Source organism: Papaver somniferum, chromosome 5, assembly GCF_003573695.1.
Source record: "Papaver somniferum cultivar HN1 chromosome 5, ASM357369v1, whole genome shotgun sequence".
Lineage (NCBI taxonomy): Eukaryota > Viridiplantae > Streptophyta > Magnoliopsida > Ranunculales > Papaveraceae > Papaver > Papaver somniferum.
The window spans coordinates 58711043-58848645 of NC_039362.1; the positions used below are offsets into that span (position 1 = coordinate 58711043).

The following is a 137603-nucleotide window of genomic DNA, read 5'->3' on the forward strand; positions in this document are numbered from 1 at the left end:
CTCTAAAGGCCGTCGGGAAAGCTTAAACTCTATGATCGATGCAAGGAAAAGTCCTCGTTCAAGACAAAATCGGATTATTGTCTTAGGAGTCACCAATTTCTTTTGAGTAACACTCCTGGGATTTATCAGAAGTTGATATGCTGGGGTTTTGAGACGTTTTTCGGTTTCCTGCTGAACCTCAAAAAACGCATCATCCACATTTGGAACATTCTTGATCCCAGGTGCTTCTTCTTCTTCTTCACCAATAGAAGTCTCATCCATGCATGTATAGTCCCTGGAGGCATCATTATCTACACATGTATCATCTCTGGAGGCATCATTAGCTTGAGAATTAGACATCTTTGCGAAGTAGCTGTAGAGTTCACATAACATTCTACTTTAGTACATCATCCAGATACAAACTTCGACAAGATGATGGAATCATACAAATGGAAAAATGCTCAACTAGACCAAAATGGTAATTCTTAACCTTCACCATTTTACGATTCCGTAGTGATTGTGATGGAAGAGTTAACACTTCAAAACTCGCTCGTTTCTTCAAATCTACAAAAGACGAGCAAAACTCAGGTTTTCATAAAATCATGAAAATTTCTACGGTGTGAGCATTCACCATGGAGTTATGAAAACTAAAACATTATTTCATCATAAATAATTGTTTACTTCTAATGATTACACAAAATTCAAGTTTTGATTTTTAATATATATATTCATATATATATTAGGTATCACCGGGGCCTGACGGCCCCGGCTCAACCTCCCATGTTAGTGTCAGTTTACATAATTTATTTCTCTCATTCCAGGGTATATTCATAATTTTATAACATTAGTAAACACTTAATAATATCAGTACTAATCGAATCAGTCTGCATTTAGGCACTCATTTCCAGCAAAAAAAGAAATAATCATTAATTTCATCAATACTCTAATAATTGTTATCATTACTGGAGCATTTGTAATCGAGTTTCAAGGTTAGTGGTCTATTCTAATTAACCAAAAAATGTGCCGACAATTGTATTTTTTTTTTGTCACCTAACAGACCATTATCCCTTGTAGTAGGTGTACTTGCATTGGCAACTACCAATGCGTCTAAGAGTATTGATCAATCTCGAGGTATGACACGATGAATTCAAGAAGAAGTAGTACCATATTTTTTTGACTGCTAAAACCACGACACAAATTTACACAGGTTCAAATCCGCGGACAACTGAGTCACAGTGACCGGCGCGCCACAACTGGATGATCCCAATGAAAATAAGAAGACTATTCAGGAAGCAACTTAGTTTACTTTAGAATGTAATGATGAGAACGATGAGAGATCAATAAATGAGATGTCTTTTTTCTCTACCAAACATATTTCAATATATTTAGAGACGGATACATAACATAAGTGCTAAAATTGGGTCAACTCCATGAAAGATTAAATTGCTGGTAATTTACTTTGAAAGTATAATATGCTAGTCTTTTACTTAACAAAGACATGTAATAGAGCGTAAGAGCTACAACAACGTGATATTAAAGCATCAATTTGGTAAAAAAACTGGTATAAGCCTGCTCAATTTGGTAAACAGTATTTTTTAGCAGATAAGATTCTAATACGTTGTTACTTGTTTTTCTAATCATCTGATTTAGTATATGTGACCAATTTGATTGCTTACAAATTTTCTGAGCAGTTGCACGTTGATAAATTCTCTTGAACAACTGTATCAAGTTTCTAATGTTTAATGAAACTTCACGAATCAATTAAACATATCAACTGTAGCAATAACAATGTAACACAATGTACATGTTTGGATTACATGATCATAAGAATCCATATAATCGTTCATTAACTAACACATAAACATGAGATGCTCCTCCCCACTTTCAGTTGTCATTTTTCTACTAAACCGGTAACTACACACATTGACAAAATCACCAAAAACATAATCTATGTCACCACTTTCATCCACCCCCATCGATCAACGACATCATGAGAAACATGATTAACAATATGATCTGGTTCTCTCTTCCTTGGATCAAAAAAATAAAACTGAATCTAGTGAAAGCAAGTACACTATTTAGACTCAAATAAAACTTCAACTCACGAATAGTGAAAAATTAAGGTATCATTAAAATGTTTATATAGAACCCAACTTAACTTTTTATCTTTACACATTGCCTTTTGTTTATTAAAAATTTTCAGGCATTTATTAATTTCTAAAATTGAATCTAGTGATTATCAAGTAAATATTACATTCAAATTAAAATTCAATTAAAAAATAATGAAAAATTAAGGTATCTAAAAATTTATCCGAATAACATATTTGATTATATGAAACCAAGCTTAACCTCTCACCTTTCCATGTTTCCTTTTACGTATGGATAAGCAAAAGCTCATTAATATTGCAAAAGTGTGTAGAATTTTAGCTAAAAATTGAAAATCACCATAATCAATCATCCAATCATGTATTAATTTCTAAAATATATTTGAAGAACATTTAAGAAAATCTCGTAATATAAATATAAATATTATTTTAGCAAGCAATCACAGATAGTTTAATATATTAAAAATCACTGTATCTATCAAAATTATACCTCCAGTTACAACGACATTAATCAATCCAAATTATTAATGCAACCATTATCTCGTGTTGTCTCTTTATTACATGGCCAAGGACCTTGAAGAAATGCAACCTTACACTACCCGCATATTAGGAGAAATTTTCATATGAGAGCAACATCCAATTATGCCATATGTGTATCCACCAACAATACAATTACTTAATTTTTTTATATTTTAATGTAACTTAAAAGTTTAGTTTCTACCATTTTTACGGGTGAATCATCAGGATATATGGTTAAGTAAAATTAAAACAAAGCTGCAACGATAACCTGCAACCACAATAACTGTCAACATGCAATCAAAGTCATTGACAGTCGACGATCTATGTAACTTTAGTGCTCAAGTTAGTCATGTGATTGTATTAGTTTCTTATTGTAAAGCTCAAACTTGTGTTGACCTAGGTATCTAATGAGGTTTTAACTTTTACATTTTTCGGTGTTTCTAGTGGTGCGAGCCATGGTCTTTTTTTAAAGAACTCGCTGGTGATATATATCTGAGGAAGAAGATGTAATTTACTCATGAAAGCAAGAAACGGTTAAAAATCTGGCTACATACAAGCATGTCAAATCTAGCCAAAGAAACTGGATTCATTCTTGGGCAAGCTTCGGCTAAAGGTGTAAGTGTTACATTACACCAAATTTCTCATTATAAGCTATCATTCACAAATTTTTATTATAAATTCTCTTTAAAACGTAACAATTGCACATCTAAAATAAGGTATATGCGCCAGTAACTTAAAATTGAGAAGAGATTTGATATGGGATGTTGGCAACACAAACATCGAAGTACGACAACCTTAAGAGTATGGTAGTTTTCCATAAAGCATAAATAATTGCCTCATTGATCCTTCCCAACTCAACCCGCACAGGTGTAAGTGGAGTTAATAATAGTGCATGCAAATAATTGAATAGACGGAACCTGCGCGCGTTATGGCAATGGCAGCGATCTTAGCATACATATACGTTCTTAGCATATACACACGGACGGAATGACTAAAGTTAGTCAGGTCCCAACGCCTAATGTGCAATTGAAGATAAGAAATTGAAATGCATCTTAAACATTTCTCATGATAATAATATTCCCATATTCAAAAGGGATCTACTGTAGAGATCAAGAATCGTAGTCTGGCGATAAGGAAATTACTATAAAGATAAACGGGTTAAGATCAGAAATGATCTGCTGAGTCTACTTGCCAGAAGGAGATTCATGTCCACCTAAAGTGCTGTGTAATAATCCCTTTATCTTGATGCTTATCCTCCTATTCTCACCAACCGTTTCTTCTTCTTCTTCTTCTTCTTCTAATCTTGCTCGTCTTGCTCAGTTGTCAAATGTTTTAGAGCATTGTTCTCTTACTATAATGTTCACACATTTCAGATTTCTGGAAACCTTAAGGATGATCCTCGAGGATATGAACACGAAGATTAAAGAAAGAGAACACCGTTCTGAAATCTGGCTTTTGGTTTCGCTTGTTCTTCCTTTACTGTGTTTCTTCCTTTACTGTGTTTCATTATTTAACAGATTAAACAATCACATATAGGTTAAGCCAGTACTCACCACAAATAAAAGCGACGATTGATCTTGCGGACTCTGTCATGGAATACAAAATTGGGTGCACCTTTTCCAACGGTAAACTTTCGCGAGAAACCTATTAAGTTCCTTGGATCTTAGGCAAACCAAACTATATGTGAAGCACCAAGCTTATCCAAAGCATGGAGAAGACATGTCAAAGATATATAGTGCAGCTGATGCAAGGATTTTGAGGTCTAAACAATATTAAATAGAGATGTGAACATTAACTTAAGATATGACATGAACATTAAGAAACTGCATATAGGAGGCAAGGTTATCCTTGCAAAATGCTCAAAAATAAATAAATAAATAAAATCATTGTATATTTCAGGAACCATGAACACATATAAATAGATAATTTCAGAACATTAAGCATTCGTTTTCCGAATGAAAAAGAAGGAATTGTATACCTCATATACGCCAGAGATCGGTACAAAGTTTCAGCTGTTCCAAACTCACACGGTTAGATTTCTGAAAGATCACAACAAACAAATTTTCTAAAAGGTTGATAAGGTGTTCATTGGTTGATGTCACTTCATAAACCCTAATAAACATATTCCGACCAACAAAACACTAAAGTTAATTATTACTTAATCCTTGAGTTCATATGGGCAAAAAAGAGAATTCTGCACTTACAGGGAAGAAAGAGAGCCCATCCATAAAAGAAGATATGCCTTAGCAATTTGGTATTATAGAAATATCTATGATGAAAGGATAAAACGATGTAAGAAACAAATACGGAGAACAAAAAACAGTAGCACTCACTGTCATATAAACTGGGTGCACATATTAGCACCAACAAAAAGAATATCTCCGCAATATGTGAAATGAAAACTGCTCACTTACAGGCGAATTCTTTATACTATGAACTACCTCATAGTGTATTCCCAGATGAAATATTCCCCTCCGAGGGACTACTTCACTACAGACTACTAATATTACCTCTCATGACCCATGATTACACATTACGATTGACTATTGGAACCCAAGATGGTAACAATTATACAAATAGGTAAATCTTACCATATCTTATTTGGTCCATCCTTTTAAAACATGTTTTCCCATGTTAATAGTGCCATGACATCCAGCTGCTTCACTCATCACCACCTACATCCTGGTAATCTGCAATAAGCCTTGATATGTAAGAAATTATGGATCAAATGTATTATACCTTCACATTAATCGTAAAACTGATTGAGTTTATTATATACAACCGATAACGTGTTACGGGAAAAATAAAATGTGACCAACTCTAACCACTTCAGCTAAATTAACTTGTGAGAAATTCGAAATGTACCCGCTCAAGTTGTTTTATGTATGATAATGTGTGTACAAATCTTTAGAGTGTGTATGCTAAAGATTATTAATAAATTATGGAAAAATCAATACCACCAGGATTTTATTGATGAGTTCCTACCTGATAACCACCAGGATTTTATTGCTCCTGATGTTTCTCCGTAGAATCCTTCTTAGAGTGAAAAATCAATACCACCAGGATTTTATTGATGAGTTCCTACCTGATAACCACCAGGATTTTATTGCTCCTGATGTTTCTCCGCAGAATCCTTCTAAGCCAGCTTCGACCAAGTGTTTTTTTGCCAATGGACTTTACATGAGAAGCCATTTATGCAATCCACTCCTGTCATTCAAGCTTAAAATTAACACAAATGACTTCGATCATTTTTCTTTAACAGGTTGTTATATATCGCACATCAATAACTACTCACTTTACAACATTAACCTTAAAGGAAGTGTTTCGACCTAGTTTAATCAAGTATGCTTATATTGTGTAATAAAACATACTTTTTCATCAATGACTTCCAAATGTTAGCTGCCTAAGTATCCTCTTCCAAATGTTTTAGAGTTACCTAAAACATCAACGTGTTATCCCAACAGCTTTGGTTCAATGGAATTACTCAGAAAAATTTCATTAACCTATCAATGGAACGGTAAGCTCGGGAACTCAAAAAATAGAGTCGAGGAAAGGGTTTGCATGCAGTTTCAGATTTGGATTCAAAGATTGATTCCGAAAAGTAAAAGATTTAAACCCACAAATCCTGATTAGATAAATTGAACTAAACTGAAATCAAGAGGTGCAAAAATAAAAATTTAAAACGGTAACTGATATAAGAGTGGTTGTGAACTTCTCAGGCTCCATTGAAGCGGGATACATGACAGCGGATATTTAACCCCCACCTAGCTGGTGGCTGAGAACATGACATTATGATAGAAAAGAGGTAATTGTTCATAGCCGTTGGACTGAATGGACTGAATGGAAGTAAAGGAGTATATGACGGAGTAACAGAACTATACTTTTTGTTAATTTTATAATGTGTAAGTTAAAATGTTCCTTACCACCCATTTCACAATAATTAAGTCAAAGCTGAATGTTCTCCCAAAATTGGTGTCCTTAGCATTCTGTGATCTTACAACTCATGCCCTCGCCGCCATGGAGCACATCTCATCTGGAATCTAAAATAACACAAATGGAAATTAAGAAGATATTGTTGATTGTTATAACAAAGGAACATGTTGACTAAATTAACATATTTGCAATTCCAAACATACATACTATTATAGTTCCATCAAACCCATGGAAAGCTTATTATCAGGATTTAACTCCCGTAGCATAGCTAGCCACTAATCAATTTCACATGGAAACCACCATTATACACTCCTAAACCTCTCACTCTAATTGCAAAACCACCATAGTAAACTCTTCTACCTCCAGCTCCCGTTAAGCACCAACATATACTCCTGTACCTCTTATCAACCACCATAGCATACTCCTCTACCTCCAATTCACATTAACCCACCAGCCACCCATGTGCTGCCATACCGTGGCCAAGCCACCGCCGTAGCTAAGCCACCTTCGTATACTCGTGTACCTCCAACGCCCGCCTGTTATTTTAAGCCACAATCATAATCTCTTGTGCTTCCACTCCCGTTGCTAAGCAACCTACACATCCTCATCTATCTCCTACATCTGTTGCAAAACCACCAACCCTGCCTTCTAAATCATTACTTAGCATGGGGGATATTCCTGGAGTATAAAAATCTGACGATAATTTCAAACCTACATATCCTCTTATAAATTTATCAATGACTTCCAAATGTTAGCTGCCTAAGTATCCGCCAACTTATTCATAAATTTATGCGTATGTACCTGATAAGACTGCAAGGTCTTTTGCATTCAACCCCTTCGATGCTAATGATGCCTTTAATTGAGTGACATTGATAGATGTATAAAAGCATATTCAATAGTGGATATCTCTTCGCCTTGTGGGTGCATTCCACCATGGTCCTTTAATCTGTATACATTAGTTTTTTGTTTAAAAAAAATAATATTTAGACTGTGCGTATGGATCAGTCTGTCCGTTATTGTTAATAAATTAGTTAATTAGTTACCATAGCTACTGAATCTCTTGCAGACAATATCTCAGCACATGAAACAACTTCAAGGCACACTTTTTCAACTGCAGCCTTTGCAGCATCAATAATACTGAAGCCTCTTAGGATACATTAGGAATTGCAGCTTTCTCAGTTTGACTTATGCTTGTCCAATTAAGAAGTATTGAATCATCACAACCCTGTATATTTATAGCTAGCAAAGGAAAAGATTTTGAATTAGGAGACCGTCTTTAGATTGTTCGTAGTTAGGAAAATAAGGAATCGATAAACGCTAGTAATGAACGGACAGATGTATATCTCCAAAATTAATTTGAATCAGGGTATACGGATGCATACCCCTAGTAACTATTTTCTACAGAATAAACATTGAGAAGATTATGAATGAACTATGGAAAAATCAATACCTTTATAATTTTCAATGAGATGAGTTCCTACCTGGTAACCTCCAGGATTTTCTTGCTCCTGATGTTTCTCGTAAAATCCTTCTAAACCAGCTTCCAGTAAGTTTTCTTTTTTCTAATGCACTTCACATGGGAAGCCATTACTTGAATTTATTCCAAAAGGAGGCACATCTTTCTGATTCTACATCGACCCTGTAGAAAAATCAACAAAAATCCCAATCAATACAATTAAATTCAGAGAACTATATCGGAGAGGGGAAAAAAAAAATCTATCCTATCCTAGTCCACCTTCAGGGTTAACTATATCCCTAAAATTCGCTAAACCCATGAAACCCCAATTCTGCCTAAACATAAGACGTCCCCAGACTGCAACAACCTTTACCAGTCTTATTAGGTATAAGGCTGACCTCTATGGGCTGGATTGGAGTGCTACATTGGCCAAAAAGTGTTGCAAATCAAGAAAAAAGTGTTGGAAAAAAGTTAACAGTGATAGTTGATAGTTCTCTCACCTAGCAAGTGCTCCCAGTCCAACTATCAGCGAGATTGAAACGCCGAACCATTTGGCACTCAAAAGTAACATAAACGTAGAACCATTCGGCGCTCTATATATTTTACTAATTTTTGAGAGAGAATGTGATGGAGAGAGAAGAAAAAGAGGGAGAGGGAGAGGGAAAAAAGAGGGAAAACGTGATGGAGTGAGGAAAAAAAGGGCGAGAGAGATGAAAAAATTGGAGAGAAACAGGAAAAAAGTGGAGAGAGAGATAATGATTAGTTTTTTAAAAAAATAAAATTATGTAGCGCCGAACCATTCTGCGTTTAGCGCTGTTTTATTCAGCATTTCGCTGCTACATTAGCAATATCATAGGACTTAGGAGGTTGCCCAGGCTGACGTGGATGGCCAATCTAGCAGCTAGATATCTATTCCATAGGACTAAGCCTAAGAGAGAATTATTTTGTAGCTTTTTAGGGTTAACGGAGATCGTGTTTCTTGTTATAAATTTTACAGCTATGGTAAATCTCGATTTTTTTTCTCCCATCGTTTTAAATAAGGGTGGCCCCCTTTCGTTCCCAACCGTCCAAGTCAAACGAAATCCGGATGATCCCGACCTCAAGATGACCCTCTCCGACGAATCCTGTCCACCGATTGACTCTTTGATCAAGGAGACAAACACCACCTTTTTTTATTACAGTGATATATACTAGGGAATCATCTGTGCCTTGCGGCACGGACTATTTCACACAGTCTCATTCTGGAGTGCTTTGCTGTCGCCCAAGCCACACAATTCCGTGTTTTTTTCAATGAAAAACACGAACATATCCTGATTCCAGTAGATTCTCTCTGTAAGTCGAATAGAACACCTTCCCTAGAGTATTTGGGATAAAAACACAAACATGATAACAAAATGGTTTTTAACAACAAAGTACCATAGAATGGTAGAAATTGGAATGTGCACGGTTAACATTTTTTAACACTAAGCTTATGGTCTATTTTTGTTAACCTTATCCAAATTAAACTGAGCATATCTACTACATCCATAAGGAAAGTTCAAACTACAACACTTAGATATGTATAATGAAGTAAGTTTGGTTGACGTTCTGTCATCTGGAAAAAAATCAGCACCCACCTATTTATAACAATATTGTTGAATATTGAACATTAAGTAAATTATCAATCACCCTACCATTCAAAAGCACCCTGGAAACTCCATCAGAGTAGTTTTCCTTTGTGTTCAACCTGGAAAACCTCTAGTTGTCTAAATAAACATCGGAGTTGGAGCATCGTTAACTGTCGCTTCTCCATGGTACAACAGTTTCAGGTTGCACTGCTAGAACTTTATATCCTTAATTTCTTCCTGCTACTTTATAAACTTCGGAATCAGCTTTGTCAACCACCAAACCTATGTTTAAGCAAGCACATGCAGTACGATTCTGTCAATGTTCCTTCAAATGTAACTAAATGTAGAGTGCTTTTAAGGATTTAGAGTTAAGAAATATCAAAACCAATTAGAATCACTGCACCTTTTACTGAAACTTCAATGAGTTAACTTACTTTGATATTGAGAAGACATCGCTTGACGCCTGTGACAGCTCGACTGCTCTAAAGTTAATAATGTTAATAGTATGTTAGTAAATATATATTAGTTTTTGAATCAAATATAATGTGAGAGGTTCAATCCAAGGTTATCCAACAATATCTATTCACGAAAACATAAATTATAAAATAGACAAAAACTATATAGCTAGAATTGATTCACTTGAGAAGAGGCAAAAATACACTCACAAAATATAATCTATTTGTAGGAGATGGAAAATGACTGGAAAAATAACAGAGGCTTACCAAGTGAAGAATTGAATGATATAGATGTATAAATTTGGATTAAATTATGTTTATGTTGAAGTCTTTAAACTGTTTAATAAATGAATTATTGATAGAGCTCAGTGTAAACTGAAAATCCACAAACTGTTAAGTAAAGCAGACATTTGATGGTGTCTTTGGTCATAAATTACCTAACTTACCTCACTACACATAATGTTGTAGGGAGAGTGAGAACATTCAATCAACCTAACTTACCTCCGAACCGCTCAATATAGTGGGAACAGAACTGATAGTATCTTCCACTTCGAAGAAGTGAAGGTACTTACACTGAAAATAGGACATGTTAACCTGGTAAATAAAGTAGAAAAAATATACTATCAATAAAGTAAGATAATATAAAACATAGCGTAGATCAATAACCTAGAGATTGGAACGTCCACTTTAGTCTCAAATTGCTGAGTACTTTCCTGCTACACCGACAGCAAGCAAGATGGCACCAATGAGTATTTTTGTAGTGCTGGCATTGAGCTTGACGATGTTTCCAACCTGTATATGGGTGGACAGTGATATGGAATATCAGATTAAATGGGTAGTTTAACTGAGATAAAATGCGTACACACCTACGTGAACTGGACTGGTAAACCCATAGGGTTGAAGGGGTCCCATTTGACAGGGGTGAGCTGGGCAATGGATTTTCTATTATCAGTATCCAAAATTAATTTCAATAGGTGTTTTTCCTTTCTTTAAGGGCACTGCGATATGGCAGGATGGTCTTGCATCCAAACCTCTGTAAAAATATAGCCAACAGACACTGGATCTAACTAAAAGAGATATCATCCTTAATATTATTCCTAAAAAGCATACTTTAACACCATTTGAACACTATGAGAATAATCATTTACAACAATAAGATCAAATTAATCGGGTGAAAGACAATAATAACATGTAGCTTGTTTCCTACATAAAAATTTATATGGAAATAGTAATACCGAGCATAAGCATAGATTCCAGAAAAATGCAGTGCCCAATAACCAAGAACATGAAACTAATGCTTTTCAAATCCTTCGTGATTATACTATACTATTAGAACCTGCCATAGACACTGAGAATCCATAATTTACAGTGCATATCACTTCTGCCGACATATAAGTGGACTTAGTTCAAGATGGTTGATTCACAATATTGATAAACAACCTTGTGCTTCAAATTATGTGGTTCTAACATTAATTGATAAGTCTAAACGATCTTAAACGCAAGAGTAAGACAGACTTTCTTATAAAATTACAATTTAAAACTATATGGAGATCAAATAGGCTAATGATGAACACCACCACTTCGTCTAAAGTAACTAAAAAAAAGTTTTGAAATTGTTATTTGGATTTAAGGGAACAAAGCTCGATTTGAGTAAATTGGTTGTGAAACCATGGATCCAAGACAACATTACCAATTGGTTGTGAAACCATGGATCCAAGGACCAAGACAACAATACCGCAAATTAAATTAGCAAGAAAAAACAAAAAAAAAATGCATATCTTTTGATAAATCAAAGATTGGTCATATTTATCTAGTGAGATTATATTCCTGTTCTTATTACTTCGTGCGGTTGTTGTTCGTTGTTATTGGAAGGAAAGAGACAAAGTTAGGGGTGAGGAAGAGAGAAACCTGAATACATGAGAAGCCATGGTGTATCCTGCTACTCCAATTAACCCGCAAAAAAACTTATTCCACACGATCTTATTCGAAAAAAGTAAAACAATAATAGAGAAAAACGATAACAAACATAAATTACCTAGTATTCGGAAGTCAAAAAATGATTCTGCGACTTGGTGTTTCAAAATTTCGAGGGTTTAATGGTAATGGTCGTAAGGTTGCACAATTAATGGTAATGGTGGGATATCGTAAGGTTGCATAACATTGTTTGTTTGGTTAAGAGTGGAAGAAGGAATGCCACCGAATGGATTTATAACCCGATTTTGATCTTCTTCGTGTGATATCAAAGAGTTTTTTGTTGAACATTTTTACCTGGCATTTTTAGGGACCCAAAAGGAATTAGGGGCGACACTAAAAGACAAAAAATGGTCACCCAAACATAATTCTAAGCTACCCCTTATCTCTGATTTTTCAAAATGGCTAATATGCCCTTATATAATTGGGAGCCTACACCATAATCGGTAGGTTAGAGGTGAATCGGTAGGTTAAATTGAAACTGCACCTACCGATTATAGTGTAGATACTTCGGCTAATAATCCCTTTTATAATCAGTAGGTTATCCAACTTATATGACTATCGATTATAAGTTGCCCCAAAATGAGTTTTTCTAAAATCCTTCATGTATTGAATTTTGAAACCTGCTATAATCGGAAGGGAATACAACTTAACAACCTACTGATTATAAGGAGCCACAGATCGAACCCTTGCCATATTCCATAGGTTTTGAGTGTACACAGCTAGCCATAACCACTTGGTTTGTGTTTTGGATGCAGCGTTAATCGAGAGTTAAATATATTACAAAACCTACCGATTATAAGTTGCCCCAAAATGAGTTTTTTCTAAAATCCTTCATGTATTGAATTTTGAAACCTGCTATAATCGGAAGGGAATACAACTTAACAAACTACTGATTATAAGGAGCCACAGATCGAACCCTTGCCATATTCCATAGGTTTTGAGTGTACACAGCCATCCATAACCACTTGGTTCGTGTTTTGGATGCAGCGTTAATCGGGAGTTAAATATATTACAAAACCTACCGATTATAAGTTTCCCCAAAATGAGTTTTTTCTAAAATCCTTCATGTATTGAATTTTGAAACTTGCTATAATCGGAATGGAATACAACTTAACAACCTACCGATTATAAGGAGCCACAGATCGAACCCTTGCCATATTCCATAGGTTTTGAGTGTACACATCCAGTCATGACCACTTGGTTCGTTTTTTGGATGCAGCGTTAATCGGGAGTTAAATATATTACAAAACCTACCGATTATAAGTTGCCCAAAATTCAAATTTTGAAAGCTACCATAATCGGTAGATATGCTAAATACAATACCTACCGATTATTGGTTTCTCCACATTCAACTTTCGTCAAATTAGCCGTTGGAGTTTTTGGGAAAAACAAAAAGAGTCGTTGGACCCTAAACCTATATAAAGAAACTCATATCTATCACCCCAATTGCACCAAACTCTTTCCTCTCTTCAGTTTTAATTTTCATAACAAAAAACATGGATATTGCTTTTGCCGAAGAAGAAGATTGTGTTATTTATAGAGCGTGGGTTGTGGTAACTGCTCATGATCGTGTTCACAAGCTCCACAAATCGGAATCCGAAGAGCAGATATGGAACCGTATCTTAATGGTATTTGAGGTCTTAGATGGTAATCGAATTCGAAGATCATCCAATGACATTAAGATGAGAAAGAATGCGCTCGATAAGAAGATTGACAAACTTGAAGATGAGGAACAGTTTGTTAGGAACGCTTTTCCTTGGTGAACGTTTTTCAGGATAAAGTCTCTCCACAAATGCCGATATAGCCACCCGGTCATGTTACAACATTGAGTTCTCCGCAGCATCAGCCAACCCTGAATTTGCAATAATGGTCTTGAACCTTTCACATTCATCCTTCAAAGGTCAATCCAGCATTTTAGTTGGTGCGGCGGCTGGTTTGAGCAACCGAACCGCATCAGAATGATACTATTAAACACATGACAAGTTACAAAAAAATTTAGAATAACCTAAAGTATTACGAAGAAAAACATAATAGGTAAATAAAATGGATACGATCATTACCTCGGTTTCATATATTTCTTTGTCCCAGGAGTCTTTGTATCCAAATAACAATTGTCCTCCATCCTTCGGCAGCCCAAGGATTACACCTTCTGGAATATCCTTCACCTTCAGTTCATTTGGGACAAGGTGTTGCGCTTTCTTTCGAGGAGGATTTTATTTTCGGCTTATCCTTTTTCTTGCGCACCACTAGGTTGTCCTACTTATGGTACTCTATCTTCGGGTGCTTCTAGTTGAATTTCTGCTTGTGATTGTGGAGCACTTGGTTGAACACCTTCTTGAACTGGTTGTGATTGAGAGGCACATGGTTGAACACCTTCTTGAACTGGTTCTGATTGAGGGGCACTTGTTTGAACACCTTCTTGACTTTCTTGTTGAGTTCCATCTTGAGCACTTGAAGCGGCTTTAGCAGTCCTAGCTCTCCTTGCACTAGCTGTCAAGTTCTGACGCCTTTGCTTCCTTGCACTATCTGAGACAATTGCATCTTCGACTGTTCTACCTCGCCTATCCCTAAACAATGCGAAGAAAGTACAACAGGTTAGTAAACTATATAATCGGAAGTTAATCTAAATACACCGTTCCTGAATATCCATATTCGATTGGTTGAGTAAACCACTAGCTTTCGATTACGAACAATCAGAATCCCCAGTTCACTAAACCCTACCGAATACAAATAATCGGAAACAAAAGAAATTTTTGGTGTTCGAATATGTTTATCTACACCAAATAATCTAAAACTAAATTTCAACACAACCTTCCGAATAGGAATAATCGAAAGTAATAAAAAGTATAACCTTCCGAATAAATCTCAATCGGAAGTCTCACAAAACTAATGTCTAACGAATATGCATCACTTTGTGTCCAGAAACTACTAATATGGTTCATCCTAAACAATCGAAAGAAAATTACACAACATATCAACCGCTTAATACGTCTCTAATACTTGTTCTTCCCTAGTATATTCGGAAGTCAAAAACACAATTACATTCCGGTTATGATCGATTTAGGCCTCAGTAATGAAAAATGTTCAATAATCGGTAGGAAACCTAAATATTTAGCACCCGAATATAACGAATGTTCTTGTGAAATGAAGAAATTGACAACAATCGGGAGTTTAAAACAATTACTAACCTACCGAATATGGGTAATAACCGAAAACCCTAAAAAATCATGGATTCGACGAATTGAAGCAATATAAAGCAAATTAATAGTAGAATCTTACCTAATAGGTGTCATTTCAAGTTGCTGGAGAGTTTGGGTTTGAGTATCGCCTACATCAGGGGCCGCATCTTCTTCGCGTTCTTCGGGTTCGTTAGTTAAAACCTCTTTATTACGGGCATGCAATCCAATGTTTGGATCCTTACCGCGACAAACATTTTTGGTTTTAGCTTTATGGGGTTCCTTTTCTTTCATCTTTATAGAGAATAATCGACGATGATTCGATTCGACGATTAACGATGTATAGAGATGAGAGGGGGAGAGTTTTCCTCTGAAGGAAAGAGGAGAAGAGGAGTTGAAGTTGAAAAGAAATGAAATGAAATGAATTCAGGTTGACTTTGGTTTTATCTGTCAAACGGTTAATAATCGGTAGGCTTTACCACATCATAAGCTACCGATTTTTGAGTAGCCCAAAATCGTTAGGGATTGTTACTTATATACCTACCGATTATAAGAAGCCCCAAATCGAACCACTGCCAAATTCCATAGGTTTCGAGGGTATAGAGCCGACCATAACCATTTGGTTCGGGTTTTGGATGTAGTCATAATCGGAAGGTATATGGATTACATAAACTTCCGATTATAGGTTGCCCCAAAATAAGTTTTCTTCTAAAATCCTTCATTTAATGAATTTGAAATCTACCATAATCGGGAGGTATTGTTACTCGTAGCTTTCCGATTATGGGAAGCCCAAATCGTTAGCTTAGACAGGTTTTAATTCGTCCGATTATATAGGAGCCCCAAATTTCACCATTGCAAAAATCTAAAGATTTCTAATTTCTATACTTTAACAATCGGTAGTCTCTTGAGGATCTTGTTACTCCCGATTTTTATAAAAGCCAGATACGAGTCTGGCACATAAACGAACTTAATAGGTAGTGTAATCTAGTTAATAACCTTCCGATTAGGTATTTACAATCGGGTACAATATAGCTTCCGATGAAAAGACTTGGCCTAGTATAACTGACCACCTTGGATTCAAGGTGGAAGATGAAACCTGGGAGAGTGAGGGAAAATCCTAGCCGACAGTTAGAAAAACTGATATATCTCAACTGTCCCATGACACACCAAACATTATTGTTGTATAAGCATTGAAATAAAAACGTGATTTATTAACGTAAATAAAAAAAAAACATTTTTTTGACGTGAGCAAGGCTCACGTAAATACAATTCGTGGATAATCCACGGTTTCATCAAAAAAAAATCGTGAACAGGTCATGGTTTTATAAAAAAAAAACTCTTTTCCTTCGTACAATCGTCTTTATTTGAAACGAGGGTTTATTTCGGTTTTGTGAAAAACTCACACCTTTCAAGATAAAGTTTTGGTTCTCATGAAAGCTCATAAACAAAATTTTATCACTGGACACAGGTCTATGTATAAAAAAAATCTCTCCTAAGTCAGGGATTATTATTAGTTTCTTAAACTAACGATCGAACGAACATACGTTTTCTAAAAACAAGGGTTTTCTACAAAACTCACACTCATATATGCGCATGTATATAATTTCAACATGATTAAAGCATGAACAACTCTTGAAATCAGCAAAAAAAAAGGCCGCATACCTGGTCGGCGCCGGCCGGAAGTTGGCCGATGGTGGTTGCTCCGGTCGGACGGCGGTGGCGCTCCGGCAAATTTTTTTCCTCCTCCTGCTGTTGACATGAAGGAGGTGAAGGGGATGAAGGTGGTCGGTTGTGTGAGGAATAAATTAAAAAAAAAGAGGATTAATTCCCTTTTATATCAAATTTTATTTCCAAAACCTAATTTCACAAGGATTTCCTTATTGGGCCCGGCCCGTGAATCCTAAGCCGACCAAGGTTCCGTCATCAAATCAGCGGTTCTACACCAATTCATGCTCATTAGATGATGCTCTATAATGCCACTGGGATCTTCGTTCAAGCCGTGGTTCGCTCACGCAGTCGAAAAACCGGTAACATCTTATCTTACGACTAAGTTCAATTACTTGTTTCGTTCGTAACTGGAAAATCACCATCCAGTGTTGACTGAGGAACATGACTGTCCCTCACTAAGAAGGGGACTTAATGTAGATGGTGGATTTTCGAAAAGGGCAAAAATCGTAAACCCATAATTATATGTGATCCTGATCCAACAATCAGATGAGTATTGAGGCTCATGTCTCTTATCGAAAGCGTGAAAGCTCATGCCACAAGAATCTCTGACTGAGAATTATGTCTCTCAGGGTATATGTAGATGTGTAGTCTCTCAGCTGAGGCAACGACATATCTCATGAATACCGAGCAATTTCAGTAATTACTTCTGTATAGAGTCGAAAGATTGGACGGCTCCTAGACAGCTTACCTGCTAGTATAGAGCAATAACGTCTTCAGGATGTAACAATATTTTCCCTGACTATATAAAAGGAATATGACGCTTCAACAAGCTCATAGCACTCAACTCCTGAATAATTATTGCTCCTAGACGATCGTACTAGTATAGAGTCCTCAATTAATTATTCCTAAATCATCAGATTCATCAACTGAATCCTTGGAAAATATTCTATGTTTTCCACAATATTTCATTACTTCAATTCATGGTTCTTCCCAGCAGAATTCCATGGATTAGTAATAAATATTCAACACACGGGCGTCTGAGCACTGTCGAATAAGCCCCGACCAAAGTGGTGCAAGTGTACTCAGCAATAATGCACTAACGAGCACTTGAATGCACGAACGAGCATTCCAAAACACGAAGGAACGATGAACCTATGCAAAATAGGAAGAAAATAATAAACAATAAAATATTAATCATGGCGCTGGGAGACTGGGCCCACCGGCCGGCCGGTTATGACGTGGCCAGTCCCACGCCCAACTTTATATTTTATCATATTTTTATTATTTTCCTTGATCTCATGAAAATCTCTTCATTTGAGCAAATATCCTTCATTTCATGGAAACTCCTTAGCCGGCCGGTCATGCCTTAGCCGGTCCCACACTCTCTTATTTTATTATTATTATTTTTTATGTTTCCTTCATTTCATGGAAACTCCTTCAATTCAAGGAACTCCTTGATTTCAGCAAAATTCCTTAATTTCATGATATTTCTTTCAATTCATGAAAAAAATTATATAAAATTAGGAAACTCGTGGGATCGGGCCCTAGCCGGCAGGTCATGCCTTAGCCGGTCCGGCACGCCCCTTATTTTATTATTATTATTTTTTATGTTTTCCTCATCTCATGAAAACTTCTTGGTTTCAACAAACTCCTTGATTTTATGATATTTCCCTAAAATCATGAAAAATATTATAAAATTAGAAAAAGTGTCGTGGGACCGGGCTCTTTGGCCGGCCGGCCATTCCTTGGCCATAGCCGGTCCCAGACTACATGATTCCTTCATTTTTATTATTATTTTTCTTCATCTCATGAAGTTTTCTCAGTTTCAGCAAAAATCCCTGATTTCTTCATATTTTCTTAAAATATTGCTCAGACGCACATTAGAAAATATCAAAATTCTCAGGACTGAGACACGAACGTTATGATGACATGAGCATATTACCTTGACCGACCAAGATTGGATCCTTGGCTTGCAAGGATCCGGTCCCACATATTCTCACGATTTGACCTAATTTGCGCAATTGCATGTATTAGGTCCAAACAACTTGGAACTTCATAAAATGATCGTCAGTCGATCCCATGACCACCCAGGGCCGGTTTCATGACCTCTTGGTCGATCCTTCATCTCTTCATAATTAATTAGGTTTTATCACCTAAGGCTCAGACGAGCATTATTTTAACAAATGATTAAACCAGCATGTAATCATCCTTTCACCAACTGGTCTTCAAGAGACTTTGATATTTTGCTCACTTGAGCATCTGGGCGCTACATGGTCGATTCATCATCCCATGTAGCCGGTCCCTCCTTCATTTCATAAATGATTTTCAATAAATCATCAATTCAGCAATTGATCAAAATTAGGGTTTTGAGTCCAAGGTTCATAATTCCAGATTCAAACACTAAATTTTATGTTGATCCCATGATCAACACTCTAATTAATTATACTTAGTTTGGTCGCCAGTGTTATTTTAATATTTATTTGGTCATGCTATCAATACTTCATCAAATGAGCAACATTTGCTCAGACGAGCAATATTTGCACGGACTAAGGAATATTGGTTCAGCTATCAATATTCAACAATTCATCAAATGAGCAATATTTGCTCAGATGGACAATATTTGTTCGCACTGAAGAATATTGGTTCATCTAATTCATCAAACGAGCAATATTTGCTCAGATGAGCAACATTTGCTGACATCAAAGAATATTGGTTCAAATATCAATATTCAAAAACTCATCAAATGAACAATATTTGTTCACTTTAGCTACCAACATTTATTCGAGAATTATACCTCTGTCTCAACAGACATGTTCAATTCGTGAGTTACAGAACATTTGAAAATCACGTTCAACTCAGCAAAAACATGGACTCATCGTTCCATGAAGTCAACAGCTGACTAACTAAAGCCACGAGACATCAATCGTGTCACATGGGGGATATTAACTAGGGTTTTGGTCTGGCGGTCTACAGCACGTGTGTTCATACACACGACGAAAATGTGAGCAAGTCGTGCAATCGGTTGAAGGATTTAACAAAGTAGTGGGTAGAAAATCAACCAAGTCTATGCACGATAAGCAACTGGTTTTGACACGATTTCCCACTTCCCCACTCTTTGACTCCAGCAGATGTTACAGTTCATGGAATCAAGGTGTTCACAATTCTAGCAATATAAATAAGACTTTGAATCATGATTGAAAGGGACAAGAATTTCTCGACAAGTTCATACAGACAATCTTTCGTCTATACGAACTCATCGTCTGAGCAATCACTCTCAACTGAGCAAATTCAATCATTCAAAACTTTCTTACGCAGAATACACAACGCATCTACAATCTCGATCATCATTGATCTCACACATTTCTCAGCTTCCATCCTACATATCGACCCACCCTATCTTGTGACCGAATTTACTCTGGAATGACCATTGTCTTGGTTTAGGCCGGAGTACTACAGATTGATCTCTCGAATTCAAATCACTCCCTTCTTACAGTGCATCTGTGTGAGGTTTGACAGTTCGCTCGATTCAAGGAGTTTCCTCCGCATGGTCATTTCCTCAATTCCGTAAAAACCAGCAACTCGTTTTGCTCTATCTACAGATTGGCGACCACAGTGGGAGATTATTCTTCGGTTGCAATCTCAATTCTCACAAAGATGGATGGTCTTAGGTCTGGGTTAGTCACTAATTCGGTCTCAACACCCGACCCTAATATCGCAAGCTCTAGTAGTACTGCCAACACCACTCCTCCGGCACAACCTGCCAGTACCACTCCTCCAGAGAAACTTGCCACCACTACTCCTCTAAGTGCTCCAGTGATCACCCCTGCAAGTGATGGAACTGGCGCCATCAACAATCCACTCTTTAGTCGGTTTCCTAAAGAAATCAGAGAAAATCCACCTACCATATGCGATTTCATGAAGGTGCAAGAAACTCTTGCCAAGAATCAGACTGACATGGCTTCCACTCAGAAGGAACTATGTAATTATCTCAAAACTCTTACAGACAAAATTTCAAAGAAAACTCAAGATAAAGGAAAAGCTAAAGAAACATCTTTAGACGCTGATCCCGAGGTCACTCTTATCCTTGTAGTAGATGATGAAGAAATCCCTAAGGCTGCAGACAAATCACCAGCGAAAGAACCATACAGTTTTATCACTCGTGAAGACCTGGAACGCCTCTTGGAAGATCGTGGAAAATATAAGACCTCTTCGATCCACCGTCACCAACCTCCATACCGTGATGCTACGCAAAGGATTCCTCTGCCGAAAGGTTACACCTCTCAAACATTCACTCTTTATGATGGAATGGGCAATGCTCGAGAACATGTCTCTCAATTCTTGGAAGCATTAAGTGAACACGAGCACAACCATACTGTACGACTGAAGGAATTTTCAAAGTCTCTAAAAGGTAGAGCATATACCTGGTATAACAACATCGCACCGGGAAGTATCAAAAGTTGGGGAGAAATGGTTAATGCTTTCTACAGAAAGTATTTCTTCGTTTCAGAGCAAATCACCCTCTCTGATCTCGGGAGGATGTTTCAAAGGAGCAAAGAACATCCTAACGATTATGTGAAAAGGTTCAGAGTTCAAGCTTTGGACTGCAATGATCCAAATGTCACATATTAGCAACTTGTGGACTTGTGCATCAACGGAATGATCCCAGTCTATAGGGCTTTACTAGAAAATCCCAGGTTCCAGACTTTCTCCGAACTTCATGAAGCGGCTAAGAGGTCGCAACTACTGCACCTGCTTTACTGGAGAGGGATAAAACTACCAAAGCTGAGGAACCACGGGAGACACGAGGTAGCAAACGTTTGATCAACAAACAATACAATCTCCAACCTTCCACAAACACTGTTGTAGAAGGATGGAAACAAAAAGCCGAGCCACAGCGCAAGCATACTTCCTCAACTCCTTCAAAGGTGCAACAGAAGGATAATGCACAAGTTCCTGCTCAACACACAGAAGATGATCCGGAGGAACCTGATTTCCCCTGCTCCATTGAGCTTCTATATGCATGGGTTCAAGACGGAGCGATCAAACTGCCGTATGTCAAGAAAGAGCCAACTGAAGAGGCCATGAAAAATCCTCGTTATTGTCGCTTTCATAGGTTCGTAAACCATCCCACAAGTGATTGCAGAACTTTGAAACGCATATTTAAGGAAAAAATTGAATCAGTAGAACTTAACTTGGAGACTGAAGGAGTACACAGATATCCTCTCCCAGTCATAGCCTTCACTCTTTCTGAACCACCTGTCAAAGAAGCAGTTCAATCCTCAATTGAGCATGTTTGCGAGTTGCTGTATTTATCAAAAGCTCAAAGGGGAGACATGTTTTCTGCATTGAACCACATTGTGTCAGGAAAGCGTTTGTTGATCCAGGAGACGCCATATGAGCCTTCAGTAGCAAGAGACAAAGAAATGTATGACTGGGGACTTCTCACCACAGTCTATCTCAAAGAAAATGAATTCAAACGAGCATTGATTGATGCCGGCACTGCTGTCAACGTTATCCCCCTAAAAAGTCTCAGAGCCGCCGGTATCACACGACAGGAAGCCATTCATGCTCCAGCATCAATTATGGATCATGAAGGAATGCACAGAGAAGCTTATGGCCACATTACTCTCAAGGTGAACATAAACTCAACCTGGACGGAAACAAAGTTTTACATAATCCGAGAAGATCCAGGATATGATATGATCTTAGGGCGTACGTGGATTCATGCTGGAAAGTTAAAACCAACACCTTTGATTGCACACTTCTCCGTTGAATAAACTTCTGATTCAGAAGAAGAAAAAGAAGATGTTTCACCGTTCGAGTATCTGGAGGAAGTCAAAGCCATGACAGGGATAACACAAAAGCCTGAAGAAAATGCAAATGCTTTCATCAAAAGGTTTCGTACTCTGGCAAGTCTTATTACTCCCCATGTGTCCATATCATCAGTTTTCAAATATGCCTATTTGGTCCGAGGGCTTCACTCCACCAACAACTTAGATATTTCAAAATGCTATGAATGGATGACCTCACCTCCGCAATATTTCACTAAGTGGATGGATGCAGAACCTCTCCGAATTGAACACCTCACTAATACAGTCATTGCTGAAATAATGGCTGAATTCGACAAACAGTATCCCAAATATTCTCCTTTGCACGAATGTCCACATGTGCCGCAAAGTGGGAAAACTTCAACAACATGGAATTCCACTGCACGAAGAATCCCAAACCAACAAAAGATATTCATAGCACGGATGATCAAGTCTAACAAATTCCAGGAAGGAGATTTAGTTCTCAAAGCAACTAAGCGTAACTTTCATTCTGCAAAGAACTCCAACTGTGAAGGACCTTTTATGATCTCTAAGTCTGTTGCTGGTGGTTACTACAAATTAATCAACATGGATAGCAAGGAGATTGTGACTGTAATACACGAGAATTGGCTCAAGGCCTTTGATGTTTAAGGTTTTGGATATTCGAGGTATTGGATGTTCAAGGAACAAACACCCAAAGTATTTGGCATTTAGAATTTTCTTTCATTGTATTTCAATTCCTCCAAAATGTTTGCAATACTTGCATTCAGTAATTTGAATTCAACAATTTATCAAAATTCAGTTTACTTAAAGAAAATCTTTATCAAACCCAAAGAAAATCCTCAATCATCTACTTATCCAAAACCAATCAAAACCAAAAATAAAACCTCACATCTCTCAGAAGTTCAGAAGTTCAAGAGATTATGAAAAGAAATCAAAGAAAATCAGCAAAGAAGATTTTTGCTCCTCTGCATCCTTCAAGACTTGTAAGGCCGCCTTCTCCATGTTCAGCTCTTCAGTCAACCTGGAAATCTTGTCTTCCTTCTCCATCACAGCGTCATTGGTAAAGGGTATGTTATTCTCACATGAGTCCTTAATAGCATTTATCTTCTTACGAAGTCACTTCACGTTAAAGCCAAGTCTCTCAGAATTCTCCAAGTTGAACTCCCAATCAAAGAGTACATCTGGAGTCACAGTATTTCTATCCCTAGCGCATATATCACTTACAACACGCAAGATAACATTTACGTGAATTATTAAGTAATAAGCACGTTTTGGGTCTCTAGCAACGATGATGTGACCAAATTTCTTCCATATTTTCTCGTACAAGCCGTCATATCCAATGGGAACACTAAATCCACCAACTAGTTCGTGATATGGGAGTGATGCATCAAATGGAGGATCAAAAGAAATCCCTGCACTTGGGTATTCATGCACCACTATACGATTCTCGATCACTGGAGCAACTTCCACACTCATAGCAACAGTTTCTTCAGCTTCTTCTATGCGTGGTTCAGCTTCTTTCGCCATTGAAGAAACAATAATTGAAGTCTCGGTCTCTTCAACAACATCAAAAACAACTCTCTCATGACTTTGAAGTGCAGAGATGGTTGTTCCTTCATCAATAACCTCTGTGTTGCTCAAGCCATCATTATTAACTCCTTCATTCTCAACTTCGGTATTTGACACCAATTACGAAGATTACATGAGATTGAAATCATCCAAGCATGAAACCAAAAGAAATCATAAACTACAGCATACAAGTGGTCTAAAATCATCAAATTTCATCATTCTACATGCTAGATGTCAGCAAATAACGTGAAAGTCACAAAAACACGTTTTACAATGAGCTCGCCTGAGAATTTTCATCATTCTATCAAAATTTCATCATTCTATCAAAATTTCATAATTCTATCAAAATTTTCATCATTCTATCAAAATTTCATAACAATCGGATGAACGAGCGAAGATTTGTGGCCAAAACATTGGACTACATGCCAGCTGAAAATTTTCTGAAAGTCTCTTGGATGTTTACTGTTTCGTCGATTTCGACCCCTAAACGTAATCAAAACTTAAAAAGCTTATTTTCTAAAGCTTGGAAATTTCTTGGGCATAAGGATACATATGTGGATTATAAAAATCTGACATCGGACGAAGATTTTATGGCGTTTTTGCTGAAAAGCTGAGTTCTGAATTTTCTGGTGAAGTATTTCGGCAAAGCTTTTCATATATTCACATGGATTCTCATTCATTAATAAATCGACAAATTTATACTTTTACGGATAAAATGCAAGAAAAATACTTACTTGGGTGGCCTCTGAAACGTTCAAAGAACCAGAATTGCTCGCATCAACATCGACATCACCATTACTTTCATTCGGTTTTGAGCTCTGGGAGTCCCCTTTATTACCATTCTCCGAGCGAGAACCACCAGCACTCTCCACTTCCATGGAGATATCCTCCTGGATATATTCTCAACAATGAGCATTTTATCTAGAAAGCATCACAATTTGTTATATGAAGGAATACTTGCTTAGGCCTGTTCTTCAACACTCGAGTCAGAAACCATCTGCCCAACAGCAGAGAATCGAAGACCGTCAATACTTGATGGAGCGAAGTTCTGTAACGGGAACCAATAATTACTTCCTTCCACATGTGTACGGTCTAAATGGACCCTAAGTTGCTCGACTGATGGTTTCCTCCTTCGAAAAGTTGGAACACACTGATCCATACCCATTTGTCGAGCTGCCCTGTCAATGTTGTATTCTTCCACCGAAAGCTCTCCATATATTGCTGATATCAAGTGACCAGGAGTGCAACTCAACATGAAAGATATCTCTTCATCACTCAGACCTGCACCAGATGCCAAAACTATACTCTCTCCAGTATTAAAAGTTGTCGGCTGGGAAATGCAAGAAGGAATTGACACCCATGGGAGAAAATCGAACTCAGATTCATTGTCTAAAACGTCAATGAGACGTGTTTTGAACCGAGGCTGCTTTGCAGACCAGCGCATAATCCTGGCATTATCTTTCTCAGAGAATACATGACGAGCAACCGCATTCGGTCCTGGCAAGATAGTACGTGGAACAGGAGCATAATTCTTAAAATGTTCCCACAACAAAGCTTGGAGAAACATTGTATTGGCATAACACTCGATCTTCATGAAGCCATTCGATACACTGGAGTCTATAATCAGGGAATCTAAATTATAATACAAAGAACCCAAGAATAGACTACCTATCGGGAGTTGCTCACCTTGAGCCATCTTGATAGCAAAGGGAATCACAAACGGCTTCAACAAAGTTCCGCTATCCTCAAACACATCTCTGGACAACCATAAGCATAAGAAGCAGTAATGGACAACCTACCGTCAACGGGACAATCAAGAGCCTCATCTCTTGGCCACCAACGCGTTAACCAGTAAGCATAACAATATTTTCCAGACGCCCTGTTGATCCGCTCCATATCTGCTCTCAAGATGTTGGAAATTGCCGTCTCTTCAGTTGAAAGACCCCCAGGAAGATTACCTATGATTGGGAGATGTAACAAAGCAGCTACATCCTCCAAGGTGATAGTAAACTCTCCCCATCTACATATGAAGGTACGGGTCGGAATGCACCAGCGAGCAAGAAGAGCCACTATGCCTCGCGCATCATGAAAAATAAACAAATCTCCAGATGCTTGAATGGCCCTTGTTACTTGTGCCTGATCCATCATAGCTCTGACCCGAGGGAAACCCATCATGTGCCTCGCCCATCCAGAAAATTTCTCTAAAGGACGTTGGGAAAGCTTAAACTCTATGATCGACGCAAGGAAAAGTCCTCGTTCAAGACAAAATCGGATTACTGTCTTAGAAGTCACCAAATTCTTTTTAGTAACACTCCTGGGATTTATCAGAAGACGATATGATGTGGTTTTGAGACGTTTTTCGGTTTCCTGCTGAACCTCAAAAAACGCATCATCTACATTTGGAACATTCTTGATCCCAGGTGATTCTTCTTCTTCTTCACCAATAGAGTTCTCATCCATGCATGTATCGTCCCTGGAGGCATCATTATATACACATGTATCATCTCTGGAGGCATCATTAGCTTGAGAATCAGACATCTTTGCGAAGTAGCTGTAAAGTTCACATAACATTCTACTTCAGTACATCATCCAGATACAAACTTCGACAAGATGATGGAATCATACAAATGGAAAAATGCTCAACTAGACCAAAATGGTAATTCTTAACTCTCACCATTTTACGATTCTGTAGTGATTGTGATGGAAGAGTTAACACTTCAAAACTCGCTCGTTTCTTCAAATCTACAAAAGACGAGCAAAACTCAGGTTTTCATAAAATCATGAATATTTCTACGTTATGAACATTCACCATGGAGTTATGAAAATTAAAATATTATTTCATCATAAATAATTGTTTACTTCTAATGACTACACAAAATTCAAGTTTTGATTTTTAATATATATATTCATATATATATAAATAAAAACGTGATTTATTCATGTAAATTAAAAAAATAATTTTTTGACGTGAGCAAGGCTCACGTAAATAAAATTCGTGTATAATCCACAGTTTCATCAAAAAAAAATCGTGAACAGGTCATGGTTTTATAAAAAAAAAACTCTTTTCCTTCGTACGATCGTCTTTCTTTGAAACGAGGGTTTATTTCGGTTTTGTGAAAAATTCACACCTTTCAAGATAAAGTTTTGGTTCTCATGAAAGCTCATAAAAAAAAATTTATCACTGGACACAGGTCTATGTATAAAAAAATCTCTCTTAAGTCAGGGATTATTATTAGTTTCTTAAACTAACGAACGAACGAACATACGTTTTCTAAAAACAAGGGTTTTCTACAAAACTCATACTCATATATGTGCATGTATATAATTTCAACATGATTAAAGCATGAACAACTCATGAAATCAGCAAAAAAAAAAGGCCGCGTACCTGGTCGGCGCCGGCCGGAAGTTAGCCGATGGTGGTTGCTCCGGTCGGACGGCGGTGGCGCTCCGACAAATTTTTTTCCTCCTCCTGATGTCGACGTGAAGGAGGTGAAGGGGATGAAGGTGGTCGGTTGTGTGAGGAAGAAATTAAAAAAAAATAGAGGATTAATTCCCTTTTATATCAAATTTTATTTCCGAAACCTAATTTCACAAGGATTTTCTTATTGGGCCCGGCCCGTGAATCCTAAACCGACCAAGGTTCCGTCATCAAATCAGCGGTTCTACACCAATTTATGCTCATTAGATGATGCTCTATCATGCCACTGGGATCTACGTTCAAGCCGTGGTTGACTCGCGCAGTCGAAAAACCGGTAACATCTTATCTTACGACTAACTTCATTTACTTGTTTCGTTCGTAACTAGAAAATCACCATCCAGTGCTGACTGAGGAACATGATTGTCCCTCACTAAGCAGTGAACTTAATATAGATGGTGGATTTATGACAAGGGCTAAAATCGTAAACCCATAATTATATGTGCTCATGATCTAACAATCAGATGAGTATTGAGGCTCATGTCTCTTATCGAAAGCGTGAAAGCTCATGCCACAAGAATCTCTAACTGAGAATACTGTCTCTCAGAGTATATGTAGATGTGTAGTCTCTCAGCTAAGGAAACGACATATCTCATGAATACCGAGCAATTTCAGTAATTACTTCTGTATAGAGTCGAAAAATTGGACGGCTCCTAGACAGCTTACCTGCTAGTATAGAGCAATAACGTCTTCAGGATGTAACAATGTTTTCCCTGACTATATAAAAGGAACATGACGCTTCAACAAGCTCATATCACTCAATTCCTGAATAATTAATGCTCCTAGACGATCGTACTAGTATAGATCCCTCAATTAATTATTCCTAAATCATCAGATTCATCAACTGAATCCTTGGAAAATATTCTATGTTTTCTATAATATTTCATTACTTCAATTCATGGTTCTTCCCAGTAGAATTCCATGGGTTATTAATAAATATTCAACACACGGGCGCCTGAGCACTGTCGAATAAGCCCCGACCAAAATGGTGCAAGTGTACTCAGCAATAATGCACTAACGAGCACCTGAATGCACGAACGAGCATTCCAAAACACGAAGGAACGATGAACCTGTGCAAAATAGGAAGAAAATAATAAACAATAAAATATTAATCATCGCGCTGGGAGACTGGGCCCACCGGCTGGCCAGTCGTGCCGTGGCCAGTCCCACGCCCAACTTTATATTTTATCATATTTTTATTATTTTCCTTGATCTCATGAAAATCTCTTCATTTGAGCAAATATCCTTTGTTTCATGAAAACTCCTTAATTTCATGATATTTCTTTCAATTCATGAAAAATAATATAAAATTAGGAAAACTCGTGGGACCAGGCCCTAGCCGGCCGGTCATGCCTTAGCCGGTCCCACACGTCGCTTATTTTATTATTATTATTTTTATGTTTCCTTCATTTCATGGAAACTTCTTTAATTCAAGGAAACTCCTTGATTTCAACAAAACTCCTTAATTTCATGATATTTCTTTCAATTCATGAAAAATAATATAAAATTAGGAAACTCGTGGGATCGGCCCCTAGCTGGACGGTCATGCCTTAGCCGGTCCCACACGCCCCTTATTTATTATTATTATTTTTATGTTTTCCTCATCTCATGAAAACTCCTTGGTTTCAACAAACTCCTTGATTTTATGACATTTCCCTAAAATCATGAAAAATATTATAAAATTAGAAAAAGTGTCTTGGGACCGGGCTCTTTGGCCGGCCGGCCATGCCTTAGCCATAGCCGGTCCCACACTTCATGATTCCTTCATTTTTATTATTATTTTTCTTCATCTCATGAAGTTTTCTCAGTTTCATCAAAAATCCCTGATTTCTTCATATTTTCTCAAAATATTGCTAAAACACACATTACAAAATATCAAAATTCTCAGGAATGAGACACGAACGCTATGATGACATGAGCATATTACCTTGACCGACCAAGGTTGGATCCTTGGCTTGCAAGGAGCCGGTCCCACATATAGTCAAGATTTGACCTAATTTGCGGAATTGCACGTATTAGGTCCAACACTCTTCCAAACAACTTGGAACTTCATAAAATGATCGTCAGTCGATCCGATGACCACCCAGGGCTGGTTTCATGACCCCTTGGTCGATCCTTCATCTCTTCATAATTAATTAGGTTTTATCACCTAAGGCTCAGACGAGCATTATTTTAACAAATGATTAAACCAGCATGTAATCATCCTTTCACCAACTGGTCTTCAAGAGACTTTGATATTTTGCTCACTTGAGCATCTGGGCGCTACATGGTCGATTCATCATCCCATGTAGCTGGTCCCTCCTTCATTTCATAAATGATTTTCAATAAATCATCAATTAATCATCAATTCAACAATTGATCAAAATTAGGGTTTTGAGTCCAAGGTTCATAATTCAAGATTCAAACACTAAATTTTATGTTGATCCCATGATCAGCACTCTAATTAATTATACTTGGTTTGGTCGCCAGTATTATTTTAATATTTATGTGGTCATGCTATCAATACTTCATCAAATAAGCAACATTTGCTCAGACGAGCTATATTCGCTCAGACTAAGGAATATTGGTTCAACTATCAATATTCAACAATTCATCAAATGAGCAACATTTTCTCAAATGGACAATATTTGTTCGAGCTGAAGAATATTGGTTCATCTAATACATCAAACGAGCAATATTTGCTCAGATGAGCAACATTTGCTGGCATCAAGGAATATTGGTTCAATTATAAATATTCAACAACTCATCGAATGAACAATATTTGTTCACTTTAGCTACCAACATTTATTCGAGAATTATACCTCTGTATCAACAGACATGTTCAATTCGTGAGTTTCAGAACATTTGCAAATCATGTTCAACTCAGCAAAAACATGGACTCATCGTTCCATGAAGTCAAACTAAAACCACGAGACATCAATCGTGTCACATGGGGGATATTAACTAGGGTTTTGGTCTGGCGGTCTACGACATGTGTGTTCATACACACGATGAGAATGTGAGCAAGTCGTGCAATCGGTTGAAGGAGTTAACAAAGTAGTGGGTAGAAAATCAACCAAGTCTCCGCTACGATGAGCAACTGGTTTTGGCACGATTTCCCACTTCCCCACTCTTTGACTCCAGCAACTGCCACACTTCATGGGATCAAGGTGTTCACAATTCTAGCAATATAAATAAGTCTCTGAATCATGATTGAAAGGGACAAGAATTTCTCGACAAGTTCATACAAACAATCTTTCGTCTACACGAACTCATCGTCTGAGCAATCACTCTCAACTGAGCAAATTCAATCATTCAAAACTTTCTTACGCAGAATACACAACGCATCTACAATCTCGATCATCATTGATCTCACACATTTCTCAGCTTCTATCCTACATATCGACCCACCCTATCTTATGACCGAATTTACTCTGGAATGACCATTGTCTAGGTTTTGGCCGGAGTACTACATATTGATCTCTCGAATTCAAATCACTCCCTTCTTACAGTGCATCTGTGTGAGGTTTGACAGTTCGCTCGATTCAAGGAGTTTCCTCCGCACGGTCATCTCCTCAATTCCGTGAAAACCAGCAACTCGTTTTGCCCCATCTACAGATAGCAACGCATGCGAGTTCGACCGATCAATGCTCTAACAATCTCCCCCTTTGTCAATTTTAGTGACAAAACTATCAATACATATGAAATACAAAAAATAAATAAGTTAACTTTTTTACCTCCTATTCCATACGCCTAATCTTCAACATTACTTGAAATCTTCGTCACTTCCAAGTACTCCAATGATTCCAAAGGTTGTAAGTTCAGCATCATCGTTGTTGAAAATCCATAGCTATAACAACGAGAAAACAAGAGTTCTCAATCATTGTTATACAGTGTCATAGTATCATTACACAACGTCAAAGTTCAATTGTATCATAACTTCAAAAACAATATTATGGTGATATGAATCACTCCCCCTTAGTCAATACTCCATCTCACATGGAAACCACTCCCCCTTACATAATGATCCGAAAACCATATGTATTTGTAGTGTGAACTACATATTAATTCTCCCCCTTTTTGTCAATAAAATTGGCAAAGGTACAAGAACGGGATCCTAATGAAATTTCCGAAAGAGACATTTCTTGACCAAAAGAAAGCAAAAATATATCATCTTATTTAGATGCAATCATAAAGCCTAAGATAAATGCATTCATCAAGGAGTTTGTAAAGATACAAGATAACCCTATAATATTCCACAGCCGCACTCCCCACAAAGATTTGGCAATTAAGCACAAGTTCAATTAAGAACTCTCCCCCATAAAATGTCATTCCCGAAAGAACAACAAGAGCGACCTTAATTTCGAAAGAAAATAAGGATTTCTTTGGACACAACAAATCACATACAAGTATGAATTTGAATCCAAAATACTCGATTAACTTATCCACAATAAATTCATGATTAGTTCAATCGGATATGCTTAACATAAGTGAACTTATGAAGACTCAAAAACACTCAATTAGATTAATCACAAGAGAACCCATAATTAATCTAATCGAAATACACAACCAAACTAATCACAAAAAGTAATCAATTTAATTGATCATGCTCGACATAAGAAAACTTACGGAGCAACAACTAAATAACCAAACAATATGATTAATTTAGTTGAACATGCTCGACATAAAGTACCTCACGGAACAACAACATAGCTAATCATAAAAATAATCAACTTGGTCGTTCAATTCTCAACATAAGACACTTTGCGGAGCCTCACAGTAATACATAAAATATGGATCAGGGAAGATCAATACTGCGGAATACACAAGGATTCATTCTATTTTCCCTCACTATTCGCATAACGACATTCAATAGACATAATCCTTGTAAACAAAAGATTTTAACCTATCTTTCATCAATAATTGACATAATAGGCTTAACTTTTGTATTTATCAAAAGTCCATTCATTCTTTTATCAATATAAGAATATCGACTTATGAAAGGCTTTACTTTTGACAAGGTATGTGACAATCATAATTCACGGACGTAAACACACAAATCCCATAACAATATTGCAATATATAAAACCATAAATATTAATACTGCAAAAATCATCTTCCAAACACATTTAGAATTTAAACCAATAAATCTAAAAACATGAAGATGAAAATGTTGGACATAGCTATGTGTAATCACAATAATGGCTATTCCAAACTCTAGTTATTCTTCTAAACAAAACAAGAAAAATAGAATTCTTATCTGAAGACTTACTAGTCGTTGTAGATCTTTCTCAGAGCCTCTAGAAAGAATTCCTTCTCATTATTGAAAAACCCATTGATTATGGGATCGTTCAATTCCTCCAAATCTTCAGAAATATCAGTCAACTCACTAAGTTCTCTCTTTAGCTCACGCAAGGTGTTCTTTGAAAGAGACAACATTTGTTCATAGTGAGCTATCTCTTCTAAAGACGAAACAATTTGAGATTTTAAATTGTTTCTTCTGTTGATGAAGTCTTTCACCAATCCCCTGAAGTTATCATCAAGCTGATAAAAAGACAAGAGGTAGTTAGAGGAAGAACCTTCTCCACAATTTGTAGTCTTTAATCTCTTCACCCTTGAGGAAGAGATTCTCTTACAAAGATACACATTGATTGCTTCGACTGCATCTCTGCTTGTGATGCCTCTAGTTACAGGAGCCATGAAACAGTATCTTTTTAGGGAAGAAGAAAAAACTACAAATGAAATAAATAGACTAGAAAGCGTCTAAACCCTAGAATAACAAGTCTTCCGTAGTTTAGAGAATCAATATATATATATATATTGTTAGGATAATATTTTGTTAACAATAATAAATACACTACTTGGGCCACAAAGACGCAGAGCCACATTTTCTCAATTTAAAGATGAAGATGCGAACGTCTCTCGTATTAGATAGGGACGTTGTGAGCTGAACGCTCTCCTTGTTTATCACATAGTGATTTACCAAGGTTTGTTGTGTAAACAGAATTCCTACCTCTTTTGATTATGGAAACACTGATTTTATGGGAGCCACGATGATTATCCAGACTCATCTTTTGCATGTTCTTCTGCAGTTCAGAGAGATTCTTATTGCTCCTTCTGAATCTCCAGCACGTACTTTGAACATGATTTGCATGTCCACAAAACGAACAGATCAAGACTCCCTTGTCTTGTTGAGGTGCCTTCTGTTTAACACAACAATCAACTTTTATTTTTCCCCGATTAATAGAAGCAACGGGGTTGACAATGCCTGCACACTTGTTTTTAAATCCTAAACCATTAGTGTTTCCGAATGACTTCTGACCAAATAACATTGCTGAGATTTTTTCAGAGCTTCCAGACAATCTTTATAGATAATATTTAATAGTATTAATCTCTTTATCCTTCAGAGTAATGGTTCTGGTGAGTTTATTATTAAGATAGTTTATCTCAAGATTTTTCACCTGGATTAATGATTCTAGTTTCTTCAATAAAGCTTTTAATTGAAGATTTTCTTGAAGAACCTCTTTATTCAAGAACTCGAAAATCTCTGTGTCAGACTCAAACTCTGAATCAGAACTTGACTATGTGGATGTTTCTGCTGTAAGAGCTGAGGGTTTATCACATCCATCAATGATATTCAAACGGTTGACACTAAGAGATCTTTCTTTCACGGAATCATTAGCAGTGGAGGCAGACAAAAAATGTTTGTCACGTCTAATGCTTCTTTTCACAAATTTTTTGATCATTTCTGTTATCAATGGTTTTCCAAACCAGATACCATCTGAACAACATTTATCATCCCAAGACAAGGTAGAGGATTCACTTGTGTCGGAAACATCATTGAATGCAACAGTTTGAACAGAATTTTGATCAGGAATTCTTACCTTTCCAAAAGGAATATTTTTTGAAAGAGTGTTGAGTTTATTTCCTCCATCGATGGTATACTTCTTAGAAACGTATTTGTTGACTTCAAAATTAGTTTCTAAGATATCCCAGGTATCTTTAGACTTAGTACAAGTAGACACATAGTGTTGAAAGTCTGGGGTAATGGCTTGTCGGATAGCATTTAAGCCTTCATAATTTTGCTTTGCAGCAAGGATTTCTTGTGGACTATAACTACCAACATCCTTAGGTATAGATACATCGCCTTCTGTATTAACCGGAGGATCATAGCCATTAATAACATGTACCCATACTTGAAATTCATGAGCTTGAAGAAAAGCGCGCATAGCAGCTTTTCACCATGGGTAGTTTGAACCATCGAAGACTGGTGGTACGTTAATTGAGATATCACCTCTGTCCATAGAGTCAGATCGGTACAAACACAGACTTGTGAGGTCTTGAACGTGTTTGCCTGCTCTGATACCAATTGAAAAAGTGGGGGTACAAAAACCACACCCAATATTTCGCTTAGCAATCTGTATGGAAAAACTCTAATATACTTTCTAGGAATCAACTAGACAGTTAGACTCAATCTAGATAAAAACTATATCAAAGAGTTTATATCTCAATCTCTCGATTTGATATATACTCAAGCAAATAGAAATCTGCAAGTAGTTATCAAATACTAGAGAGATAACTTGGATGGTACCAAAGACCAATATCCAAGTGTCAATCAATTTAAATCAACAACCAAAAGGACGGATATTCTAATTGATTGAACAACGCACAACCTGTGATATTTCAATTATATAACAAAATATAATGTGGAAAAGAAATAACACAGTGTTTATATGTGAAAACTATTCCTGCCGAATTTGGTAATTTTGGGTGTGTGGATGAGGAATGAATCTAAACCCTAAACAAATGCATTGCACGGGAGTGCTTTTTGATTCGAGAAATCAATCTGTACAATTCTTGCCTAAACCAAGAAATGGTCGTTCCAGACTTGCTTGGTCACAAAGTGAAGGAGATGGGATTGATCTTAGAGAGGGAAGCGAAGAAGGTGTTGAGATTGTGAAGATGTTGGTTATGTATGACTTGTATCAGAAAGCTGAACTGGCTTGCAGAATGTAAGCTATCAGTTCTGGTGTTTGAATACGGTTGTATCAACACTTGCTTCTGTTGTCCTGTCTTTTTTGAAAATAGGGAGGAGAACCTATTAATACAAGTCATTGAGCCTAACCCACGTCTCTCATGGGAAGTGGAGAAAGTGGAGTGATAGAGTAGTGGAGTTGAGTGTGTTAGTGTTACACTATCAGTCTTGCCCACTTCTCCCATCATCACTAACCGTCCATGACTTCCTGACACATTCTTGTGATGGCGCGATGTGCGCTGCACGCTGTAAACCGCCAGACCAATACCCCAGTATGTATCCCCCAGTTTGTGACATGATTGATGTCTCGGGTATGTGGATCGTGGGACCCATAGAAAGAAGCATGTAATGCTAGATTAAATAACTAAGTTATTTCGGAAGTCGATATTTATGAAATATCGTGTGAATCCTATGCATGTAATGCATCGAATGTATTTAGCATGAGTGAAGCATCGCTGTTTTAAGGCTTAATGGATTAAGTCATGATTAAGCGTCTTAAAATAGATGCATGTCTAGCCATCTTCAAGTGATCGTTTGGGGCTGTACAGGTAATTCCTGACTTGGCCGATCACTTGGTGTGGTAGAGTGACGGATGGTAATCACCACGACACCTAATTGACCAATTAACTCCTGCCTAGGGTTGTACAACCAAGCAGGTGAGGTTGAACGGACGAGATGATCTTTGAGACACTCATCTTCGACCGTTAGTGGAATTAGGGTTTATGAAGAGGTGCGCAAGCATCATTCTTCAGCTTGGTCGAATCCAAGCTTGGGACACAATTTTGGCAAGGCCGATTGGGCATGCGTGTAGACGGCATGCCGATGTACATGTCCATACCTCATTGTCTCGTGAAAGTGTAATCTAGATCGCTCAATTTGTCCGGCAAAGAGGAGCGGCTAGGATTGATTTGTGACGGAGATTTTGTGCCGCAAAGACCGCGCGTCATGCCAACTTTGGGCACGCGTTTTAAGGCGACCAAGCCTGGTCGGTCTTGGCCGATTAGTCTGGTGTGCAGACGACGGGCTGGTGTACACGCCTGTATTTCATTGTCCCATAGAAACGTGATCTAATTCACTCAATTTGTCCGGAAAAGTTGAGTGGTCGAGATTAATTTACAATTGGGAGGTGTGACCACGCCTAGTTTGGGTGTGCGAATCGAGGCAACCAGGCATGATCTGTCTTGGCCGATCGGGTGTGGAGATAGATGGGACCACAGTGATCATGTTGATGTGCACCGGACCTGCCTAGTCTATTCCTGGACCCTTCGTTCGTGCAGGAGAAAATGGACGCTCGTGATGTTCAAACCCTAATTAGGGTTTCACCGACCGTGCGTCATGCCTTGTTTGGGCGCACGAACTGGAACGATCAACTATAGTTGGTCCTGACCGATCGGTCATGTGTGTAGGCGGGCCCACGGTGATTGTGTTGATATGCTCTGGGCCCTTTGAATCTACATCTACACCCTCCATCTATGCCTGCGAAGATGGATGGTTGAGACTGCTTTACGACATATGTAATGTGTCGCAGACCCTAAATTAGGGTTTCACGTCCGCGCTGCTTTGGCTGGATGATTTGGCAAGCCATGCTACCCTTTCGGGGAGGACGACCATGTGGGGCCCGCATTGGGTCGGTGGTGAATATTCCAATATCTGTCTGGGGGTTATGGATCTGATCTAAGCCATCCAATCATGCTGGTGAAGTTGGATGGTCGTGATCGTTTCTGAGACTGATACGGACAGTCCAGATGCTCGATCGGGCTAGTATAACACTCCGAGAGTTGTAGCCTATACGGGTATTTCGTAATGCCTCCTTATTTAATGTTTGGAGATTCGTGTTGCTCTGCTGAGAGCGATCACTCAGTCGTCATGCCGCACTAATAATGAGAATGGAGTAGTACAGGAAATACAAGGCTGGTCATGCATTAATTGGTAATGTTATAAGTTTTATAGTGAAAAAGTATTCTCCACTTTATCGGTGGCTTTATCCTTTGCAGGATGTTAGCGCATAGTTTTGGCTTTTACAATTTTAGCCTGAAACGAAAATCCACCATCAACATTAAGTCCCCTGCCTAACACGTAATGGTTACACTATTGTGGGGTAGGCATGAGATGGTGACAATTTTGTATGCTGAAACAATTAAGGTAAAGTAAAGTAAATACGTATTTACCGCATAGATCGTCAGGTGATGTCCTGGAATTCTTGATTAGGGTCATGAAGGAGGCAGGACTTGGTCAGACGAGTCGCTTTTGGTTTCCTTCATGTACATCTGGACAAAGTTTGGCCCACTTCTTGAACTGGGTGTACTCTCCTCCGTTGCACGACAAATTTTCCCAGATATATCCGATAAGCCTCGTTGATCATTATCCCGAATCAGTAGCCTTTATAGGTGGCCAGTAAAGACTTCTTTTCTCCTGGGATTCTATTGACTTGCGAGATATAAATTCCAAAGATTCTTCTCATCCATAGTCGTATATCCAGGTATTTATCCGCACTTATCTGATCTTATGATTGATTGATGATGATATACACATTTTTATGTGCTCATAACGTCTTCTTCTTTGCAGCTTATCATGGAAGCGGTGGGCGATGACCATTTTGTAACTTCTCCAAAAAAAGTTTCGAAGTCGACAAGCCCGGAGCTGATGGCACGAAGAAGTAATGGCTAAAATTGATCTCCCACTTCGCGAAGTCGGTCGGTTATACAGGGATGTCCATTATGCACCTGCGTATTGTCAAGGGACGTATCTGTGCCCTTTCATCTGCAATCGACATGGAGGAGCAATGGAGGCGTGATGAAGCGTTGCAAGCACCAGTGAGCGCAAGGGCAGGGAGGTTTGCAGCACGGTTAAAGAGGCGGAGGGTTGAACACAAACGACCTCTTGGTGAAGATAAATGTAATTATCCAATCCACGACGGTGTGATAATCCTTGATTCTGACACAGATGAACTTGAGCGTCTGAAAGAAGTCAACACAGTCCCTAACGTTGTTGAGGCCTTTGAGGGAGACATGGAAGTTGTTCCTGCTAACGATGTTGGGGTGGAGAGTGCTGCTGTAGAAACATCTGAAGCGAAAGCTGAGGCAGATCCGAAGGAAGGAGCAGTAACGGCTCACGATGGTGATGGCGTTGAAACATGACCTAGTAGTGGTGCTGACGCGTTCGACCTTGTTGACTGCTAGGCTTTAGCTTTTCTTTCTCTTTAAATACATTGCCGTAATTCATAAACATCTTCCTTGTACTCAGTGGCGGCTGAGTCCAGGATCTTTTGTTTGCTTGCTTGAATAAAGGTTTTTATGTTATAATCCTTTGTTAAGATTACATCTGAACCTTTTCAGGCGCAATGGTGTGCCTTCATATGTATGTGATTCTTTATGATAAAAGAAATAATGTCATAATGGAATACCACGGACCTGCATGTGCTCCTGACGTGAGATCTCCCTGGTCTTGCTGGGTGAATGGCTCAAAGCATCTTCCTTTTCCGCACATATTTTATTTCCTTGACTTCTTACGAAATGTTTGCTTAGGATTTCCTTCTCTGTTTTGCTCTAATGGGTTTAGGCTGATTCAGGACTTTGTGTCTTCCTTTAGGGGTAAAGAAGTTCTTGGATGGAAATAATACTTCAATTAATTTGAAATTGAAAAATGAAACCCTAATTCTCAATGCAAGTATTGCAATCATTTTCTGGAGGAATTACAAATTTGGCATGAGAAGGTAATTGTAAAAAACACGCTGGAGAAAACATCACAACATTTTAAAGTGTGGAGGACGCTGGAAAGTGGTAGCACAGCGTCTTAAGTACGATAGGGTTTGATCCATCGCGAGTGAATCGTTACGCCTTCCAGTTTGTCAGCGTTGATGATCTTGCAGTAGCCTCCTAGGATAACGTCTGCTACCAGGTATGGTTCATCTTATCTTTCAGTGGGTGAGTCAGGTGGATTGGTTACTTTCACTGTCATGCTCCCAACCTTGAATGTAGTCATCTTCGTCACCAGATCTCCAATTCCAAATGGGTTTGGGCGTGCAGATGCATGGATCTTGGCTTTATCATCTTTGACTGAGACATCCTCTAAGCTTTTGATAAAATGTTTGAAGGGGCAGGCCTCCCATTCACATCTCTTATACGGGGTTGGTTTGTTAGTTGGGACCAGTCCCCAGTGCTTGTCAGAGTGAGGAGTGATTGGTTGCAAAAAGGGTTGTGTGATGAGACTTACTTGGGCTCGGAACCTTTTAATGTACGCCGAAGGGCTATCTCCAGGAAGTTTTATCATGTTGTCAAGCTGTAAGTGGTGCTGCAACAGACAGTCCCCAGGTCCAGACGGCTTGTTGGATATCCTTTCGGGTACCGAAGCCGGTAGAGGACAAACTTCCAGTGTTGCCTTGTTGTCGTGTATCCAAGAGCGTCCTAGGATCATGTCGTAATTAGGATGTTCCTTGACTATGTAGAACTTTTCTTGCTTAGGGCGTCACTCAATTTAACTTCAAGATCGATGTATCCATATGCGTCTCCAAGTTCTCCTTCTAGAGTGTTAATCACAGTTGGGTTGCGAGTAGCCTCCTGTTTTGAAATCTTTGCTGCTTTCAAGGTATGGAGAGTGATGATGTTGAATTTAGAGGCCGTATCGATCAATGTGCTATCGAACTCGACATCCCTCAAACGAGAAACGGTTAAGAGTCCACAGTTTCCCTTGCTTGCATCTTCCAGTAAGGACTGAGGTTTCGAGACCGCTTCCTTTTCCAGATACAAGCGCCTGCCTGAGACAACGCGGTTGAGGGCTACAAATATGTCCTGACGCTGTTCTTTAGAGAAGTACAAGATCTCGCACAAATGTTCCATCATAGATTGTACAGTCTTGCGAACAGAATCCCCGGAAATCATGCAGTTCCTGACAGGGAGAGGATCTCTATGAACACCTTCGTTTCCAAGCTGGAGTTCTCATGCCTCTACCTTTTCTTTGAAGATTTGCTTCAGTCTGTTGTAGTCTTTAGTCGGATGATGGACAAACCTATGGTAGCGGCAGTACTTGGGATCCGCCATATATTTCTCGGTTGGCGGGCGTCTGATAGGAGGCATCTTGATAGCGTCGTCTTGAATCCATGCCTCCAAGATTTCTATCACTTCACTCATGGGGAATGGGAAGCCTGCATCTTCGATGTCTTGTGTAGGATTCTTGCCTACTCCCTTTTGAGATGAGGTCTTCCGTGCCAGAGCCGCACGCTTGGGTTGTCGTTCCGTTGCTGAAGCTTTCCTTTTTCCTCCTTCGCCTACCACGCTCACAGAAGGACCAGTGTTGTATTGTTTGTTGGTGAGGCGCATTCTTCCTCAACTCTCAAGTAGGTCTTCGTTTCGAACAACCCTGGTTCTCTCTAGTAACGCTAGGGAAGTTGTGGCTGAACGCTTGGCAGCTTCATGGAGTTCGGAGAACGTCTGAAAGCCCAGATTCTCCAGTAGGGCGCGATATATGGGTATCATCCCGTTGATGCACAACTCCACCAACTGTCGTTCAGTGATGTTAGGATCATGACAATCTAGTGCTTGAGTTCTGAACCTTTTAACGAAATTGTTCGGATGTTCGTTGTTCCGTTGAGAGATTCTCCCCAGGTCTGAAAAGGTGATCTGCTCGGACATGAAGAATTACTTTTTATAGAAAGCACTGACCATCCCATCCCAATTGGATATGCTGTTAGGCGCGATGTTGTTGTACCAGGTGTACGCCCTTCCCGTAAGTGACTTCGAGAATTCTTTCAGGCGGAGAACACAATTCTATTCATGTTCTCCTAATGATTCCAAAAATAGAGAGATGTGTTCATGAGCGTTACCAGTACCATCAAAAAGAGAAAACTGAGGAGAGGTGTATCCTCTTGGGAGAGGAATTTGTCGTACATCTTGAGGGTACGGGCTGATGTTGGTGCACCTCCATCATGCTTCCTTTGCCTCGGTTTTGGAGAAGTCGTTCTAGGTCTTCACGTGTGATGAAGTTGGATGACCGGTTCATCTCCCTTGGTCGTTCAGGAACAACACGAGCTTCTTCATTCATGTGGGTCTGAGTGGAAACGCCTGTTCTGGGCGTATTGAAGGCATCCCTTGTTGGCTCCAGGGATTGCCGTGAGTCTTGTGGCAATCGTTCAGTTAAGGTTTTGAGGAAAGTGAGTACCTCTTTCTGAGTTGCACCCATATCTGTTTGAGTCTTAGCAAGAGCTTCATGTCTCTCCATCAAGTCTGCGATGTTAATTGGAGATGGTCCTCCTCTTGCTCCTCCGGCTCCCCGTCCTGATGAAGGAATGAAAGTTGTTGTTCTGGTGATCGTCGGAGGTGTTACACTTGAAGATATGCCAGGGTTCGCGGCTGCTCTGGCTCTAGTGATAGGAGGCGTTACACTTACTGGAACATCTCCTGCTCCGCTGGTGTTGGTGGTAGAATAGACGGTTCCACGAGATGTATTGACCACAGTAGCTACACTGACAGGTACATCAATACCGAGAGCGTTATCTACACTAGTTCCATCAGAATTGATTGTTGATTCTGACCTAAGTTCTACCATATTTGAAACAAATTGATGATTGGATTGAATTTAAGATCTACCCCTTCAAAATTGATGAAATTGAATCATATTTTGAAGAAATTGACTTTATAACCGAGAGATTAACCTCCCAATGTGGTCGCCAATTGTTTATGGGTGAAAACTATTCCTGCCGAATTTGGTAATTTGGGGTGTGTGGATGAGGAATGAATCTAAACCCTAAACAAATGCACTGCTCGGGAGTGCTTTGTGATTCAAGAAATCAATCTGTACAATTCTGGCCTAAACCAAAAAATGGTCGTTCCAGACTTGCTTCGGTCACAAAGTGAAGGAGATGGGGTTGATCTAGGGAGGGAAGCGACGAAGGTGTTGAGATTGTGAAGGTGTTGGCTATGTATGACTTGTATCAGAAAGCTGATCTGGCTTGCAGAATGTAAGCTATCAGTTCCGGTGTTTGAATACGGTTGTATCAACACTTGCTTCTGTTGTATTGTATTTTTTGAAAATAGGGAGGAGAACCTATTTATACAAGTCATTGAGCCTAACCCACGTCTCTCATGAGAAGTAGAGAAAGTGGAGTGATGGAGTAGTGGAGTTGAGTGTGTTAGTGTTACACGATCAGTCTTGCCCACTTCTCCCATCATCACTAGCCGTCCATGACTTCCTGACACGTTCTTATGATGGCGCGTTGTGCGCTGCACGCTGTAAACCGCCAGACCAATACCCCATTATGTATCCCCCAGTTTGTGACATGATTGATGTCTCGTGTATGTGGATCGTGGGACCCACAGAAAGTAGCATGTAATGCTAGATTAAATAACTAAGTTATTTAGGAAGTCGATATTTATGAAATATCGTGTGAATCCTATGCATGTAATGCATCGAATGTATTTAGCATGAGTGAAGCATCGCTGTTTTAAGGCTTAATGGATTCAGTCACGATTAAGCGTCTTAAAATAGATGCATGTCTATCCATCTTCAAGTGATCGTTTGGGGATGTACAGGTAAGTCCTGACTTGGCCGATCACTTGGTGTGGTAGAGTGACGGATGGTAATCACCACGACACCTCATTGACCAGTTAACTCCTGACTAGGGTTGTAAAACCAAGCAGGTGAGGTTGAACGGACGAGATGATCTTTGAGACACTCATCTGCGACCGTTAGTGGAATTAGGGTTTATGAAGAGGTGTGCAAGCATCACTCTTCAGCTTGGTCGAATCCAAGCTTCGGACACGATTTTGGCAAGGCCGATTGGGCATGCGTGTAGACGGCATGCCGGTGTACATGTCCATACCTTATTGTCTCGTGAAAGTGTAATCTATATCGCTCAATTTGTCCGGCAAAGAGGAGCGGCTGGGATTGATTTGTGACAGAGATTTTGTGCTGCAAAGGCCGCGCGTCATGCCAACTTTGGGTGCGCGTTTCGAGGCGACCAAACCTGGTCAGTCTTGGCCGATTAGTCTGGTGTGCATACGATGGGCTGGTGTACACGCCTGTATTTCATTGTCCCATAGAAACGTGATCTAAGCCACTCAATTTGTCCGCAAAGTTGAGTGGTCGAGATTAGTTTACAATTGGGTCACACCTAGTTTGGGCGTGCGAATCGAGGAAACCAGGCATGATATGCCTTGGCCGAATGGGTGTGGAGATAGATGGACCCACGATGATCATGTTGATGCGCACCGGTCCTTCCTAGTCTATTCCTGTACCCTTCGTTCGTGCAGGAGAAAATGGACGCTCGTGATGTTCAAACCCTAATTAGGGTTTCACCGGCCATGCGTCATGCTTTGTTTGGGCGCACGAACTGGAACGATCAACTATAGTTGGTCCTGACCGATCGGTCATGTATGTAGGCGGGCCCACGGTAATTGTGTTGACATGATCTGGGCCCTTTGAATCTACAACTACACCCACCATCTATGCCTTCGAAGATGGATGGTTGAGACTGCTTTGCGACACATGTAATGTGCCTCAGATCCTAAATTAGGGTTTCAAGTCCGCGCTGCTTTGGCTGGACGATTTGGCAAGCCATGCTACCCTTTTGGGGAGGCCGACCATGCGGGGCCTGCATTGGGTCGGTGGTGAATATTTCAATACCTGCCTGGGGGTTATGGATCCGATCTAAGCCATCCAATCATGCTGGTGAAGTTGGATGGTCGTGATCGTTTCTGAGACTGATACGGACAGTCCAGATGCTCGATCGGGCTAGTATAACACTCCGAGAGTTGTAGCCTGTACGGGTATTTCGTAATGCCTCCTTATTTAATGCTTGGAAATTCGTGTTGCTCTGCTGAGAGCGATCACTCAGTCGTCATGCCGCACCAATAATGAGAATGGAGTAGTACAGGAAATACAAGGATGGTCATGCATTAATTGGTAATGTTATAAGTTTTATAGTGAAGAAGTATTCTCCACTTTATCGGTGGCTTTATCCTTTGCAGGATGTTAGCGCATAGTTTTGGCTTTTACAATTTTAGCCTTAAACGAAAATCCACCATCAACATTAAGTCCCCTGCCTAGCACGTAATGGTTACACTATTATGGGGTAGGCATGAGATGGTGACAATTTTGTATGCTGAAAAAATTAAGCTAAAGTAAAGTAAATACGTATTTACCGCATAGATCGTCAGGTGATGTCCTGGAAGTCTTGGTTAGGGTCATGAAGGAGGCAGGACTTGGTCAGACGAGTCGCTTTTGGTTTCTTTCATGTACATCTGGACAAAGCTTGGCCCACTTCTTGAACTGGGTGTACTCTCCTCCGTTGTACGACAACTTTTCCCAGATATATCCGATAAGCCTCGTTGATCATTATCCCGAATCAGTAGCCTTTATAGGTGGCCAGTAAAGATTCTTTTCTCCTGGGATTCTGTTGACTTGCGAGATATAAATTCCAAGGATTCTTCTCATCCATAGTCGTATATCCAGGTATTTATCCGCACTTATCTGATCTTATGATTGATTGATGATGATATACACATTTTTATGTGCTCATAACGTCTTCTTCTTTGCATCTTATCATGGAAGCGGTGGGCGATGACCATTCTGTAACTTCTCCAAAAAAAATTTCGAAGTCGACAAGCCCGGAGCTGATGGCACGAAGAAGTAATGGCTAAAATTGATCTCCCACTTCGCGAAGTCGGTCGTGTTATACAGGGGATGTCCATTCTGCACCTGCGTATTGTCAAGGGACGTATCTGTGCCCTTTCAGCTGCAATCGACATGGAGGAGCAATGGAGGCGTGATGAAGCGTTGCAAGCACCAGTGAGCGCAAGGGCAGGGAAGTTTGCAGCACGGTTAAAGAGGCGGAGGGTTGAACACAAACGACCTCTTGGTGAAGATAAATGTAATTATCCAATCCACGACGGTGTGATAATCCTTGATTCTGACACAGATGAACCTGAGCGTCTGAAATAAGTCAACACAGTCCCTAACGTTGTTGAGGCCTTTGAGGGAGACATGGAAGTTGTTCCTGCTAACGATGTTGGGGTGGAGAGTGCTGCTGTAGAAACATCTGAAGCGAAAGCTGAGGCAGATCCGAAGGAAGGAGCAGTAACGGCTCACGATGGTGATGGCTTTGAAACATGACCTAGTAGTGGTGCTGACGCGTTCGACCTTGTTGACGGCTAGGCTTTAGCATTTCTTTCTCTTTAAATACATTCCCGTAATTCATAAACATCTTCCTTGTACTCAATGGCGGCTGAGTCCAGGATCTTTTGTTTGCTTGCTTGAATAAAGTTTTTTATGTTATAATCCTTTGTTAAGATTACATCTGAACCTTTTCAGGCGCAATGGTGTGCCTTCATATGTATGTGATTCTTTATGATAAAAGAAATAATGTCATAATGGAATACCACGGACCTGCATGTGCTCCTGACGTGAGATCTCCCTGGTGTTGCTGGGTGAATGGCTCAAAGCATCTTCCTTTTCCGCACATATTCTATTTCCTTGACTTCTTACGAAATGTTTGCTTAGGATTTCCTTCTCTGTTTTGCTCTAATGGGTTTAGGCTGATTCAGGACTTTGTGTCTTCCTTTAGGGGTAAAGAAGTTCTTGGATGGAAATAATACTTCAATTAATTTGAAATTGAAAATTGAAACCCTAATTCTCAATGCAAGTATTGCAATCATTTTATGGAGGAATTACAAATTTAGCATGAGAAGGTAATTGTAAAAAACACGCTGGAGAAAACAGCACAACATTTTAAAGTGTGGAGGACGCTGGAAAGTGGTAGCACAGCGTCTTAAGTACGATAGGGTTTGATACATCGCGAGTGAATCGTTACGCCTTCCAGTTTTTCAGCGTTGATGATCTTGCAGTAGCCTCCTAGGATAACGTCTGCTACCAGGTATGGTTCATCTTCTTTTTCAATAGGTGAGTCAGGTGGATTGGTTACTTTCACTGTCATGCTCCCAACCTTGAATGTAGTCATCTTCGTCACCAGATCTCCAATTCCAAATGGGTTTGGGCGTGCAGATGCATGGATCTTGGCTTTATCATCTTTGACCGAGACATCCTCTAAGCTTTTGATAAAACGTTTGAAGGGGCAGGCCTCCCATTCACATCTCTTAGCCGGGGTTGGTTTGTTAGTTGGGACCAGTCCCCAGTGCTTGTCAGAGTGAGGAGTGACTGGTTGCAAAAAGGGTTGTGTGATGAGACTTACTTGGGCTCGGAACCTTTTAATGTACGCCGGAGGGATATCTCCAGGAAGTTGTATCAAGTTGGCAAGCTGTAGGTGGTGCTTCAACAGACAGTCCCCAGGTCCAGACGGCTTGTTGGATATCCTTTCGGGTACTGAAGCCGGTAGAGGACAAACTTCCAGTGTTGCCTTGTTGTCGTGTATCCAAGAGCGTCCTAGGATCATGTCGTAATTAGGATGTTCCTTGACTATGTAGAACTTTGCTTGCTTAGGGCGTCACTCAATTTAACTTCAAGATCGATGTATCCATATGCGTCTCCAAGTTCTCCTTCTAGAGTGTTAATCACAGTTGGGTTGCGAGTAGCCTCCTGTTTTGAAATCTTTGCTGCTTTCAAGGTATGGAGAGTGATGATGTTGAATTTAGAGGCCGTATCGATCAATGTGCTATCGAACTCGACATCCCTCAAACGAGCAACGGTTAAGAGTCCCCAGTTTCCCTTGCTTGCATTTTCCAGTAAGGACTGAGGTTTCGAGACTGCTTCCTTTTCCAGATACAAGCGCCTGCCTGAGACAACGCGGTTAAGGGCTAAAAATATGTCCTGACGCTGTGCTTTATAGAAGTACAAGATCTCGCACAAATGTTCCATCATAGATTGTACAGTCTTGCGAACAGAATCCCCGACAGGGAGAGGATCTCTATGAACACCTTCGTTTCCAAGCTGGAGTTCTCCTGCCTCTATCTTTTTTTTGAAGACTTGCTTCAGTCTATTGTAGTCTTTAGTCGGATGATGGAAAAACCTATGGTAGCGGCAGTACTTGGGATCCGCCATATCTTTCTCGGTTGGCGGGCGTCTGATAGGAGGCACCTTGATAGCGTCGTATTGAATCCATGCCTCCAAGAGTTCTATCACTTCACTCATGGGGAATGGGAAGCCTGCATCTTCGGTGTCTTGTGTAGGAGTCTTGCCTACTCCCTTTTGAGACGAGGTCGTCCGTGCCGGAGCCGCACGCTTGGGTTGTCGTTCCGTTGCTGAAGATTTCCTTTTTCCTCCTTCGCCAACCACGCTCACAGAAGGACCAGTGTTGTATTTTTTGTTGGTGAGGCGCCTTCTTCCTCAACTCTCACATAGGTCTTCGTTTCGAACAACCCTGGTTCTCTCTAGTAATGCTGGGGAAGTTGTGGTTGAACGCTTGGAAGCTTCATGGAGTTCGGAGAACGACTGAAAGCCCAGATTCTCCAGTAGGGCGCGGCATATGGGTATCATACCGTTGATGCCCAGCTCCACCAACTGCCGTTCAGTGATGTTCGGATCATGACAATCTAGTGCTTGAGTTCTGAACCTTTTAACGAAATTGTTCGGATGTCCGTTGTTCCGCTGAGAGATTCTCCCCAGGTCTGAAAAGGTGATCTGCTCGGACACGAAGAATTACTTTTTATAGAAAGCACTGACCATCCCGTCCCAATTGGATATGCTGTTAGGCGCGATGTTGTTGTACCAGGTGTACGCCCTTCCCGTAAGTGACTTCGAGAATTCTTTCAGGTGGAGAACACAATTGTATTCATGTTCTCCTAATGATTCCAAAAATTGAGAGATGTGTTCATGAGCGTTACCAGTACCATCAAAAAGAGAGAACTGAGGAGAGGTGTATCCTCTTGGGAGAGGAATTTGTCGTACATCTTGAGGGTACGACGGCTGATGTTGGTGCACCTCCATCATGCTTCCTTTGCCTCGGTTTTGGAGAAGTTGTTCTAGGTCTTCACGTGTGATGAAGTTGGATGACCGGTCCATCTCCCTTAGTCGTTCAGGAACAACACGAGCTTCTTCATTCATGTGGGTCTGAGTGGAAACGCCTGTTCTGGGCGTATTGAAGGCATCCCTTGTTGGATCCAGGGATTGTCGTGAGTCTTGTGGCAATCGTTCAGTTAAAGTTTTGAGGAAAGTGAGTACCTCTTTCTGAGTTGCAGCCATATCTGTTTGAGTCTTAGCAAGAGCTTCATGTATCTCCATCAAGTCTGCGATGTTAATTGGAGATGGTCCTCCTCTTGCTCCTCTGGCTCCCCGTCCTGATGAAGGAATGAAAGTTGTTGTTCTGGTGATCGCCGGAGGTGTTACACTTGAAGATATGCCAGGGTTCGCGGCTGCTCTGTCTCTGGTGATAGGAGGCGTTACACTTACTGGAACATCTCTTGCTCCGATGGTGTTGGTGGTAGAATAGACGGTTCCATGAGATGTATTGACCACAGTAGCTACACTGACAGGTACATCAATACCGAGAGCGTTATCTACACTAGTTCCATCAGAATTGATTGCTGATTCTGACCTAAGTTCTAGCATATTTGAAACAAATTGATGATTGGATTTAATTTAAGATCTACCCCTTCGAAATTGATGAAATTGAATCAGATTTTGAAGAAATTGACTTTATAACCGAGAGATTAACCTCCCAATGTGGTCGCCAATTGTTTATGGGTGAAAACTATTCCTACCAAATTTGGTAATTTGGGGTGTGTGGATGAGGAATGAATCTAAACCCTAAACAAATGCACTGCTCGGGAGTGCTTTGTGATTCGAGAAATCAATCTGTACAATTCTGGCCTAAACCAAAAAATGGCCGTTCCAGACTTGCTTCGGTCACAAAGTGAAGGAGATGGGGTTGATCTAGGGAGGGAAGCGACGAAGGTGTTGAGATTGTGAAGGTGTTGGCTATGTATGACTTGTATCAGAAAGCTGATCTGGCTTGCATAATGTAAGCTATCAGTTCCGGTGTTTGAATACGGTTGTATCAACACTTGCTTCTGTTGTATTGTCTTTTTTGAAAATAGGGAGGTGAACCTATTTATACAAGTCATTGATCCTAACCCACGTCTCTCATGAGAAGTGGAGTGATGGAGTAGTGGAGTTGAGTGGGTTAGTGTTACACGATCAGTCTTGCCCACTTCTCCCATCATCACTAACCGTCCATGACTTCCTGACACGTTCTTATGATGGCGCGTTGTGCGCTCCACGCTGTAAACCGCCAGACCAATACCCCATTATGTATCCCCCAGTTTGTTACATGATTGATGTCTCGTGTATGTGGATCGTGGGACCCACAGAAAGTAGCATGTAATGCTAGATTAAATAACTAAGTTATTTAGGAAGTCGATATTTATGAAATATCGTGTGAATCCTATGCATGTAATGCATCAAATGTATTTAGCATGAGTGAAGCATCGTTGTTTTAAGGCTTAATGGAGTAAGTCATGATTAAGCGTCTTAAAATAGATGCATGTCTATCCATCTTCAAGTGATCGTTTGGGGCTGTACAGGTAAGTCCTGACTTGGACGATCACTTGGTGTGGTAGAGTGACGGATGGTAATCACCACGACACCTCATTGACCAATTAACTCCTGCCTAGGGTTATACAACCAAGCAGGTGAGGTTGAACGGGCGAGATGATCTTTGAGACACTCATCTGCGACCGTTAGTGGAATTAGGGTTTATGAAGAGGTGCGCAAGCATCACTCTTCAGCTTGGTCGAATCCAAGCTTGGGACACGATTTTGGCAAGGCCGATTGGGCATGCGTGTAGACGGCATGCCGGTGTACATGTCCATACCTTATTGTCTCGTGAAAGTGTAATCTATATCGCTCAATTTTTCCGGCAAAGAGGAGCGGCTGGGATTGATTTGTGACAGAGATTTTGTGCTGCAAAGGCCGCGCGTCATGCCAACTTTGGGTGTGCGTTTCGAGGCGACCAAGCATGGTCGGTCTTGGCCGATTAGTCTGGTGTGCATACGATGGGCTGGTGTACACGCCTGTATTTCATTGTCCCATAGAAACGTGATCTAAGCCACTCAATTTGTCCGCAAAGTTGATTGGTCGAGATTAATTTACAATTGGGAGGTGTGACCACACCTAGTTTGGGCGTGCGAATCGAGGCAACCAGGCATGATATGCCTTGGCCGAATGGGTGTGGAGATAGATGGGCCCACGGTGATCATGTTGATATGTACCGGTCATTCCTAGTCTATTCCTGGACCCTTCGTTCGTGCAGGAGAAAATGGACGCTCGTGATGTTCAAACCCTAATTAGGGTTTCACCGGCCGTGCGTCATGCTTTGTTTGGGCGCACGAACTGGAACGATCAACTATAGTTGGTCCTGACCGATCGGTCATGTATGTAGGTGGGCCCACAGTAATTGTGTTGACATGCTCTGGGCCCTTTGAATCTACAACTACACCCACCATCTATGCCTGCGAAGATGGATGGTTGAGACTGCTTTGCGACACATGTAATGTGTCGCAGACCCTAAATTAGGGTTTCAAGTCCGCGCTGCTTTGGCTGGAAGATTTGGCAAGCCATTCTACCCTTTTGGGGAGGCCGACCATGCGGGGCCTGCATTGGGTTGGTGGTGAATATTCCAATACCTTCCTGGGGGTTATCGATCCGATCTAAGCCATCCAATCATGCTAGTGAAGTTGGATGGTCGTGATCGTTTCTGAGACTGATACAGACAGTCCAGATGCTCGATCGGGCTAGTATAACACTCCGAGAGTTGTAGCCTGTACGGGTATTTCGTAATGCCTCCTTATTTAATGCTTGGAGATTCGTGTTGCTCTGCTGAGAGCGATCACTCAGTCGTCATGCCGCACCAATAATGAGAATGGAGTAGTACAGGAAATACAAGGTTGGTCATGCATTAATTGGTAATGCTATAATTTTTATACTGAAGAAGTATTCTCCACTTTATCAGTGGCTTTATCCTTTGCAGGATGTTAGCGCATAGTTTTGGCTTTTACAATTTTAGCCTTAAACGAAAATCCACCATCAACACACAGACACCAGAATTTTGTTAATGAGGAAACCGCAAATGCAGAAAGACCCCGGGACCTAGTCCAGATTGAACACACACTGTATTAAGCCGCTACAGACACTAGGCTACTCCAAATTAACTTCGGTCTGGACTGTAGTTGAACCCCAATCAATCTCACACTGATCCAAGGTACAGTTATGCTCCTACGTTTCTGATCCCAGCAGGATGCTACGTACTTGATTCCCTTATATGATCTCACCCAGCTACAACCCAAAGTCGAAGACTTTAATAAACAAATCTGTATCACACAGAAAAGTCTACGGTAATAGATAAATCCGTCTCCCACGAATATACCTACGAGTTTTGTTCCGTCTTTTGATAAATCAAGGTGAACAGGAACCAATTGATAAACCGGACTTATATTCCCGAAGAAAAGCCTAGTATTATCAATCACCTCACAATAATCCTAATCGACGCAGCGAAAAAAGATATTGTGGAATCACAAATGATGAGACGAAGTGTTTGTGATTAATTTTGTATCTTGCCTATCGTAGATATCAATCTCAAGCCAATTATTACAATTGTACTCGTACGATATAACAGCAAGATCAGATCACACAACTACGAGAAAGTAGCATCGATCTGGCTTCACAATCCCAATGAAGTCTTTAAGTCATTAACCTGGTTTAGAAGAAGAAACCAAAGGTTAAAGGAGAATCTACTCTAGATTTGCACAACTAGTATCACACAGAAGGCATGGGGATTAGGTTTCCCAGTTGCTAGAGTTCTCCCTTATATAGTATTTCAAATCAGGGTTTGCAATCAATGTTAGCTTGGTAACAAAGCATTCAATATTCACCGTTAGATGAAAACCTGATTAGATTCAAGCTAATATTTTTCAATGGTTAGATCGAAAACTAGATTTTTATACACAAATGAAATGCACATTTCTAGGCTTGTGTAACCGTACCCAAACTTGTACATTTGTTGATTCAAGAATAGTCAACCAAATGGTTAGCCATATGATTACTTTCATATCAACCATATTCTTCTTCACCATAACTAGTTCAAGTGACTCAAATGAACTAGTTAGAGAGTTGTTCAATTGCAAGGAAATCTTGTGTAACTACACAAGAAACAATTGAACCAAAAATGATTTGATTCACTCGAATCGGTTCATGAACTATATAGCCACGGTTTGCAATTTGCATTCCTTAGTTTGTATAAGAATAAGTTCACAAACATCGTTTTTAGATATAACCTACTCAAGTTCGCGGACTGGGTTCGCGGACTTAAGTTCCCGGACGGAGTTCACAAACTCCAGCAAAAATTCTCGGGACGAGAACTTCCGCCAGTTCGTGGACTTGGCTCACGCTACCATGTCGGTTCTCTTGATCAACAAAGTTCGCAAACTTCGGTTCAAGGAATAAGGACTTATACATATATGTATTTCCACAACAATGCTTATATCCTCCAATGGTTATATAATCTAAACTCTCATTTCAATCATTAAAACATTCTCAGAGGACGTTGATATTCTATAGTTGTTATTCACAAACTATTTTTCGTCAAAGTAAGCAATTTTCAAAGTGATTGAAACTTGTCATGACTTTCTTCACTAGGTAAAGATGAACTTGGTTAAAGCAAAAGCTTATCAACACATATTTCGAGAAATAGATAGGCGAGATAAACTCGGCTCGAAATAGCAAATGTGTATAATCTAAGTATATATAGCAAAACAACTTTTGTCTCAAGATAAGAGATAAATAGACTTTTGAGTGATAGATAAGTTCAAGTCTCCACATACCTTTTAGTCGATGAAGATCCACCGGTTCCTTGAGTAGTCTTTCGTCTTGTATGATGATTTCCATGGAGTTCTTGAGCTCAACTACACTTTCTATCCTAGTCCGAGACCTTAGCTATAGTAGACTAGAAATCAAGACTTATAGTTTTGATCACTAACATTGACAAACATGCTTGAGATAGCAACGCATGCGAGTTCGACCGAGCAATGCTCTAACAAATACTACCTTCATGATTAGACCATGTCCCTGAGATTTGATAAATGAGAAGGTACGGTAGGTTTTGAGCCATAGTGAGTGAATTGTTACGCCTTCCAGTTTGTCAGCGTTGATGAGCTTTCAGTAGCCTCCTAGGATAACATCTGCTGCCAGGTATGGTTCATCCTCTCTTTCGGTGGGTGAGTCAGGTGGAGTGGTCATTTTCACTGTCATGCTCCCAACCTTGAATTTAGTCATCTTCGTCACCAGATCTCCAATTCCAAATGGGTTTGGGCGTGCAGATCCTCGGACCTTGGCCTTATCGTCTTTGATCGAGACAGCCTCTAAGCTTTTGATAAAACGCTTGAAGGGGTCGGCCTCCCATTCACATCTCTTAGCCGGGGTTGGTTTGTTAGTTGGAACCAGTCCCCAGTGCTTGTCAGGGTGAGGAGTGATTGGTTGCAAAAAGGGTTGCGTGATGAGACTTACTTGGGCTCGAAACCTTTTAATGTTTGCTTATGGGCTCTCTCCAGGAAGTTGTGTCACGTTGGAAAGCTGCAGGTGCGGTAACAGACAGTCTTCAGGTCCGGACGACTTGTTGGAGATTCTTTCAGGTATCGTATCCGGTAGAGGACAAGCTCCCAGCGTTTCCTTGTTGTCATGTATCCAATAGCGTCCCAGGACCATGTCGTAATTGGGATGCTCTTTGACTATGTATAATCTTACTTGCGTCGAGGCATCACCCAATTTGACTTCAAGATCGATGTATCCATATGCATCTCCAAGTTCTCCCTCTGGATTCTTAATCACAGTTGGGATGCGAGTGGCTTCTTGCTTTGAAATCCTTGCTGCCTTCAAGGTCTTGACAGTGATGATGTTGAATTTGGAGACCGTATCAATCAATGTGCTATCGAACTCAACATCCTTCAAACGAGCGACGGTTAGGAGTCCCCAGTTTCCCTTGCTTGCATCTTCCAGTAAAGACTAAGGTTTCAAGACCGATTCCCTTTCTAGATACAAACTCCTGCCTGAGACAACGCGGTTGAGGGCTGCAAATATGTCCTGACGTCATCATAGATTGTAAAATCTCGCACAAACATTTCATCATAGATTGTACAGTCTTGCGAACAGAATCCCCGGAAATCATGCAGCTCCTGATAGGGAGAGGATCTCTATTAACACCTTCGTTTCCAAGATGGAGTTCTCATACCTCTATCTTTTCTTTGAAGATTTGTTTCAGCCTGTTGCAGTCTTTGGTCGGATGATGGACAAACCTATGGTAGCGGCAGTACTTGGGGTCCGTCATGTCTTTCTCAGTTGGCGGGCGTCTGATAACAGGCAGCTTGATAGCGTCGTCTTGAATCCATGCCTCCAAGAGTTCCATTACTTCACTCATGGGGAATGGGAAGCCTGCGTCTTCGGTTTCTTGTGCAGGAGTCTTGCATGTTCCTTTTTGAGACGAGGTCGTGTGTGCCGGAGCTGCACGCTTGGGTTGTCGTTCCGTTGCTGGAGCTTTCCTTTTTCCTCCTTCGCCTACCACGCTCACAGAAGGACCAGTGTTGTATTGCTTGTTCGTGAGACGCCTGCTTCCTCGACTCTCATGTGGATCTTCGTTTCGAACAACCCTGGTTCTCTCTAGCAATGCTGGGGCAGTTGTGGCTGAACGCTTGGAATCTTCATGGAGTTCGGAGATCGTCTGAAAGCCCAGATTCTCCAGTAAAGCGCGGTATATAGGTATCATCCCATTAATGCACAACTCTACCAATTGGCGTTCGGTGACGTTTGGGTTGTGACAATCTAGTGCTTGAGTTATGATCCTCTTAACGAAGTCGTTCGTATGCTCGTTGTTCCGCTGAAAAACTCTTCCCAGGTCTGAAAAGGTGATCTGCTCAGATACGAAGAAATACTTTCTGTAGAAAGCACTGACCATATCGTCCTAATTGGATATGTTGTTAGGCGCGATGTTTTTGTACCAGGTGTATGCCCTTCTCGTAAGTGACTTTGAGAATACTTTCAGGCGAAGAACATGATTGTATTCATGCTCCCCCAGGGATTCCAAGAATCGAGAGATGTGTTCACGTGCATTACCAGTACCATCGTAGAGGGTGAATTGAGGAGAGGTATATCCTCTTGGAAGAGGAATTCGTTGCACATCTTGAGGGTACGGCGGCTGGTGCTGGTGTACATCTGTTGGATCTCCTTTTCCTCGGTTTTGGAGAAGTCGTTCCAGGTCCTCACGTGTGATGAATTTGGACGGCTGGTCCCTTTCTCTTGGGGGTTCAGGAGCAACGCGAGTTTCTTCATTCATGTGGGTCAGGATAGAGATGCCTCCTCCGGGTTGTCGTGAATCTTGTGGTAATCGTTCAGTTAGAGTTTTGAGGAAAGTGAGTACCTCCGTCTGAGTTGCAGCCATATCCGTTTGAGTCTTAGCAAGAGCTTCCTGCCTCTCCATCAAGTCTGCGATGGTAATGGGAGATGGTCCTTATCTCGTCCCTCCGGCTCCTCGTCTTGATGATGAAGGAGTGGAAGTTGTTGCCCTGGTGACTGCCGAAGGCATTACACTTAAGGAGATTCCGGGATTTGCGGCTACTCTGGCTCTGGTGATAGGAGGTGTTACACTTACAGGAACATCTTCTGCTCCACTGTCGTTGGTGGTAGAAGAGACAACTCCACGGGATGTATTGACCATAGTAGCTCCACTGACAGGTACATCGATACCAAGAGTGTTATCCGCACTAGCTCCATCAGAATTTATTGTTGATGCTGACCTAAGTTCTACCATCTTGAAACAGGTTTATGATTGAGTTGAATCTAAGATCTACCCCTTCGAAATTGATGAAATTGAATCAGATTTTGAAGAAATTGACTTTACAACCGAGAGATTAACCTCCCACTGTGGTCGCCAATTGTTTATGGGTGAAAACTATTTCTGCTGGTTTTGGTAATTTGGGGTGTGTGGATGAGAAATGAATCTAAACCCTAAACAAATGCACTGCCCGGGAGGCTTGTGATTCGAGAAATCAATCTGTACAATTCTGGCCTAAACCAAGAAATGGTCGTTCCAGACTTGCTTCGGTCACAAAGTGAAGGAGATGGGGTTGATCTTAGGGAGGGAAGTGAAGAAGTTGTTGAGATTGTGAAGTTGTTGGATGTTTTATGACTTGTATCAGAAAGCTGAACTGGCTTGCAGGATGTAAGTTATCAGTTCTGGTGTTTGAATACGATTGTATCAACACTTGGTTTATGTCTTCTTTTTTTGAAATAGGGAGGAGAACATATTTATACAAGTCATTGAGCCTTACCCATGTCTCTCATGGGAATTGGAGAAAGTGGAGTTGCGTGTGTTAGTGTCACACGATTAGTCTTGCCCACTTCTCCAATCATCACTAACCGTCCATGTCTTCCTGACACGTTCTTGTGATGGCGCGTTGTGCGCTGCACGCTGTAAACCGCCAGACCAATACCCCAGTATGTATCCCCCAGTTTGCGACATGATTAATGTCTCGAGTGTGTGGATCGTGGGACCCACAAAAGGTAGCATGTGATGCTAGATTAAATAACTAAGTTATTTAGAAAGTCGATATTTGTGAAATATCGTGCGCATTCTATGCAGGTAATGCATCGAATATAATCAGCATGTGTGAAGCATCGTTGTTTTAAGGCTTAACGGAGTAAGTCACGATCAAGCGTCTTAAAATAGATGCATGTCTAGCCATCTTCGAGTGATAGTTTGGAGGTTGTACAGGTAAGTCCTGACTTGGCCGATCACTTTGTGTGGAAGAGTGGTGGACGGTGATCGTTGTGATGCCTCACTGGTCGCCTAACTCCTGTCTTAGGTTGTCCGTCCAAGCTGGTGAAGTTGGACGGACAAGATGGATTGCGACCTACATCTGCGACTATTGGATTAGGGTTTAGGAGGTGCTCAAACACCAACCTTTAGCTTGGTCGAATCCAAGCATGGGAGACATATTTGGCAGGGCCGATTGGGCATGCGTGTAGACGACATGCTGGCGTAGGTTCCTATACCTCACTGTCTCATGAAGGTGCAATCTAGACCACTGAATTTGTCAGGAAAAGAGGAATGGCTGAGATTGATTTGCGACAGAAATCTCATGCCGCAAAGGCCGCGCGTCATGCCTACTTCGGGTGCGCGTTTCGAGACGATTAAGCCTGGTCGGTCTTGGCCGATCAGTCAGGCGTGCAGACGGCGGGCTAGTGTACACCTTCGTACCTCATTGTACCATATAAACGTGATCTAAGCCACTCAATTTGTCCGGAGAAGTTGAGTGTTCGAGTTGGTTTGCGATTGGGAAGTGTGACCATGCCTAGTTTGGACGTGCGAATCGAGGCAACCAGCTATGGTATGCCTTGGACGATCAGGTATGGAGATAGATGGGCCCACAGTGATCATGTTGATACTCACCGGACCTGCTTAGTCTATTCCTGTACCCTCCATTCGAGCAGGAGAAAATGGATGCTCGTGATCGATTTGCGACGCAAAACCCTAATTAGGGTTTTTGGCCGGCCGCGTGTTAGCTAGTTTGGGTAACAGAAAATACGTGTTACATACCTCATCTGGAGAGGCTGATTGTGTGGGGCACTTGTTAGGCCGGTGCTGAGTGCGGTGGTATGTGTCCGACCATCTCAGGCTTGATCTAAGCCATCCAATCATTGTGGTAAAGTTGGATGGTCGTGATCAATTTTAGGTTTTTAGTGGACTTTTCTGCGACCCTCAATTCTCCACGCTGACCCAACTTCGGAAAATCGTATATTGAAATCTGGTCAGGTTAGGGAAGAGTCGGTCATGCAGGTAGGAAGAAGGTTCGCCGGCGTACAGGACAAGCTTTGTCCAACCGGTCATGGGATAATCTACGCCATCCAACCATGCTGGTGAAGTTGGACGGTCATGATGAATTTGAGACTGCGTAGGAGGTCTTGTGCGCATGAGCTTTTCCAAGATGCTCTACACCAGTCTGGATATCCCATTCTGGGCTGGCGTTTGGTGATTATTTTGTCAGGCGTGACTTTGCACCTATGTGTCCGACTTGCGTGGTCGTGATTATTTCCAAGACTGACGTTGACAGTCCAGATGCTCGATCGGGTTAGTATAACACTCCGAGAACTGCAGCCTGTACGGGTATTTCGTATACGCTTCATTATTAACGCTTGGAGATTCGTGTTGCTCTGCTGAGACCAACACTCAGTCGTCATGCCGCACCAATAATGAGAGTGGAGCAGTACAGGAAATACAAGGCTGGTGATGCATTAATTGATAATGATATAAGTTTATAGTGAGGAAGTATTCACCATTTTATTAGTGGCTTTATCCTTTGCAGGATGTTAACGCATAATTTGGGCTTTCACAGTTTTAGCCTTAAAATGAAAATCCACCATAAACAAAAGTTCATGAGTCGATTCAATCGAATTGAATCATCTTTGTTTCGATTGTGTCTTGTGTAGTTACATAAGATCTCATAGAAATTGAACAACTCTTTAACTAGTTCAGTTGAGTCAATTGAACTAGTTATGGTGAAGAAAAACAAGGTTAATATGAAATGCTCATATGGTTAACCTTTTGGGTTACTATGTTGAACCAACATACACGTACACGTTTGGGCATGGTTTTTGCAAACCCAGTAAACGTCTACCCAAGTGTGTGTAACAAGCTAAGTTTTTGATCTAACGGTTGAGAAATATTAGTTTGAATCTAAATCAGGTTTTCATCTGACGGTGAATATGGATTGCTTTGTAACTAAGGCAAAACCCTGATTTGAAGGCTATATAAAGGAGACATCTATCATTGTGCAAAAATAATCCCCACACGTCTGTGTGATACTAGTGCGCTCGCTGGAGTCGATTCTCCTTTAACCTTTGGTTTTCATCTCTAAAACCAGGTTAAAGACTTCATTGGGATTGTGAAGCCAGACCGATACTACTTTTATCGTAGTTGTGTGATCTGATCTTGCATCTTCTATCGTACGAGTACAATCGATTGATTGGCTTGAGATCGTGAGAGTTCTCCGATAGGCAAGATAAAGAAGTCACAAACATCTTCGTCTCACTGTTTGTGATTCCTCGACAAACCGCCTGTGTAGTCAGGAAGGATTGTAGAGAGGTGATTGATTAATGTAGGCTGTTCTTCGGAAATATAAGATCGGATTATCAATTGGTTCCTGTTCACCTTGATTTCATATCTTAAGACGAAACAAAACCTAGGGTTTATCTGTGGGAGACAGATTTATATTTTGATAGACTTTTCTGTGTGAGACAGAATTGTTTATTATCAAGTCTGCGATTTTGGGTTGCAACAACTCTTGGTTGTGGGTGAGATCAGCTAAGGGAATCAAGTGCGCAGTATCCTGCTGGGATCAGAGGCGTAGGAGTACAACTGTACCTTGGATCAGTGGGAGACTGATTGGGGTTCAACTATAGTCCAGTCTGAAGTTAGCTTGGAGTAGGCTAGTGTCTGTAGCGGCTTAATACAGTGTGTATTCAATCTGGACTAGGTCCCGGGGTTTTTCTGCATTTGTGGTTTCCTCGTTAACAAAACTTCTGGTGTCTGTGTTATTTCTTTTCCGCATTATATTTTATATAATTGAAATAATACAGGTTGTGCGTTCGTGATCATCAATTGGAAATCCAACCTTTGGTTGTTGATTGATATTGATTGATCCTTGGACATTGGTCTTTGGTACCGTCCAAGTTATTCCTTGTATTTGATAAAGAATCGCTATTGTTTTTAGCTTGAGTAAAAATCAAATCAAGAGAAAGATATTAACTCCTTGAGATACTTTTATCTAGATTGAGTCTGACTATCTAGTTGATTCTCTAGCAAAGTATTTCAGAGTTAGTCCATACGGATTGCTAAGCGAAATATTGGGTGGTGTTGTTAGACCCCTGATGAGCACGAAAGTGCGACACACTTTCACCCATAAATACATTAGCTGGGACTCATTTTATCACTAATAAACTTGTTTGTAGATGTTTTTGTGAAATAAGCTCTTATGGAGAAAGTTGCTCGAAAATTGGTTTTTGGACCCCGGAGGACACGTGTTATTCGGACTCTCACTGTTGGTTAAGGGGAACCTCAACTGATAAGGGACACCTCAGTTGGACACCTGCTAGTTACACTCCACAGACGGTTAAGGGGCACCTTCATCTTCCACTATTTGAAATTGAAAATTGGCGGGAAAATAGTTACAGCAAGAACATATTTTAGGGTTCGGATTTTTGGGTGTTTCGGGAGAGATTCAATCGGTGAATTCTCTTGGGCTGGACTTGTTTGACCAATACAGGCTTGGTATGATTGTTTGTCACGATTGAATTTGGCTAGATAATCCAAGGGAAGAAAGCAGGGCAGTCGTGTGATTCTTGGGATTCTCGATTATATGTATGGTATTTTCGTGTGGCTGGAGAGTTCAAGTCCCTCTGAAGTACGTATTCGACATGTTTGGCGTGTGTGAACCACCAGATACCGTATACAGTGAAGAAAAAGGAAGTTTCCTTAGTTATCTCTCCAAAAAGGACATCAGATATTCGTTCTTTTATTGGAGGATACCTATTGCATGGGAAGAAATTTTATTCTCTGAATTATCCAAACTCAGAGACGTGTGGAAGTGTCGAGCAGAGAAGAGAATATATTGGGAATTTTGTTGACTTTGGAAGATTACAGGGAAGAAAATAAACCGGAGATTTTCTGTTTTAATGAAGGGTGTATTTTTGGAAGAATTGCTCGTGGATGCTGCTTGTTTAACGTCAGCATGGATGAGGAGGTGTCGACATCAATAGATGCGTGAAACAGCAAAGAAAGGAAATTATTCCCGGAAGCAATAAAGAGAAGATATTCACATTTACTCAGGAATTTGGAGGTGTGGTTGGCTATAAAAAGGCATTACAAGGTTCACAGATGGGAGATAGGGTGATTGGGGAGGCTACAGAGTCGAGAGAATTGCTGCAGAGAAATGTGCAGCAGCAGCAGAAAAACAGTGAAGAACGAAGAACAGACTGGCAAAGACAGTCATTTTCCAACAGTGACAACGACACTTAGCCATGGATCGTATATCTACAGTGGTTGCGACACATAGTGACAGTCGTAGAAGCTACAACGTCAGTAACAGATTATTGTTGTATCTGTAACAATTATAACTGTTACAAAATCCCTGTTTTATACCTTTTCTCCTTGTAAACACCTTTTTGAGCAATGAAATATTATTTTGAGAGTGTTTTCACCATGTGGAGCTAAACCCCAACACTGGGTCGACGGAGTAAGCCGGACTTCACACTTGGGTGAATTTATTTTATTTTCTATTTGACTTTTGCACTTAATTAAAATAGAATTATGATTTGAAAAAATTAGTTATTATTTTATTAGATGGGTCATGCTTGCTTAGATGTTTGATGTCCCATGCTTACGATTTATAATTAATGTTTGGAGAATCTACCTTGGCAATAATAAGAGTCGATGTTGTTTTATTTGTCGAGCGATAATTGTTTGAGAATGAATAATTGAACCTATGGATATGAGTTTGGCCGAATACTAGACCTAGTATCTCTCTATTTTATTCCTTTAAAATTAATCTTAACAAGTCTTAGAGTTCGAATCCTATTTACTACAACCACACCAAAAAAATCTCAATCATTTTGGCGCCGCCGACGCGGATTTGTTTTTAGATTAATTTTTAGGTTTTATTTTTTATTATTATTTTTTATTTTTTATTTTTTATTTTTTATTTTTTTTAATTTTGTACAGTACTTTCATTTTTTTTTAGATTTTATTTATTTTTTCCTTTTTATGCGTTTCTTTTTGTATTTCTTTTCAGGGACATTTTGAGGATGAAAACTTCTTCCGAGGAGACATCACCTAAGATGACATTGGCAGAATATAAGCGTAGAAATTCAAATCAACATGCATCCTCATCTGAGATGACGCTTGGTGAATACGTGCAGCGGCAACGGTATGGAGTTTTTGATCCACATGTGGTAAGTGAAGAATCTCCTTTAGAGATATATGAGAAGTATTATAAACACACACCACCTAGTTTGGAACAAAGATTGAGAGTTCTTGAATGTCAAAGATTATTTGCTGATGATGATGATGAATCATGTAGTGACTCTCTGTCCCATACTGAATATATAGATGACCTTGTGAATGATTTTGTAGATGATTCGTCTAATTTATTAGAAGAACCTATCTCGCAAGATCTTTCACCCAACTTAGAGGTTGTTTCTAGTCCCCTAGACTTCCAAAAGTTACCTAATTTAGGGTTAGAATTATGTGCTTCAAAAATTTTGTTGGAATACTTTACATCCAAATACCCATAGGACCTCCCTGTTTCTAATACCGTGCATGAGCCAATTGACAATTTCCCAGTCCCAATAGTATCCCCATATTTTGTTCTTTACGCACTTCCTTGTGCAATAAAAACATGGCTTAGGGGTATATCTTTGTTTTTGATAGTTTTAGTGTCTCCGCATCGTTATAACATAAGTGTGAAGCTGTCATTTACAAATGTTGTATTTTGGGTCGATCCCCAAATTTTCAGGTTGTTAATTTTTGGGGATCCTTTTTTTGTACATTCCAGTAGGTGTATTTTATTTTTATTTTTATATTTTCGTTTACTTTTTTTCATCTTATGGATTTCCCATCTTAAATTTTGCATTAGATGACTCAATTACATTGAGGACAATGTAATGTTTAAGTGTGGAGGAGTAGTTAACGTTTTACTTTTCTTTTTCAGGAATTTCCTTGCATGTTATGGCCAGCTGTGTAGCGGGTCTTCAAAATAAAATGAAAAATAAATAAATAATAATAATAATAATAATCAGCTGTGTAGCGGGTCAATAAAAAATAATAATAATAATGATCAGCTGTGTAGCGGGTCAATAAAATAATAATAATAATAATGATCAGCTGTGTAGCGGGTCAATATAAAGAAAAAAAAATGATTGTTAGGGTTATGACCAGCTGTGTAGTGGGTTTTTTCTTTGTTCTTGCATTATATGACCAGCTGTGTAGAGGGTCTTAAAAAAAAAAAAATTATGACCAGCTGTGTAGCGGGTCTCTCTATGTCTCTTATTATATGACCAGCTGTGTAGCGAGCCAGTTTTCTGTTTTGCTCGAGGACTAGCAAAATGTAAGTGTGGGGGAATTTGATGAGCACGAAAGTGCGACACATTTTCACCCATAAATACATTAGCTGGGACTCATTTTATCACTAATAAACTTGTTTGTAGGTGTTTTTGTGAAATAAGTTCTTATGGAGAAAGTTGCTCGAAAAGTGGTTTTTGGACCCCGGAGGACACGTGTTATTCGGACTCTCACTGTTGATTAAGGGGCACCTCAATTGATAAGGGGCACCTCAACTAATAAGGGACACCTCAGTTGGACACCTGCTAGTTACACTCCACAGACGGTTAAGGGGCACCTTCATCTTCCACGATTTGAAATTGAAAATTGGCGGGAAAATAGTTACAGCAAGAACATATTTTAGGGTTCGGATTTTTGACCAACATATTGGACTTGGGCCTCTCACCTTAGTTCGGCTATTGATGAATGACTTGTTCAACTGATATCTAAAGTGCCTAGTTTTTTGAGGCTTCAAGCTTGACTGATAATCCAACTTTTATATTAAGAGAAGAAGTCTTCTTTTGCACGCTCGGTTCACTAGGTTAGAAAGTGAGTCCCTTAGTTCTGAGTTCGCGAATTGATCGATGAGAGAAGTTCTTCTTTTGCAGTTTCACTAATGGGTTGAAAAATTCCCTTCGTTGACGTATTCGTCGCTCTTTAGTTCCACTTTATCGACTGATGAATGCTCTAAGTTGCGATTTGAAGAGATAGATCGGATATTGGATCCGAAAGTGTCCCGTCTATATTGACTTATGTAATGATGGATCTGGTTTTCTAGGGATCAGCAGGATTCTCAAACTGAGGAATAACCCGTTTTCGAGAGAAAATCCGTTGCAATGAGTCGACTGGAGAAAATGGATCTCTAGTAAAGGTTTGAGCACCGATCTAAGAGTCTGATATTTGCATCGTGTCTGAAAAACATTGTCTCAACTGGATCTCTAAAGTGCCTAGTTTCTGGCTTTTAGCTTTGAATCAAGTTTCATCATATGAGAAGAACGAATCGTTTCATGCAGCTGAAATGGTCTCTTATGAAGTCTCTATATGGGTCTGATCTCTACTATGTTAATATGAGGTGAGTCATGGCGCAAAAGCAGCTCTGTTTGGTTATTGCCTTCTTCTCCCAGGTTTCCTTTGTTTCATCCATCTATTTCCAGAAAGTGGGTCTCCAAAAGGGATATAGTAGGTTCAAATCGACTTTCTTAGGGAGTTCACTGACTCATATGTTCTATCTTTATCACAGAACAATCTAATGGAAGCAGATGTCATGTCAAATTTATTTACAGAGCAGGCTTTGTCTTACAAAACGAGGATATCCAGACTTTGCAGATAAGGCTTTTCGTAGTTCAAGATCGGATTGACCATGAATTTCGTATAATAAGTGAGCAGAACCAGGTTGTCAGATAGAGTGTTTCTTAATGACTATAAGTCTTTTTAGGACAGAGATTCATTATCAAGTCTAATTAGTGGAGTTCTTTCTTTCGTTAGTTGGGTTGAGTTCGTTCGGACAAATACTGTTTTCTTTTAGTATAAGAATGAAAAGTTCTTTCATTTTAATATAAGTTCATTTCTTAGCTCATGCGATTCACTTCTTCTTTCAACTCTTTAGTACTTAGGTTCATTCAGTTGGTGCATTCATAAATAGGAACAAGACCATAGATAGGGACTTGAGTATTGGACAGGTCTAATGAATACGAGAAAGACATCGGAATGCTGGTACAGAACCCTGGATTGCAAGAGGTCATATTTCTTCTCTAAGAAAATGCTCTTAGTTCAGTACGGTAGAACGTGGGTCTCCAAAACCCGATGTCGTGGGTTCAAATCCTACAGAGCATGTTGAAAAGAATGAGTTAAAAGAAAGATAATCATAAGAGTTGTCGTCCATTGTTACTCAGTAGCTCAGTGGTAGAGCGGTCGGTTGTTAACTGATTGGTCGTGGGTTCAATTCCTACTTGAGGAGAGTTTAATTTAGGGAGAGTGGCCGAGCCGTCAAAAGTAACAGACTGTAAATCTGTTGGATTTTTTCCTACGTAGGTTTGAATCTTACCTCTCCCAGTTAACTTAATATAATAGAAAAAGAGTTTATGAGACGCAATGAGTTGGCTAGGTAACATAATGGAAATGTATTGGACTGCAAATCCTGGAATGACGGTTCGAGCCGGTCCTTGGCCTCTTCCCCAGTTCATAGATCCCCCTGCTATGAGAACTTTCGGCATCAAAGGACAGTGATTGAGACTTTTCATTCCTCTCGAGCGATTTGTTTATTGTAGAGGCTTATAGTTTAATTGGTTGAAACGTACCGCTCATAACGGTAATATTGCAGGTTCAAGCCCTACTAAGCCTATACTGATCCTTTATTGGGTGTATAGCTCAGTTGGTAGAGCATTGGGATTTTAACCTAATGGTCGCAGGTTCAAGCCCCGCTATACCCAAACTTAGACGCGAGCTGGAGCATTTTTTGTCCCTTTCGTCCAGTGGTTAGGACATCGTCTTTTCATGTCGAAGACACGGGTTCGATTCCCGTAAGGGATAGGTACTCATCCCCGGCCGACAGTTTCATTGCTGAGTGATCACTCTCTATCTGGAGTAATTTCATAGATAAGTACTCATTAGCTTTCGGAGATCGAGATGGGAACTCAATGCCACGAGCAGAGAGAATAACGACTCTGAAAGAGAGAAAGACCATCCTAGGATTGTAGTTTAATTATTCAAAGCACCGCCCTGTCAAGGCAGAAGCTGCGGGTTCGAGCCCCGTCAGTCCCAACCTAAGACCCAGTTTAATCGATCAATGAATTTCTCCTCCTCCACTGACGTGCTAAAGTTTAGGAGTTACGGGGCGGATGTAGCCAAGTGGTTCAAGGAAGTGGATTTTGAATCCATGATCCGCGGGTTCAATACCTGTCATTCGCCCATCAATAAAAGGGACATGAAGATCCCAACTATAAAGATTTATCTGCAAGAGTCAATTCATTGGATGGATGTCTGAGCGGTTGAAAGAGTCGGTCTTTAAAACCGAAGTCTTGCATAGTAAGACCGGGGGTTCGAATCCCTCTCCATCCGGTGCTTTAGCGGGGTAGAGGAATTGATCAACTCATCAGGCTCGTGACCTGAAGGCTACAGGTTCGAATCATGTCCCCGCCTTAGTGAAAGTCAATTAAGGTAGTGTTCTATACTGACTGACTTGCTAGAGTAAGGTTATTTACCCACTTTCTTTCTTGTTCTACAAGGGTCCAAGAAAACGGATGCGCGCGCTAACGCGCAACGATTTTATAGGTAGGAGCCGTTGCTTGTTGACTCCATATTTTTCCTTTGAATTTCTCTTAGATTCCACGTACCCGAAATGGATCCGATCAAATATTTTACTTTTTCCATGATCATCTCTATTTTAGATATCCGGGGCATCCTCCTTAGTAGACGAAATATTCCTATAATGTCAATGTCAATCGAATCAATGTTACTAGCAGTGAATGTGAACTTTTTGGTATTCTCCGTTTCTTCAGATGATATGATGGGTCAATCATTTGCTTCATTGGTTTCAACGGTGGCAGCGGCGAAATCTGCAATTGGGTTAGCCATTTTCGTTATTACTTTCCGAGTACGAGGAACTATTGTGGTTGAATTCATTAGTAGCATTCAAGGCTAGACTCCGATAGAGGAGTTACAAAAAGCAAAGTTGTCATTTCTTCCTTCTTCAGAATCGCTTCCCATTGGTTGAGCGATTTCGCATTCATTGCTACCCTCCTTTTTCTAGAAAAGGTATGGAAAAAATCCCAGATTTGAGCTTGACTATGAAAATAGCCCATTAAAGACATTGGAGTGGGAACCGAAAAGGTTTCCAGTTGGAAGAGATTCATTCTAAAATTAGATCCTTGGAAATTCGATATATTCGCCTCTTGGATGGTCTGGCTCAGACCTTCACTCGGCAGGAACTGAAGCTCTGGAACGGTAACAGGAACTAGAACGAGGACGGGAACTTGAACAAGAGCAGGAAGAGGAATCAGTTTCCAAGGGTCTCCTGTTGGAACCATTTATCTTCTTTTATCTTTGGTCATATCTGACTTTCAGCTGGGAAAAAGCAACTCATGAGAGGTAGGAAGTCACTCGACCAGGGAAGAGGAATGACATGTGTCATACTAGTTATACAAGTGGAATAAAGTAAGTCAACAGTTCTAGGGCAAGTTGATGCGGAAGGGAGTATACGACAGTTGAATGGAGATGATGTCTTGAGCACCCTTTTCCTTTTAAGAGAGCGAAATTACAGGGCAGGTAGTAGGGCTTTTTGCGCTAATGAGTCTCGAATAAGGTTTTTCTTTCTTGCTATATCGAGCCTTGAACTCAACGGATTGCCGCCACTGCTGCCAAATAATTAATCGAGTCTTTCTATTATGAGCCGATGGGCGCTTCGAGAACTATTCCAAAGTCACCGGTTGAATCCTTATTAACGGCTGAACGAGTCAACTGTCCAAGAATGTCCTTTAGGGAAGAAGTTTACTTGCTTTCGACTTAGAAGGATTTTTTGGCGCTCAGTTAGTTATATTCATTTGTTTATAGCAGATTGGTATCATCCTCACATCATAGAATGGAAGCTCTCTTAATAATTAATTTATTTATTTAATAAGAATATTTAAGATGGAAGGTTCGGAGTTTGGGTCTCTAGCGGTGGTCTTGTAGCCTTTCGAGCTGCTAAGCCTATTATAAGTTCCGTCATGACCTTTTTTTGAGAACGTTCTGGTATAGGAGATTATTGACCGGGGAAGAAGGACTCACATCGTTAATGATGCCCGACCCTGTGTAGAAACAAAATAAGTTTCAGAATCCATCGATAGATCAAAGGCCGACACGCTGATGTATACTTGGATGCTACACTCGCTGCTTTGAAGCGGTAGTTGGAGGACTCAAATGCCTGAACTTCATTCCGTAATTTTCTTCTTGGCTGGATCGCAAAAGGTGCGAAGGAAAGAGAGTTCGGTTCTCACTACCAGAAGAGCACTAGGATCGAAAGGGGAATTAGTAGTAGTTTCACTTCGATAATAGCATACACGCTGGTTAGTTCCTTCTTGCTGGTAGAGCCAGATATGGATATGGAGTTGGTGACTCGGCTTTCTATAACTTGTAGGTTGGGATTTCTCTCTCTGCCCCGCCCCGTTCCTCGAGCTAAGCTGAAGCGGGATCAAGGTGCTCTGACGAGAAAAGTTAGCGGTCCATCACGTGTCCAAGGACTTAACCTGCATATTCTCCTTCATAACCTGCTGACCAAGTGAGATGCTTGCTCTTTCAGTGGATTCGGGTCCCTCTGATCGTCGAGCTCGTCGAATCTGATGCGGAAAAGGGACAAGCATCGGATAGTATGAGCACCTTCGTGTTAGCACACTATAGTTTTATTGGTGAATCTAAAGGTCTCGCTAAGCGAAGCTATAGGAAAGAAGGCGCATAGACTAGCCTTTGTTTGATATCTGCATTTCTCTCAATTGACTTTCTAGCTTCTATTCTACTACGAGGCAAAAGTGGGACCTAGATGTGTGCCCTAAATAAAGTAAAGGTGAATAACCTACCTAAGTATACTGGATCATTCTGTATCTAAAAATATCTTCTCATCCATCTCGTGGGGAATCTCGGAAACCCAGCTTCTTTCTCTTATTGATTTAAATCAGTCTTTAGGGCGAAGGTACATAAGTTGTTGTTCCAGTGGGCTGGCGTTCACTCTTTGTCCCAAAAACAACAGCAAGAGTTGTTTAGGAGAGGTACGCTCGTAGAAATGGATTACTTCTTTTAGGTGGTAGGAGGTGCTTCTTTCGAGACTCTTGGTAGGCATAACTCTGCTACTACCACACTTTGCCCGCCGATCCGAAATGTTGGGGAACGCCCATAAGCCTTTGATCCGTCGATGAAGTTTCACCTGCAACAGAGTGGGGGGGGGGGGTGGAGGAAACTCGTACCCCTGAACTGATCCAGTGAAGTAGATGTCTAATCGAAGCGGATACCAGAAAAGGTTGGTAACGGGATGGAGGTTAAAGTTCTTAGTCTGCGCATATGTCTTTATCGAGCGCCAACACTAGGAAAATACACATCAATACACCCAAGAATTGGGGGATAAGCTTAATCGAATAGTGACGAACGTGCAAATTCTTTATCATTATTGGCTCGGCTTCCGCTTATAGAAGCGACTCGGAAAGGAGGAGACCAAAGAGTGGAGACTAACTAAAACTCTTACATGATCGCACTCATCTGCTTAACTGGTGTGAACCGCATAAACTGTTACCTTTGTTAGTGCAGAAGTGGGCTTCCACTGCTGTTGGGCCCCTCCCCATTACCCCCTGTTGTCCGTGATGAACGGCGAGAAAACGGAGTTGATTCCCCTTCCTTTTTAGAAAAAAGAAAGTCCCTTTGGGCCTCGCTAAACAAGGTAAGAAAAAAAAAGTAAAGGCCCTTTATTAGTGGCATTGGTAAAGTGATTCTTCGTTAGGTGCTCTTGGAGCGGAAGTTTCTCGGTTGATATCTTAGATAGGGTTCTCTACCAAGTGCAATGATGTGTGAATCGTGAGTGAGGCTTAACATCGGAGCAAGTTCCTACATTTGACGAGAATGAACCAGAGATCTTGAGATCAGTGCAAGCAAAAAAGAACTTTTAAGGAGTAATGAAAGGTTCTTTCGAACCGGTGATTGGAGTAGAAAGATTGGTCACTTTGAACCAGTTTCGTTACATAGATTGGCTTGTTCGGGCGATCTAGCATCGGGATAAGAACAAAAGAAGGGTTTGAGATGGGTAAAGCGATGTCTAGCCCCGCTCTAACCGCTGAGTCAAGTAGGTCCTTAGTATAAAGTCAAGAACAGAAAACGAAGCATAGACCGACCCTTTTTTGGTCGAGATGGGTTCCTGAGCCCTCAATACTAACAGGAAGGAGATAGGGTTGCTAACCGCAGTGAATGAACTCTTTCATTTTCTTTTATTCCACTATTTATCTTGTTGGATTCGTGCATATAGATGTTTACCGGGGGAGATTGATGCTCCTTGAGGTATGCCTTTCCCGGTGGGTTTTTCTCTTATCTGTCTTTTCTATCCAGTTCCCGCCCTATGGAGAATGTAGTCAGAAAATCTGCGTCTTCGCAACCGCAATAAAGAAGTTTCATAGTTTATCTCGGCTCACGCGGTCATTGATTCAGTCAGGGGGTCTACGTTCACTATTAAGCCTACGCCCTCCATTCCTCTTGATCTCACCCTTTTACTTGTTATGCTATTCAGGGATGTAGGTCGGAATCCGGTTCGAGAAACAGATCTTCTTAGATACAAGTGTTAATGGTGGATTTTTGTTCAAGGCTAAAATTGTAAAAGCCAAATTTAATACGCTGACATCCTGCAGAGGATAAAGCTATTTGATAAGTGATGAGTACCTCTTCGCTTTATTAATTCACCTAGAATGGAGCATGTAGCAACAATCCCAAATATTCTGTGAATTAAATACACAAAATTCATCCAGGATGGAGCATGTAGCAACAATCCCAAATACCCTGTGAATTTTTAGCATTATTTATTTCCTGTGTTGTTCCCGCAGAACTCTCATTATTGGTGCGGCATGACGACTGAGCGTTACTCTTAGCAGAGTAACACGAATCTCCAAGTGTCAATGGTGAGGCATGCACGAAATACCCGTATAGGCTACATCTCTCGGTGTGTTATATTATCCCGATTGAGCATATTTAATTTCCTAAGGGAAATCTGGACTGTCCATATCAGTCTCAGAAACGATCACGGCCACGCAGGTTGACTGCATGATTTAGCCAGCCTAGACGAGCCCTAGCAGGAGCAGCTATCACCGTGATGACCACTGGCGGTTCTATTTATTCCCTAGCCGGTCGAACGTTACGCTTTACTTCCTAGCATGCCAAAATGCCAGCCCCAAAATAGGGTGGCCGCACTGCTTTGGAAGAAGCTCGAACGAGCAAGACTGCTTAAGACAATCTCAAAGTGATCGTGATCGTCCAACTTAACTAGCCTGATTGCACGGCTTAGATCGCACCATGAAAGATGGAGGAGGCGCTAGCACGCACATTAGCGGGACCACTCTATCCCTGCCTGATCAGTTTGCTCACGGCGTGGTCATATAGCCACGATCACATGCCCGAAACATGGCTGGTGTGATGCTTTTCAAGGGTCATGAAAATTCCACTAATATATTAAATTGATCACAACCATCCAACTTCGCCAGCATGTTTGGATGGCTTAGATTGCGCCTAAGACCATTAGAGAAGTGCACACACGTTCACCGTCGGCCCAACGTGGGCCCCACACAATCGGTCCCTCCAAAAGAGGAGCATAACTTTCCAAACCGTTTGGTCGAAGTCGTGTGTACGTGACTGCTGTGAAACCCTAAATTAGGGTTTGCGGCGCCGCATAACTGTCGCAGTTCGATCACGACCATCCATCTTCGCAAGCTTGGATGGAGGGTGTAGATATAGACTTAAAAGGTCCCAAACATGTCAACATGATCACTGTGGGCCCACCTTTGCGTGTAGCTGGTCGTCCTACGCAGACTAGGATTCGACGACCTCGAAACGCATGCCCGAAAGCCGCATACCGAGCAGCTTCCAAATCCTTTGCGGCAATGGATTTCTGCCGCAAATCGATCATGACCACTCAACTTTTCCGGTCAAATTGAGTGGCCTAGATCGCACCTTCATGAGACAAAGAGGTATGGACATATACACCGGCAGGCCGTCTACATGCATGCCTGGTCGGCCCCACCAAAACTTGCGCCCAAGCTCGGATTCGGTCAAGTATAGGAGTGATGCTCGCGCACCTCCTAAAACCCTAAAAATCCATCAACGGTCGTAGAAAAGGGTCTTAAACCATCTCGTCCGTCCAACTTCGCTAGCTTGGACGGACAACCTAGGTTGAGAGCTAGACGACCAGTAAGGCATCCCGATGATCGTCATCCGCCACTCTTCCACAGGGAGTGGTCGGCCAGGAGATAGCTCGCCCATGCCGCCTCCAAACAATCACTCGAAGATGGTTGGACGTGATGCTATTTTAAGACGCTTGGTCTGTAACCTATTCGGTCAGGCTTTAAAATATCGATGCTTCATACATGCTGATTGTCTGCGATGCATTACATGCGTTGAGCATACACGATATTTCATAAATATCAAATCCTTAGTTATTTTAGCATCACATGCTACTTCCTACAATGGGTCCCACGATCCACTCATTCGAGACATCAAACATGTCACAAACTGGGGGATACTTACTGGGTATTGGTCTGGCGGTTTACAGCGTGGAGCGTGCAACGCCCCATTGCAAGAACGTGTCAGTAAAAGGTGGACGGTTAGCAGTGATGAGGGAAGTGGGCTAAGGTGTGATCGTGTGACAAACACCACTCCTACATGACCCCACTATTCCATCATTTCACCTCCTCCACTTCCTACGAGATGAGAGGTTGCGCTCAATGACTTGTATAAATAGGTTCATCACCTATTTCCAAACAGCACAGACAAGCACATAAAACCAAGTGTTGTCATCCGTATCCAGAAAACACCAGAACTGATAGCTTACATCATTGCAAGCCAGTTCCTCTTTCTGATACAAGTCATAAACAGCCAACAGTTCCTCTTCTCCAGTTCCTCTTACATCATTGAAAACATTTACTCGCTTCTCTCCCTAGGATCAACCCCATCTCATTCACTTTGTGACCGAAGCAAGTATGGAACGACCATTTCTTGGTTTAGGCCATAATTGTATAGATTGATCTCTCAAATCAAAAAGCACTCCCGTGCAGTGCATTTGTTTAGGGTTTAGATTCGTTTCTCATCCACACACACCCAAATTTATCAAAAACAGCAGAAACAGTTTTCACCCATAAACAATTGGCGACCACAGTGGGAGGCTAATCTCTCGGTTGTGAAGTCAATTTCTTCAAAATCCAATTCAATCACTAACGTATTCATTTTTCGCCAATCCCAGCTTTCATTTCATGATGTATCCTCCGTTAGATTCTTCATAAGCCGTAAATAATTCAGACATCATGGAAAGTGTGGCTAGGATGCTGGAGCATATCCTTGCAAATTAAGTCGGTATTGCTAGAAGGCAGAGCGAGACATTCCGTCTCTTAAACGATATAACAGTTCAATTACAAGAAGGATCGACAAGCGTTTGCCCAGGGAGTATCGCAAACACCGATATAACAAACGTTGGATCCTTATCTGGAAGCTATGGTTTTACCAACAGATATGCGGAAAGAACGCGTAGCCACAGGGGACTGAGGAGAGACGAGCATCATGATCCAGCTGGCAGCGGAGACACAAGACGGTTCCACAAAGGGAAAGACTCATCGGATATGCCGCAATATTTACTGGATAAAGAAAAGGATCCTGCGGCTTACGAAGCTTTGCTGGAAAATTTATATCTCAAAACCCTTGCTGAAGCTCGGAAGGCTGCCCAAGCCGCAACGACTTTTCAGCCAAGTGAAGAGCTGCTTGAGGAAGGATAAATCAGTCAAGAAGCACGTGAATGCAAGGGGTGAGAGCGTTCAACTCGTTCGCCCAGAAGTGATACTGTCACCAATACGATGCCTTCGATGATGACTGCATTTCGGCAAAGCTTCCCAACTAAGCGGGCCGCGGATATGTTGACACGTGCTAGTTTTCTGACTCCATCTCCGAAACGTGCTTTATACAAAAGTCAACAAGAGGTGTCACGACGTCCGATAACGCAAGAAGACACAGGTCTAAGGTACCCGCATTTTCCATTCCTGATGAAAAGGATCTTGGAGTTATTGGAGATATGGGTACGAGACGGAGAAGTGCAACTTCCTTCTGTGTGGAGTCCATCAACTGATCAAGAAATGGCAGATCCGAGATATTGTCATTATCACTGATTCCTTCACCACCCTACCAGTGAATGCAACGCCTTGAAGCGCATTGTTCAGGAGAATCTTAATTCATAAGAGTTGCTTTCCCTCTCCGAAAATTAGTGGCAAGTAAGTTCTATCAAACAATTTTTACGAGAAAGATAGTTTAGAATCTACTGGGAACTTGACATCCCACACACTGAGAAAGAGATTCAATGATCAAGTGCCATGTTTGTTTCCTTTCATTTTTGTCACACGATATTTGGAACTTCATATGACATGAATAATATCGTTATAATAACCACATTATTCATAACCAGAATGCAAATTCCATTTAGAATAATCTCTTTCAGAAAAACAATTTGCAAAACTATCTCAAAATAAACCAATTCGAAATTCAACCACCTATTAGTTCAAGACCTAAAATCAAGTTGTGAAAGGAAATCCTCACATCACTCAAAGGTACTTAAAAGAAGAAAAACACAAGTAGGTGGCGTAAATTATTCAAGGAAAGTCCTTCAGCAGCAACTTGTCCTTCTGTGAAAGAGCAGATTTCATTTTCTGGAGAGCGGCCTGCTTCATCTTCAACTCTTTAGACAACTTTTCAATTTCTTCTTCCTGGCGAGCAATGCAGTCTGCGGAGGGAACTTCACCTTGCAGCTTCTGAAGCTCCTCGATGTCGGAAAACCCTTTGAAGAACCAAGAAACGTTGAACTCATACTTCATGAACACGTCCCGGTGGAACTCCCAGTTTGAAATCATTTCTTCATTAGTTGTGCGGCCTGTCGCGACACTCATACCGTGGATAGTGGATAAAGCTTCTTCAACACGCTTGGCCAATGGGAAGCGACCCTTAAGTTTTATGGTGGTAGCAATATGGCCATGCTTCTTTCATATTTTGGTGTATAACTTCTCATATTTAGCCGGCACGCTGAATCCTCCAACCAGCACGTGATCTGCGTAGGGAGTATCGAAAGGAGGATCGAAGACGGATTCAGGAATGACAGGTTGCATCACCAACACTTCGTCAACCACAAAAACCTTGTTATCTGCAGGAGCTTCTTTAGAGGGAGTCATCGTGATTGCCTTATCAGTTGCAGGAGTTTGTTCAATTGCAGGAGGTTCTTCATAGGGAGATACCTCAACAATCGCGGATGTTGTCTCTCCTGCGTTCCTCGTGATGTTCGTTTCACCCTGAAGGCTAATTTCTGCCACGGCCTCATCTACAAGTTCACTAAGGTTACCGCTCTGGGAGGCATTTCTTTCAGTCGAGCTTGCGCTATCTTTGTCATTATATTGAAGAGGATCGGTATCGCCAGATTTCTCGTTGTGAAGATCAGCATCGCCCGACTTCTCGTTGTGAATACATGTCAATCTTGTGAAAATGTTTTCTTTCGGGATTCCCTGATTTCAAAACAAGAATCACCTTTAGTAAGGATTACTCCAGAAGAATGAAATTAAGGAATCAACAGAAAGGGATTTGAAATACCTGCATATTAGAAGAATTGAAGGACACGGGGCTGCATGATTGCTTCTTGGCCTGGGGACTGCAGTCAGTAGTATCGTCCTTGTATTGTTTGCTTGGGAGCGGCTTCAATCGTTTGAATTGCCTCAAAGTGTCAGGAGACGGCTCACCGCGGGAAACTGTCGCGACTTCGTCAGAAAATGCTTGGAAAACTAACAGTTGCTCCCTCCAAAAGTCAGCATTGAGAATGCTTGGGAGTTGCCACTGGCCTTCTTTAGTAGCACTACCTTCTTCTTTACTTTATTTATCTTTTAGTCTCCTTTCTACTTTATTTAGTTTTTAGTCTCCTTAATTGCAGGAAGTTCTCCAAAAGTATGAAAGGCTTGAGGACTTTGGACCATCCATTCCAGTGTGGGTGAATTCTCTTTAACAACCCAATTTAGTTCACTTGGAGCAGATTTTTTTCACTGCTTAAAGTGATTGCGACGACCACGAAGAAACAACAAATCCCAACTACAGATATATAAGAGCCAGAACTGCTAGTGGCATTCCATCCAGCATAAGCATCTGGATAATCTGGAATACGATGTGGCATACCTGAAAGACCTAAGAAATGCATTGGAAAGAAGGACGAATTAACCCCGAAAGAAGTGATCCAAAAATGAATTTGGCCTAAAGTTTCAGGATAGGTTCGCTCAGAGATTTTTCCAACCCAATAGTAGAATCCAGCAAATAAAGCAAAAACCGTTCTCATAGACAGTACATAATGGAAATGTGCAACGGCATAATAAGTATCATGTAGAGCGATGTCTAGCCCCGAATTTTCCAAGACAATTCCAGTGAGTCCTCCTACGGTGAACAAGAAGATGAACCCTACTGCAAATAACATGGGGGTTTTGTATTGTATCGAACCTCCCCACATAGTTGCGATCCAACTAAAGATTTTTATTCCAGTATGGAAAGCAATGATCATGGTAGCTGTTGTGAAGTAGGAAAGCATATCAACGTCTAAGCCCACAGTAAACATATTATGAGCCCAAACAAGAAATACAAGAACACCTATACTGATCATGGCATAAACCATGCCTAAATACCCGAAGATCCGTTTCCCCGAAAAAGTAAAAACGATATGGATGATGATTCGGAAACCAGGCAGAATAAGAATATGGACCTCTGGATTCCCGGAGAACCAAAAGAGATGCTGGTATAAGATAGGGTCTCCTCCTCCAGCAGGATCAGAAAAGGTCGCATTAAAGGAGGAAGGCTGTCACTAGAACGGACCACACAAAGAGGGGTAATCTATGCATAGTCATTCCAGGTCCACGCATGTTGAAGATAGTGGTTATAAAATTTTTAGAACCTAAAATCGATGAAATACCAGATAGATGAAGACTAGAAATTGCTGAATCAACTGCTCCTCCAGAATGACTGGTAATACCACTTAAGGGAGGATAGACCGTCCACCCAGTACCACTACCTACTTCGACTAAGGCTGAGCTTAATAGGAGCAAGAGACTTGGTGGCAACAACCAGAAAGAGATATTGTTTAGTCATGGAAATGCCGTGTCAGGTGCACCTATAAGAATGGGAACAAACCAATTCCCAAATCCACCTATCATCGCCGGCATAACCATAAAAAGATCATTAAAAAAGCGTGAGAAGTAATTAAAACATTATAGAATTGATGATTTCCACCCAGAATTTGATCATCGGGTCGTGCTAATTCCATACGAATCAGTACTGAGAAGTATGTACCCATCACTCCAGCAATGGCGCCGAAGATGAAATAGAGAGTACTTATATCTTTATGGTTAGTGGAGAAGATCCATCGATTCAGATTTGTCATAAAATAGAGATTGAATGATTCCCCCTAGACAGACATCTTCAGAGTCGTTTGAAATGCTCGTTGGAATTGATCCGCTACCGACATCTGTAGGTGTTTAGAAGAAGAAAACTTTCTTTTTCTCGCATGCCTGCAACTGACATCTGTAGGAGAATAAAACTCTCTTTTTCTCGCATGCCTGCAACTGACTGGGCGCATTGTTTTTCTGTTGGTTGTTGACCAACGAAAGGTTGGGAGTTTACTAACTTGGAAAGAGACAGATCAATGTGCTTGGCCGATATATGAAATTAGATACTTTATGTATATATATAGCATCATTCAAGTAGATACAGATCAAGATCGTAGATAAGCTTGTGAAATAGCTACTCCTAATTCCAGACCTGTCAATGCGAAAACTATGAATAATGGGCCTAGATCACCTATGAAGAACAAGAGATCGTTCATACATAGCATTATCCAAGCAAAGCCACTTAAGATCTTAACAAAGCTATGACCGGCCATCATATTAAAAAATAATCGGATTCCCAAGCTTAATGCTCGAAAACAATAAGATATTAGATCAAGGAGTACTAAGAAGGGGGCTAATGCGAGGGGGACTCCTTTAGGTAGCAAGAAGCTTAAGAAATGAAGCCCGTTCCTCTGAAATCCCACGAATGTGATCCCGATGAATATCGAAAACGAGAGACCCAAAGTGACGAGGAAATGACTTGTCACTGTGAAGCTATAAGGTATCATACCCTGTAGATTACGAAATAACGAAAAAGTAAAAGTGACCAAGATGCGAGGGAAAAACTTTTGTTTCACATTGCCAGACAGACCTCCAATCTTCTCGTTTACCAGGTTCAGTACGAAGTCATAGATTTGCTCGACCAAGGATTTCCAGGCATTTGGCACTAAGTTGCCTCCTCCGTTTTTTGTTACAAAATGACTAGAAGTAGGACCAAACTGAGAGTGAGCAACATAGGTAAAGATGGATTTGTGAATGAGAAGTACAAGTTCCCTATCTTCATAGGAATGAGCGGAATAATGGCAAATTTCTCAAGTGGGATGTGTACCATTCAGACTTTGCATTTTCTCTTCCGCTTCTTGCTCTTTTAAGAAAGACTTATAAGAAATGACCGGTTGGATTTTTCCAACCAAGAAAGACATGGGAAAGATTCTTTCTCTTCCAAAGCAAGTCATTAGCGACCTTACCTACTATTGGATTTGAACCAATGACTCTTGCCGTATGAAAGCAATACTCTAACCGCTGAGTCAAGTAGGTCCTTAATATAACAAGTAAGCGAGTCAACAACCTTGTGATCCAATTCAAATAAAAGAAACCTATGAGAGCCACAGAGCGCTAATAAAGAGAAAGCGTTCTCACTAGACGAAATGAATCAGCCAATTTAAGTAAACTGCTGTCAGAGCACCTATTCCGCTTTGCATAAGTTTCTTTATTATTATACAAACCATACTTACATATGATAAAAGAAAGACTTCAATTCAATGATCGAGATTGAGACTGAAATGCATATTCCTTCTCGATTGACATCGAGAAAACTGAATGCGTCAATCTCACGCACCAAGCGGATATGCAGGATCTTTGAATATCCTTTGAGAATAAAGATGATTTCGAAGAACTCCGAGACGAAAGAACTTGACTATGCGTTGTCCCCCTTGACCAACCGAGGATGTGTAAGCGGTGTAACAACTCTGCACCAATTATGGGTGTCCAGCTATCTCTTAGATGCTTTTTTTACTTGTTCCCCTCGAGAAATCCTTAGAACTTCTCTACTGTGAATCAACTTTTTTTTTACCCAATGCTATCAAAAGCCTCGCAGAGATGCTACTCGTCTCACTTTCGGAGCAAGTGAGGAACCGATAGATAGAAAAGGAAAGAATTCTATCGATAGGATGCGTACTTGAATATCTCAACATGGGGCTAAGCTTCGGCAATAATGGCAGGTTGACTCAGCTTCTTTTATTACGGCGTAAGGAAGCAAATCGCTAGCATACAGTATTAGCAAGAAGGAGATCGTTAGAAGAAAGGAATTATGTTTGTAGCGTTCCCATACAAAGAAGATGCAATTTTTATCCATGAAAGGGCAATATGATAGGAACAAGAAACAGACTCAAAGAAATAGCACGAGAATGCAGGTGAAAAATTATTGACGATAGAATGTATAGCCGTTTCTGTGGTATTAGACTACAACCATCGCACGTTGCAATAGCAACATGATACTTATTCATCCTCGGTTTTTGTTACTTCAGTTTTTTTAGATAGACACATGAGAATGAGCGAGCGACTTTCTTAACCTTCGGAACCTGTGGTGGAACCCAGCGCCCTACGGGCAACGACCAGCAGGAAATGACATGGATAGACTGGCGTCTCGCCCGAAGTCAAGGATGCCAAAATACCTTTGCCCTAGAGTCAGACACGGGTTGGGATATGAATGAAGTCGCCTTTAGTGCCGCAAACAGAAGCAAATATCGACAGCCAGGTTGAACGAGAAATTTAGTACAATGGAGAACAAAGCAAATCCAGATTCCGAGAAACGTGGTGTACACGCTTAGTAATTATGACGATAATTTTTGCGGCGAAGAGAATTTCATTGCTAAAGCTTAGTTATTGTGACCAAAATAATTTTTGTCACAGTTGTTAGATTTTCTGCGACAGGATTCGGGTTTCGTCACTCATATGTTTTTAGTGGCCTCAATTAGAGACAAAATAATGTCTAGTCACTAATACGTTTTTTGTGATTATATATTTTTGTCACCATTTAAGTTTATTGTGATGATGCTAAAAAATTGACATAGAATATTTTTGGTGATAATCTATAAATTTTGTTGCAAAAGAAAAGTTTATACTGACAAAATTAATTTGTCACTAACTAATTTTACAACGACGAAGCTAAATGTTTGACGCTATATTTATTTTTAGTGACCATCAGCTTGTTTGGTTGCAAATATTTATATAGTAACAACTTATAATCGTCACAGGAAAGAACATCTGCAACGAATTAGATTTTGTCGCCTTAGTCATTTTCAGTGACACTATAACTTCACCACAGTTCGTGATTTCAGTGATTACCAAAATACTGTCACAAAGAATTTTTTATGGTGACAGAAGAATACATAGTTGCTAAAGAATAAGTTTTTTGTAACTATATATTTTATCATGTAAAACATAACATTTAACTTATAAATTAGAGAAAAACAATTTACTTGTCGAAATAATTTTTTATAAGAGGAAATATACAAGTTTTTATTTGAGTGGAAAAGATTGAAAAGATTGCTCTATAGACCTGGTGTTGGAGTAGTATCACATTTATACTACTCAAAGATTGAATTTATAAGGTTACTTCCGCTACCTTACATTTTTGCTTGGTTCACTCATTATAAGTTATTCATTCCCTCAAGTAGACGCTATTTGTTTATTGTGATAATTGCAATGCATTTCTTAAAATAACTGATTGTACCAAATATGATGTAGACTCATGATAATTAATCTTGAACTACACAACCCCAGAGTCAAAGAAAAAACAAAAAAAATTATGGTGACAAAAAACTATATATTTGCTAAAGAATAGACTTTTGGTAACATATTTATCAGTATGACAAGAATGGTTAACAATATAATCATTCACAAGATACTCTTGTAATAAATGTAATGATCCAATTTTAATGAATCTTAGTAAAACTGAACTTCGGTAAAATGAAAATACAATCCTTTTGAATTGAGGCAATCGCATGATTTGCATTAAATTGATTGAGTTTACTATAGAGTTCATAATATGCGTCCTTTGTTGATTAACATGCACGAGAATAAATTGGTTCCCTGACAAAGCGACAATAACCGCCACTGCAGAGGATTCTTTTCAGCAAGTCTATCAAAACCAGGAGCCACAAACACCTCTGTGGATTCTAAGGTGATATCCTGATAGGGGCTTGTATTCAGAATATGCCTGGACTTCACACCCTCAGGGTGTCTCTTTATCGCATTGACTACGCACCTGGTGCAATAAATTTGGTTAAACACAGAGTTGTTTAATCCTTCCCACGGGGTTATTGATGACCTTAACATTTTCTGACATGTAGGATGTAAGAACAGAAAAAGAGAAACAAAGTGACTAACACAGTTACTATCCAAAGAAACTATCTACTATACAAGGGGAAAAGATGACCTCGTTAAAACATCTTTTAAAAAAAAAAACGTTAAAACAACTTACTACTAAAAAAACCGTTAAAACATCTTACTACTATACTCTAAGATAACATTTCCTCTAACTATTATGATCACACATTTCAGCAAATCATTCCTATCGTTATTATTCTTACTGATGAGTAGGTAAAACAGAACAACAACTAGCCTTACCAGAAACAGATTAAAGCCATTAAATCCATGTCGTTCTCCCAAACTAAGCTTCGGCCATCTCTGTACATAAGAAAGAGAATACTCAGCATCGACTTAGTTACAGTAAACTCAACATAGATCGACGCAAAAGAACATAAATAACACTTCTGCAATAGATAAACATACATAACATTTGATCGGAAATGATACTTCGACATGCATCAAGAACATTCATATCATTGTTCAACTCAAACTAGTATCACAAATCATCCAAATGAGCTCTGGAATCATTCCAAATCCAATGTATCAAGAATAATCTAAGTAAGTTTTAAACCATCATCCCAATTCATGCAATAGAAAATCAAATACAGGTTAAACCATCATCCCATGTACCAATATTACTCAAATTAGCATGGAGTACAGTTCGGCACAATAGAAAATCAACTCAAACCACAAATATATACCTACTTGTTCAGTATAAATTTGTAAATCATCATCCCAACTATCAATTTATGTCAAAAGCACCGGTAGTGATAACATAAGAAACACAAGCACACAGACTGGTTGTTTGTTTACAGATCCCAGAGGTGACGTATGTGAAATGCTAACCAGCCACACTGGTTATTTGTAAACAGATCTTAGAGGTGATGTATGTGAGATGCTAACCACACGTACTACACTGAAGCAACTCGACGTTATTCTGAACACAGATAATCGTTAAGTCCTTATTGATACTTTCATATGATCTGATACATCATATCAGTTTTTGTGCCTAAAAGAAAGAGAATAAAACCCAAATATCAAAATACATGAAAGAACAAAAAAAGGAAGTGTCACGACTACTCACAACATTGAAATTTATTACTTTCAGTATGTCGCACAGCAACATGTATCTCAATACAGCTAGGTTCTCCCTTTGGCTTAGCACTTGCTTTGTGTCTTCCAACATCAAAAAACAAAGGGCCCTGAAACACATGTGTCATATAAGACGATTTTAAGAAAGATGGTGAACAAGTCGCGGAAACAAATCGAATTGGATGTGTAAAATCAAAACATTACTTTTGACTTGTTTCTATATAATCACCATAGAAGGCCCAAGCATAAAATCCATGACACAATTAGTATGACATTGTTGTAATATGCGTAACATTAGAATTATGTAGGCCAAAGGACTACTGTAATGACCTAAAAGCTTTTGTTCAATGGATATCAAAAACCTTAAGTTTGCATCTTACCAGCGCTTTGGTTTTCATATGCAAACAACATGAAAAAAGTTTCCATCAGATTAAAAATGCATACAAAAGATTGAAAACCTAAAAGGAGTTATACCTTATTCCATGCCAGAAATCTCGGCCTTGCTTGGATTTTTGTCCCTGGTACCTTCTTCTTCAGATAGTACATTTTTTTGCCTTTTCTTATTCGGGTTTTGGTTCTATTAACAATCTCTCTATTGCCGATAGAATCAGCCTATCTCCCATCGTTCTTTGGTCACAAGTCCTCATATGTTAGAGACCTTTTCACAGACGAGAAATATCTCACCTGTTCTTGATAACATGAATATGTTGTACGCATCCCAGGAAAAAGAAAAAAAAAAACACAAAATGATCAGCAGTCACAAGTGACCATGCGTAGTTTAGAGTTAATGCAATATTTCTTTCTTCTGGAATTAGGGTTGTTTGACAACCATTAATACTGATCCTAAGGCATGTACTTTATATCAGTCTGTTCCCCTGGTATCATTTTTCTTCTCACCACTCTTCTGATCATTTATTAGTCGCTATCTTTTCAGTACTGCCTTGTTTTTTTGAGATTTATTTAACTGAGTTAGTTTACATGAATATCGGTGATCTGCATTGGAAATTAGTCTCTTAAAATCTATTGTTATCTGAGAATCTTCCTTCCAAATCTTGTGAACTCTAGTCTAGTGATTGGTGGGAACACTTCGATACTTTGTTGTTTCTTGGACTAAAATTCTTTTGTCTTATACTATACTGGATTCCGTTAAACCAATTGTATCATCTATAGGCTCTCGCAGTCACATGTGCATCTTAGTGTTTGTTTCTGAAACTTCTTCATCTTATGTGATTGTTATGGCATATCAGACCTCTGGCGTTATGCTCTCACGGACTTTATGTTGGGCTAGTGTAGTATGTCTTGGACATTCAGTTCTGTTAAGTAGGAAACAAGCTTGTCTACCAACAGTGCAGGATAACTTGGATATTATTTATATTCATTTTAGCACAGTTAAGTAGAAACCGAAGATGTCTAAAGTTGAAATATAATTAGGAGGGTTATCTTTGTTTTTACATTTATTAGTATTGACCAGGCACATCTATATGCCCTACACAAAAGATGTGGGCAGGCTGGGTCATATATTTATTAACCTTATCCTTCTCTTTTTTCTGTCCTTGAGGTTGGTTGTGTAATTTGAATGTGCAACAGGTATCTCCATTTAATGTGAGATTGGATGTTGCATTGGTAACTACCTTCTAGGAGTTGTTGGTATATTAGTTGCTTCTGTCCTCATTGGTTATGCTATGTGGATTTAAGATCCCAGTATGTATTTGAATTATTTATGAACTCCCGCAATACAATTCCTTTGCATTAACTCTATTTTCTCATTCCTTCCTGATGTCTGGTTTTTCTATGCCATATAGAGAGATGTTTGTTCACATGTATAAATATTTTAAGAATATTAGAAGCCTAGGATATAACATGTGTTGTCTAATGTTTACTCTATTTCTGTTGCAACATCAACTTACTTAGTAAGGTTCATCTCCTTTGTAAAACAGAAACGGAAATCTAGATCCGAGCAACCAATAGGATCCAGAAACACATCTAATCAATATTTGTAATCTTCTTTTAGCTATTCAATTTTATATCATTAGAATTAACCTACATGTTTGACATCCTGGTGTATTTGGTAATTATTCTCTCTATTATGTATCTCTATACAGGACAAAATGAATGAGCTAATGCAACAAGGCAGTGAAGCGGGAGATACACCACCGACTGAGGCATAAGCATTTGCTCAAGTTTTGACGACGTCGTGATACAACCACTGATTCTAACACTGAAGGACTTCATGCAATGTTACAAACGCAGGCTGATGATAGAGTTCAAGCTCAGGATGACCAAATACGCGCTCAGAATGAGGTTATCAAAATGTTGAAAGAAAATAACAAAAATTTCACAAGAAACATGCAGATTTTGATGGGTACTCTCGGGCTAAACAACATTACTGCTAGCGGAACCAATGGAAGTTGAATGATGCACCACAATGTCAATTGTTACATTACTGTTTTAGTTTTAGTATATTTTTTTAACTAGTAGCAGTGATTATTGGTAGTTTATTTATCAGATTTTTTTTGTTTGGATCTTGTTTAAACAATTTATTTTAATGGCTAATTATTTATTATTCGACTAATATAATTTATTTAAATGCTTATTTATATATATTAATTTTGTGTGTAATAATCTCTTTGGAATCATCGGTGGTAATACAGGCTAGTCACTAAAAAAAATATGGTGACGAGTTTGGCATGATGAGAATTGTTTCGGTGAGGGCAGTATTGTGTCTCTAATAATTTTTTAGACGAATGACTTTGTCGGGAAAATTGATTCGGAGACGACTATATTTGCAAGTAAGTGTTTTGGGGACGATGATATTAGTTATTTAAATGGCCATACAAAGACAATCCTAATTGGTTATTATACGTACTTTTGGAGACGACTAAGTTTTGTTATTGATTTTTTATTTTGAGACGAAAGTTATTTCGCTGCTAAACTATTATCTTTTCTGAAACGAAAAAATTTCGTGGCTAAAACTATTTAGGTGACGAATTTGTTTCTTCATTATAAGTATATTTTGAGGCGAACAAATTCCGCGGCTAAAACTATTTTATGTGACGAATTTGTTTATTCACTATAAACATAATTTGAGACGAACGAATTTCACGGCTAAGACTATTTTAAGTGATAAAATATTTTCCTCACCAAAAATACCTTGAGTGACAAAATTCTTCGTCACAAAAATTAGTAAACAGTGTCAATTTTATTTGCTCACAAAAAGATAGTTTTGGTGGAAAAAAGACTCATGTCACTAATGAAAAAATTCGGTGGCGATTTCTTAAGGACGTCGCAGAACACTTTCAACGACTCACTATAGGTGATGAAATTTTTTGTGCCGCTGAATTCTTTTTTCAACGAAGAAATTGGTTTTCGTGACACAATGTTTTCCCACTAAAAGCGACTTTTCTTGTAGATGTACAAGCCAACGATATTAGATCACGCTTCAAGCAAAGTAACGAAAGCCCTAGACTGGAGTAAAATGAAATGGAATAAAAATAAGTAAGCCTACGATTGATAGCAAAGTCGTCGCTAAAGCTTCCAACTAAATAAGAAATTCCGCATCAATAACCAATAAGTGTCGCGTTGAGGCGGATATCGCTCTAAGGTACTGACTTCGACCAAAGGGATTTAATTCTGAGGATGTTACCGACTAAGGACAACCAGTTTATTCAACTAATGGATAAAACCAGGACTCCTATCTAACTTTTTTCAATGCATCCTCTTCGTCTAATCTTTCTTTGCTCTCACATCCGTAGGACATCCAGCTCACTCACTTTCAATCTACTTGCTGATTTACAGGAGATCCTTATCGAACTCGATACTTATTATAGTTGGTTTTGATCAATATCTTATGGGCTCAGCTCCCTTTAGACTCTCCCCTTTGGAGAGCTTTCCCTCCCCTCTCTTTTGACGGATTAGATCACGGTAACCGGTCAGCGGATCTGCTCCTACAAAAAGAGAGAAAACGAAGAATCAACCCACTGATTGTCGGTCGCATTAACGATGTGCGTCGATTGGGTAGTCAGTCTAAACTCTCGAGAAAGGGTTTCGAAATAAAAAAAAAAAAGCCCTAGTGGATCAACACCGGGGATCCACGCGATACACCAGTAGAAAGTTGTATGTTCTAATAGACCTTGCAATCCATAAAGGAAGCTACGACATATGCGGTTCAAAATCCTACTCAAGACTTGAATTCGAGAGGAGCTCATGGTACATGGTGGGTTATAGTCGGTGGAAAGTAAAACGCTAAGAAAGAGTATGCGCCTACAGCACCATTGTGCAAAGCAGCTTGGCGCAAGCGCACTATAGTAGAGTCCCCGCGCGTATTGAAGAAGGGAAGGCATATGATTAATACAAACATGACTAGAGCGATGAAATACTTTGTAGAGGCACCGTCGTAGCGACTCTAGTTATACCCTGGGTCGGTATTGGTTCATCTTGTGCAATCCATCGATGCTTTGGGGCACGGTCCTGATTAGGGATATCTTCCCCTGCTTGCACTATTGAGGAAGCTGATGAGGTCGGATATGAATGCGAAAGGAATTCTTCTTTTTATTTTTACGTAACATACTGAGCAAGAGCAGAATTATTTCACTGGGATTGGATTACCTTAGTGAGGCTTTTTTTTACTATATAAAAACTTAAAAGTGGGGGCATTCTTCCAAGCTGGGGAGCACAAGCATGCAGCTTTTGAAGCATGGGCTCTGACCCTCTCCTAGGCATATGAGAAGGAAAGGGCTTCTAAGGCCTTAGTGAGATAGTTGAGCTTAAAGTAGCAGATCTCAAGCAGTGCCTCCTCGTTGTAGCATTCTCAGATGGATACACGAGTTGATCCCATAGAGAGAGAGAGAGATAGAGGGGATAGTTTCAAAGGGGTTTGGCTGTTAAAGAAAGAGTTATACTAAGTCGTAGTTGACCAACCTAAAGCAGCTTCTGACCCCCAATTATCTTCTCTTTTGGGCCAACCGCCTAGGTGAATCAGAGCAAAGGGCTTTAAAAGAATGAATGTTGGGGACCCGAAGTTACCGGCCATGAGTCTAAAAGGCCCTTACTACTATTATGTGATTTCTGGTTCGGGGATATGAAATACCTTATATTAAAAGTGGAAGCTTCCCGAGCAAAAAAGATATTAAAGGCAGCTAGCGAAGTGCATCTCGCTTTTTACTCTTCTTTTCGACGCTCAAGTGAGGCATGGTTTGATGAAAGCAAGGAGCAAGAGGGCTTCTAATTCGTTAGTCCTTTTCCGCTTACTACTATTTATTTGGTATGTGAATTCACCCATCGGTTAAGAAATTTCTATCTTTTTTTCTTTTCCTATCCCGACTTAGAATATGTTATTAGTGAGCCTCCTTTTGTTTCATCTATACCTGATTGAAAGGATGAGCTCGGAGCCAACAACAGAAAGTAGAAGAGCGTAAACAGCAGATGCTAACACTAGACTGGCATATCTCTCAAGAGTCAAAAGAAATCCCCTATTCGATTTCCTTTCTTGGTCACCAAGCATTCGTTCTGAGTCGACAATAGCAAGAAGTTAAATGGCATCTGGTTCAATGTACGCTATCTTGTCTAGTTCAATCAATGGCAGGATTAAAAAGGCACTTGATCGACCAATCCCCCTCTTGTCGTCAACCGGATTTCCCTTCCATGACGAATCTTGAAAATGACATCGGTTTTCAAATCCCCTTTCCTTTGACCAACTTGTTCTTCCTTTCTCTTTCTCGGTAAGCGATGACGTTGGGTCACATAAAAAATGGATAAAGAAAGGATAACTATACGTGTCTGATTCCCAGCCATTCATTCGCAAGTCACTTATAAGACGTGAGAGATGCTCTAAGTCATAAAGGGGAAGGCCGGAGACTTGGCTCAAATGGGGGGTTGTTTTCTTCTCAATAAAAGAAAAGGATGCTTCTTGGATCTTTTTGTAAATTGAGAACTCAATAAGAAATGTTCACTTGGGATTAGGTTCGCGAAGAAGGGTTGAGGCAACGAGTTCATCTGCTCAATTGAAGCGGAGAAGTCCCCATGCGGTTAAGCAGCTGAAAGAGACTCTAAAGGCATCAAAGAAAGAGTAGTACAAGTGTAGCATCTAAATAACTTCTGACGATGATTGGTCATAGGTTCAATTTTGCTCCCCTCTTAGCTACTGTCTATTCTATCCTCAACACCCTTTACTGATAGTTTTAACACCACAAGCACATAGGAGACTTGCCCCTTTTTTATTAGGCCTTCGATTGAAGCTTTTTTCCTCTTTAAGCGACGTGGATATATTCTGCTCACTTGAGAGACTCAATAGACCTGAAAAGTGGAAAAATAACTATTGCTATCGATATCATTATTTATTATCTTTTCTACTTTGTAGGTCCAGGGTGTATGTTAATCCAATGAATGATTTGTTCCACCTGTTTTATCCTGCCTTTATTATTACATCTTATTCCTAATGTATGAAGTCGGGAAGGCTAAAGGCAAAGTTAACATATACATCACCCTCCCCTTTAGCAGGGGATTTCAAGCTGGTTACAAACAAAAGGAACAAACTACCCAGTAAACGAGGGCGCCCATGTACTATGCTCTTCAAGTAGTGTGGTGTTTATTTTATTTTCCTGTTGTTTATCTGCTCTTGTTATGACTTCCTTGATATGAGCTCATGAGTGTAGCGATTTTTCACTAATGATGCTATAAAAGGAGGGCCTTTAGAACTCAAAGCCTAGGAAAGAGTCACCTTAAAGGCGCAGCACATGAATGGAATTCAACGAGGCCTAAAGACGCAAATAGTAACATTTCCCGTTATCTCTAATTGTAGTGTTTTGATAAGGACAGAGGTAAAAGATCAATAGCCAGCCAATGGTGTAAAGTTAACCAGAGCCTGTGAATGTCACTCTCTTTATTCTAGGTTTTTGAGTCACCCCGGTCGGAAGAAGAAAGAAAATTTCCTATTCTTGTTGACTGCTTCTAAGACAAATGAGACAGATCGATTGACACCAATACCTATTCTAATATTGCTTACTTGCCCATTATAGTATATTGTGTCATTCCCAGCCCAAAGCACATCAAAGCAATCTGGCCTAACGGAAGTACACCGCATTTAGGAGCGCTGATTGTGCGTGATCTTGATCAACGGAACAAAACATGTATCTAACGTCGATAGGATTTCTCTTTCTCATAGTTTGTAAAGAAGTTCCCCTTTCACCGTCTAGGTAAGGTGTGGGAAAGATTCTTTCTTTTCTTTCTCTTCCAAAGCAAGTCATTAGCGACCTTACTTACGATTAATCGAGAAGGATGTGGAAGTGCAAGAATGGTTGAATTTTCTCTACGACTGGAGCAACGACTACTAGTAGGTAGCGAAAACCTAGTACCTTGGTCTACTAGGGCGGAAACTGCTATGTACAAAGTTTGATAATTACCCTTTTGTTTTTATCCACTTTATGAGTCTGCTTGTGCATCTGTTCCTTCTGGACACTCTGTTTATACTATACTTTTTGGTGGTACTAGATCTGGTGAAAGGTATTCTTCCTTTGTTGGATGCTCCTACTAGATTTAGGAACTCTTGTTTATTATGTACCTTGGAACTTATGTATTAGGTCCCTCATCGCTTAGATCATCAGCTGGAGAAAGTTAAAAAGTTTCGAGTGATCGTGAAATGACATAATGGACTCCAAGTACTAGTAGTTCAGATTCCTGGGAAGGAGCTAGTGGATTAGCTTCCTATTTGGATAAGGTGGAATCAGTTTCGTCTGTTTTAAGCTTCGCGGGCCAGTCTGGTCCAGGACGGCTAAATAGTGGTAGTTAATAGTCCTCGTCAAGTGTAGATTGTAGCTTCCTCTAGTAGCCAAACCCCGTTGAGTGATCAATCCTAAGTGAAGTGAGGGCTAAAAGCTCCTTGGGGTTCTTTCTTCTGCACATTCAGGGCTAGGAATTTTAGAAAGGTAGTGGGCACTCAAAGTGGTATAGCTTCTAACGAAGGGTAACGTTACAGCTAGTAGTATGGAACCCCTTATAGAGACCCAGTTTATGCAACATTTGAGACTGGTATCGTTAGTGGTTCATTTTCTAGAAGAAGTGTTGTTACTTGGCTTCCTGGAACAGATAATGGGTCAGCTGATTCCTCAACAGTAGTAAGTGATCTTGAAATAGCAGGTTATACTGGAGATACTAAAGAAGATAGGTCAAGTGGTCTTGATTCAAAGAGAAGCTGTCCTATGCTAAGTGGACCGGGATTAGCTAGTGGAGATAGTGTAGATTAGGCAAAGCTACTTACTGAATATGGTTGATCTGGTGGAAAAAACGAAGATCTCTCAGATGACTGATTTGCTAATTCCTTGATATAATAAGAAGTTGGGGATACTATGTCAAATCGGGATTCTATTGGATGAAAATCTGCTGTATAAGGAAGACCTTGGTCAAATAGGTCAGTAGTTGGTGATCTTGGAGAAGAGAATACAACGTCAGATCGGTCAGCAGGTACAAGTGGAAAAGTGGGATCCGGAGCAGAGCTCACCAATCACCGAAAAAAGTTCTAATTAAGCCTGCCATAACGCGCTTGCCCGGGTGATTAGGTTTTCGCATAGCCCAATGCTTTATGATTCTTATTTTTACTAATTTTAAAATGAGAACATATAGCTTACTAGAAAACTTATATCCTACTCTCTTTCTCGAAACAGATTTTGTACGCCTATATACCTGCCTATAGATATTCATCCCTCAAGCTTTGCCTTATAAGACTTCCCTTATCGACAGATGAAGAGGGCTAAGAATACATTGAAAAGATTTGGGCCCAAGTGTGTTTCTATCGTCCTACCTTTTCTCGCGTTTTATTAAGTTCAAAATTACATTCTAGACGTTTCTTCTAACAAATTTTATCTCATTTGTCTCAAGATCGGGCGGATTAGTTAATACCTCTTTGACGAAAGCACTTCCCCACGAGAATACAATTTCACAGGTTTAGGACTTATACTTTAGTACGCGAGATTGCATATACCCCCAGCGATTAATGATCTTTTTCTTTGACTTGGCCCTTTTTGATTTTTTAGTCATGATGCCAGTACCGTTCACAGGCCATTTCACAGATAGAAGAATTTAACTTGTTTTTGGGTCGCTCCTGCTCCCTAAAGAAGACGGTCTGACAGATTAGGTCCTAGCGGGCTGATTTAATGCTTGTTTTGGGGGACTTCCACTTTAGGGTTCAGGAAGGCAACTCTTTCTTCGACGTGCAGGAGCCCATACGGCTTTCTTTCCCTTTCGATTTTTTAGAGTCTTTTTTCCCCACAGGTTGCGCGTGCATAATCTTTTCATAATGGTTCCCTCTTCCTCCCCAGCACAGAACTTAATTAGCCTCTATTGCAACGCCTTTGGGAGAATTCGCAAAACTCCGTTTCCATGGAGAATTGAATGAAGTTTTCTTTTATTTTGACCGTAGAATTTAAGAGAGACATGACAAACTGATGTTTCTTTGAAATAGTTGAAAGCAAGTTGTGTTAGTCGAATTATTAGTTTGATGTTACAAATTTAAGCTTAACAAATTTGTTAACAGAAGAGAATAACCTTGGTCCTGGAACTTCACAAAAGAGAGCCTTCTGAGAGCCTTAAACAATCTGATACATCTTTTGCAGCAGTCCTAAGAGCTAATCTGATACAAACCGAAATCAGAAGAATAATTCAGTGGGGAAGGATCGAGCAAAAACACAGAAAAACAAAAGATCTGTTTAGGGTTAACAGAAATTGAGAGAGTTCATAAACATGACATGAATTAAAAAAAAAATACCTAAATGCTTTTAACCCTATTGAAGCTTAATGAATTAAAAAAAAAAAAGCAAAACATGACATGAATGTGCTCCAGCATCGTAAATCTCTTCTGTTTTTTGTGTCAAGCAAGATATCTACATTAATGTGCAAGTCAAAGAAATTCAATCGCAATGTCAAGCCGAAGCAATCAATCGTCAATACTAATCTCGGAGCGGATAAGGAACATACCTAAGTAATGAGAAAGGTTTTGATAGCAAAATATTCAGCCTCAAACTCCTAGAAATCCTAGTTGTTTCTTTTTTTGAGTCTCTTTAAGTTTATGTTGATCAAAGGCTGTCATGATTTATGCGAAAACTCTGTAATTGAATGATTTTACGTTTATGAATTGCATATATAAACAAAATCTTAATCACACAATTTCCTTTCTAGTTTGATTTCCATAAGAACACATTCCTAAGAAACGTATTTAACACGATTAAGTATACCAATTTCCTTTAAACATGTTTTACCAACAAAAAAAAAGTTCCTTTTAACATGATTTCCTTAATTAAATGGATTTCCTTAATTATTTTGTAACAGATTTCCTTAATTAAATGGGAATTAAAGAGTTTAACGTTTTTCCTTTTTTTTTTGTTTAACGATTTTAATGAAAGTGTCGTTAGGGTGTTAATAATATAGAGTTAAGTTTTAGTGTAAACACGGGGCAACAAAAATATTTAAGCTCAAATTCTAACATAAGTATTGTCCACCTTTTTTTTATCTACACCGTTACTAACGGACAGTTAAGTATTTGATGTATCCAAATTTTAATTATTATAACCAATAGAGTTATGCCAAGTGTCCTCACATAGCTTCTGCGTTAGAAAATGCCTATTTCGACCAATAGGAATTGAGGGTTTCATCACTGTTTAACGTGAGAGCTTTATTTGTCAAGGCCTTTAAGGGGGAAGATTGGTTCTATAGTGCATTTGATAAGTCATAAAAAGATATACAGCTAGGGGTGAGCATGGGCCGGTATGGACCGAATTTTACCTCATCCGCATCCAATCCAATCAATTACGGATTTCAGATTTCGCATCCGCATCCAATCCAACAGGTTTGCATCCAATGGATGAACGGATTGGGTACGGATAATCCAATGGACATGCTTTAGTTAAGATTTATAATGAAAAAATAAAGCCAACATTGACGACTTCTTATACAACCTACATACTTTGTATATGTATATATAAGTACAAAAGTGTAATGGACAATAATCGAACCAAACACCTTAAGAATTCCGTAACTATCTATACATTTTCTAAAAACTATATAAGTTCCCATAATCTAACGGTTATGGATGTCCGACGAATTTTTAAAATTGCATTCGGACCCAATCCGTAATCCGTTGGATTCTAAAAATCTCATCCGCATCCAACCCATTAGCGAATGGTTTGGACATCCATCCACAAAAAGACGATTGGTCCGGTTAAATCCGCAGATTATGGGTAAAACGCTCACCCCTAAATTACAGCTTTGTAGAAGGAACCAAAGACCACGACGGTCCAATTCATTGAAATAGGAAAACTAGCCATAAGCCCAAGCCCACCAAACCAGCCCGTTAATCCAAGGTCTGGTCCATCTGGGTCAAATGACAGTTAATAACGGTCTAAGGGGTCCACTAACGGTCAACATCATAATAGCCAAGTCAATGGTCAAGTCCTGATCAACTGATTCAACCTAGTCAGATCAACTGAGTCATATAAATCAGACGGCTGACTGGGATGACTAAGCCTTCATCTCCTCGATCCTACACCATATCAAAACACCAACTCAACTATTTCTCCATCACCACCAATACATCCGTAGTTCCCATTCAATCCCATCACTTACAGTTCATACATTCACAACCACTAACACTCTCAACTGTAACTAACCTCCCCCACCAACCTAAATCCTACAGTTCATTGAGAACCTGAGCCAATTCCTTCCTGCAATCCACCACTTTGCCATTCCACCAACTCAACTGCAGTCTAAATCCATTTCACTATCTCCACTCATCGCATCACAATTAAACTAACATCCACATACCAACCATGACCATACGCAAAACAGTAATATTAATACCACCATCTCAGCTTTCCATTTCATCATTGTTTATGCATCTATGCATTATTCTAGAGCATATTGCCATTGTCTACAATTGTAAATCCCAATTCAGTTAACTAACATCACTGCCAGAACTAAATCAGCATTAATACCATTCTCATCATTTCAGAACTACAACCTCATCCATGTGCAACACTACACCTCTATTTTAAATTTTTAATATATTCAGTGGACCAACTTTCACAGCATTAATACCATTCTCATGAACTGCGATTTCAGAATCACCACAGCCACGACCAATCCATTACATGTACATTACCACCATCACGAACAACTTTATCCTCATTTCAGAATTACAGTCTTCATACCTGTAATCCCATGATCTGTAGCTCATCCATGTGCAACATTACACCTCTATTTTAGCATAATCATATGATACAGGTTTTTCTAAAAAATCATATAATAGGTTTTTCAATTTTGATCTAGTAACCAACAACATTAGGACCAGTTAGTACTAACTAACAAAACTCCCGGAACATTTTCCGTGAAAGAAGTTCACTTCATACTTCAAATAATAGAGAAACAGGTCATTCATCAATCTTGTCCATCATCAAACTCAAAATCACCCCAAGCATTCAACTGGGTACTGAATCCCCAGTTCACATTACGGTGAAGTGAAATCCTACCATTTAAAGCAACCCCAGGTTGGCTTCTCGGAACCAACTCATTCTGAACCTCCTGCACATGATCAACATTAGCATTATCTTGATCATTTTCATCATTAACACCAGCTTGAGCATTATCGCCATTAACCAGCTCATCCTGAACTTCATCCCCACCCCGAGCATTATCAACATTGCCACCAACTTGAGCATTATCGGCATTAACCAGCTCATCCTGAACCTCATCTCCACCATTAACACAATCCTGAGCATTAACACCCTCTTCCTCATTTTCTTCTTCACCCAAAAACAACCAATTCTTACTTGATCTGCAAATTAAAAAACACTGAGAATTAGATTTCTCAATCTGGGAAAACTTCACAACTGAAGTATTTTCTACGCTACACTAGACTGAAAAAATGGCAGAAATTATTACCCTTAACTGTTGTCTCGTCTTATCAAGTAGGCGTGGACCTATAACTTGATCATTTTTGATCCCCACCCAATTACCAGGACCATATAGATCAATACCATCAAGAAGTGCATCGGTTTCGTGTGGAAACCATTCACCATAATGCCTAGCGGCACCTCCCAATTGCAGAAACAGATTGATTTCAATTTGAGTGAGCGCCTGCATTAAAGATCACATGTACCAGTATCATTAATAGAAATACAGCAGAGAAAAAAATGTCGACGGTGTAAATAGAATGGCACAGACCGGAAAAATGGCAGGTTGACCAGCTGCAACCCGAGCATTATGTGCTCTCACCATACTTCTAACTCGATCCTGGAACAAAAAGAATGCAACCAGTTATTAAAACACTATTCCAAAATAATAATGAATTATCAAAAAAAAATTGTCATAAAGAGATGACTTTATCTAATCACAATTTTGGTGACAAGAACACTGTTGCAAGAAAGACAATAAAATATAAAAACAATCAAGAACTTCTTTTTTAATAGATAAACCAGGTATTAAACCTGAAAGTTACAGGACGGGACACAAGATAAGAACAGGGACTGCAAGTGACGTTCAAACATGATCAAGTGACGAATCTTCAGTAGTAAACTCTCAGTTAACAGAAACATGTATACCAGAATCCAGTAGAAGTAGCAGTAACACCCGATTAAACACGGGAGAGACCCATAATGGTAGTAACAGTAACACCTAGTATCAAACACATAGTGCCCCGAAAAACCTAGTACTAGATCAAGAATAAACCCTAACTGAAAAACCAGAGGATGATGTTAACAACAAACAAAATAAAAAAAATTCCCCAGAATTATAAGAACACTATGGCAAAGACCTAATACACTACAAAACATAAATTATCAATAAGAAATAATCATCAGAACACTTTCTGAAACCGGATAAACGAAACACACAAATTATCTATGAAGATAAACAGGTTATCAACAATAAAAATAATATTATTGCAAGAAAGAAAACAAATTGTAAAAATAAACTATCAAGAACATCAAGAAAATAAATCATAATCATCAGAACACTTTCTGAAAACTAATAAATTGACACACACAAAGAAAACAAACAGGTTATCAACAATAAAAAAAAATTTGCTTACTTTCAACTGTTGACCTGTCGGGTGGATTAGAATGTGGCTCCAAACTGATTGGGTTCTGATGAATTCCCAGTTTCTTCCATGATGAATAACCGCTTGAATCAACGCTTCGTTTTCATGGTTCAAAAATGGACCGTGGTGCATCTCTGCCATCTTTCTCCTTACCTTTCTACTTCTCTCCTTTCCTTTCTATTTCTTCAGATTGAAAATCTCTGAAAATTCTGCTTTCTACTTCTTTCCCTCCCTTTCTATTTCTAAAATCTTTAATAATTATGCTATGCTAACTTGACTATTAGTAGTAGGCCAAAACCCTAGATGGGTTCAGCTGCTAAAACGAGCAAGCCCGCAGGACCTGCTAAAACGGTCGAGCTCGCATGAGCGGCACACGAGGTCGAGCTCGCAGGAGCGGCACACGCGGTCGAGCTCGAGAAAAAAATAGTAACATAAAAAACTCTTATGTGGATCTCTCATCTTCTGAGAAACGTCTTCAATCAATTGAATCATATCACACAGTGGGATCTTCTGAGAAACGTCTTCAATCAATTGAATCATATCACACAGTGGGATCTTCTGAGAAACGTCTTCAATCAATTGAATCATATCACACAGTTGGATCTTCTGAGAAACGACTTCAATCAATTGAATCATATCACACAGTTGGATCTTCTGAGAAACGACTTCAATCAATTGAATCATATCACACAGTGGGAAACTTCTGAGAGAAATGGAAAAGAGAAACAACTGAAGATGAAGAATTTCGAAAATAAGAGATTAAAAGAAAAGAATAAATTTGAATCACTGACTAGAAATCCTCTGATATAGAATCATTAACAGAGAAAATGATTTTGAGAAAGTTAAAAATAGAGAAAACTTAATCCTAGAAAAAATGCCATCTTCTGAAGAAAGATAACTTCAGAATTTAATCACAAATCAGAGATCTTGTATACAGACTACACCTTTTCTGAGGAACAAGGGGAGGAAGAAAGAGAGGACGGCGAGAGTTATCTAGAGAGAGACTACATCATTTTTGAGAAAAAAAAATATATAAGGAGGAAGAAAAATAGTGGTGGATGTGAGTTATCTAGGGTTAGGTGTAATTCGCCCAATCTCAGCCGTAAATATTCCTAGAGATTTTTTCTAAATCCGTCCACATGTATGGTGCCTAAGCGTTTGATCTAGATCTACAGGGTGTTTGAACCAAACTAGACAAGTTCTAGACTCCTGGGGTATAGCCGGTAGGCCTGTCAATGGATATCGGCATCCGAAAATCCGGAATCGTTATGTAACGTCCTAAAATTCGGATCATGGATTAACCCAAATTTTGGAGATTACGGGCGGGTATCGAAGTCAAGTCTATTTCCTGGCTTACAGTTTTGCCTAATATTTTTGATATCCAGGCCTAAATTAATATCATTAAAGAGTTCATATACATTTAGTTCAAAAGTTTAATTATTCAAGACATAAAATTACATGAAGCTAACAGTACTCAGTGAAAAATTGGACAGAAACGTCAGAAAACTGACGTCGTGGACAGCCTGTCGTGAAGAGTCTCTACAGACTTCATTATAATTCCAAATTCTGAGCTAGACCCCAATTCTAAAACTAGGCATACCCAGCTTTCAAATGCACCTTAAAAATCCAGATTCAGACTTCGTTTGGTCTGTGAAAAGTATGCGCAAAGATGGTCACAGAACTGCAAACCTGCAGTTTCCAGATCTGGCGTACTGGACGTTGAAGGCCAGAAATCCTTAACGATAATTCGAAACACTAAGCCTTTTGAACCCATTATAAATAAACACATAAAGGAACGTTTTTGGTTAAGAAAGTATCGCCTAAATTCTTACCTATTGGTGCCAGTTTCGCACTCAACGGGGTGCAGAAAAATGTGTCAGAAAGCATGGTTTTTCAACTTGCAGTTTTGAATATAGCTTTCAAAGACAATCACCATTCAACATAAAATCCTTTCAAATGTACAACAGAAACTTCAAGAATAGTATTTCATGTGCCTAAGTCTCCCATATTTATTCTCTCAAATAAAAACATCAAAATACATTGAAATGAAACAAGAAGCAATGCACGCTTAAACTAACGACTTCTCACTTGCTTCGCCTTCGATAAAATCTGCAAAATCGTCAATTGGGGTGAGATGACGGCTCAATAGGCTTACGTTCCCATCCTTACAGAGATGCGGAAGAAATCTCAGAAAAACATAGGGGATTAAAAGTAAAGAAACGACGATAAAACTTCGACTAGTAAACAATGTATTCAACAAATATATTCACAAGACCAATGAAGTTTTTGAAAAACTAATCCATGTAGATTTCGATAAATTGAGTCCACGCCACGAAAATCTTGGTTCGTACACCCACCTATCGTTTCTCGGCACGGACAGCCGCCATCGATGGTCGGGAACTACGTTCCCATGGAAATCATTACCCATTTCTCTATATCGGGGATCATTACCCGGCGTAAGATGGAACCATGTTCCAACTAACGGAAGACAGAAACTCAATCAGTTTTCTTCCTATAAATCATTTTATTATCGACAAAATAAGCTTTATTTCCAAGCTAACATAACTGACTCACAATCAAAACAAACAGCTCAAGCAAAACTTGTCGGCATAATACATACGGGTATACAATCACCCAAATTCAGTAAAGTTTCTCAGTTCATATTTGAAGTTTCCCAATTTCATATTTGAAGTCAACCATTTCAAACTTGCAAGAAGTAAAAATCATTAACAAACGTCATAATAAGAAAATGAATTCAGGACCATGCTTTCATAGGTGTAAAAGAACAACCTAGTTTTAAGTCTCACAAACTTGGGTAAAAGAAATCAAGTTTCAAACAAACATTTTGACAAACACCTTAAGCTCCAAAAGAACACAGTGAGAACCAACCTTTTGAAATTATGTATTGCCTTCACCAAAACAAGCACTCCCATTTCATAATTCAAGATAATGAAACAACAAACATGTAATTCAATTCATATGGATCGTTTCAATAACAACCACGAAAGCCAAATCAGGGAATTTAAATCAATAATTGTGATGAAATAAGGCTTTAGTAATATGAAGCTTCTCAAAGAAAATGAGTAGTAAACCTACCTCAAATTAGCTTGAACCCAAACGTTTTTCCTCCTCAAAATTCTTCTCATGTCCTCATTCAATCCCATATCCTCCTATATATAATCCATACGTTACAAGGGCCTGGTTTTAGTCTTTTCATTTCTCAAAACAATGAGAATTCATTTCCCTTATTCATTTCATGTTCTTTAATCTTCCCTTGTAGATATCTAAGGGGTTATTACCACCCTCTCTTACTAAAAATATGCATGGGTGGATTTATACTATATGATTTTCTAAGCCTCCCTTACTTAATCAAAATTTATGGTGCTAGTCTAGAAAAGTTACGGATCGACACTCTAGACATAAGAAAATGTATAGCTCTGTTAGAAATACTCAAAAAAAAATGCAACAAGTAAATGGTATGACTAACTTCCCACTTGGTCTTAATCTAACAAATGTTATCAGATTGTCGAACTCGGTTGATACCCGACCCGAAACACATATAAAATGGGTGGATGAAAATGCAGGGTATCACATCCTCCTACCCTTATAGGAATTTCATCCATGAAATTATGAATGGTCAATTGTAAACTCAACTTCTATTTTCAGTGGTAGTTTCTGAAAATTCTTCGGGATGTACATCTGCATATTCTCGAATTTCTGAAATATTCACAGTAGTCTCTTCACCAAACTTTTCCTTACCCTCCATATGAGTCAACAAGTTTAGAATACGATAAAACTGTTTATTACCATTCTTACGGAGTCAAAGCAAAAATGAATATTATCCTTCGAATAAATACGATCATTCACTACTACTCGATACTTTTCAAGACAATCCACTCCTAAAATAATATATCGAATGATGTCATTCCAAAGACAATATAACGTCTCCTGATAGATCTTGGCCACTAACCCTAACTACACAAGACCGATAAATACGACTTAAACTAACACTTGTGACTAGGGTTATCACATGAAACATTTTCCTAATGGTTTCGAATCCAGGCTTAAAACAACAAGATCAGAAACATATAACGCCTAGCACTGAATCAAATAAAATTCTAACCTAGGAACTGAATATAAGAAGTGTACCTTCAACTACTGCATTGTCGGCATCTCCCTCAGTCTCTACTGTTGCAAACTCCTTTCCTTGTTGGTTAGTTGGTGGTGCTGGTCTCGCTTGATTAGGACTGTTGTGTTGAACGTTGTTACCACCGTTACCATGTCGAAACCTTTGTCCATTAAGAAGTGGACAACTCCTACGAAGATGACCAGGCTTGTGGCACTCGTAGCATGTCCTTTCTTGCATATGATTACTATGGACCACTTCGTGTCCTCTATTCGGTGCATTCTCTATCCTTGGATTCTTAAAAGATTCGTTTCGGTTGTCAGATTTATTTCTCTTTCGCTCTTTCCCTTCTCGAAACTCTTTGTGCGCTGCCTCAATAATCAACGCCCTCTCAAATATTTCATTACGACTCGTGAGCATTTGTTGTGCAAGCTTAAAACGAATGTCTGGCAGCAATCCCTTTTGGTACTTAATTGCCTTCAAGAGCTCAGTTTACACCATATCAGTAGCATATCGAGATAGCTCCTCGAATCTCATGTCATAATCCAAAACAAACAAGCCCTCCTTCTCTTGATCCAACTGTATAAACTCCAAAATTTTGGCATTTTTCAAAGCCACCGGAAAGAACATTTGGAGGAAAAGTTCCTTGAATTCATTCCAAGTAAGGTTCTGAATCCCTTCCTTGGTTTTAGTCATTGTCCACCAATGACCAGCAGCATCTTGAAGGTAATACGTAGCAATTTTAACTCGAAGACGATCCTCTACCTCAAGCAATTTCATTCTTTTCTCCATTTCTAGTAACCATTTCTCGGCATCCAACGGATTTGGTGAATCCTTAAATGGTGCTGGTTTATACTTATGGAATTCATCCATAACCTTAAAATCATCGCGTACCTGTGGACCTAATGTGCTTCCCTTATTTGCAAGCAAACTTGCAGTCATTTGCTGAATAGCTTCAACTAGCTCTTGATTTCCATTTCCAACATTCTCGGTAGATTCATTATTGACATTATGAGGTACATCTCCAGCCATATCCTATATAGGGTATAAAAAAAACAATTCAAAGAGATACCTATATGTATAGCTAACAGTATAAAGGGTTCAGTAAGAATCGCATAACATCAAGCAAAAATCAAGCTAACATTCCACACAAACATACCAAGCAATCGATCAAGCCAAACGATTCGAACAAATTTTAAAAGCAATCAATCAAAGAGTTTTTATAAGATAAAATGTACCTAATGTCCCGTGCAAGATCTAATGCTCTGATACCAACTTGTAACGCCCCAAAATTCGGATCATTGATTAACCCAAATTTTGGAGGTTACGGGCGGGTATCGAAGCCAAACCTATTTCTTTGCTTACAATTTTGCCTAATATTTTTGATAGCTAGGCCTAAATTAATATCATTAAAGAGTTCATATATACCTAGTTCAAAAGTTTAATTATTCATGGCATAAAATTACAGGAAGCTAACAGTACTCAGTGAAAAAATTGGACAGAAACGTCAGAAAGTTGACGTCGCGGACAGCCTGTCGTGGAGAGTCTCTACATACTTCATTATAATTCCAAATTCTGAGCTAGACCACAAATCTAAAACTAGACAGACCCATCTTTCAAATAAACCTGAAAAATCCAGATTCAGACTTCGTTTGGTCTGTGAAAAATTTGCGCAAAGATGGTCACAAAACTGCAAACCTGCAGTTTCCAGATCTGGCGTACTGGACGTTGAAGGCCAGAAATCCTTCACGATAATTCGAAACACTAATCCATTTGAACACATTATAGATAAAACATAAAGGAACGTTTTTCGTTAAGAAAGTGTCGCCTAAATCCTTATCTATTGGTGCCAGTTTCGTAGTCAACAGGGTGCAGAAAAATGCGTCAGAAAACATGGTTTTTCAACTTGCAGTTTTGAATATAGCTTTCAAAGACAATCACCATTCAACATTGTTTTGGGGTAAAAACTGATTCTGCTGTTTTTGGTAAATTTGGGTGTGTAGATGAGAAACGAATTCAAACCCTAAATAAATGCACTGCACGGGAGTACTTTTAGATTCGAAAGATCAATCTGTAAGACTCTGGCCTAAACTAAGAAATGGTTGTTCCAAATTTAATTCGGTCATAACGTGAAGGAGAAGGGTTGATCTTAGGGAGGGAAGTGAAGAAGGTGTTTGAGATCAGAATGTTGAATTATGAAGGTGTGGTTGTTTTATGACTTGTATCAGAATATGGTTTCTGGATACTTGCGTTGATAACACTTGTTGTCTTGTCGAAATAGGTTGAAATCCTATTTATACAAGTCATGTTCGAGCACACCCTGATATCGCAGGAAGTGGAGGTGATTAAGCGGTGGAGAAGTGGAGTTACGTAAAAAGTGGTGATTACCACGTTTCCATTTGAGGGAAAACTGGTCACGCCTTCACCCACTATCTCATTGATGTTAACCGTCTGTTCTTCCGTGACACGTTCTCGTAATGGGCGTGTTGCACGCTGCACGCTGTAAACCGTCAGACCAATACCCTGGTGAGCATCCTCCAGTTTGTGATATGTTTGATGTCTCGAGTATTTTCGTGGAAAATATGCAGCAGGCTGCTGAATGGGTCTTGTTTGCAAGACCTAGTTATTCTGACCAATCACGCGCAAGCTAGGTAGCGGGTGGTCATGTGTGAGTAGTTTCTAGGAGCTATCCATGTACATTAAAGATGTGGTGATCGGTTCCTATAGGAGAATGGTGGTTTGCAGCCACTTTGACATCTTATTGGTTGGATCAAATTAAATCTAAACCGTTTAAGTTGGCTAGCCAAGTTGGATGGCTGAGATGATTTGCATCAGTTTGTGTTAATTCATGAAATTTCGTAATCACAAAATTCAGATGTGAGACCCTCGCTAAAACCGATGTAGAATTCTCATACGAACTCGGATTTTGACGATCTGCCCCTCCATTCTGATCATAAAATAATTTCCTATCTTCCGACGCAAGAATATTTAGGTTTTTAGCTCATTTAGGAGGTGAAAACATCCCGATACTAAAAACTCAGGATGAATTCATGAGGAATTCTGTCAGTTTTCAGCCATGACCTAGCTCGCCTTTTAAGTTGTATCTTTTAGCTCGTTACTCCGATTGATATGATTTTTTAGTATGTTATGCTAGACATCCATAAGAAACTTTTGACATGTAGATCATACTAAAATTGTTTACCAAATTCTTCCAGTTGTTCGTCCAATCTTTGGGTGATCGATTAAAAGTGTCTGGCGCTAGTTTGAGCAGGCTGATCGTCCATGTGCAAAGGCGGGTTGCCAGTGAGCACGTTGATATCTTCGTGGCCGACTGAAATTGAATCTAAGCCACTCGATTTGGCCGGCGAATATGTATGGTTATGATCGATTTGCGATAGTAGCGTGTTGCCACAACACAACTTAGGGTTTCCAAAACAGCGCGTTCACCCTACTTTGAGCGAGAGATTCAACGCACTCTTGGTTTTCCGTGGGAAAGTCGATCGACCAAGGATGTATTTGGGTCGCCAGTGAACACGCCAGTACCCTTTTGATCATTCGAGGGAAGATCTAGACCGTCCAACTAGGCTAGCTAAGTTGGACGGATGTGATGAATTTGAGACCGTCATGGTCGGTCTTGGCTCGTTCGACCTCTTTTTCAACAGCGCGATCACCCTGTTTTCGGTTGACGTTTGAGGGTGTTGCGGGTGAACTAAATGGATTCCGACCGGCTGGGATGTTAGTGGGACCCACCGGTGGTCATCATGATGATTACCTAGACCCGCTAGGAGTAGGCTAGGCCTACTGAATTGCGTGGCCAAATCGTGTGGCAGTGATCGTTTTCTAAGACTGATACAGACAGTATGGATTTCCCTTAAGGAATTAGGCGCGTCGACCAACCAACTTCCAACTTTATTTAAAAGTGTGTGTGGCGGGTTTAAAGCGATCTGATTGGTCGGGAAGGGGGTCGGCAAGAAGCATGGGGCCGGCCTCATTCTAAATACATGTGGCGCATTTAGAGCGACCTGATTGGTCGATAGAAGGGGGCCGACAAGCAGCATTTTCGGCCCCATTCTAAATGCATGTGGCGCATTTAGAGCCACCTGATTGGTCTATGTAAAGTGGGTCGGCAAGCAGCATGGGGCCGACCTCATTCTAAATGCATGTGACACATTTAAAGCGACCTGATTGGTCTATGGAAAGGGGGCCGGCAAGCCGCATGGGTCCGGCCTCATTCTAAATGCATGTGTCGAATTTAGAGAGACCTGATTGGTCGATGGGAAAGGGGGTCGGCAAGGGCAGCATGGAGCGTGGCCATCCGGCTACACCTGGTGCCTGCTAGGGCGAATTGGCCATCCATGTGGCGTGGCCACTGTTAGAGCATTGCTCGGTCGAACTCGCATGCCTTTCTATCTCAAGCATGTTTGTCAATGTTAGTGATCAAAACTATAAGTCTTTATTTCTAGCCTATATAGCTAAAGGTCTCGGACTAGGATAGAAAGTGTAGTTGAGCTCAAGACTCCATGGAAATCATCATATAAGACGTAGGACTACTCAAGGAACTGGTGGAACTTCATCGACTAAAAGGTATGTGGAGAATTGAACTTATCTGTCACTCAAAAGTCTATTTACTCTATCTCCTACTCTTGAGACAAAAGTCGTTTTGATATATAGACTTTGTTTATACACATATGTTATTTCGAGCCGAGTTTATCTCGCCTATCTATTTCTCGAAATATGTGTTGGTAACTTTCGCTTTAGCCAAATTCATCTTTACCTAGTGATGAATGTCATGTTATGTTTCAATCACTTTGAAAATTGCTCTGACGAAAAATGGTATGTGAATAACGGCTATATAACGTCCTCTGAGAATGTCTCAATTATTGAAATCAGAGTGTAGATTACGTAACCATTGGTAGGATATAAGCATTATTGTGGAAACACATATATGTATAAGTAATTATTCCTTGAACCAAAGTTTGCGAACTTTGTTGATCAAGAGAAACGGAATGTGGCGTGAGCCAACTCCGCGAACTGGCGGAAGTTCTCGATCCGAGAATTTCTGCTGGAGTTTACGAACCCAGTCCGTGAACATGAGTATGTTATATCTAAAATCGGTTGTTCTTGAACTCATGTTTATATAAACTTAGGAATCCTTTTGAAAACCGTGGTTATAAATTTCATGAACCGATTCGAGTGAATCAAACCGTTTTTGCTTCGATTGTGTCTTGTGTAGTTACATAAGTTCTAAGCAATTGAACAACTCTCTAACTAGTTCATTTGAGTCATTTGAACTAGTTATGGTGAAGAAGAATATGGTGGATATGAAAGTGATCATATGGCTAACCATTTGGTTAACTATTGTTGAACCAACAAATGTTAATGTTTGGGAAAGGTTACATAAACCCAAAATTGGACATTTCATTTGTGTGTAACAAGCTAAGTTTTCGATCCAGAGGTTGAGAAATATTAGATTGAATCTAATCAGGTTTTCATCTAACGGTGAATATTGAATACTTTGTTACCAAGCTAACATTGATTGCAAACCCTGAATTGAAAGACTATATAAGGAACAACTCTAGCAATTGGGAAACCTAATCTCCACACCTTACCTGTGATAATAGTCGCATAAGCTAGAGTCGATTCTCCTTTAACCTTGGGTTTTCTTCTTCTAAAACCAGGTTAACGACTTAAAGACTTCATTGGGATTGTGAAGCCAGACTGATACTACTTTTCTTGTAGTTGTGTGATCTGATCTTACCGATTCTATCGTTTTGAGTACAATTATAATAATTGGCTTGAGATTTATATCTCTGATAGGCAAGATAGAAAAGTAATCACAAACATCTTCGTCTCATCGTTTGTGATTCCACAATATATTTTTCGCTGCGTGGATTAAGATTATTGTGAGGTGATTGATAATACTAGGTTGTTCTTCCGGAATATAAGTCTGGTTTATCAATTGGTTCATGTTCACCTTGATTTATCAAAAGACGGAACAAAACTCGTAGGTATATTCGTGGGAGACGGATTTATCTATTACCGTAGACTTTTCTGTGTGATACAGATTTGTTTATTAAAGTATTCGACTTTGGGTCGTAGCAACTCTTAGTTGTGGGTGAGATCAACTAAGGGAATCAAGTACGTAGCATCCTGCTGGAATCAGAGGCGTAGGAGGATAATTGTACCTTGGATCAGTGTGAGATTGATTGGGGTTCAACTACATTCCAGACCGAAGTTAGTTTGGAGTAGGCTAGTGTCTGTAGTAGCTTAATACAGTGTGTGTTCAATCTGTACTAGGTTCCGGAGTTTTTTTGCATTTGCGGTTTCCTCGTTAACAGAATTCTGATGTCTGTGTTATTTCTTTTCCGCATTATATTTTGTTATATAATTGAAATATCACAGGTGTGCGTTGTTAAATCAATTAGAATATCGGACCTTTCGGTTGTTGATTTAAGTTGATTGACACTTGGATATTGGTCTTTGGTACCATCCAAGTTATCTCTCTTTGATAAAGACTCGCAGATTTCTATTTGCTTGAGTATATATCAAATCGAGAGATTGAGATATAAACTCTTTGATATACTTTTTATCTAGATTGAGTCTGACTGTCTAGTTGATTCTCTAGAAAGTATGTTGGAGTTTGTCCATACAGATTGTTAAGCGAAATATTGGGTGTGGTTGTTATACCCTCTCTTTTTCAATTGGCATCAGAGCAGGCAAACACGTTAAAGACCTTATAAGTCTGTGTTTGTAGGGATCTGATTATGGACGAATCCATCTCTAATAACGTACCAGTTCAGAAATTACCAGATGATTCTAAAAGCTTGGATTCACCTGAGAGAACTGTCACATCTAAGTCAATATCTAAACATTCTCTTGATGTAAAACCTGTTGATTGGGAAACTCTCCTAGAAGAACAGTTGGATGAACTTTCTGATGAAGGTGATTCAGATATTGATAGAGATGTTGATGAGGAAGTTTAAGAGTATGTTAAATTTTTGGATTCGTGGAATATGAAGAAGATTACAACTTCTCATGTCTCACCTCTTCTGACTCCTCTCTGTCGAGAAAACAAGAAATTGAGAAGATGTTACGCAGGTGTTTATTTTTCGAATCGTTTTAACGAATCGATCCTCAAGGATTCTGAGGAAAACCTACATATGAAGTCACTTGAATGTGATAATCTTTATCAAAAGTATTTTTTGTTGGAAGAGAAACTTGCAGAATCTGAAACAAGGTTTAACTCTCAACAAATTAGTTTTGATGACAGAGAAAGTGCTTGTCTCGTTCGAGAAAAACGCCTTGAGGCTGATTTAACTGTTGCTCTTGATAAAATCAAGATGTTGGAAGATGACTTGAAAAAGTTCAATACTAGTTCAAGCAAATTAACCACTATGCTAGGAGCAAGTAAAAATCATCGTGATACACGAGGATTGGACTATAAAGGAATAGATGCTCCAAATATTAGCAAAGAGGTAAAATTTGTCAAGGCTAGTGATTCTTCTCAACAAAAGGTTTCCACTGATGGTAAAATTGAAATACCTTCCGGCAGTTAAGGTTCAAAAGACCAAAGTATATCAACCTCCAAAACCAGCACACATGAATCCGGGTAAGAACGTTCCTTATATTTGTCATTATTGTGGAAACAAAGGTCACCTGGAAAGGATATGTCGTTTTCGTATAAGGAATGAAAAACTTCATGATATTCTTGTTTGGGTGTCAAAAGAAGTGATTAATCCGGGATCATATGTTAAGGCTAACACTCTCTACATTACGGGTTGTAAATGTCCAACCTTTAGGCAAAGGAAGCAGTGTTGTGATAATCCTAGATTTTCCTATAAATGTCATACTAAGTCTTTTCACAATCGTAATAGTTATCAAAAGGATAACTTCGTAAAGACTAATACAAGATCCGATGCTCCCAAGTGGAGAAAGACTAACTTGCAAAAGAATAGTCAATCCAATTCTCTTCCGAGAAATCTTGAAGAGAGTAATGGGAAGAAGGTTCTGGTTGCTCCTAAATGCACTCAGAAGTGGGTACCAAAGAAATCCAATGATGCTTTGAGTGTGAAAAGGAATGATCTTCCAGAAAATTCCATGACTATGGAGAAGGCAGTATCCATGATGTTGGAACTTACCAAGTTTTTTGGAAAAATGGAATTGGATGTGAAAGGTTCTAAAAGCGATATCTTTCATGATAATCCAACGGTCACTTGTGGTGAGCAAGACATTTTTCACCCCAACGCAACTTGATTGTGTTGTAAGTGCATCCTCACCAAGGAATGCCCTGCTATGTATACGGTGAGGCAAGCACGAGAATTGGGGCACACAAATTATGTTCGGTAAGGCTGTAGAATTCGATTGGATTCTTCTAAAAAGGTACGTCTATAAACCTGAGAAAGATTTATGTTTTTATTTTCTTAGAATACTTATAATGATCCATGTACCTTGCTTATTGTTCATTTCTACCTAACTTGATCTGTGTTTAAGGTTCTTAAAAGTTTAGGTTTGAAAATAGTAGTTCGGGATGTTTGGACTTCATGGTACACCTATCTGGTATGTTTAACCTCATTTAAAATCAAAATCCAGGGGGTTTAACTACGCATACCTGTTTGCATACTCTCGCAGGTCATGAAAATTCGTTTGCAAACCTGTATGCATACTTGACGTCGATATTCGGTAAATTTGTTTTGGTCGTAACTTCTTCGTCCGAACTCGGATGACCTCATTCTTTTTGAATTCTCTTCAAAATGGTGATGAGAAATCCTAAATTTGAATGAGTTCAGGTTGGTCTTTGTGCCGTATCTTGTTTTTGAGTAATTTGCTCCATTTCGTCGCACTTGTTCTACTTCTGTTGGACTTGGGCACTTGGATTCTTGGAGTAATTCTCTTATAAGCTCATTTGTAGCTTTTACAAGAATGATGTTGGTGAATCACAAAGAAGGAAGTTCAAGAATAGGCAGCAATACGCATTGTTAAGGGATTCTTGAATGTTCACGATCATCTTATGTGAACTTTGATGCATGGTCTTTAATGACTTTGTGTGTTCTTCTTTGTTAAGAAAATTTTTTTATACTCCTTTGGTAACCACTCTTGGTGTAAATCCGTGCGAAAAAGATTGATTCTACCTTCAAAGGACAAAGATTGTTTTTGCATTATTGGTTTTATATATTGCAAAATGTTATGGGATATGTGTGTTTGCGTCCGTGAACTGTGATTGTCCCATACCTTGTTAAAAGTAAAGTCTTTCATAAGTCGATATGCATGATTGATATAAGAATGAATAGACTTTTGACAAAAAATACAAAGGTTAAGCCTATTATGTCAATTATTGATGGAAGATAGGTTAAAATCTTTTGTTTACAAGGATTATGCCTATTGAATGTCGTTATGCAAATAGTGATGGAAAATAGAATGAATCCTTGTGTATTCCGCAGTATTGATCTTCCTCGATCCATATTTAATGTATTACTGTGAGGCTCCGTAAAGTGTCTTATGTTGAGCATTGAACGACCAAGTTGATTATTTTTATGATAGCTATGTTGTTGTTCCGTGAGGTACTTTATGTCGAGCATGTTCAACTAAATTAATCATCTTGTTTGGTTATTTAGTTATGACTCCGTAAGTTTTCTTATGTTTGAGCGTTTTTGACTGGGTTGATTATTTTCATGATTAACTTAGTCATTGCTCCATAGATTCTCTTATATCGAGTATGACCAATTAAATTGATTACTTTTTGTGATTAGTTTGGTTGTGTATTTCGATTAGATTAATTATGGGTTCTCTTCTGATTAATCTAATTGAGTATTTTTGAGTCTCCATAAGTTCACTTATGTTTGAGCATTTTCGATTAAATTAATCATGGGTTCTCTTGTGGTTACTTTAATTGAATATTTTGGATTCAAATTCATACTTGTATGAGATTCGTTATGTCCAAAGAAATCCTTCCTTTCTTTCGAAATTAAGGTCGCTCTTGTTGTTCTTTCGGGAATGACATTTTATGGGGGAGAGTTCTTTTTGAACTTGCGCTTAATTGCCAAATCTTTGTGGGGAGTGCGGCTGTGGAATATTATAGGGGTTATCTTGTATCTTTAAACTCCTTGATGAATGCATTTAGCTTCGGCTTTATGATTGCATCTAAATAAGATGATATGTGTTTCTTTCTTTTGGTCATGAAATGTCTCTTACGAAATTTCATTAGGATCCCGTTCTTGTACTTTGCGAATTTTATTGACAAAAAGGGAGAGAATTAATATGTAGTTCACACTACAAATACATATGGTTTTCGGATCATTATGTAAGGGGGAGTGGTTTCCATGTGAGATGGAGTATTGACTAAGGGGGAGTGATACATATCACCATAGTATTGTTGTTGAAGTTGTGATACAATTGTACTTTGACGTTGTATAATGATACCATGACACTGTATAACAATGATTGAGAACTATTGTTTTCTTGTTGTTATAGCTACGGATTTTCAACAACGATGATGCTAAACTTACAACCTTTGGGATCATTGGAGTACTTGGAAGTGACGAAGATTTCGAGTAATGATGAAGATTAGACATGTGGAATAGGAGATACAAAAGTTAATTTATTTATTTTTTGTATTCCATATGTATTAATAGTTTTGTCACTAAAATTGACAAAAGGGGAGATTGTTAGAGCATTGCTCGGTCGAACTCGCATGCGTTGCTATCTCGAGCATGTTTGTCAATGTTAGTGATCAGAACTATAAGTCTTGATTTCTAGCCTATATAGCTAAAGGTATCGGACTAGGATAGAAAGTGTAGTTTAGCTCAAGACTCCATGGCAATCATCATACAAGACGAAGGACTACTCAAGGAACTGGTGGAACTTCATCGACTAAAAGGTATGTGGAGACTTGAACTTATCTTTCACTCAAAAGTCTATTTACTCTATCTCCTACTCTTGAGACAAAAGTCGTTTTGATATATAGACTTTATTTATACACATTTGCTATTTCGAGCCGAGTTTATCTCGCCTATCTATTTCTCGAAATATGTGTTGGTAAGCTTTCGCTTTAGCCAAATTCATCTTTACCTAGTGCCGAATGTCATGTTATGTTTCAATCACTTTGAAAATTGCTCTGACGAAAAATGGTCTGTGAATAATGGCTATATAACGTCCTCTGAGAATGTTTCTATGATTGAAATGAGAGTTTAGATTACATAACCATTGGTAGGATATAAGCATTGTTGTGGAAACACATATATGTATAAGTCCTTATTCCTTGAACCAAAGTTTGTGAACCTTGTTGATCAAGAGCAACGGAATGTGGCGTGAGCCAAGTCCGCGAACTGGCGGAAGTTCTCGACCCGAGAATTTCTGCTAGAGTTTGTGAACTCCTTCAGTGAGCTTAATTCCACGAACCCAGTCCGCGAACTTAAGTAGGTTATATCTAAAATCGGTTGTTCTTGAACTCATGTTTATATAAACTAAGGAATGCTTTTGCAAACCGTGGCTATAAATTTCATGAACCGATTCGAGTGAATCAAACCGTTTTTGCTTCGATTGTGTCTTGTGTAGTTACATAAGATCTGAGCAATTGAACAACTCTCTAACTAGTTCATTTGAGTCATTTGAACTAGTTATGGTGAAGAAGAATATGGTGGATATGAAAGTGATCATATGGCTAACCATTTGGTTAAATATTGTTAAACCAACAAATGTTAATGTTTGGGAACGGTTACATAAACCCAAAATTGGACATTTCATTTGTGTGTAACAAGCTAAGTTTTCGATCCAACGGTTGAGAAATATTAGCTTGAATCTAATCAGGTTTTCATCTAACGGTGAATATTGAATGCTTTGTTACCAAGCTAACATTGATTGCAAACCCTGATTTGAAAGACTATATATAAGGGAGAACTCTAGCAACTGGGAAACCTAATCCCCACACCTTACGTGTGATACTAGTTGCATAAGCTAGAGTCGATTCTTCTTTAACCTTGGGTTTTCTTCTTCTAAAACCAGGTTAACGACTTAAAGACTTCATTGGGATTGTGAAGCCAGACCGATACTAATTTTCTTGTAGTTGTGTGATCTGATCTTGCTGATTCTATCGTTTTGAGTACAATTGTAATAATTGGCTTGAGATTTATATCTCCGATAGTCAAGATAGAATAGTAATCACAAACATCTTTGTCTCATCGTTTGTGATTCCACAATATCTTTTTTCGCTGCGTCGATTAAGATTATTGTGAGGTGATTGATAATACTAGGCTGTTCTTCGGTAATATAAGTCTGATTTATCAATTGGTTCCTGTTCACCTTGATTTATCAAAAGACGAAACAAAACTCGTAGGCATATTCGTGGAGACGGATTTATCTATTACCGTAGACTTTTCTGTGTGATACATATTTGTTTATTAAAGTCTTCGACTTTGGGTCGTAACAACTCTTAGTTGTGGGTGAGATCATCTAAGAGAATCAAGTACGTACACTACTTCAGAATGCGAAATTTAGGACAGGTCGAAACCGTCAAAACCAGAGTTATACGACTTATATTAACTGTCCTAAAGTCTGTCATATTTTTGGTGTACTATTTATTATAGGATGGTTAGTTAATGTCCAAAATTAACAACTAATATCGTTTGTCTAAAATAACGACTGATAGTGATTGTCAAAATTCTATAACTAGAGATTCAGCCTAATCTGATTCAAGTGAGTCAGTTTCAGCCGAATCTGACTCAGGTAGCCCGATTTCAGCAAAATCTGATTGAGTATAAGAATTTTTTTTTTCTCTTCTTTTTTCTTTATTGTTTTTAGATTAATACCATCGCCAGACTAACATATGAATTTTGTAAGCAAAATGTAAACCATTCTATTAGAATTAACTTTCGGTTGACAACTTAAAAACCCAAACATCTCTAAATTCAACAACAAAAGCTACTTCATCATGTTCAAAACAACAAAGAAGAAGAAAAAATAATATTTTTTTTTTAAAACAGTGTGATTTAACATCCAAGTGCAGGAGTTACGTATTTATTTGGCCATTCAATCGTCTCACTGGGATCAATATCTCCAAATATTCCATCTCCAACACATAGTTCCATATTGCTATCTATAATTTCGTCGAGAAGGACTTCATAATTTTCATAATTTGGTGGTGTACTAAAATTAACACGTCCAAGTGCAACTGCCATCTTCTTTACATCTTCCAGTGAAGTATGACGACCTTTTAAAGATCCAAACTCCACTGCTGTAAGCTACTGCAAAGAAAAGCATATATAGGCAATAAAATTGGTGAGAATCTAATTCACATTAAATGGTAAGGTACCCACTATCAAAACATACATCCAAGAATGAGCAAAATAAGTTGAGTAATCCGAGCCAGATGAACAAAATTGACATTAAAGAAAAGAATTAGGATTACATACAACATGTTCATCCACTTCATTTAAGGGAATTAGCTTTTTAAAGCATCACTAAGAAGTTAGCGCCCACACTAGTAAGACATAATTTTTCACAAACTTGATATCTAGATTATTAAAAGCTTATTACCTCGACCATGACCCTGGGACCATGACAGTGCAGCTCTCTCGTTAATAATGCTACAAGGCAAACCAAAACAAAGAAGAAGGTTTGTAAATGGATTTTCCAATAGTGCACTTTCGGGTATAGAGACGAAAACAAAATCGAAAGTTGATGCTGCCAGCACAGTGCTCATTACCTGGTAAGATACATTGCTCACTTGTAGCTCGCAATCACATAGCTTTTTTTTCTTCATTAGAAACTCTAAATCCTTTCAACTACAAGAGGTTTCAAACCTCCCCAATCATGCATAATTGACTGTTCCTGTTTCTCTAAACATTCTCCATAAATCTCTACCCCTTTTGCAGGTTGTCCAACCGGAATAGATGCTTGTTCCTTCTGCACCACTCCACATCCAACTCATCAACAATGGTATCTTCCCTTAGCTTCCGATAATCTGCAATAACTGTACAACAAAAATTATACAATGATCAACAGTCAGTACTGCGAAACGCTTCTACAAGAAGATCTACTGAAAATTACTTTAGGAATGCAAAGTAACATACATTGAGTGCAATTGCTAATGAAAACCTAACCTTTTATCAACAAGCACCAGCATGACTCTTAATCCCAAAAAATTAGAGATGAAACTTTGACAAAATTTCATCAAACTGAAACAAACCCATCACAGTAAACCATCAAACATATCAAAACCCCTTAAACTAAAGCATAATTCCAATGTAAAAAAACAAGTAATTTCATCTGATTTTCACTCTTTAATTGGACGACCAAAGGGAGTCCCTATTAGGGGTGCACATACCCTACCCATACCCGCCAACCCTACCCTACCCGCCAGTTTTTTAACTGTATCCTATCCTATCCACTATTTGGCGGGTAGGGTGGCGGGTAAAGATTTTCTTAACCGCCAGTAAACGGGTAGGGTGGCGGGTATAGGCCATATCCTACCCACCCTACCTAGAAGTGCACATACCCTACTCCTACCCGCCAACCCTACCCTACCCGCCAGTTTTTTAACCGTATCCTACCCTACCCGCCAGTTTTTTAACCGTATCCTACCCTATCCATTATTTGGCGTGTAGGGTGGCGGGTAAAGATTTTCTTAACCGTTGGTAAACGGGTAGGGTGGCGGATATAGGCCATATCCTACCCACCCTACCCGTTGTGCAGCCCTAGTCCCTATGTGATGAAAAATAACCAATGTTGTCCGTCACAACAAATGTGCAGAGAAAATAAAATTAGTTTTAATTTCATGAAATTCAAATTCATCTTCAAATAATCAATCAAATCGTTCACAAACTTCTTTCAACTACAATCATATAAACATATTATCAGTTCGAATTTCATCTAATCATCCACTGAATCGATCAGATGATTCGGACTGTAAAACGAGTAAAGAAGATGAACTTTTCGGAAACGGACTCACTTGATCCGACCCATGTCCCACGTTCGACCCACATTAAAAACTCAAATAAAAATGCACACAAGATTCGGAATTTGACAAATTGAAATGGATATTTCGTGAAATTGAAAAGGAAAATTAATCTGAGTAACCCATTCAACAGCTTTACAAACAAAACCCCATTAACAAATTTCAATTTTTGTTACAGAGAATGAAACGAAGAAGAATTAATGGAGAAGATGATTATTAAATACAAAAGAAACAATACTTATTTGATTAATTTACAGAAGATTATTAGGCTAAAAGTACCTCTGATCCTCCAAGTTGATTGCTTTCACCAGAGACATTGCGATATTGAAATCGCCATGGAAAAAATGTCTTCTTCTACACCTCAGATTTGGGAAAGTCTAGTGATTTCCATAGTTTTTAACAAATAATCAAACACTGATGGAACAACAAATTAAGTAAGAACCCATCAATCGAAAGCAATGATTCTGCATTTCAAATAAATGGTTTTGCGTTGACATACACCGATTGAGAGACCTAGACCTAGAACAAGCAGCTTTATTATTAACAGAGAGACCTTGGTTTTATCGGATTTATTAGAGAACCAAGAATTTTGTACTCAAGAAAATATCAAAAGTTTGATGTTAATATTTACAACCGAACACGTGGATACACAGGAAACGGATACAGACTCAAAGGAAACATGTGGCGTTTGCTAGTGATAAGAGTAACGGATTTGATGATCTGCTTTGTAGCAAAGGAAAAATGATTTATGGACACGTCCATATTTCAACGCGACCTATTCGCACATGCATGCGTGTGTTGGATGGATGGATTGGAGAAACTGAGATTTTCCTAGAACTGCCCAAATTGTTCTCTATTATAGTTGCTGGCAAGAACATTGCAAGTCCGATAGTTATTGACTACTAATATTTATGCATTCGATAATACTATCCGTCCCTAAAAAAGAGTCGTAAAATATGTAGTTTTACTTAAAACTAGACTAGACTAAATCTGATTGATTGTTGGTCGGCCTACACTGCTGCAGCAGTAATCCAGGACAGAACATTCCTTGGAAGTTTACAATCGAGACGTTTTGGAAATTTTCAGTTTGGAGAAAAAACCCAAACACGATTTGAGTCAAACTGGGGTTTTAGTGATACAGGGATACAGATAGAATTTAAGAAATTTTAATTGATGGTTACTGATGGATTACCGATTGAGGAGGATGTGTGATAGTCAATAAAGTAAAGCAATCATTGGAAAGAAATTTTGTATACGCTAGTTTGAACAGAGCTGATTTTGGGATAATTTTGTATGTGATAGTTAACTACTGAAGGAGAATCGAGCTAAGCATAATGAATAATCAAAAAAAAAAAAAAATTCTACCAAAATCAAAAGAAACTTTCCAGATTTCGCGTCTCTAGCTTTCCTCCACCCTAGATTTCTTCACCTATTTTGATGATGGTTCTTCTCTGCTGTCGTCTTGGTCATCAATCCACCATCGCTTTCACCGTTTAAAGCTAAATCTATGTACAGATTTACAGAGAGATCTTTAATGTTGAAAAAGGAGAAAAAAAATCTCTACTCGCGGTCACTCTATGAGATGGATTTGGATTTGGATCCGATTCCAGTTTCTAAAGAAATCAGGGGTTTCTGAAGTGATTTGGGTGATGAATAATGAATTTAACATCTAAATCTAAGTAAAAAAATCAGAATAAGAACGGGGGAAGTTAAAAAGATAGTTTCATTTTAAGGAACGCTAAGGAGGAGAATACGGGAGACTTTATCTTCTCCGAGTGTTTTCAGTTTTAAGGAGTTTCTGGATCTAAATAGAGGCCGTTCGATTTGTGTGATTTAAGGGCTCATGTTGTTATCCGATATGGGCGGAACTTTAAGGGACTGGGGGCCAAACATAACCGAAAAAATTGGACAAATTCACACTGTTGTTACCATATAAAAATATTTTGACAAATCCTAACTGAAAATATATAACAACGGGTAGGATCTGTCATTTTCCTCCCTCCGCAAGTGTCCTAAAAACCAGATTTTGGACTAGTGGTAGCATCCTGCTAGGATCAGAGGCGTAGGAACATAATTGTACCTTGGATCAGTGTGAGATGTATTGGGGTTCAACTACAGTCCAGACCGAAGTTAGTTTGGAGTAGGCTAGTGTCTGTAGTGGCTTAATACAGTGTGTGTTCAATCTGGACTAGGTCCCGGGGGTTTTTCTGCATTTGCGGTTTCCTCGTTAACAAAATTCTGGTGTCTGTGTTATTTCTTTTCCGCATTATATTTTATTATATAATTGAAATATCACAGGTTGTGCTTTGTTCAATCAATTAGAATATCCGACCTTTCGGTTGTTGATTTAAATTGATTGACACTTGGATATTGGTCTTTGGTACCATCCAAGTTATCTGTCTTTGATAAAGACTCGCAGATTTCTATTTGCTTGAGTATATATCAAATCGAGAGATTGAGATATAAACTCTTTGATATACTTTTTCTCTAGATTGAGTCTGACTGTCTAGTTGATTCTATAGAAAGTATATTGGAGTTTGTCCATACATATTGCTAAGCGAAATATTTGGTGTGGTTGTTATACCCCCGCTTTTTCAGCCACGCCTCCTCTTGTTGCTGGTCCTATTTGCCGCCGCTCCTCTTTTATTTCTTGCTTTCTTATTTTTGGTAGGACTTTTCTCCTACTAGTCCATGGTGGATTCATTTCCTAGCTTACCTAGGTTTGGTCTCGACCAATAGGGTTCGAGATATTGCGCAGGGAGCAAAAAACCTAATTTTTGCAAATTGATAAAATTAGGTTAAAGGACTGAATTTTGCGGGTTGCCGCAAAACCAATCAAATTTTGGTGAATTTTGCATACTGATACAAAAATCACTAATTTAATATTAAAGGTTAGCATAGCTTGCGTGCCTCTGATTGAGTACTTCCACATGCATCTCAATCCTGACACTTCGGGAGATTCATGCTACTCGGTTGAGAGCGAACATTAGTCGTCATGTCATGTCAGTATTAAGAGTTCGACTGGGAACATGGTATGGAACAAATATCCCGAAATTTACAGAATATTTGGGATTGTTGCTACACGCACCATTCTGGAAAAATTTCATATAAATATACTGAATTGCTCAATACGCATGTAAGTAAATAGGCATGAGCACTCATCACTTTTAAATGGCTCAACTTCTTTGCAGAATGATGGCGCATTAAATATAGGGTTTTACATTTTTAGCCATGAACTAAAAACCACTATCAACATTAAGTCCCTGCTTAGTACGTAACAGTGACATTGTTGCAGGGTAAGCACTAGATGGTGACAAATAAAGTTAAAAATTATGAGGCAAGGTAGACAGATGTTACCAGGATGGAGGCCGGCTAGGTCTTTGAGCAAGACATGTTTAACGAGGTATCAAAGCACGCAGTGATCGTCCTCCTATCATACGTCAATTGCCTCCAGGTAGATTTCGAAATTTGCTAAACTCCATTGCTCTCGATTGCGAGAGGCTTTGACTTTAAGTTGCTTGGAGTCTGGACTGCTGAGTCGCAACTAAAATGTTTTTTAAACTTCTGAGCATTGATTGGAATGGAATTGCTTTCATCCTGACTCTTTATCTCATCGGCTCATTCTTTCCCTTATGATTACGATGATGAAATGCTTGGAATACTTATATGGGCAAAATGTTCCGGAGTGCTTGAGTGAAGTAAACGGGATGAGAAGCGTTTTGTTGCCGACGTGCTGCTATCAAGTCTTCAAGGACTTCGTTACAAGCGACATCCTTTGAACCATCTTCTGAATCTTGGATTGTTGTATGAAATGGGGTGCGATTGAGCAGTCCCCATTTATACTTTAGATCCGACGGGGTGGCCAGATATGTGAAAATATCTTTGCGGCGTACTTTGGAGTCTTTGATGCAGTGTACGACTTCATGTTGAGAACTTCCTGCAGCTCGTAAAACTTTGACAGTGATGATATATCAGAAATAACCTGGTTGAGGGACGTGAAGGCATCCCGTGCTGGCAGTCCCTAAGTGTAATTATCTTGAGCCTATTTTCTCTTGAAAGACGTACTTCCATTGCATTTGTTGGTAAGGTGGTTAACAAATTGATGAAGGCGGCAATCTTTTGGATTCGTCACTTGTTGATCAGAGTCGTGTTTGATAGATCTGTACTGTATCCAAACTTTTGGTAGCTCATGCACCCCTTCCATAGGAAATTGGAAATCTAGAAACACCGGTTCTGATTTTGTCGGCGATGTGGCAGACATGATGCAGTTGGTCTGTGTGGCTTGAACAGAGCTCTGAAGCGGCTTCGGCCTCTGAAGAGAGCGCTGAAGCGGCTTCGGGAGAAAGCGCTGAAGCGGCGGCTTCGGGAGAGAGCGTTGAAGCGGCTTCAGAAGAAAGCGTGCGTTGAAGCAGATTCTGGAGAGAGCTTGCCTTCTTCTGGAGAGAGCGTTGAAGCGGCTTCAGGAGAGAGCGTTCGTTGAAGTGTATTCTGGAGAGAGTGTTCGTTGAAGCGGCTTCTTCTGGAGAGAGCGTTAGTTGAAGTGGCTTCAGGAGAGAGCGTTCGTTGAAGCGGCTTCTGGAGAGAGCGTTCGTTGAAGCGGCTTCTGGAGAGAGCGTTCGTTGAAGCGGCTTCAGGAGAGAGCGTTGAAGCGGATTCAGGAGAGAGCGTGCGTTGAAGAGGCTTCTGGAGAGAGCGTGCGTTGAAGCGGCTTCTGGAGAGAGCGTTGAAGCGGCTTCTTCTGGAGAGAGCATTAAAGCGGCTTCAGGAGAGAGCATTGAAGCGGCTTCAGGAGAGAACTCCAGTCAGGGCGCCCCTTAACCCTTGATTTCGAAAAATGAGTTCTTCCCATTCTTCTAAGGCGATACGATATGGCAGATGGGAAGATGACACACAAATAGTGCTGGAAATTCGTGTTTTCTCCTCATGGGAAAGAATACTGTTTCTATTGTAACATCTCAACGCATGCAACGCTCTCCCTGGTGATTCTAAGTAGGGGAGATAACAATAATGGTTAAGGATTCAACCAACCTTCAGTTTGATTTTCCCTTGCAAATTACATGCTTCTTGATTGACCGTCTCTCTTGTGTTGAAGAAGTCCTTGACCGACTTCGAAGGAATTTCATGCTGAGCCTCGGTCCCTGATGAGTGCCAAATATTGTATATATTTATCCCTTTTTGTTGGCATTTAACTCATCTTTTGTGCAGTAATTCTACATTTTATCTCATATTCTGTATTTTCATTGTTTCCAAGAATAAATATTTTTCTTACTTAATTTTGCATTTTTAGGTAATAAATAAAGTTTGGATGAATAGAAGAGCGGAAAAGAGCAGAAAAGTAGTGAAAAGCCGGGAGGAATTACACAAGGAAGCCGCGAAGAATGTTGTGCACAAGACCAAAAGGCTATAAGTGGGCTTGAAGAAGAAGAATTGTCCTTAAAGAAGATATGGGCTTGTCATACCCAAGGCCCAAAACCCTTACTCAAACACATTTCCACTATCCAAGACCGTCTCGGATTTCAGCCGTCAGATCGAAGCATTTCAGCATCCTACGGTCGCTCCATCATCGCACATCAAACTCCGAAGCCCCCGCTTTACATCGCAACGCCCATCTCCATCTTGGGTCGTCCGTTTTGCTACATCCCTTCATCCGACGGTCGCTCCACGCTTACCTCCGTATCGCCGTTGGATCCACCTACCATCTTCCCATCCATCGCTCCTTGTCGCAGATCATCAAACTCCGCTGCACCTGTTTCACACCCTAGCAACCGAACACCTACACCCCAAACAAACAGACCCTAATCCCATTTCCATCGAGTTCTTCCCCTTCTTCCCAAAAATTTGCAGAGCTCTGCAAATCCATCACCACCATCTCTTCCATCTCCACCTCGAACACCACCACTACCACCTTCCCCCGACAAACTCAGGAGTCAATCACCATCCTTGTCTCTCCCTTTCTCGTCTGTAGCATCGAGTCCTGATGCTGCAAACTCGACAGTGAGAGAAGCTAGGGTTCACATAAGTCTAGGGCTAGGCCAACAGCGCAACAAGAGCTAGAGGAGGAGCAGTAGAACATCAACAGGGCATGGGTCGAGCAGAATTCACACATGGGTATGTCGAATTTGATTTTTCCCCAAAAGTTAGGGTTTACAAATTTAGGGTTTTGTGAAATTAGGGATTTGGTTGTAAACTATAAATAGGAAGTGATGTAGGATGTTAAAGGGTGTTATTGGTTAGCCGAGAAACCCCCTAATTGGGTTAATTTAATTTGATTTCACTGTTAATTTTTAGGGTTCTTCTTTTGCAATTTTCATTCACTGTTTAGTAGTTTAAATGTTGTGTTGTTCCTGTTAATCATGTGTTGTTCCATCTGTTTTCTCATGTTCTGAGTTCACTGCTGAGGCTCAGATGAAGCTTTAGTGGACTGTTAGATAGTGGAATGCTAGGTTAGAGCCTTAGTGCAGTGTGTTGATTGAGCAATGGGAAGAGATTGATGCTCATAGTGCCTGTGATTGATTGTTCTGTCAAAAGACAGTCAATGCTAGGGGCAAACTAGTGAGAAAATTAGTTTTCCTCCCATTCTAGATGTATGCATAGGATTTTCAACTCAACCTAGGATCACATTGTTTGGCTAGGACACAAGGGTGGATTCAAAGCCTTAGCTTAACCCACATTTTGTTTTCACAGTCACTTGCAACTTAACTGTTTTGTTACTTCTTCTCCTCCCTGCCCTTGGCTCACATCCTTGGTTTCTTTGGTTTTGTTTCCTGTTTTGTCACTGTTTTGAATCTCTTGTTTTGTCAACTGTTAGCTTCTCAAATGTTAGGATTAGTTTACTGTTGTGTGTCAATGCTAGGTTAGAGCCTTAGAGCATTGAGTTGATTGAGCAGTGGGGAGAAACTAGTGCTCACTAGTGACTGTGAGCAAGCTGGTTCTCTTCCCACTCTAGATGAATGCCTAAAGCCATTGCCTTGGCTTTGCTTTTTTTTTTTTGTCACTGTCACTGCCACACCATCACTGCCTTTGGCCATTGGCCACTGTTTTTCTTCATTTTCCACTGTCCATTTTTCCTATATCAATTTTCACTGTTCTTGGCTTAGTGCCACCATTACTTCACTGCCATCTCTTCTTTTCTCCTTGCCTTGCTACTCAGCTGCCTTGGCCACTGCCCTGCAACCCTGCTGCTGCTGCTTTCCTTCCTCTTGCTACTGCTGCTGCTGAAGCCCAGATTCTAAACAAAAGCCCACTGTGGACTTAATAAAAGCCCAGGTTCAAGGCCCAGCCACAGTTCAGGTTAAGGTCTAAGGCCCAATTCACTGTTACTAAGCCCAGTTCACTGTTAGCCCAAAGCCCAGTGCAACTCAAAAGACCAAAAGCCCATAAGTTCACAGTCAATCCAAAAGCCCACTGAGCCCAAAACAATTTCATTGTTACAAAAACCCACTAAGCCCAAAGCACAACTAGAAGCCCAATAGCAATTTAGAGCCCAAATAGCTAGAAAACTCCAAACACCCCCAGTCTCTGTGGATCGACCCGTACTTGCACGAGCTACAACTGACGACCGTGCACTTGCGGTATTACTGTAGGCCCGCGTTTTCATTTCGCTTAATTTTCACGCTTTCCCGGGCCCACCAAGTTTTTGGCGTCGCTGCCGGGGATTGGTGCTGTGTTTTTCTTGTAGTTTTATTAGCTATTTTTGCATTCACTCCATAGCATTTGCATCTGCATCTGCTTCACTTCATTTGCTGTTGGACCTGCTGTTCTGAACCTGTTTTTCCTCTGCTGGGACGCCACCAAGGAAAAGAACCAAAGCCCAACTGGGTTTTTGCAACAATATCAGAGCAGCTGGGCTGTGCTTAAAAGGTAACCCATTTAAGAGAACCAGAATTGTGGGCTTCCAATGTTTAATTGTGGGCTTGTAATATTAAAGCCAATTTTTGGGCTTTTTATTTTCTGTTGGGTTTGTAATTAATTTTTGTGGGCTTGTTTGTTTAATTTGTGGGCTTGTTTTTAATTTTTGTGAGCTTGTTTAATTTGGACTTGTATTTTGTATTCTGGGTTTTTAAACCCAGCTGAGCTTGTAACCGATCACGCTAGGTTAACTCGTTAGTGGGCCGAGTACCCAAATTCTAGGCCGAGATTTTGGACTCAGTTTCACCAAACGTTTTCAAACCAGCTGAGCCAAAGCAAACACAAAACCAACAGTGGGCTTGCTCCCATTCAAAAACCAAATTTTATTTTCTGTTAAAAAAAAAAAAAAAAAAAAAAAAACACCAAAATTTTGCTCCTAATTTCAAAAACCAAAACTTTTCTCCCATTCAAAAACCAAATTTTACTTGCTCCCATTTTAACAACCAAATTTTTTCTTCTCTATCCCATTAAAACCAAACTTGCTCCCAAATTTTAAAAAACCAAAAAAATGTCTCCCACCAAAACCAAATTTTTCCCAAAAATCCAAACCATTAAAACCAAATAGTGGGCTTTGTGTCTTTTCAATATGGGCCAACCTAGTGCTCTCCATGAATACATGTATCCCACAATAAAAATTCCATTATCATGTATTGTCTTACCTCAAACCAATAACCCTTTTAAAATAAATGCAAGCATGATACAAATACTTCCTTTATTTCGAGGGTTCGATTCTGAGAACCCCTATACTCATGTAAGAGAGTTTGAACAAATTTGTCGGACTATGCAACCTGATCATATGTCCGAAGACTCTCTGAAATTGCGTTTGTTTACATTTTCTCTAAAGGAAAGGGCCAAAACATGGTTTTACGGTTTGAGACCACAATCAATCACCACTTGGGAACAACTCACTAATCAATTTTTCCAAAGATTTTTTCCACATCATAGGACCATCGCTATTCGTCAAAATATCAATTGTTTTGTCCAGTTGGATGAGGAAACTGTTTTTGACTATTTTGAACGTTTTAATGATTTGTTGAGCGAATGTCCACACCATGGATTTGAGAAGTGGAGACTTGTCGCTATCCTCTATGAGGGACTAGACTTTAAATCTCGAGCCATGGTTGAGTGTATGTGTAATGGTGAATTTCTTGATAAAACTGTGGATGATGCATGGAAATTTTTAGCTGAGATTGCAGAGAAAACCTGTCACTGGGAGTCCATTAGGGAAACTGAGACACTATCACATGATATAGGTGGTAATGAATTGAACTTTGAAAATAGCATGTCTAGTCCTTCTCATGTGTATGATATTGAATATGAACCTAATCTAGAGGAACATGAGTTGACTAATGACACCACAACTGCTAATAGGGACAAGTATGCATATTACTATGATGATGATGATGATGATGTTATGTTAGAAGAACATGTCTATGCTGAAAATGTTATGGAACCTTTGGGTTCAAATACATTAGGCTTCTCTGCCTCAACCTTCATGAATGATGTTTCTTCTAGTATTCCATATACATGTGATGTTTCCACTGATTTGCCGATGCATGAGAATAAATTTGTTGATGATGTTGATGACTCTGATTGTGATCTTGCCAATTTGTTTGATGATTGTGAGCATGTTATGACACTTGTAGAAGACTTAGGAGATGTTGATGTGATTAATAATGATGTGCCTATCGTCCTACATAAGTCACAATCTGATGGCCTTCCACCCAACCTAGATTTGGTTTGTACCGATATTGTCAAACCAATTTTTCTGAGAATGCCCAACCTAGGTTTGGAACTGTGTGCTTCCCAAGTCCTCTTGGACTATTTTGCTTCTAAGTATAATACATTTGAGGAACCACAGTTGGAATTAGCATGTTTGCCCGTCCCTAGCACAGTTCATTTCGAGCTAGACCTTGTGCATGATGAACCCCCGAAACTGCGCGATTTTGTTTTCAAAATTATATCTTCTGTAAAATCCAGGTTTGGGGATAGCTCATTTTGTTTCACAGCTTCACTTGCATGCCTATCATATTATTATTGTGTGAAGCTGTTGAAACCTCTACACTTTGTCTTTTGGGTTGATCCTCAACTCTTTAGATTGTTAGTGTATGGTGAATTTTTTGTATATAATCCAGTAGATAAAATTTCTTAAAAACCTTTTGTTCCTTTTGTATATATTTTGCTAATCCAATATGATCTCGGCTGAATATGTTGGATTCTTGCCTTGAATAACGGAGTTCTAATATTGCTTTCGCCGAAATCGGGTATTCTCTTTCCTTTTTCTCTACTCAACATGATCCTCTTCATATGTTGTATTATAATTTTGTTCATATTTTGAAACATTGAGGACAATGTTTAGTTTAGGTTTGGGGGTGAAAAGTAGATACTTTGATAATATGCCATAATTGAAAACAAGAACTCCATCTTTTTGAAAAAATTGAAAAATAAAAAATTGAAAAATCAAATAAAAAATTAAAAATTAAAAAAAAACATAAAAATGGAGCTCATTTACCTTGAAATGTTGACTCTTGTGCAAATATGTAATTATTAGGAGTCTTAGTCTAGATATTTAGGCACCCTGATTCTAGCACAATTCACATAGTGATAAGAAATTTGCACGCGCACGATCTACCAATACATGTATGGCCTCGATCTTCAAGGTGTTTGATAGGAAGTCACGATTGCCAATCACTTTAGAATACTGAACGAAACTTGACTAGCTTGTTCTTTGGTTGGTTGGGATAGAAGGTGGAGGTTACATTAAGAAAGACAACCATCGAATTTAACTGGGTGCATCAAAAAGGGCTACCTCTTGCAAAGTGTCATGTAATTTTTTGTTTTTTTTGTTATGTATCAAAAGAGCTACCATATGTAAAAATCAATTTCAATTGCAAAAAAAAAAAAAAAAAAAAAAAAAAAAAAAAAAAAAAAAAAAAAAAACGATGTATATATCAAAAAAAAAAAAAAAAAAAATATCAAGTATTTATCAATTCCATCTCTCTTGTTCCAAAAATAAAAGAGAGTAGTCAATGTAAATAAGAGTCATGTAAAGAGTCTTTTGTTGTTTCATTGTAATAAGCAAGGAGGGTGTATGCCATTGATGTACAACGCGAGTAATTGTGAAACCTCCAACTCATTCACAATTCTCGTAAAGTCCGGACAGCTAGCTAGATTTCGACCTTGGTTCTTAGCCTGAGAAACTATCTCTTGGTGATTAGTAGTCATAACATCCGATCTTTCTTTACACATGTGTAGATACACTTTACACTCTTATCACATGTCCTTATTTGTTATCAGTGCTAGGATTGTGCCTTCGATAGCTAGATTGACATCTCCATTTTGCTGTGAGCTTAACTGACTTGCACATGTCACATTTGATGGAATCTGAGCTTATATTTTGACCTAGAACTTTGTAGGTACGTTCTAAGCAAACCTTCACGAGACTTCAACTCGTCCACTAGGGACACTTAGTGGTTTAAAAGGCTTAGTGCATACGCTAAATGCATTCGAGAGACCAGCGACAGTGGTATAGGTAGGATTTCCTTAGTTTTGTTTTACTTGAGGACAAGTAAAATTCAGGTTTGGGGGTATTTGATGAGTGCCAAATTGTTATATTTATCCCTTTTTTGGCATTTAACTCATCTTTTGTGCATTAATTCTACATTTTATCCCATATTCTGTATTTTCATTGTTTTCAAGAATAAATATTTTTCTTACTTAATTTTGCATTTTTAGGTAATAAATAAAGTTTGGATGAATAGAAGAGCGGAAAAGAGCAGAAAAGTAGTGAAAAGCCGGGAGGAATTACACAAGGAAGCCGCGAAGAATGTTGTGCACAAGACCAAAAGGCTAGAAGTGGGCTTGAAGAAGAAGAATTGTCCTTAAAGAAGATATGGGCTTGGCATACCCAAGGCCCAAAACCCTTACTCAAACACATTTCCACTATCCAAGCCCGTCTCGGATTTCAGCCGTCAGATCGAAGCATTTCAGCATCCTACGGTCGCTCCATCATCGCACATCAAACTCCGAAGCCCCCGCTTTACATCGCAACGCCCATCTCCATCTTGGGTCGTCCGTTTTGCTACATCCCTTCATCCGACGGTCGCTCCACGCTTACCTCCGTATCGCCGTTGGATCCACCTACCATCTTCCCATCCATCGCTCCTTGTCGCAGATCATCAAACTCCGCTGTACCTGTTTCACACCCTAGCAACCGAACACCTACACCCCAAACAAACAGACCCTAATCCCATTTCCATCGAGTTCTTCCCCTTCTTCCCAAAAATTTGCAGAGCTCTGCAAATCCATCACCACCATCTCTTCCATCTCCACCTCGAACACCACCACTACCACCTTCCCCCGACAAACTCAGGAGTCAATCACCACCCTTGTCTCTCCCTTTCTCGTCTGTAGCATCGAGTCCTGATGCTGCAAACTCGACAGTGAGAGAAGCTAGGGTTCACAGAAGTCTAGGGCTAGGCCAACAGCGCAACAAGAGCTAGAGGAGGAGCAGTAGAACATCAACAGGGCATGGGTCGAGCAGAATTCACACATGGGTATGTCGAATTTGATTTTTCCCCAAAAGTTAGGGTTTACAAATTTAGGGTTTTGTGAAATTAGGGATTTGGTTGTAAACTATAAATAGGAAGTGATGTAGGATGTTAAAGGGTGTTCTTGGTTAGCCGAGATACCCCCAAATTTGGGTTAATCACTGTTTAATTTTAGTTTTAATTTTCAATTTAATATTTAGGGTTCTTCAATTTCTGTTCATGTTCTGTTTATGTGTTGTTCCTGTTAATATTTATTACTTGTTGTGTTGTTCCTGTTAATCATGTGTTGTTCTATCTGTTTTCTCATGTTCTGAGTTCACTAGCTGAGGCTCAGATGAAACCTCAGTGAACTGTTAGATAGTGGAATGCTAGGTTAGAGCCTTAGTGCAGTGTGTTGATTGAGCAATGGGAAGAGATTGATGCTCATAGTGCCTGTGATTGATTGTTCTGTCAAAAGACAGCCAATGCTAGGGGCAAACTAGTGAGCAAATTAGTTTTCCTCCCATTCTAGATGTATACATAGGATTTTCAACTCAACCTAGGATCACATTGTTTGGCTAGGACACAAGGGTGGATTCAAAGCCTTAGCTTAACCCACATTTTGTTTTCACAGTCACTTGCAACTTAACTGTTTTGTTACTTCTTCTCCTCCCTGCCCTTGGCTAACAGCCTTGGTTTCTTTGGTTTTGTTTCCTGTTTTGTCACTGTTTTGAATCTCTTGTTTTGTCAACTGTTAGCTTCTCAAATGTTAGGATTAGTTTACTGTTGTGTGTCAATGCTAGGTTAGAGCCTTAGAGCATTGAGTTGATTGAGCAGTGGGGAGAAACTAGTGCTCACTAGTGACTGTGAGCAAGCTGGTTCTCTTCCCACTCTAGATGAATGCCTAAAGCCATTGCCTTGGCTTTGCTTTTTTTTTTGTCACTGTCACTGCCACACCATCACTGCCTTTGGCCATTGGCCACTGTTTTTCTTCATTTTCCACTGTCCATTTTTCCTATATCAATTTTCACTGTTCTTGGCTTAGTGCCACCATTACTTCACTGCCATCTCTTCTTTTCTCCTTGCCTTGCTACTCAGCTGCCTTGGCCACTGCCCTGCAACCCTGCTGCTGCTGCTGCTTTCCTTCCTCTTGCTTCTGCTACTGCTGAAGCCCAGATTCATAACAAAAGCCCACTGTGGACTTAATAAAAGCCCAGGTTCAAGGCCCAGCCACAGTTCAGGTTAAGGTCTAAGGCCCAATTCACTGTTACTAAGCCCAGTTCACTGTTAGCCCAAAGCCCAGTGCAACTCAAAAGACCAAAAGCCCATAAGTTCACAGTCAATCCAAAAGCCCACTGAGCCCAAAACCATTTCATTGTTACAAAAACCCACTAAGCCCAAAGCACAACTAGAAGCCCAATAGCAATTTAGAGCCCAAATAGCTAGAAAACTCCAAACACCCCCAGTCTCTGTGGATCGACCCGTACTTGCACGAGCTACAACTGACGACCGTGCACTTGCGGTATTACTGTAGGCCCGCGTTTTCATTTCTCTTAATTTTCACGCTTTCCCGGGCCCACCAGTCCTCAGTTTACGTGGTTCTATCCTGTATGGTCGATGGGTTGACTATGATGAGGGTATCACCCTCTTGCATCCATGTTGATGACTATGTATAAAACAAGTTGGCTGGAGCTTGGATGGCTACGATCAAGATCCTTGACAGGGACGAGTTATGACTACAGGCACAAACCTTGCCAGTGACGAGTGGTGGTTACGGCCATGAATCTTTAATGGAAAGAGCGGCAGCTACGAGCATGAACCTTGGTCGGCCACGACCATGAACATGGACGGGCTTTGATAAGTCGCGTATGTGAGTTTATTCTGCCTTCATTATTTTTGGTGAAGCAGCTCCTCCCTGATTCCCTGCATGCGGAAACTCGCCTATTGTTGTTTGCATGAATACTCCATCATGGTCTGTACGGTTTCATGAAGGGAGTCCCCAGAAACTATGCAACTCCTGACCGGAAGAGGATCTCTCTACACTCCTTCAGCGCTTAGTTGAAGTTCTCCTATGGTAACGACAATATTTTGGATTTTCCATTTCTTCTTCGATTGGAGGACGTCTGGTAGGAGGTAGCTTGATGACGCCATCTTGAATCCACGCTTCTAGGATTTCAATTACCTCTTCAATTGTACACGGGAAAATTAGAGCAGCCTCTCCAGTTTCTTGTTGTTGTGCAGGCGTCTTAGTCGCAGCTTTCCAGGTTTGAGTTGTCTGTTGCGCTAGTGCCGCACGTTTGGGTTGTTGATACCCGTTCCCCAAATGCATTCTCTTTCCTCCCCCATTAGAGATTGTCTGGAGGTTGGATATTTTATTGGAAGGACGCTCGCTTTCCTGAACATATTTACGAGTTTCTTCATTATGGGACGGTTCAGATCGACTGATTAAAGCAGCAGCGGATCTGTTAGCAGCTTCTAATGCAATATGGGAATTGATATTTTCCAAGAAGGAAGCACATAATGAAATCACCTTTTCATTTCGAGGACTCTGATGAGAACGTGATAAATCCCACAAGTCTTCTTTCTGAGTTTGAGGAAACATCTCTCGATCTTCATGAGCAGACACATTAGGTTGGTGGCTTCCTTTCCATTCGACGTGAGCATAGGCTTCATCTTCCTCACCAGGAATAGGAATATGAATCTTGGAAGAAGGACTATTACCATCAGTATTGATCCAAAATGAATTGTTGGTGGCGTTTCCTTCATAATGAATGCGCGTTGGTTCCTTTGATATTTGATCCGTGAGGACTTTCAAAAGCGCAAATACTACGTCTTGCGTCTTGACAATAGTAGCTTGATTCCTGACAATATCATTCAGGATTTTCATCAAATCATGAATAGTTGTTAAATATTGAGACTCCATAGCCTCGACCAGGGTCTTGACAGAAAGATCGGATTCAGGAATAACATGTGAAGTATTGTCAGTGCTAGGAGAAGTAAAATTGGGATTGAGGGTTTCTGAACCATTCCTAAGATCGACCATATTGAGAAATTAAGGAAATTGAAAACGGGATAGGGGAAATGATTTTTTGCAACCGAGAGATCAATCTCCCACTGTGGTCGCCAGTTGTTTTGGGGTAAAAACTGATTCTGCTGTTTTTGGTAAATTTGAGTGTGTTGATGAGAAACAAATTCAAACCCTAAACAAATTCACTGCACGGGAGTACTTTTAGATTCGAGAGATCAATCTGTAAGACTCTGGCATAAACCAAGAAATGGTCGTTCCAAATTCAATTCGGTCACAACGTGAAGGAGAAGGGTTGATCTTAGGGAGGGAAGCGAGAAGGTGTTTGAGATCAGAATGTTGAATTATGAAGGTGTGGTTGTTTTATGACTTGTATCAGAATATGGTTTCTGGATACTTGCGTTGATAACACTTGTTGTCTTGTCGAAATAGGTTGAAATCCTATTTATATAAATCATGTTCGAGCACACCTTGATCTCTCAGGAAGTGGAGGTGATTAAGCGGTGGAGAAGTGGAGTTGTGTAAAAAGTGGTGATCACCACGTTTCCACTATGAGGGAAAACTGGTCACGCCTTTACCCACTATCTCATTGATGTTAACCGTCCATTCTTCCGTGACACGTTCTCGTAATGGGCGCGTTGCACGCCGCATGCTGTAAACCGCCAGACCAATACCCCAGTGAGCATCCCCCAGTTTGTGATATGTTTGATGTCTCGGGTATTTTCATGGAAAATATGCAGTAGGCTGCTGAATGGGTCTTGTTTGCAAGACCTAGTTATTCTGACCAATCACGCGCAAGCTAGGTGTCGGGTGGTCATGTGTGAGTAGCTGCTAGGATCTATCCATGTACATTAAAGATGTGGTGATCGGTCCCTATAGAAGAATGATAGCTTGTAGCCATTTTGACATCCTATTGGTTGGATCAAATTAAATCTAAGACGTTTAAGTTGGCTAGCCAAGTTGGATGGCTGAGATAATTTGCAGAAGTTTGTGCTAATTTATGAAATTTTGTAGTCAGAAAATTCAGATGTGAGACCCTCACTAAAACCGATGTAGAATTCTCATACGAACTCGGATTTTGACGATCCGACCCTCCATTCTGATTATAAAAGAATTTTCTATCTTTTTCCGTGGGAATTTTTAGGTTTTGAGCTCGTTTAGGAGGTGAAAACATCCCGACAGTAAAAACTCAGAATGAATTCAGGAGGAATTCTGTCAGTTTTCAGCCATGACCTAGCTCGTCTTTTAAGCTGTATCTTTTAGCTCGTTACTCTGATTGATATGATTTCTTAGTATGTTATGCTAGACATCCATACGAAACTTTAGGAATGTAGCTCATACTAAAATTGTTTACCAAATGCTCCCAGTTGTTCGTCCAATCTTTGGGTGATCGATTGAAAGCGCCGGGCGCTAGTTTGAGCAGGTTGACCGGCCATGTGCAAAGGTGGGTTCCCAGTGAGCACGTTGATATCTTCGGGGCCGCCTGAAATTGAATCTAAGTTACTCGATTTGGCCGGCGAAGATGTATGGTTGTGATCAATTTGCGACAGTAGCGTGTTGCCACAACATAACTTAGGGTTTCCAAAACAGCGCGTTCACCCTACTTTGGGCGAGCGATTCAACACACTCTTGGTTTGTCGTGGGCAAGTCGATCGACCAAGGATGTATTTGGTCGCCAGTGAACACGCCAGTATCCTTTTGATCATTCGAGGGAAGATCTATACCGTCAAACTAGGCTATCTAAGTTGGACGGATGTGATGAATTTGAGACCGTTATGGTCGGACTTGGCTCGTTCGAGCTCTTTTTCAACAGGGCGATCACCCTGTTTCTGGTTGACGTTCGAGGGTGTTGCGGGTGAACTAAATTTATTCCGACCGACTGGGATGTTAGTGGTCCCACCGGTGGTCATCATGATGATCGCCTAGTCCCGCTAGGAGTAGGCTAGGCCTATTGAATTACGTGGCCAAATCGTATGGCGGTGATCGTTTTTTAATACTGATATAGACAGTCTAAATTTACCTTAAGGAATTAGGCTTGTCGACCAACCATCTTCGAACTTTATTTAAAAGTGTGTGTGGCGGGTTTAAAGCGATCTGATTGGTCGATAGAAGGGGGTCGGAAAGTAGCATGGGGCCGGCCTCATTCTAAATGCATGTGGCGCATTTAAAGCGACCTGATTGGGCGATGGAAGGGGGGGTCGGCAAGGCATGGGGTCGGCCCCATTCTAAATGCATGTGGCCTATTTAGAGCGACCTGATTGGTCTATGAAAAAGAGGTCGGAAAGCAGCATGGGGTAGGCCTCATCCTAAATGCATGTGGCGCATTTAGAGCGACCTGATTGGTCTATAGAAAGGGGGTCGGCCTCATTCTAAATGCATGTGGCGCATTTAGAGCAACCTGATTGGTCGATGGGAAAGGGGGTCGGCAAGGTCAGCATAGAGCGTGGCCATCCGGCTACAGGTGGTGCCTGCTAGGGCGAACTGGCCAGCCATGCGGTGTGGCCACGCCTCCTCTTGTTGTTGCTCCTATTTGCCGCTGCTCCTCTTTTATTTCTTGCTTTCTTATTTTTGGTAGGACTTTGCTCCTACTAGTCCATGGCGGATTCATTTCCTAGCTTACCTAGGTTTGGTCTCGACCAATAGAGTTCGAGATATTGCGCAAGGCACAAAAAAACTAATTTTTGCAAATTGATAAAATTAGGTTAAATGACTGAATTTTGCGGGTTGCCGCAAAAACCAATCAAATTTTAGTGAATTTTGCATACTGATACAAAAATCACTAATTTAATATTAAAGGTTAGCGTAGCATTGCGTGCCTGTGATTGAGTACTTCCACACGCATCTCAATCCTGACACTTCGGGAGATTCATGCTACTCGGCTGAGAGCGAACATTAGTCGTCATGTCATGTCAGTATTAAGAGTTCAACTAGGAACATGGTATGGAACAAATACCCCGAAATTTACAGAATATTTGGGATTATTGATACACACACCATTCTGGATAAATTTCATATAAATATACTGAATTGCTCAATATGCATGTAAGTAAAGAGGCATGAGCAATCATCACTTTTAAATGGCTCAACTTCTTTGCAAAATGATGGCGCATTAAATACAGGGTTTTACATTTTTAGCCATGAACTAAAAACCACCATCAACAAACATAAAATCCTTTCAAATATATAACAGAAACTCCAAGGATAGTATTTTATGTGCCTAAGTCTCCCATATTTATTCTCTCAAATAAAAACATCAAAATACATTGAAATGAAACAAGAAGCAATGCATGCTTAAACTAACGACTTCTCACTTGCTTCGTCCTTCGATAAAATCTGCAAAATCGTCAATTGGGGTGAGATGACGGCTCAATATGCTTACGTTCCCATCCTCAAAGAGATACGGAAGAAATCTCAGAAAAACATAGGGGATTAAAAGTAAAGAAACAACGATAAAACTTCGACTAGTAAACAATGTATTCAACAAATATATTCACAAGACCAATGAAGTTTTCAAAAAATCAATCCATTTAGATTTCGATACATTGAGTCCACGGAACGAAAACCTTGGTTCGTACATCCACCTATTGTTTCTCGGCACGGACAACCGCCATCGATGGTCGGGAACTACGTTCCCATGGGGATCATTACCCATTTCTCTATATCGGGTATCATTACCCGGTGTAAGATGGAACCATGTTCCAACTAATGGAAGACATGAACTCAATCAGTTTTCTTCGTATAAATCATTTTATTATCAACAAAATAAGCTTCATTTCCAAGCTAACATAACTGACTTACAATCAAAACAAACAGCTCAAGCAAAACTTGTCGGCATAATACATACGGGTATACAATCACCCAAATTCAGTAAAGTTTCCCCAATTCATATTTGAAGTTTCCCAATTTCATATTTGAAGTCAACCATTTCAAACTTGCAAGAAGTAAAAATCATTTACAAACGTCATAGTAAGAAAATGAATTCATGACCATGCTTTCATAGGTGTAAAAGAACAACCTGGTTTTAAGTCTCACAAACTTGGGTAAAAGAAATCAAGTTTCAAACAAATATTTTGACAAACACCTTAAGCTCCAAAAGAACACAGTGAGAACCAACCTTTTGAAATTAGGTATTGCCTTCACCAAAACAAGCACTCACATTTCATAATCCAAGATAATGAAACAACAAACATCTAGTTCAATTCATATGGATCATTTCAATAACAACCACGAAAGCCAAATCAGGGAATTTAAATCAATAATTGTGATGAAATAAGGCTTTAGCAATAGGAAGCTTCTCAAATAAAATGAGTAGTAAACCTACCTCAAATTAGCTTGAACCCAAACGTTTTTCCTCCTCAAAATTCTTCTCATGTCCTAATTCAATCCCACATCCTCCTATATATAATCCATACGTTACAAGGGCCTGGTTCAAGTCTTTTCATTTCTCAAAACAATGAGAATTCATTTCATGTTTTTTAATCTTCCCTTGTAGATATCTAAGTGGTTATTACCACCCCCTCCTACTAACACGTGCTTGTAGTTTTATCTCCATTAGCCACAATAACTAACATGTGAGCAGTATGGTGGACCTCACACCCTAATTGATTACAGAGTCAATGAAGCTATAAGTACTCCCTATATCAATTAGAACATTGATAGCTTTCTTTTTTATGAATCCTGGGATTCTAATGGTATCAGGATTGACATTTCCAGTAAGAGCATGAAGAGAAATCTCCATATTCGAGTCAACTAATTGCTCTTCAAGAGGCACTTGTAAAGGTTCTACTTCATCAGCTTCATTGTCAACCACCATCATAAAAAATTGTTGGGACTTGCATCTATGACCTGGTCAGTATTTGTCATCACAATTGAAGCAAAGTCCTTGGGCTCTTCTTTTACTCATCTGCTCATAAGAGAGTCTTCTTATTGGTGGTATATAGGGAGTTTTAGGTGGTGGGTTTAAAGGAGCTGATGTAGTGGATGTGTATGCTCCAACAGTGGAAGGTGGAAGAGTTGGTTTGGAATTAGAAAATCTGCTAAAACCAGAAATAGTTGGAGGTGATTTGAGTGGGGTGGGTTTTGAAGGTTGTTGTTGAGATGCAAGTGCAACTTCGTGTAATCTAGCCAAAAAGAAAGCTTGAGAGAGTGTTGTAGGTTTGTGCATCTGAACTGAGCTCTTGAGAACTTCTTTCAACCCACTGATAAAGTTCAATACAAAGTATTCCTCAGTAAGATGAGGGTTTTTACTCAACATTCAGGCCTTTAGTTGTTGAAACTGCTCATAATATTCCTCAACAGATGTAAGTTGAGACAATTTGTTAAAACGTCCCACATAGTTATCATTTCCTAGATCCTCAAAACGATTACAAATAGCTTCTACAAAAACAGTCCAAGAGATGAAGGTTTTACCAGTAAGGAAATCTAGAAACCAAGAATCAGCTTTTCCTTCCAAGTATAAAGAAGCAATTTATGTCTTTTGTTCATCAACAATTAAGTGGATCTGAAAGAGCCTCTCACACTTACGGATCCAACTGCGAGGGTTATCACCAGAAAATCTAGGAAAATCGAGTTTTGGAGCTTTAGAGAAGTTACTGAAAGTACCCTTTTGATTGTTGTTGTTGGAGCTCTCAGCAGAAGGATATCCATATGGTTCTGGTTGAGGTCTAGAAATAACCTGAATAAGAGAGTCAAACTTAGCTTGACTGGCCTCGGAAATTTTCACCAAAGAAGCAAGCAAGGTATCTTGTCATTGAGCAGCTGTCGTACGTTCTGCTGCTTCACGAGTATGTAGATATGTGAAATTTTTGATGAGCTGAGACAGTTCACGGGTGGCCGA

The 137603-nt window shown here is 39.6% G+C and overlaps 2 protein-coding genes, 3 long non-coding RNA genes and 5 other non-coding genes across 19 annotated transcripts; 3 read left to right on the forward strand and 7 right to left on the reverse strand.

Annotated features, from left to right (window-relative positions):
* Positions 1-3636: 3636 nt before the first annotated feature.
* Positions 3637-8373, reverse strand: LOC113281655. Of its 9 annotated transcripts, none has more exons than XR_003326305.1 (9): positions 8272-8373; positions 8018-8175; positions 7580-7775; positions 7338-7482; positions 6527-6643; positions 5589-5810; positions 5195-5293; positions 4808-4872; positions 3637-4642 (listed from the first exon to the last, which is right to left on the reverse strand). It is a non-coding gene; the product is annotated as an uncharacterized LOC113281655 (long non-coding RNA). The 9 variants fall into 9 exon arrangements; XR_003326310.1 differs by lacking the exon at positions 8272-8373 and having other exon boundaries at positions 3637-4099; positions 4582-4642; positions 8018-8257; XR_003326309.1 differs by lacking the exon at positions 8272-8373 and having other exon boundaries at positions 3637-4247; positions 4582-4642; positions 8018-8257.
* A 57204-nt stretch (positions 8374-65577) lies between these two features.
* On the forward strand, positions 65578-65651 carry TRNAW-CCA. The gene has a single exon. It is a non-coding gene; the product is annotated as a tRNA-Trp (tRNA).
* Positions 65652-66174: 523 nt separating this feature from the next.
* TRNAK-UUU lies at positions 66175-66247 on the forward strand. The gene has a single exon. It is a non-coding gene; the product is annotated as a tRNA-Lys (tRNA).
* Positions 66248-66275: 28 nt separating this feature from the next.
* On the forward strand, positions 66276-66347 carry TRNAE-UUC. Its single transcript has one exon. It is a non-coding gene; the product is annotated as a tRNA-Glu (tRNA).
* Positions 66348-79155: 12808 nt separating this feature from the next.
* Positions 79156-79228, reverse strand: TRNAM-CAU. Its single transcript has one exon. It is a non-coding gene; the product is annotated as a tRNA-Met (tRNA).
* Positions 79229-95104: 15876 nt separating this feature from the next.
* Positions 95105-98231, reverse strand: LOC113281657. The gene is made up of 4 exons (XM_026530443.1): positions 97224-98231; positions 96359-96427; positions 96077-96271; positions 95105-95969 (listed from the first exon to the last, which is right to left on the reverse strand). Exons 1-4 carry the CDS (start codon positions 97371-97373, stop codon positions 95961-95963), a joined length of 423 nt encoding a protein of 140 aa, XP_026386228.1. The 5' UTR covers positions 97374-98231; the 3' UTR covers positions 95105-95960.
* A 918-nt stretch (positions 98232-99149) lies between these two features.
* LOC113277448 lies at positions 99150-100515 on the reverse strand. The gene is made up of 2 exons (XR_003324940.1): positions 100329-100515; positions 99150-99341 (listed from the first exon to the last, which is right to left on the reverse strand). It is a non-coding gene; the product is annotated as an uncharacterized LOC113277448 (long non-coding RNA).
* A 1335-nt stretch (positions 100516-101850) lies between these two features.
* Positions 101851-102390, reverse strand: LOC113279094. Its single transcript, XM_026527801.1, has one exon. The coding sequence runs from the start codon at positions 102388-102390 to the stop codon at positions 101851-101853; it is 540 nt and encodes a 179-aa protein (XP_026383586.1).
* An 11786-nt stretch (positions 102391-114176) lies between these two features.
* LOC113281658 lies at positions 114177-117684 on the reverse strand. Of its 2 annotated transcripts, XR_003326312.1 has the most exons (5): positions 116585-117684; positions 115452-115526; positions 115055-115321; positions 114886-114935; positions 114177-114593 (listed from the first exon to the last, which is right to left on the reverse strand). It is a non-coding gene; the product is annotated as an uncharacterized LOC113281658 (long non-coding RNA). The 2 variants fall into 2 exon arrangements; XR_003326311.1 differs by lacking the exon at positions 115452-115526.
* Positions 117685-125168: 7484 nt separating this feature from the next.
* On the reverse strand, positions 125169-125272 carry LOC113284889. Its single transcript, XR_003328416.1, has one exon. It is a non-coding gene; the product is annotated as a small nucleolar RNA R71 (small nucleolar RNA).
* Between the last annotated feature and the right edge of the window lie 12331 nt (positions 125273-137603).

Excerpts from the sequence above, each read along its gene's own strand:
- LOC113281657 (XM_026530443.1), bottom strand. The coding sequence starts at position 97,373 with ATGGCAGAGATGCACCACGGTCCATTTTTGAACCATGAAAACGAAGCG. Across the intron at positions 96,428-97,223 it reads CGACAGGTCAACAGTTGAAA|GATCGAGTTAGAAGTATGGT; the intron begins GTAAGCAAATTT and ends TTTTTGTTCCAG. Across the intron at positions 96,272-96,358 it reads GTCAACCTGCCATTTTTCCG|GCGCTCACTCAAATTGAAAT; the intron begins GTCTGTGCCATT and ends TCTTTAATGCAG.
- LOC113279094 (XM_026527801.1), bottom strand. The coding sequence starts at position 102,390 with ATGGCTGGAGATGTACCTCATAATGTCAATAATGAATCTACCGAGAAT.